The following is a 121,896-nucleotide window of genomic DNA, read 5'->3' as shown; positions in this document are numbered from 1 at the left end:
GGTGGCGGCGAGGAAGGGCGAGCGGGAGGGGACCGCGCGCTGCGCCCGACAGCCGGGCCGGGCCGGGCCGGGCGGACAGCCGGCGGAGAAGGAGGGCGCCGGGAGCAGGTGGGCGAGCGGCGGGGCGGCCACGCCGGCTGCGGGCCCGCCTGGCCGCGGTCGCGGGCCCCCATGGCCGCGGCGCGCCCGCCGCACACACCCACCGCCGCCCCCCGGTGAGCGCCGCCGCCGCCCCTTGGGCACCTCGGCGGGGCCGCTGCCCGCGGCCGGGGCTGAGCGCGGCGGGAGGCGGCCGGGCCGGGCCGGCCGGGCGGAGGCACCATGCAGGCGCGGCGCTTGGCCAAGCGCTCCAGCATGGGCAGCCGGCGGCTGAGCGCGGCGGCGCCGCAGGTGGACGCGGTCCGGCCCCCCAAGCCCGAGAGCGCCTGGAGGCCGCCCCGGCGGGAGGGCTCCGCTGTGGCGCTGGAGGAAGAGGACGAAGACGAGGACGTGGTGGTTGAGGTGGAGGAGGAAGAGGAGGAAGAGGAGGGCGGCCTGGGGAGCGCCCCCCCGGCGCTGGCCGGCCACGGCAAGGGCCCCCTCCGGGGTAGCCTTAAGGTGCGTCCCGGGAGGGAGCGGGGCGGGGGCGGTCGAGGGGCCCGGGCCGGGGAGCGGGGCCGGTGAGGCGGGCCGGGCCGGCGAGCGCTGGGGGCGGCCTGAGGCCGGCGGCGGGGTTGGGAGCGGGCTGGCACCGGGAGGCTGCAGGGGACTCCGACGCCGGGCGGGCCAGACGGCCCGCCGCAAGTCCCGGGCGGCGGGGGCGGCTGGCTAAAAGCGGGCGGGGGGCGTAGGGAGCCACCGGGGTCTGAAGGAGTTTGAGCATCGGGAGTGGAGACTTGGCTGGGTGAAGCGCGCGGCTGGCGGGGGTTGGAGGATGTTCAAGCCGGCCGTGTGCGCAGAGGTGTTCGGAGAACTGTGCCTGCGGGGCGTGCGGGCTGCCGGGGCCGCACGGGGCTCCTGCGAGCGCGGGTGGCCGTGGTCAGGAGGTCTGGGTGGACGACCTGTGGAAAGTTTAAGAATGCAGCCCTTCTGTGCAGAGGCCTGATTCAAATCGCATCGAAGCGTGCGCGGGCAGTGCGCTGAAATCGGTGCGGTTTGGAACAACCTGATGAACACACCCACTGGCTGAGATCCCGCAAATTTAGGCTTAATGATTTTATTATTATGCGTTTTCTGTATTTTTTTTTTTTTCTTGGGATAACCAGGGTAGTAGGATTAAGTCTATGTATAGTACTATAGAGGATTCGTGTGATAGATGTGCACTGATTATGGAAAATAAATGTGTTTAAAGTTTAAAGGGTACCCATTTGAATTATTTTTATTTTTTCCAATCTAGGCGATAATTCTTACTTGATAGGAGTTCAGGGATGGATAGTTAGGAGTGCTGTATTACCACTGGGGTCCTTTCTATATCTAGAGGTGGGGGGAAAAAGAAGGGAACAAATCCAAAACAAACAGTACAGAAAGGAAAATAGCAGCAGAAAAGCACGTTATCCCCATATTACTTCAGAGCAGTTTTGTTACAGCACTGAGAGAATCAGTCAGACTGTAGCTCTTCACTGAGTCTGTCAAATGCCATGAGTTGTGGTTGTGGTGTCTGGGTCAGACCATCCATGGTACTGAGGCCTGACAGGCTGAAACAACTTTTTTGCTACAGAACCAGCACTTGACACTTGAGTGGTAGCCTTAGGATGAAGAGCACCATCATGAGCTTCTGGTCCCATCATTCTCCCCTTAGTAATGAAGGTCTTAAGTGGTAGAGGAGGCTTAGAGGAACTTCCTGGGTGTACCTAATAAGAAAAAAGAGTGGAATTCTCAAGTGGAGCACAATGAACTGAAAGATAACTGGATTACATAGGTATAATCTGCATATAACATGTGAGTGTACTGTCCTTTGTCAGCCCTCAACATGCTTTCAAGTAGCAGGACTGCTAGAGGTTGCTGGTATTTCTGCCTTACACCTAGGAGTATGTGTACACGCAAAAATATTGTGTTTGCATGTATTTACTTCCTTGAATAGTAAACCTACTTCATAGGTGAGATTAGTGTAGTAATGCCTGTTAGGCTACACTTAGTGTACATAATAAACTGTCAAGTCATTGTTGATAACCAGGTGCACATATTTACCCTCTGGAGAAATGTTTCTAACTGTCGTTACCTGCTCAGTTTCTGCTTTCTCTGTTTGTACTTTTGAGTATTATAAACTGGGAGGGCTTAAAATTTAACATAGTAAATAAATTACCTTTCTGTGTGTATTTCTTTAGAGATTGTGAGTGTGGGAGTTCTCAAAGCTTAATGGGAGGGTTCTTCCAAGTAATTTTAAAGGAACAGATAAAACTTCTCTGCCTTTGGCATTGTGTTTCTGGGTGCTTTTAAGCCTGAAGTGACTGAACTGCAAAGGTGCTTCTCAAAAGTAGCTCTGGCTGTGTGGCCCTGAGTCTGTCAGAAGGTGGGTTTTCCAAGCAGGTTGCATTTCTTTTAATGAGAGAAGCAGGCATAAAATGGATATTGAGGTCCAGCTGGAAAGCACTGGAAGAGTAATAGGACTGGCACAATCTGGTTGAGGTTTGTCAGCTGGAATTCCTTCCAAATGGAGAAGTGGCATGGAGTCAGCAGCATCTGACTCCCAGACACAGACTGCTGAATTAGGGACTGGAAGCAAAGCATATTGAATGGGTGTCCACTCCTGAGAGATGGCATAAATTGTTGCATTGACCTATACCTTCATAATAAGAGAAATCCTGAAGAGCTTCAGAATTTATTTGGACTTGAAAGCAAAATGATCTGGGCTTTGCAGTGTGTACTATCTGGATAATGCAGTTAAGAAGCATCACACGGTGTTCTGGTGTATATTCACATGTATTCACATATTCACTTGATGTCTGTGCCCTTGGGTGGAACGGCATTTCAAAGCTAGTGGCTTCGGGGGCTTGTGACAAAGTCACTTCTATGGACTGTCTGTGATACATGGATGAAAGCATCATAGGGTCAGCAATGGAATTAATATTATTAAAAGGTGCCTGAGAATTTAGTCCACTAGTCAAAATCAGCAAAGAACTGGCACTATCAGGTCTTACAGCCATATTCTCTGCTCCAGAAAGAAGTCCACTGTGTGGCCGTGCCTTTGGTAGTCTGGTTTTGACCCTCACTCTTAAGATGGGGATAGAGAGGATGAAGTACCTTATAAAGATAAATATTATTTCTCCAGTTTCTGAAGTCGTGGAAAGAGAGAACATGTATGACAAAAAAGAGAGACTGGTGGTCATGGGGAAGATACAGAAATTGTGTCTGTATGTTGCTGTAGCTGTGTACCTGTCCAGGAGAACACTGGAGCACATTTTTGTTGCTTGTTCTCCCTTGCTGTGCTACCATGCTGGAAGAGGCACGACTATGCTCTGTGTTGCTGGTGGGTCATGGCAGAATAGCCAGAGAGTCTTGGAAATCTTATAATGCTTTGTTGAGAAGTGCTGTGTCTTCTTACTTTGTCAGAACTAGTTCATTAATCTCTATATGGAAACTAATTACACCAAGGTGCTGATTATGCAGACTCATTTTGCATGTGAAACCCTTTTTGTGCAGCCCGTATTTGCTTTGGCTGCATCTGGATTTTCAGCCATTTAAAATGAGATGAAAAAGTATAAATAGTGTAATTGCTAGTACTTTGTCTTGAGGCATGGTTAATTTGCAATCCTGTTTAATTCATCTTTTGTATGTAGCCTAGTTCAGATAGCACAGCCACGTTAGTACCATGCTGGGGTTGATGTAGTTTGTGGAAACTGCTAAGTTTGATGATGGGGAAAGGAGTTTTGAAGTGGGGTCCATCAGCAGTCTCCGATGCTGACTTTATCAGATACTTAGAGGAAAACCCCACTGCAAGCAGCAGAATTATGCTAATTTGTCTCTAAGCCATCAGAGTGCTATGATTGAGAATGTGGGCTAGTAGCAAACATGGGCTTGTGATAACATGCCAGCATGCAGCAATATTTTCTATGCTGTTATGAATAGTACAGGGTTGGTGCTTTCTTCTGTTCAGCCAGGTTGAGTTGCCAGTTTCCAGCCCAGTTTCTGTCCCCAGGCTGAGAGTATGGACACAGGACATTCCTAATCCAGCTGACTATGGATGCTGCACCTATTCCTCCCCCATGGAACTACCTGTTCCAGATTCTGGCTTGTTGGTGAGCACCTCTTCGTAGTTCAGAAGGATGAATTTCCCACAAGTGGATTTGATCTTGCAAATATATAGGTCCCCAAATGATGGAAAATGATCATATGAAGAATCTGAAAACTAAAGGCCTAGAGAGCTGTGCAGTGATGGTAGAGGAATAAAAAAGCCCAAGCAATGTAAACAAGACTTTAACTTCATGCTTACACTTTACCATTGGGTAAAGTTTCACCCACTTTGTGAAGTGAAATTTGTGACAGGTGGAAAGTAAGGAGTATGTACAAGTCTGATCCAGCAGTTTCAGAATGGAGATGGCACACATTGGTAGGAGTTAATGAAAAATTATACTTTTGGACACCGTTTTTGTGGTTTGTTGTGTTTTGTGTTTTGGGTTGATTTTTTTCACTTTTTTTTTTTTTTTTTTTTTTTTTAAGATAAAGACATCTGTGTGATATATGGGATGCAGAAGAATCTTTAGAGCTTATGTGGAAGAAATCAGTTGCCTTTTAATTATGTGTTGTTCAGCTGCATTGAATTCACTCTCTTCTCTTTTGCTACTTCTTTCTGAAGCCAGGTGTGAATTCATTGCTGTCCTTTAAATCAGACTTTCAGTTTTGCAGTTTGAATGGGCTATATACTCATTGTGGACAAAAAAAAGTGTGTTTTCCTACTTGATTAGCAAGTGTTATTTAATTTAGCTTTCATGTGTGTGTGTAAATGTATTTTCAGAGGCAATTTGCAAAATACAGGCTTCAAATACCAGCTTTGCTTAGTATTAGACAGACACATTAGGAACTTAAGAGGAAAATAAACCGTTTCCTTTCAGACTAATAATGATGTTATTTTTATAAATACTGCTAGTTAGTAGAACACCAGAACTCATGTCCTGAACTTGGAGCCTGTTAGGCTAGGCTATGTACAGATTCAGAACAAGCATGATTCTGGTCTGTTCAATTCTACAAAGAGTAACACAAGATATGAATGGACACTGATGGACTGTGAGGAACAACTAAAGGGTGAGATGAGAGAGGCAGATAAACACCAGCAGCTTAGCCATATTTTTTTAAGTAGATAAAGTTAAATAATTTTTAAATTTCAAACTTTGTTTGGCTGCTTCTTGTTCTCGAGTGAAAACCTGTCCAGTGAAGTTGGTGTGGAATATTCATGGCTAGACTTGGGATTTTTTTCTTTTCTTTCTTTTGAAAAGTTTTAAAAGTTTGTATATAATATGGATTACTGGAGGCAGAGATGGGGGAGGTGAGAAAATAAGGTAGTATTTTTTCTCCACTCTCCCCTAATAAAGAATGAATGGGACTAATTTGCTGGGTATTTTTTAATGTAATTTTGTTGTTGTTGTTTGGACACAGACCAAACAAAACCACTTTGCCTCTAAAAGGAATTGTATTAGAAAACTGTAACTACGTAAAAGTGAAGCCACTATCAGTTCTGATCTTTTTTTGTTATATTCTTTTTGGTCTAGAATGAGGTCAGTTGAGAGTGATCAGTTGAAAGCCTTCAGGTATTCAGTATGTGTCAGTGGACAGAGAAGTGCTTCTCAGTCTCTGTCATAGAATGTTTGAATTGGGAGGGGACCCTTGGAAATCACCTGGCCCAACCCCCCGGCTCCAGTAGGGTCATGTAGAGCTGATTCCCAGGACCATGTCCAGGTGGGTTTTGAATATCTTCAAGGAGGGAGACTCCACAGCCTGTTTCAGCAACCTGTGCCACTGCTGGGTCACCCTCACAATGAAGAAGTGTTTCCTGATGTTCAGAGGGAACCTCCTGTGGTCCTGGCACTGGGCACTGCTGAGAAGAGCCTGGCTCTCTGTTCTCTCCATTCCCTGTTTCTAGACATTTTTAAGATTCCCCTGAGCCCTCTCTTCTCCTGGCTGAAGAGTTCTACCTCTCCTCGTAGGAGATAGTCCAGTCTCTTAGTCACAAAATCATAGACCAGTTTGGAATGGAAAGCACCTTAAAGATCATTTAGTTCCAAGCCTCTTGCCATGGGCAGGGATGCCACTCACTGACTAGACCAGGTTGCTCAGAGCTCCATCCAACCTGGCCTTGAACACTTCAGGGCTGGGGTATCCACCACTTCTCTGGGCACCTGTTCCAGTGTTTCACCACCCTCTGAGTAAAGAATTTCTTCCTAGCAACTATTCTAAACTTGCCCTCTTTTCATTTTAAAACCATTGCTTTTTTGTCCTGTCACTATCTGCCCATATAAAAAAATCCCTCTCCTTCCTTTGTACCTTGGAAGTACTAGAAGACTGCAATAAGGTTTCTCCAAAGCCTTTTCTTCTCCATGTTGAAATCATTCTGGTGGCCTTTTGCTGCACATTCTTTGGTGTATCCGTGTCTTTCCTGTATTTGGGATCCCAGAACTGAACCTGTCATTCCAGGTGTGGCCTCTCCAGTGCCTTAGTAGAGGCACCAGGATCACCTCCCTCCACCTGCTGTCAGTACTTTGCCTAATGCAGCACAGGACATGGTTCAGCTTTTCTACAAAGCTGTTTTCCAACTGGGTGGTCTCCAGCACAAACTAGTGCCTGAGATTGTTCCTCCCTGGGATTGTCCTTCCTCAGGTCCAGGACTTCACAGTTCCCCTGGTTGGGTTTCTTGAGGTTCCTCTTGGCTCATTTCTCTAACCTGTCAAGGTTTCTCTGAGTGGCAGCATGATGTCAGATGTATCAGCCAGCCCTCCTTGTCTTGTGATCCCTTCCCAGGGATCAAGATGAAGAGAACCAGCCAGCCTGTAGTTCCCTGGTTCTTCCTTGGAGACAGAAGTGACATTTTTTTTATCTTAAAACTTAAGTATTGAGAAAGTGCTTTTCATGGGCTGGTAACTAACATTTGTAATGTGTCCTGTGACAAGTGCAGATGCACAGACCATCTGTGCCTTTGTTGATCCTATGCTCTTCCAAGCTTTCTTCAGACCCAAGGTTACAGAAAAGTCTAAGAACCCTGTAAATCAGCTTTGAACCCTCAAGTCCTACTCTGTTTTTCCAGCTGCTAGATTAGAAATTCCAGTGTTACAAGAGCAACGGAGAGCTCTTACAAGACTGTGGGATAAATTGGTGCCTCAAAGATGAGAATTTGGCTGCTTGGCCAGCCAGGAGCATGCTGGTCCTTGCTGGTGTCTGCTTTGTAAATACTGTGTGGATTGAGCAATTATGCTTTTTTTTTTTTTTATTCCCTCAGAATGAGTCCACATTGGCTTTATAATGCTTTCAAGTGATTTATTGAATTGCTTATTTCTAAAAATAGTTTAGCAGCTTGACTAATACTGCAGCTTAAGGCCAGCCCAAAGACTACAAAAGGACAATAGGTCAAAAGAGAAACTCTTAAGTGTTTTTATTTATTTACAAAAATTGAACAGAAAATAGAAGGTGAATGAAAAGAATGTTCATTAGCTCCTCTGGGAATCAGCTTTAATTTCATGAACTTGTGTTCATGTTTTTCACTGTAGCGTGTTGCTGAGCAGAGCACACAGGAATTTAATGTTACCACTGCTGCTGCTGAACAATCTGTGATAGGATCACTTTCACTACTCTGGCACCTGGCCAAACTTTCCAATCTCAAATGATTATTGCAGTGACATTTGTCGTATTGTATTAAAAAGTACATGTGTGGGTGGTATTTGTTGTTTGACAACAAAACTAATGAAGACAGGAAACTGAACAACTTCTGTTGCTTGGACTTTGAATAAAAATACAGATTTTTTTATTTGTGTTTTTCAAAACACACAGAATTTAATTTCCATAAAATCCTGACCCAGCTGAAGTTGATGGAAAAGTCCTGCTAGTTTAAGCAGATTTAGGATTTCAGCCCAATTAATTGAACACAAGTATAAATCTACTAGTAGACTAGAACTATTTCATAGTGGTCCCAATAATAGTAAAAGACTGTTATGATCACTCAACACAGAATCAGAGGGAAGGTAAAATGCCTCAGTGATAGGATACTGATGCGTGAAATTATATAGCTTGGTGTTTTACCATCTTTCATGCATTTTTTTACATGGTGGATAAAAGATTATTTGAACTTTAGATGGGCAGTGCTGTTAAAACAAGCAGTCAGGATTGCATGGTTACTTAAATTTTATTTTGTGCTTCAGCAGATAAAGTGACTGATGCCTACATCATACTGACATAGAGAGCAAATTGTACAATCACCTTCTATAAGCTGGACATTGTAAAGCTGGCAAGATAAACATTTGAGCCAGCCTGGTCTTTTATGTATGTATGCATGTCCCTTTAAAATGGTATAAAAAAACCTCTCATTGGATCCAAAATGCTTTTTACCTCATATTTCTCAACAGTTTTCTTTCTATAATGCAGTGATGAGAAATGTGAGTACCTCCAGAGGAAAAAAAATCTGATATTTCTACTTTAAAATACTTTAAAGAGAACACTGTGATGCAGGCCTTGCTGCCTTTAGATCTAGGTCAGTGGTGATCTATAAGGCCATGGACAGCCATTCAGATCTGATTTACAGAGCTATACAGAAGAAGCAGTGAAATTAATAAAGGTGAATTGGTGGTTGCTAAGGATTTACAGTGATATTTTGCTTCAGTATGTGTGACCAACACTGTTTCAGACAATTGTCCCTACCTTTTCAGAGCAGGAGAGAAGTGCTTGGTCTTGCAGGTGTTTCTTTCTCCATGCTGGTAGGTCCATCTGCTGGAGCAGGAACATGGATAGCATAGAGTGCTTTGTGCCTGGGCACTGGATGTGCCACAAACTGGAGTTTGTGGAGTTTATGTTTCATCAGTTCCAAAAAGGGTAAAGTATTCCTTTCCTCCAGCTCCCAGTTACTCAGGCAGCCTTGTGGTTGTGCCAGAATTCATTGTGTGCTTTTGTGGGTTACTGAAACAGTGGAAAACATGTGCAGCAGCGTCTGTAGACTCTGTGCTGTCCTTCAGTTATGGTGGCTCAAGGAAGAGCTTGCCAAACATCCTGATAGTGCAGAGGAAAAGATAGGATATCTCAGCTAGGACAGGCATATGGAGGAAAGAGCAGGTTAGAAATGGAGCAAGCCTTCATCCTTTAGAAGCCATGTGGCAGTTGGACTGTACTTTACTTTGGGCCTGATGGTCCTTCAGGTTCTTTGTGAAGGCTTTTCTACTGTGAGATATTATTGCATCCCTGTAGTGGTTTGATGGAGGGCTGTTTTCTGGAGCAGCTGGAGAAGGTGGCCTTTCGCCTCTGCATGTTTTTACTGATGTTATTCTGTTGCTTCCAGGGGTAATGAGTTGTAACTCTGTGATACTGTTTATTGTGTAGTCAGACACAAAAATAAACTCTTTTTTGGCACCTCTCCTAATCTGAGCAGAAAACCTGCTACATGATTTTGTCTCGAGTTGAACTCATACTTGGGAGAATCTTCTGTTGGAGCAGTGCTTCTTGCTTTTTCTACTCTGCTGAGGGATCATGCTTTCTACTTCCAGGGTCAAGATCTGTTAGAGAAGATAAGGACTTGTGCTTATTTTTTGTCTTGTAATATCTCTTCCAGGCTTTCAGCATCAGGGATCAGCATTGACCCTTTCATTCACAGCACTTACTTCATTCAGATGTTAAAACAGTTGCATACATCTGTGAACTCCCTTGGTTTTATTTCACTGAAATGCCACAATTTAAACAAACAAAAAAGAGCAAAGTTCCAGGATGTAAAGGCAAATGGATTGCATTTCCATACTGTTCTAAGTGATCTGAGATCTACAGTATCTCATCTCAGCTGGCTGCTTTCAAAGTCAGAAAATAACTTTTGACCTCAGAAATCTCACACCTCTGTATCTTAATTGCAAGAGATCTTGAAAATAAAGCTAACCTGTTTTTTTTTTCACTAAAAATATCCTACTTTATATCTCTGTCCAGTCAAGAGGAGGAGGGTTTTCAAATGCAGATGTACCAATGAAGGGTTTTTTTGCTGAGGAGCAATGAGGCAGCATTTCCAAAACCTTCTGCTAAGTGTGGAGAGTTCCCCACTCCCTCTTAGTTTGATTTTTGTGAGCTCTTACTTACTTGATCCTGAATGAGATTATAGAAGTGCTAGTACTTCTTTGAGCTGCTGCCGTCTTTGCTGATCCCAGATCACCAGCAGATGAAGAGAGAAACAGGTGGAGTGTCTTGTACATCTTCAGCAATGGTCTTGAAATAGTTAAAATATATTTTATTTGCACATGAAATTCAGCTAGTAAAGGCCATATTTAGTAAGACAGTCTATACACAAAGCTGTATTAAGCTACATAAGCTGGTGTATACAACTTTTTGATCCAGACAATCAAAATTAGGGGCAGCAAAGACAGTAGGTACTTTACCCCACTGTGTTCTAGGATCTTTTTTGCATCTCTTACAAGTAAAATCACCATTTCATAGAAAATAGATATTCATAGGCATACCATAAAAAATACCCTGACATGAGGTTTCAGAACTTCAGTCAGTGCAGTGGGAACACCTGGTTTGATGTTGCTCACTGCTTGCTGCTTGTAAGTACATCTAGTAATGCAACAGAGATAAGAACAGAAAAGGTTTATTTGAACTTCCCTGCTGGCCCACATTAGCATGCTTGGGTTTTTTTTCTCCTATTCCAGGGTTTTTTAAGCTTCCCCAGAGGTGACCAGCAAGACCCCAGTGTATCCTCCTCTTTTCTCCTGTTCTTCTTGACCAGCCCAGGGCAGACATTTCCAGATCCTCATCTGTGTGGCCACAGGTTGCTCTGGTGGCATTGGGCATTCCTTACACTGCTTTCACTGCAGGAGAGGTGAGGGAAACCTGCTGCCTGGCACGAACCCTTCCTTCCCACTTGCATGGCCAGGCACGTAGGTCCTTGTGAGAAAAAATATGTGATAATTGGTTTAGTTAATTTTAAATTCACTTTCTGTGCAACCAGTAATTGGGAAGGCAATTATGACTGCCCATTCCTGGCCTGCAAGTCCTGCTAAAAGTGTGGTGGAGTACCAAGCACTCAGTGGTAAGCATGCTTGGCAAAGATTAAAGCAACAGAATTCCTAAATAAAAAATTAACCTGCTTTTTGCAACTCTGACCCTCCACTTTCCTCCTGCTTAAGGCTTTCCAAGGTACTATATTTTTAGATGTTTAGAGGCAGGGTGTTTCTCAGGCACTTGTTTTATTTAAGAAAATGAAAACAGAGCTGAAATAGCTCTGCTGAGATCCTGCCACTGATGCCAAGCCTGGGGGCCAGTGTTCAGTTGGAACCCAGCTAGTTGGGTTTGCAGGGTGGTCACTGCAGGTCACACCCCTATGTACACAGCATAGCCAGGACACAGAACACAGAGTTATTTCTCTGAGACTTAAACATTGCAAGCAAATTTCAAAGATGCACACTTTCAGTGATTAGTAGTAAAATTTGGTAGCTGTTACTGATTGGTGTCTGATAATGTTAGAAGTTATGTCGTGTACTTTTCTGTGAGGAACTTACTATGCCTGCATATGGGATGGGAAAGAAAGCAACCGTACTTCCACATCTTCATTATTTATTGATGTGGTGGAGAGAAAAAGGCACAAATACCTCTGAATTATATTTGTTCAGACCTGAAAATGGTGTATGGGAAGGACCATGAATTCCCAGTGTTCCTTGCTGTCTTCCCTTGTAATCTTAGTGAGACCTTTCTGTCCAGTTTTAATAACATTTATGCTTCCTGTGCCAGTTAGTATAGTATTTCAGATGTCAGAAGGTGGTGGAGGTTTTATTTGGGGTACAACAGGTACCTGGCTGGGTACTAGATTTCAAATGTGGGAGTGAAAGTTTCTGTCATTCATCTGGGTAGATTCTCTATAACTCAGAAACACCTTAAACTGGTGCTGGGATATGTGGTTTTTGTAGATGAGTTATGTTCAGCCAGCTAAGTGCTGACATGCACGAAAGGGTGATGGGAGGATAGAAACTTCTTGCTCACTCCAGTTCTTGCTGCATAACACTGTATTGTGAATCCAGGCAAGTTAACATGCTTAGAGTTGGGTTTTAATACATAAAAAATATATTCTATGGATGGTTTTCTATGTTTGGTCAGATGAAGATAGAGATTTTGTCCTAGTCTGGTTGAAGATGAATAGTACATTACTGTACATTAATGTGTACTATATATTGTAAGGAACACTTACAGTGACCTTAAAATGCATTATGTTCTATATTGTTAGAGACCAACAATTTATAAATGCTTAGAGTGATTAGATCAACATGATTTATATGTAATGAGCAACTACTGGTGAAGCGAGTAATTAAATGCAAAGTATATTCGAAAATGTAATAATACATTGAAATTCAGGGCAGATTATTTCCAAGCATCATTACGAAAATCTGTCTTATCTCTTTGTGTTTCACTATGAATAGAGATTTCTGGCAAAATGGAAATTTGATGCATTCTTTCCTTCCAGTGAGGACACTGTTTTTGAATGTCAAAAATTAGAGCCTTTTAATGTAAAAAAACCCCTCTGTTATAGGAACCTGAACTGGAAATATTGTACAAAGCAATATGAGTGAACCAAAATCTTTGTCCTTCCAGAGATTTAATTTAATTTTTTTTCCTTGCATTTAATTTTCGTAGCAAGTTTGGTGTTTCTCATTTTTGCTTGTTGTGTTTTGTTGTGAACTTTATTCCTGATTTCTTTCTTGTTGAGAAAAGTGGCTTATCCCTGTCCCTAGAGCATTGTCTGACTGTTCAGGCTGGCCTGAAAAGGGCCTTTTTGAGTTCTTGTTTTGGCTGAACATTTTAAATGTGTGTTATGTTATGTATACACATCTCATTCTTGTTTCCCATTAACATGCTAGACTGAAATATATTGATTCCTTCTTTCACTTCCCCATTGAGCTGCCCGTTTGTTTTGTAATGGATCAAAAATGTTGCTAAAGCCTTGTTTAATTAAAAAAATCCTGGAACTTTTGTTTTCTTGCTAGTTGGGAGTTTTATTGGCAGTCCCAAACACTTAGGGTGATTACATCTATTTCAGAAAAAGGAAAGAGGTGGTCACAAAGCCAGAATCAAAAAACTGTTTATGAAAAGCAGCAGAGTTATACAGCCGGTTGGCTGGTGCTAAACCATCTCATAGCTAATCTGTCTAATCTGGTGTTTTTTTAATTGGTGTTTAATCTAAAGAGTTTTTTGATGGAATTAGATCAGCTGATTACATCATAAATCCGATGGAAACCAAAAATCCACATCCAAAACTGTGTCTTCTTGATCAGCTGTGTAGTGTTAATATTGTGCATAGGCCTAGGACTCACTGTTAAAATTATTTATCTGTTGACAATGCAAATAGCCAGAATTGGAGCAGTGAGTTGAGAGATTGCTGGTGGGGTGGGGTTTTTTGATATGTGTTTTTTAATTAGCATGTTACACCCACACACACATACCACCACCCCTCCCCCACTCCAGAAAACAGCCTAGTGTGGCTTGTGAGGGATCTTGTTGATTTTGGAATGAAGTGACACTGGAGTTGAGTCCAGTTAGAGTGGTGTGTAGGTGAGCTAAAGGAAATACAGCTTTATGGGTTGAGGGAGAAAAAGAAGTTTGTACAAAAATGGATACATGACAATGGCTTCAGGATTATTAAGAAATGGTGGGATTACCTAAACTAGATTCCCAAAATGTATTTCCACTAGTGTGTTTGTTTATAGGGAGCTTTGGATGCAGTCAACTTTTCTACAGATACTTGCCTTGTAAAATAGTTTTATTGTATTTTAGAGGTACTTCTTTGCTTTTATTGTAAAGTTAGCTTTGTTATCTGTATGGACAAAACATAATGGCACAAAATAGGCCACAGTTGGAAGATTATTTATTTTACAGTCCTCTAGGATTCAAAGTGTGTGTGGAAGGGACATGCTCAGCTTTCTCATATGTCTTAGCCCTTCCAGATCCCAGGAGACATTATGAGGAGAAACATAAGTTATCCAGTGTCCCCCCCAGAAGGTTAAGGAGGCCTGCTGGGCTCTCGCTGCTCTGCTGCCTGACAGTGAGCTGCAAGCCCCTCTCTGCCGAGGCTGTGGCTGCAGGCCTGTTTCTTGGCAGGCAGATGCAGTCATGCTTGTGATAGCATCTTCTTCATCTGGTGTAAATCGGTGTAGCCTCATGGAAGGTGCTTCATCGAGTCACAGGGGTGGGAGGCAGTGCTCTGTTGAGCTGGGCAGCTGCCATGTGGAAATCAGCCCTTGAGATGTTGATAAAACTGTCAGCAAAGTAGGCATGGTATGTGGTGTGGCAATTCTTTCAATGCTTTGTTGTGTTTCCATCTGTCGGTGTAGTCTGTTAGAGAGCCTGTTAAAAATTATTTTTCTATTCCTGCTGTGCCCACCTGAATCCACAGGTGTTGCACCAAAAAATAGGAAATTTGAAAGAATACGGGTAGGAGTAATTTTTCACATTTGAAGATAGATTTCCATACAGATGGGTCACAATGCTAATATTCTTGGGAATTCAGTGCTTTCCATTGTGTAGGAAACACAGATATCTTAATGCCTGTTAAATACTAGTGAGCTATTTGTAAATCAATAACTTCAGTTTTTAAGCAGCAGTGTACCATAAGTAAGGGAAGATGATAAAGTCCAGTCAGGTTATACTCAAGGGGTGACATAATAATCTGTCAAATCTGAGTCACTGTGTTTCCATATAAATGTGATAGGTCTACTTATTCTCGTGTTCACTGATCCTTTGAATAGGCAATTCAGTGCCTGAGTTGTCTTTTTGATCAATAATTTTTTGCTGTTCAGGGTAAAATGCAAGCTGAAATTTAACTGAAATTGGAGGAGACCGAGGTTTGACTGCATTGTCAGCATCTTATCAGGATGTGCAAGAGCAAGGGTAGGGCAAAAATTGATTGCACATAAGTTAAGGCCTAAACTCCTGAAAAATTGCAGCCTGTACATCATCTGTAAGGAATAGTGAAACACTTCTCTAAATGCCCCAGTTTGTGTCAGTGTTAAGCATGCTCATTTTGGACAGGACTTACATTGCAACACATGGCCTTGATGTGGAGTTCAGCACCAGCAATTTGGTTATGACAAAATACCACCATATAAAACTTTCTATAGGCAGGTTAAGATAGGTTTGCAATGAAAACCTATTAATATACTGCTGAAAATAGTAACTGTGCAAATAATTTAGCTGTCACATGGATTATTAAACTTTGTTGTTTAATAATAATGAATCAAGCTTTAAGGTAAAACCCTTAACTTAAAAGTAAAACCCTCAATCTGAATAGATATGATTGTCTTGACAACTTTGAAGCAGAAATTGAAAGGCTTTCTTAATAAAGTTTTGACTTAGAAACCAAAGCAAGAAATGTTTTTCAGTTTTTGCAGGATGATTACTGAATTAGTAACACCACATCAGACCTCAGCTCTGGCACTGTCCCATGCTTGAGCTCCAGTGGGGAACGCTTGGGTAATATGGTTGTTTCCAAGGAGCACAGTATCAGAAGTCTCCCTTGCCCAATAGTGATGGGACGGGTGGAATTGACAAAGGCAGGAGGAGGTAACTGCAGAGAGAAACAATACTATTTTTTTTTAATTTACAGGTGGTTTATAGCTCCTGTTTCTGTGACTGAGCTTCCAAGTGATGTGGTTGCCTGAGGCCAGGTTGTAAAGAACTCTGTTGAAAGTTAGCTGAAGGTTGCTAATGGCTTAAGGGTGAAAATACACAGTGAATTGCATAGAAAAACAGCCTATTATCAAGTGGCTTGTATGAGTGATAATTCATCAAGTGCATGAAAAGGACAAAAAATTTACCAGTAGTTGATACTGGAGGCAATAAGATGGCAATATTGGAGGACAGGAAAAGCTGAACCATTCGGGAATAATGTAATCATGGAATTTGAGAACAGCAAAGGATGGAGAAATGTGAAGTATTGGAAGTAAGCTGAAATAAAATGGTGTCAAAGTCTTACGTTCTGTCTGTGAGACAGGCCTAGACAGGTTTGACTAGATCTTCCACAGGATTTTTGCTGAAACATTCTGGACTTGAAGGATCACTCTAAGACTCAAGTGGATAAAAGAATATTAAGGATCTATGAAAAAAAAAAAGTTACTGATAAAATATGACAGAATAGTTAACTGTCTGGAAAGATATATTGGGAATTATCCTTACTATCTCTGAACTATGTGTGCTGGTGAAGCAGAGCTTGAAATCTGAGGTGTCCTGGTCATTAATCAGTGTTTGCCACAAAGTGAGGAACCTGATCATTCAAATGACCGTGGCCCTCAGCATTACTCACATCAATGGCTGCTTGTGTAGGTGGTTGGATTTCCAGCAAAAGACACCATACACTTCCAGACAGGACAGGTGTCTCAAGGGGAAATGGCTTCCAGAGACATGGACAAATTAAAATAGAAAAACTGCGTGTGGAGTAGGAGAAAGCTACTGAAGAAAGCCCATCAAGGAAAACTCTAGGCTTTCTCTCATGATCACCTGCTTCTGAAGCAGAAAAGATTCTTTACATGCAGTCACTCTCAAGGGAAAGTTTAGAAAGAAGTTAGTATTTCCAAGCATCTGTTGAAAATTGAAGGTGAGAAAGAGAATTAGTCTAAGCATTGGATTTGGTCTTCTGCTTTTTCTGGCCATTGGCTGAAGAACCTGAGCTGCTTCTGCAACCTAAGCATTTGCTCTGTGATTTTTGTCTTTCCTCACTTCCATATGTATGCATGGGGCTGACTATTAATTGTGGCATATTGACGTATGAAATGTGTTTGAACTGCATGTGGATAAATTCGATATATAAGAATAGATAATCTGGTATCACAGTAAAAATATTCTGCTATTTTTGGTTTTGGCTTTATGATACAGCTGTAGTCTGAGCCTGCAACCTTCTGGTGTCACTACTTAGGGCTGTAAAGAAAACTCAGCAATGTATGGCACAATATATTTGCTGAAACTGAGTAAAATCTAAAATTTCATAAATAGAAGACAAAAATACGTTTTTTTCTTTGGTACAATCATGCATTTAGTGCATTAAAAGAATAGATAAAACCATGCTGATGAAAGCTGAGTTCAGTCAGGCACGGGAGAGTTAGGAAATGAGGGAGGCTGTCCCTCTCGCATGCTTTAGGCAGAGTTTTCCACACTAAGGGTTGTAGAGGGTAAGGAGGCAGCTGCTGGTGCTGCCCAGTACTTGTGACACCGCCATCCCTGCCATGCACAGCGGGGGAGCTGCTCCTGCCCCACACAGAAGCCTCCTCTGCAGCTGATGAGGTGGAAATCCTGGGCAGGGAGGAAGGGAGGTGTGGTCATGCAAGGGCAGACCATGCAGCAGTGGAGGGGATGGAAATCAAGTCTTATGTAAAGCTTTGTTTGGTGTTACATAATTTCTAGGGGCTGGATATTGGAACTTGGGTATTTTCAGGCTTTTTTGTTACTTCACTGCATTACTTATAAGTCAGTTTTAATGAAAATTGAAGGCAACTCAGCATTTCAGTGATTCTCAGGCACCCAGAAAAAGGCTAATTGTAAATCTACAAAGTTTTTTAAAAAGATCATTAAATCAGAATTCAATTTGTGTTGTTTATATGTCTTCTCCTAATTCTGTGTGATCACATGCTGACTGTTTTGTCTTCCAGGCAGATTTTCTTGGTAATGTGTCATCTGTTTGTGTGTGAAGAAGTGTAAAGTGTCTAATTCTTTCTACTGTTTACGTTCATAGAATAATAACTCTTGTTTTGTTCTTGAAGCAACTGTTAAAAGCCCCTCAGTGGAAGCACTAGAAACAATTAAATCATCAGTCCTAAATAGTTATGCATTAATGATGTGATACAGTTTACAGAGTACAGCAAAATTACTGTGGCAAGTATCTTTCCTGTGAACTTCAAGTTGCTTGCACCATTTTTGTAACTGCCAAGGTTTGAAATCTACAGAGATCTGTGGGGAGAGGAATATATTTTACTACATAAATATATACACAAATACATTGATTAATTTTTTGGATGATGAAAAGGAGGAATAAGTTGGAAGAATTGACATTGGAATTTCAGTTTATTGGTGCTGTTACTATCTGAGGACAATACAGCTTGGATATCTTCAATGTAAAGATCAGCAATAATTTTAAAATGTTTTAAAATCCAGTTTGCCAGCTCTAGAAGGCACCTAGATTTCTTTGAGCAAGTGCATGTGGTGTGAAAGTACCTCTGCTCAAGGCAGGAGAAGCTGCCACTTTGTTGGGCCGTATTTTGCTTGGTTGTTTGGGTTGGTTGGAGGGGTCACCTCACAGATAGGTCTGCCCCTGTGAAACTGTGGAAGTGTAGCTGTCCAGGGAATGGATTTCACAGGAAATCTAGGTCCTTGTGCTTTGTTTTGGTTGCTGGGAAGATGGAGTTGCTTGGTTCTGATGAGTTTTCGGGGTCTTCCCTGCAGCCCTGCAATAGTTTGCTTTATAAACACCAGCACATTGTATTCCAGCATGGTAGTGTATTTGTTAAGACACCTGTTTGCTTGGGAAGTCTTTGCTTGTGGGGAGTGGCAGACCAGGAGATCTGGGAAGTGCTAGCCAAGAGACAGCCTGGTGTTGCTCCTGGGTGTGTGTCCCTGCTCTGTGATGGCTCTCACAGATATCCTGCCGCCATTACTTGCTCCCCTTTGCCTTCTGGGAGAAGGGATCCCCTTTGGATCATAGCAAATTATTTTTCTGCTCCAAGAAAACCCCTGATTTGCAAATACAGCTTTTAAAGAATCCAGTATGTGGCTGCAGGAAGCGCTTTAATTTTTTGTTATGTTTAATCTGGAAAAATTCTGAGTTTTTTCCTGCAGTTTCAGGAGGAAGGCAGGTAGGATTTCTTTTGCATAGCTATGCAGCACAGATGTGTGTGCATTAAAGATATGTTGTTTATAATCTGGTTTCTGACATTCTAATGCAAATACCTTTTTGATTTAACATAAAGAGGTTGATCGCTTTATCAAATGGACAAAAATTGCTTATTTTCCTGGCTAGTCTTCAACGTTTTTGAGAAATTATTGGCAGTTTCAGAATTTATGAAGGACAAAGAAATGGTATTCACTAATTCAAATAATTAATTAGAAGCAAATGCCTGTGGGTAGTGGGTTGTTTCTCATTTTAGGCAAATTAAAGGAAAATTTAATAATTGCTTTCAATTTTTCAGGCAGCCAACATCAAGCGTGAAATGACCTTCCATGCATTTCAACAGGAGGATGTAAAAAGTGACATCAGTCGAAAACTGCCAGACCAACAGTTTCTCCTGTTCACCACAAAGGAGGAAGATTTAAAAACAGCAGAGACCAAAAAACTTAACAGAGCTCATGAGCATGAAAAGGAAAACACTCGTTCTGTTTGTCTTCTGGAGCAGAAGCGCAAGGTTGTTTCTTCAAATATTGATGTGCCTCCAGCAAGGTGAGTTTGATTTTTTGTTGTGCTTTGTTTTAAGCTTTATTCCTTTTTCTTCCATGCCATTTTTTTAATGGAACATTAGATACAAGTTTGGTAAACAGCACTATGAACTGCTCAGGCCAGTGTTTGTGCCCAGGCAGTCCAAAGTCAGTCACAACCTTCCTATTTGAGAGATCTACTAGGAAATTAAAAACACCAGTAGCAGAAAATGAGAGCATCTGCAGAGTAGGACTTGCTATTGCTTTTGCATTGTTTTTGCTTTTAGAATGTCCTGCAGCTGATGTACTTGGAAAAAAGTATGTGTCTTAAGAGGAAGAGATTGTTGACTCAGCTTCACCCTAAGAAGTAATCTTCTAAATTAGATACAAAATCATCTTACTTGCTAGCAATTTATTTTTCAAATTTTTTACTGTTCATACTTGCAGACACTTTATACTCATTGGGTATCCTGTGTTGCAAGATGGCAAGTACTTTTTCTTGTTCATGTTAGCATCAGTCTGTCTGTAAAGATTTCTGCTTAATCTACCTGGTAAATTTATTTGCACGTAATTCAGTAAAAGGCCTTTCAAGTTTATGATGCTACTTAAAAAAATTGTAGTCAAAACAGATGTTTAGTTTTTCAGTTTGTTGGCTTTCTGTAAACCAACATAACCAGCAGGTCTACCACATCATCCAGAGCAGGATCACTTGATGTTTTTCTCTGGCTGTCATAGATGTCACTTGCACTTGAGTCCATGAGCATTTTTACAGGATTTCCCCCCCACCGTATATATGTAGTAAAAAGCTATGTATTACAACCTTGAAAATGTTAGGGTACTTATTCGAGATTTTCACTTGTAATCAACCTTGTAATGTCTGAGTGCCCTTCTCATTCATCCTGTGTGTCTCAAAGCAAATAGGATCACAAGAACATATAGGTCAGGAGGGACCTCAGGAAGTCACCTAGGCTAACCTTCTGCTCAAACCATATGTTAGCATTTCCATTTAACAACTCAGGCTGCTGAGGTACAGAGTCTAAGTGCATTTTTTGTGACTTCATGCAGATAATCTACTTGAAGTAGTAGTCAAGCCCCCATTTTCTGTAGCTACAAGATCATCCTTCCTTGGAGGGAAGGATATTTTTTCCCCAATGAGCTGGAAAAGAGGATGAATAAACATCTTTAATGCCTTCTTTAAGCTAATTGTGACACCAGTTGTGAGCACAGGATACTTAAGATGATAGGAAATAAGTTCACTTACAAAGATGTCTTCTAAAGTTGTTCTTTCCATCTGCATGTATTTTGTTGGGGGCATAAAAATTACTGTGTTATGTTGTTGTGTATTTTCAGACATGCAGGTTGAGCTCCAGCATTAGCAGAATTAAAGAATGAAGTAGGAAAGAAACCTGGAATTTATGTTCAATAGCATAATAAACATTTTCGTCATTCTTGCTACATATTTCCAGTCAAGTTCAAGTTTTGCTTTATAGCTGAGGTGAATTATTGGGCCATTTGTCCACAACTGATGGGAAGAACACTTCAACTTTTGCTTGGAGATCTTCCTAAATATTTGCTGTTGTAATGAAGGGCAGCACCCAGTCTCTCTTCCTCGGCAGCACAGTTTGATCTCTAAGATGTGTTTTCCAAGAAGACTCCATGCATTTCTTGTCTCTTTCTAGGCCCCTTCCAGTCTTCTGTCTAGGACTGTGCTGAGAGAGTTGCATGATCCCCAGAGGTGAATTCCTTGTTCCTTTGCCTCCTGCAGGACTCACTGGGTCAGCTGTCCTCTTCTGATGAGAAAATCCACCCGCCTTTGCAGATTTGTTATACCTAGTTGTGGAAGGTCATCTTGAATTAATCAGATAGCGTTTCCAATTATGTGGGACAAATAAGGGGTTTACTATGGTCTTATTTTCTTGTTGCTATGTATACCCTCTTTACAAAAAAACCCCAAATTTTTTATTTTGAAGAGGGCATATGTAGTAATAAGTCAAAGTGAAGCTTGTTATTTATTTTGTTTTAAAACTTAAGTGGAACTGAGGGGAACCCATTTCACTTCAGATGCTGAAGTGAAAGATAACATTTTGCAGATCCAACTAAATCCATTACAATATTTAAGTGATTTTGAGATAGAAATTTATCAAAGCTTTGGTTTCATTATTAGCAGGGGCATATAAGTATGTCCAAAAGAGCTCTGAAAAAGGTTTGCAAAAGAGCTGTTAAGAGGTGGATAAATTTACTTCACTTTTTCCACAAAATGAAACAAAGGCCATCCTTTCTTTTAAGGATCTCAATGAATAAGAATGGAAATCTTTGTGAGGCACTTTATCTAGAATAACTAACAGTTCAGTAAAACACCAGCATAATGTTTCTTGGAGCCATTCAGCTTCAGGGCCTTCATTATTGCTTATGGACTCTGACATTTTAGAAATGTTAAAATATCTTAACTGAGTCCTACTGTTTTGTGGGCCTGGTAGTCAGGTGCCTGGAAATAATAGTGAAATAAATGTTTCATTGGATGCAGAATTTTTAAGTTTGTTGTTTACATTTTTATTTCACCTTGTGAAAATACTACAGATGTTTCTCTCTATGTTATGTCCTGTACTGGAAGTGTCTTTTGGACTAAGACAGGAGGAGATCATGACTTTTTCATTATAATTTTTATTTTTGGGATGCAAGAAATGAAATTACAGTTAACAGCATTAATTCTTCCCTTTTCAGATTTCTTTAGTTGGTCATTTTGAAGAAAATTTATCTGAGCTAAATCGCGTTCCTTCTTCTGAAATGCAAATAAGCATAAATGAAACTGTTCAGCTTGAGCAAATGAATTATTTGATATAATGAGGAAACTTGAATTCTTTATTTTTCCTTTAAACATTGAATTTATTGTCCATTTTTATGCATAAAGAACTGCAGGCTTTGTACTGCAGTTATCTCTGAGAATTGAGGTATTATCTGTAGAAGAGAGAAAAATACACTTTTAGTTGATCTCCAGTTCAAGTAGCAGCAATCAAACACAGCCAGATCCATGGATGTGAGTAGTGAAAGGCCATTTTGTAAAAAGAGAGTGGTATCACTGTGGGACTAATCACTTTGTCTGGTGGGCAGAAGCAGGCCCAGGTTTGCCAGTAGTTCAGCCAGCTGTGTCTGTAGAGGTCAAGTGTAATCAGAGAGGATGTTCCCAGTAGGCAGAAGCGTGGAAGTTAACAGAACCTTCTTGCTCATTTGTATTTTCTTCAGTTACTTGCCCTCATGGACACATAGTTCCAAAGCATGTCAGAGAGAAAGACATGAAAGAGCCCGGACTGCTGATACAGTGGGTGTGAGGATGTGAGGAGGGACCCAGTGGAGGCCAAGTACACAGGGAATGGCTTCTACTTCTTGGAAGAAGGAGGATAGAAGGGTGGGTGGTGGAGAGCAGGGGATGATATTTCCTTTTTTTGAGTAAGATGTGAGAATAAATGTTGGAAAATTATGGTGGTGTTAAAGGCCTTTTAAGACTGAAGTGTTTTGACCAATGGTAGCTGGAAATCCTTCAGAACTTAAATGCAGTAATGTCAGGGGAGGTCCTTTCAGGTGGTCCAGAAAGCACTAGGCACACATCACTACTACCCCTCTGATGGGTATGTGTGTTTGAATAAAACAACAGATTTTCTTTTACTTCTTTTATTATAATTTTCTGCTGCATGACCTCAAAATATTGTGAAATTTGTATTTACCTCTTGATACATCATCCTCGTTTCCCCAGTCCTCCTGTACTCTGTTGTCTCTGAAGAAAAGAACAAAAGATAAATTTTCTAACTGCCCAACTTTTTCTAAATAGTCTGTGCTGCTAAAGGACAAGCCACAGCTAACCATCAGTTGCTTAAAGACTTCCTTAGAGTGTTAAAGTAGTTATTGTGCAATAAACCCTAGCTGCTGTGCTCTTTGGTTTCACTGCTGTTAAGCACTGACATTTGCCATGACAATAATATATTGGATTTTGCTATCTTTTGATGCTTTTATATTAAAAAAGCTGCTCTATTACTGTGAAATTAATTTTTATTGCTGTACCTATATTTTATCTGCTAATTAGTTTATAATTTAATGGAAAATTATATGAAATAATTGAAATAAAGTAAATTTAATACCTCTAGGAATTCTCTCCAACATTGTCTCTTTAGTTCTTTGTAGAACAGCTACAGAAAGCTGGGGCAAAATGAATTTCAGCCATGTTTCCTGACCATCATTATAAAGAAATAGTACAGATGGTGATGTATTTTCATCCCTAAATTATTTTCTTGCCTGGTCTCTCCAGGAACATAGCTCTGGGCAGGCTTCTGATTAGAGTGTGTTGTTGATCTGTAAGGCCTGCTGGGCATGATTGATTATGCACCATGCATTCCAATGGAAACATTTGCATATTTTCATAGCCAAAACTCTCCAGGAGCCTGACTTCAAGATCAAAAGCAGTATCTGCTTAACTATGATAACCTCACTGGAAGGACTTCCCAATCTGCTTGTAGAGGGAAGAACCTGCTGATCAAGTTGTGCTTTTCTGTTTATCCAGAGGTGGTGTTTATTCAGAGATTGTCTTCTGTTATTTTTCTCCATCTGTTTTAGACTAGTCCTCAGTTTTCTTGGAGGAGCTTCTTTCCTGTATCTCTCACAATTTTTGCTGAGGGGATTGCTGGGGCAGCTTCACAGGGCATCAACTATTTGTTGGCTGCTGAGAATTTTCAGTTTGAGTGAAAACAAAAGGCCAAAAAAACAGACTGTGCTTCAGAGTTACTGACTGTAGCTCTGTGAGCTTCTGAGCCCTCTGAATTTGCCTGCTAGCCCAATAGCTTTTCATTGAGGTGTGATATTTTCTTCCATTTTTTCACAATCCTGTAGGTTGAGTGCCCCTGTTTCTTAAGTTTAATTTTCTGTACTCATGCTACTTAGAAACTTTGATAACAGTTGTTTTTATACAACAAAAACTATTCCCAGTGTCATTCCCATATTTCAGAGCTTCTGTAAAAAAATCTGATAGTTGGCAATACCATGCATTTAAAAGTAGCTTCTCCAAAGATATACACCAGTGAATTATTGAAGTAGTAAATTATTGCTTTGTTTACTACACTTGTTTAGTTAAATATGTGTGCAGCTTGATTGAATTTTACCCAATCAGTCATTAAAGCTTGATTATATTGACGGTAGTAAACTGCTTGTCATGATCTGCTACAAAATGGTGTGGTGCCTTCTAGGATCAAACTGTTGGAAGGCCATCTTCAGGTTAGTTGCCTAGGTGTGCATAGTGTTTGTTGCCATGATAGTTGAACCATCTTTTTATGATGTTGAGACAGATGACAGCATTCCTGACAGCCTGCAAACTGCTGGAAACTCACCTTTCGAGTGGTGAGATGCATCGAGTCTCTAATATGCTGGGGAGCAGAGTTGGGCTGTCCCATTTTAGGTGGGGCTGACCACTGGGAGGGTTAATCTTCCTATAAATAAGCTTTTATTTCCTCACTGGTGGTATGGACTCAGGCATTACTGTTCAGAAGTCCCCTCTGCCAGAGCACCACAGCAATGTGCTGGATAGGATTTTATTGAAAGAGCTGTAGCATTCCCAGCTGAAGAAAAATTTGCTCTGAAATTGTGCATAATGTATCTTTACTTTTCAGTGGACCTTTTGTCAGTTCCCCCATTTCTCTCCTTTGTGCTGTGCTGTGTGCAGATTTGACACTTGCAAGATATTTCATACTTGACTGTGTTACTGATGTCCCCACGACCATCATGTTCAATCAGTTGCAGCTTCTAGAGGAACCAGTTATCTGACCAGTACAATTTATTTTCATCACTTGTCTTGGATATGCTGGATGGCCTACCCAGGAGGATTTTGCCAGCATAATTTTCTTTTTAAAGTACAAATTTTGGATTAGTTAACGTTTCTCTTGAGGTATTTTTTCCCCAGTAATGTTTAAAGCAGAAGGAATATTAATGTCCTGAATAAAGAAACATGCTCTTGCTGTTCTTTACTTGTAATGTTTCATATTTGATAATGATTCTCACACAATGGGGCATAATGGCAACTATGTGTGATTGTGGGTTTTGAGCATGGTTTACCATAATTGATTCTGTGAGAGCAGGATGTGATTTAACAGGGGTAGACCTAACAAGGATACAACTGAAGCTTACTTCTCATGAAAAAGTGAATCTCTCTTTGGTGGGACCTTTTGTAGCACCTGGTCATCATTTCTGAGTTCATTATTCCCAGATTTCCATAGTATTAATGTTAGAAGAGGGAACTTTAACACCAGCTGGTGACTTTGGCCATCTGGATTTTTGGCCAGTGTTAGTTTCCATTTTTTTTTAACTGTGGACTTGATATTCAGTGAAAAATACTATGTGTGAAAATTTGATGGTTCAATTAAGTGTGGTAAAGCTAAATTGTTCTACAGACTGACGTTGGAGTCTGTATGATTTTAGGTAATTATTATCTTCACATGGAGGCTTTGCTTATATACTTATATAAATAAGTTTCCCATTTCTCTAGGAAATCCTGTATTCAAAGAACTGCTTTGAAGATCTTTTGAAATACACCTACTTCTCCTAAAAATCTTCTTCCACTGCTAGCCACTACAAAAGGCTACATAATTTTGTCTGTGTGATGGAAGTTGCCAACAGACAGTGATCTCATTACGAAGCAAATTTCAATGAATTCCTCAAAAGTGGCACAGAGGAAAAATGTGTCCCTAATCTGCAGCGATCGTTCGGCGCTGGCTGGTGAAGAGCTGCATTCAGTCAGCCCTGCTGCTCTCTGTGTTAGCCATTGATGTGAATGCACGGCTTGTTCTCAGCTCTTCAGTTCCCTTAAAAAATGGAGTGTCATTTCAAAACACTCCTCAACAGCAGGCAATATTCAATAAGAGTAATTTCTTTGTGGTTTGTGTTAGCTATGGCATAAAAAAATTCCTCTTGAAATGCCATCTGTGCTGAGAAAAAGAAAAAAGTCAATGAGTACATGGTTTGAAACTTGTGTATCTGTGAAAACCGTGCAAGAATGGGCTACCTTATATATGGTTACACAGATTACACACATCATAGCTATGTTCATAGCTATAATTTTATTTAAATGCTATAAAATTAAAATATTCTAGTTTCTTCAGTGTTTGATGTTGTATCACTGAGGTCATCAAAAACACAAAGCCTCTCTTTCTGAGAGAAATCGTATCACTGACAGTTATTTGTAAAATATATTTAGAAGTTTTTGTCTTAACTCAATTAGTATCATATGCATGAAGACGTTCATTTTACACATTTTGGAAAAAGGAGATAGAAAGTGTTGCTTTTCTCCATTTATAGCAATATGCTTGCATTGTGTGTATGAGGAGTTATAAATGTTTTTATATCCCTAAGACAACTACACTACAATGAAACTCCTGTGACTGATTCATGTGGTGTGTTAGTTGTATAAGTGGTTAGTCTATTTTAAGATGTCTTTTATTAATAACTATAAGAAATATTTATGTTATTGTTTATATGCATCAGATACCTGTTCTGCCTATTACTACTTCAGGTTTTGTGACAATAAGGGTGTTGTCAAAGAAGAGAGCACTTAATCACTAAAAAATATCTAGATAATCTAAATAATATCCATCTATTAGTATATGTGTGTAAATTAGTTTTTTCTAAAGGGCTGTTTTTATTTGAAGCAGAACCCCAACTTCTTGTGGTTTTACTAATCTGCATAGTTTAATATCGTTTATAACACTTTCCTCTCAAATTCTTGATCATTTTGAGAACATGGTGAAACTGAAGTAATGCTAGATACACAAGGTCTGCATAAAGCCTCTACAAATTTTTATCAGCTATTAGTCTTTCAAAAAAGATGCCATCTGATCTTGTTACTGAAGCAGCACTGGGTAACATGGTGTGGTATTGCACCACACCTGTGCTACGTGTGGAAAGCCTAGCTCCATACCTGGATACACAGCTGCTCTTTGGAAGCTTGCAAAAGTTAACCCTGATCACAATTTTCTCAAGCCAACAATAAAGAATAGTTTCTGTTCTTCAAGTATGATAGTCAAGCTCAATACATAAACAGCTTTGCAATTTTGCATGGGTCTCTATTTTAAATTCTGCCATAAGAATTCCTACAGGTGATCTGATACTGTGACCTCAGCCCATCTGTGCTTGGTACCCAGTGACCAGAACAAAGGTAGTAGCATCTTCAGAGGACTGGGGGAAACTGTGCTTAGAATATTAATTTCTGCTACTAGTTGTCTCAGCAGAGAAGGTTCATCCCAAAGTACTTTGCTTCTTTGCTCTTCCATCAAATGAGTAAAATGAAAATAGATTAGAAATTTTGCTAAAAATTTTTAACATTCCCAAGCAAATGTATTTTTACACTCTACGTAAAACCAATGTTTAAAAACATTTGTTTGTTCTCATTTTGGGATAAAACATTCTCTCTTAGTGGCTGCATATGTGATAGCCTCCTTGGGGAACTGAGGAGAAAAGTAAAGAATAAAATTGCCAAAATACAGTAGCAGAGTTCCCTTAATTATGCATTCTACTAAACTCTAGATATCTGAGTGTTGTCCTTCCTTCTCTCCAGGGGCCTACCAGAAGCCCACAACTGAGCTGTTATCCTATGGAAGTAGTTGTCCTCTGCAGCATCAACACCAGCATACTGCACTGAGGCTGCTGCTCTGTTGACATATGTATTTTTTTATAGTAATGGCAATATTCCAGATGGTAAATGGAGTCAACAGCCAATTGATGCTTTTAGTAAATTATTCTTATATTGTAAGTTGTTGTAACTGCTGCTCCTAATTTGATTTGGTTTGTTACCCAAAACTTAATGTCATGGCTGTTTGTTTGAGGAAGAACAGAGGGTGATATTTCCACGAGTAGCAGATGTATTGTCATTATCATCAGCTTTATAATGCAGTGTAGAGCATGTGTTTAGGTAATGTTTTCCCCAGGAAAACCTCTGTTAAATACTTGGTAGTCTTAATCTTGTATGTGAAGGACATTTTTCATCTCATCCGGTGTTCCCAAGCTTATGCTCCCTGCTGTGTATGTTAATTTGGATCATGTTTTTTGTTTTCATTGTGTATGTCCAATTGGTTCCTCCCTTGAAGGCAGGCAGTGACATAAGGTGTTAAAAAAGGCACTTAGTACTTTCCTATAAACACACACAGTGCCACATACTGTGCTGTCACCTGATGGCTTGGTGTGAGGAGATTTCTCACTTGGCTGGATGAGGAGGGAGAAGATGATGAAGAGGGTGTGCTGTGCTTATTTTGAAGTTTCTTTGTAGTGAAAAGTGTCTGTGAAAGAAAGGTTTGATGTCACTTCCTTATAAGCCTGTGCTGATGCTTTAGAAATAATGTTTTGGCTGCTTTTTCCTAGCTTAACTCTTCACGACTTCATGCTGAAGTCATGGACTGTTCTCAGTGCCCTCTTGGACTATATGATTTGTTCTTTTCTCTCTAATAGAAAGGCTATTAGTATGTGGAATGTTTACGTCATCTCTGGCTTCTCAGTGTAGCCTAATTTATTTTATATAATGGTGGTTGCTTTTATGGGGTTCACTGGGCCCTTGGCTCCAAGATTACAGATGAGTAGTTCTCACAGTAAGTGAAGAGTAGCTATTAAATAATGTTTGTGGATGTGTATACACATGCATAATGTTTATGGATGTGTACACACACACACACACACACACACATATATATATATACATATTCTTTATTTTTTTAAATTGGGGATAAGCATTTGTTTAGTGACATACTTGTGTGCTCATCTCTAGTATCTAGAGAAATGTCTTCCTGATAGTTAATCTTTCAAAGTTAATGTTTTTATTTCAAGTACCTATCTAGAGTTCTTTTAGATCACAAGAATAATAACAGCAGTAGTAAAGATCTAATCAGTGTTGAAAGTCCTTTAAAATATGTCATATAAAAAGGCTTGTGGTTACACTTATTGTATTTTGTGGTATATATTTGATGATGATGTTGACAGAAATCCAGGGTATTATAAAGGAAGATACATTACTCTCTTGCTAATCTCTGAATAAATTATTTGCAAGGGAACGCACAATTTTGGCATTTTATTATGTTCTGATCTCAGTAAGAAGCTTGAAGAGAAAATCTGCATTGAATGTGTTGGATGGGTCTTACCAAACTAGATACGTATTGCATGTGTAATAAATCCTTAACATTAAAGCAGTTCAAAACCAAGCTTTCACATCTTGATTTAAGATATAATAAACATGTCTTTTATTGGTCCTACAGATAGAAGCTTTGAATTACTTTATGCAACAAATGTTCTTAGTTATCTTTGGTTGAGCTTTTCCCCCTTGGGATTTTTTTGGCAACCTGTTGTGCAGACATCCAAACTGCTTACAGTGTTAATTGAGTTTGCCTGTCATTATTATGGCAGAAGAATATGAGAGACAGCATTTCTGCAGTGAAGAGTTGGATTTAAGAGCTAGGGAAAAATAAAGTTGCTGTGAAAGACACCATGACGACTCAGTAGATGTCCCACCTACCAGTGCTATCCATCCGTCTGTGGCTTCCTTCTGTGCAACCAGGATGGAGGTCTCAGCAGCTGCTGCCCCACAGTCATGGTTGCATCTAAGCCTCTGGAGCAGTTGGAGATGTTGGCTTCATTTCACCAGGGAAATGAGTTGACCTCATTTCACCACCTCCCCAAGATGGAGAGGCTGCCTGGGTACAGCTGGGGAGACTCTGGCTCCTAGGTAGTTTTTATTGCATATGCCTGGTGAAATATAATCCTTATAACAGGGCTGCAGTTCATGGCAGTACTACAGTGTCATTAGTACCTTTTAAACTACTGTTGTTGTTACTTGCCTCTCAGTGGTCCTAGAAGGATGGCTTGCTTACTTGCTACAAATGTCTCAGAAACAGGAAATATGGAAGATAAAATCTTTAGTTGGACTTCAAAACTGAAAACAAGCTGTCCTTCAGTTCATTCCTATATTGAGGGCAAATACTTAGCCATTCTCTGTGTTTCTGTCTTTCTTACCTACATTTAAAACTAAAGCTTGTCTGAGCTAAATGTATCCCTTGATGTCATGGGCGTTCAGAAAGCATCTGGCCTAGAGTGCCCTCGTGCTTTGTAAGATCTGTTTACTGCACTCTGCAGCCTGCCACCTTTTGCTGTGTATTCTCCTCCTCCCACTTGCTCTGCCCAGGTTCCATCAGTGGGTATGCTTCTTCTCTAGTAATCCCTTAAGACCGCCACTGACTCTCCAAACCTCACCTTCTTTGGAATACCATTTTTCACAGTCATTCTTCGAAAGCATTCCCTTCAGTTCCAGTGAGGAAAAATATTTTCTTCCACTACAAATACACCTCAAATCATCTTAGGCTTCTGTGATGTATTCTATAAACTATGTATGGAATATGTTGTATTATTAAGGAATTACATAGTTCCCATTTCTTGCACTAACTGTATTTGTGTGCTTGGAAAAATATCCAAGCAACCTTTCCCTGCCCCGCCCCCCCCCCCCCAGTGTGAAGGAAGGCTTCTGAGAGCTGTGCAAGCTCATGGAGGGAAGGAAATAGTTGAGAAAAAGCAAATCTGGCTAACTACATACATGAAGCTAGTTGTAATTTTTTTGCTACTATTTTCATGAAATAACTAACATTTGGTATATGATTATACTCAATATTTATTTGGGAGAGAGCAGTGAACAACAGACAAAAGTTCAAAATCTGCTTTGGTTGGTGGGAAGTATCTTCATGTCTGTGAGCTAGCCAAAACTAACAGATTTTAATAAGCAAGGGCAGATGTGTATACATGCTAGGATATGTTTTTACACAACATTAAATCACCAACAGGGTAATTAAAATTTGCTGAGTAACGCGTGTGGTGAGGCCACAAACACCATGTACATTATTTTCTTTATGTAAGCAGTGAAGGACAAATTGTTTCCCATTTCTGTAAACAGAACAACCTAAAGAAAACACTTGACTTTGAAGAAGCTTATCTTTCTAACTACAAACACAACAAATATAAAAAACCAACAAACTAAAAAATGCCAAACACAAAATCCCAAACCAAGCCAAGTGAAGGATAGACAGCCAGAAGCCTGGAGAACAACCATTATGAGCACATGGCTAATTTCCTCTGTTCCTAAATCAGTTTTGTCAGTATATATTGCTAAGTCTAATGAGTTTGGTTTGTTCACACTATACTTGAGACAAAACACACACACATTATCTTTAGACAATGACAGGAGCCTGCCAGTCAGCCAGTTCTGCACAAATGTGAGTGGGTATCTGTTATGGAAATTATCTTTTGTGAGCTTAAAGGTAGCTTGCTTCCTCCCAGCACACAAAACTATGCCCTTTTTGGGCTATTGGGAAGTGTTGCTCATTGTAACTCAGCAGCACAGCTACCTGTGGAAGACAGGCAGGAGATGGGAGTGAGCAGTGCCACAGTGTGCATGAAGTGGGCTGCTCTTGCTCTACTGAAGCAAAGGGACTCTGCTGCTGTGCAGCCTCCCTAGTTGATTTCAGTGAAAGCAAGGTGTGACCATCATCTGCAGTACCTATCTTGCAGAGAAAGGTTATGGAATTGATAAAAGACTTTACGGAAATCTAGGTGGTAATCGATAAAGATTTCCCTTGGAACATACCCATGTGTATGTGTATAGAGTAAATTCTTTATGCTAGAATTTCTCTTGATGGCAAAATGGATATTCTGTCATTGCTGCAGAGCCTTGCCTTGTTGATAGAGAGAATTGATGTTGTTTTAATGGAAAATATTTGAACAGATTTGAACAGCCTTAAACTCATACCAAGTTCTGTTTAAAAAATATGCCCAAACTCTATTGCTTAGGATATGCATGACTGCATATTTATTTCTGGTATATTGCCATATTTCCTGTATCATCAGCTATGCCAAATAATTGCTCACTTACTAACTGGTAGCTTAAATACTGTTGCCTCAGAGATGTGTTTAGAAGATATGATAGATACTGGCATAATATGATTTATAGCATTGGAATAGAATAACCATAGGTTAAAAATCCTCCATGGGGCATTTAGATCATGCAAGCTAAGTAGTATTTACCCTTTTTGATAACTGTTTGTCTAATCTGTTATTCCAAGTCTGTACCTGTTGGCATGTCATCATTTGGAAGGGCAGTCAGTTCTAGGATTTAAATATTTTTTTCTGCTGTAATTTTTTTTTTCCAATTACAGCTAAAACCTTCATTGTTTTTGCATGCATTGCCTCTTCTCCATGCCCCAATGGGCATGGAAACAATATAACCTTCTCTATTTATTTATTTTCTCTGCCATTGTTTCACATATTGGAAGTGACATCCTATATCCAATTGCTTTTAATGTAGGTTGCATGAATAAAGTTGAAAATTAGCATCCCATGGGTGATCATCCCATTTCCTTGTGTCATAGATGTTCAGGCTCTGGCCTTCTGCCAAAGGCAAGGGAGTGAAGCACCCTCTGGGAAGTTGGGGTAGGTTGGGATGGAGATGGATTGGAATGGGGATGAGACTGACACCAATCAGCACAGACACACAGTGGCAGAAACACTTGAGCACGAGCAGGAACCAAAGATGCCTGTGGTTTCTGTGTTGCTCATGAGGAATTTTTTTGGTCATGCATTTTAAGCATCTGTATTTTCTGTGGTTTTATTATTCTTTTCCCGCCTCTGCCTCTTTTCTCCAGTTTTAACACAGAAGGTAAAAGAGTGGTGGAGAGGATTAAAGGAGCTCCAGCACTGGTTCAGTACCTGTGTGAGGTCAGTGAGTAGAATAACCAGGTGAGATTGATGGCATTTCAGTGTGCTGATACAAGTAACCTGTTCTGAAAGCTGAATCCAGCCCTTGTTTTTCCACACTGATGCATTGTATGGGCACAGCTTGGACCTCACCCAGTCTGCTGTAGTTCATGTACAGTTGGAAGCCAAGAAAAACACTTCTATCCACCAAAGAATGGCACAAGAACTAGTTTCGAGAAGGCATATTTGTTGTTCACTTGCAAAGCAGTAGTCTTATCAGCACTGCTAGTTCTTCAATTTAAACTGAGTTGTCTTTTTTTTATAATGCCTAGTATACTTCAGCTGTGTTTTCTGCTCCCACCTCTTGCTTCTGTGCCCCCCAAAATGTATGTAGGCTCCCAACAGCAGAGTGCTGCTGGAGTGAGAGAGGCTTGCTTTGAGGATTCAGTGCTTTGAACAGTTTGTTTACAGCAGGTATAAAGCAGAAGCATTATTTTACACTCTGGAGGAGCAGGGAAGTTGGCAACCATCCATCTGTGCAGCTTTGAAACTTGATTACTATTTGTTTGAATAGTGGTGCACTAGATAGGTTTTGACAAACTCCAGATTGCAAACAGTGTTGATGAAGCACACGTTTATGTAAGTGTGTATATGTGTGTATAGAATAGATCAATAGATAAGCATGCCTGTAAAGCCTTGTGAACACGAATTCAAAAAGTTTCAGGTTTGTCTCAAGGGTCACTTCTATTTCCCCTTCCCCCATCCAAAAATACTTCAATTGTCTTCTGTGGGAATTGCATTGAAGTTAGTCCTGGGAATGGCTGAGCAGATGACCCAGTGTTAAAAGTGAAGGACCATTACCCAGGTATTTTCAAGTGCATCATGCAGTTCAAACTCATGTCTTCCCGGAATTAATTGCTCTGAGAATGGCTGCTTTACTAACTCCATTTGCTGCGAATCATTTCTCATTTATTTTCCCTTGTCCATGTCTGCACACAGTTATGTACTGCAGCACAGCTAATTAATGTGTGTGTAATTTAGAAGAGATGATTTTTTGCTTTTTAACCAAACTTCAGACACGCACAGAGCAATAACTATTTTAGGGAAAAAGGTCTGCTTTGGTGTGTATAGGATAGCAACTGTGCTGACAGTAAAAGTAATAGTTCTTTCTACAGCATTTTAATGATTCAGTGCTGTACAGACACTAATGTGCTCTAAACTGGGAACACTAAGCAAAACCACTTTAAAGATGTCCAAGAAGCAATACACCAGGAGGAAGTGGCTGCCCAGCAAAGCAGGAGCTGTACTAGGATTAGAAGAGGAGACTTTCTGACGGCCAGCCCTGCTCCTCTCCTTCTTTTAATTCCCAACAGGCAGCTTCTCTTTCTGACTTTTATGTCCCATTTACACTTCTCATCTAAAGTCCATTGCTAAAAATTCTGCCTCAAAGTTGACTTGAAAAATAGGGAAAAACCTCTGATCCAAACACAAAGCAAAATACCTTCTACTCCATATGAGGTCTTACACACTTATAAAAAAATCTGTGCCATTCCTGCCTTTATGCCAAATGACCTTGGGAAAGTCCTTTGTTTCTCTTAGGTGTTAAATTACTTTTTATTTTCTTGTATTTGGTTTCAAATGATGGTCAAAAGCATCTATTCTGAAAACTTTGTTTATTTAAAACCTTTTATCTTTGGGTGTTTACACAAATTATGTAAAGTGTTGTTTTGAAGCAACTGAGGATCCAGACTTGCAGTTGTCCCACGTATTTTGTGGTGAGACTTGTATATGACTATCAAACTGAATCTGCACTTTCTGAAAATGATGGGCTAAGTGAATTGTCTAGGTTGACACAAGGGAGTTGCTAGCCTTGGCAGTACATTCTGATTCTCTGTCCTGCTGCACCATTGCAATTTTAGATTATTGCCAGTCTCTCTGATCAGTCCAGACAAGGTGTTAAATAGCAAATTTTAACAGTGGTCTGACAATAAAGAACTGAGACGTTTATGTTTTTATCTGGTTTAAAGCTCATTTTGCAGTCATATTGGTCTTCAAACAGAAGAGTGTGGTGCACAGCAGCTGAGATATAAAAGCAGAATAAAGGCATCATTCATTCTTTCATTGTAGCTGACTTTATGAAGAGCTTAGTGTCTGTGACACCAAGCCTTGCACCTCACCCAAATATAAAAGTAAATAGAGTGTACATTTTTGGGGGAAGAAAATACATGTTCATGTGTTTGATATTCTCCACAGCTCAAGCCACAGGAATGAGCTGGATGATTCCTCTGCCTCTATGAGATGGGGGGGTTCCAAGCCTGTGTACTGTTCTCAGCAGTTACGCGCTTATCAACCTAAGCTACGTGAAGAATTACTAGAAGTGGGAAAGTTAAAATGGGGTGTAGGGCATGTGTGCATATTTTAAAAGTATATATTTATATAGAGTTTCTATATAAATAAACAGTACTACAGAAGAATACATGTCAGTCACAGTCACAGTGGTAGAAGTGGCTCTGTTACAGCATCAGTGCTTCCAACACTGTATGTTACTGGTCTCTTGCAGTGCTTTGCTTTTGTTCAGCAAGACTCTCCAAATTAAGCATCCTATCATAAGGATTGACTAGCATAAAAATGCTTAAAAGACTCTAATCTCATTAGATAAACTCATCATATTTAGTCCACATAATGGAAGCTTCTGAGACAAAGAAAACAAAATTGTGTTTGAAATATGTCTGTGTGCTCTTAAACAAAAACAAAACAAAACAAAACAAAAAAAAAAAACCCAAAAAACAGGGATAAATCAGCTGAAGCAAAACGTGGTAAATTACTGATGTGATGGTCTGAAGTAGTGTATTAGTGTCCTGCAGTTGTTTATCTAGCAGCAGATATTATATTAAGTTTGGAGTAATGGTGATCCTCCAAACAGAGTATTGCCTTATTGAAACTGGAAAAGCTGCATTTAACCAATATGAACATTCTCTTACAGGTGTTAGGGACATGCTTAGCTTAGAAGAGCAGAGAAATCTTTCTCCTGATTCTGGTGGTGGTATTTAACTGAAGAGTAAGCATATTTAGAACCAACAGTAACTTGATTGTGTTTTACACTGAGTAGAGCTGTGCTCTGGTGAACTGGTGATTTTCCCTGTTTAATCAGACCAGTACAAGAACTAAGCTGATTTTCTCTTTGCTCTTTTATCAGTAATATTTAATAGTGCTTCACTAGCACATCAAAGAGAAACTGTATTGGCAGAAAAATGAAATGTCTAGTGAGAAGGTGCAATTTTGTCTTTTCTGATGGTTTCTGAAATCCTGCACTAGCCAGGCAGCCCTTCTGCTCTGCCCATTGGCATTTCAGTACCTCTGCTGGAGCTTCCATGTCTCTTAGAGCTTTGTCCTACAGATTGCATGTTTTGTTTCCTGGGAATCTGTTCATTCCCATTTTCACATCCCTAGTCCACTGGAACCTACACAGGGGTGAAAATTCTGTTCTCAGCCATGATTTTACTTCCACTTGGCACATAGCCCTTTGCTCATGATCCTTCTTTGTTGTCCATTTGTGTTTACATTTAATCATCATAGCTCTTGAAATCTTTCTGGTTTTTTCATCCAAAAATCCTTTTCTTGCATATTCTGTATATATTTCCCTTGTACCCAGCTGTGTGTTTTCCATGGCTTGTACAACCAAATCTTTCCATAGATCTTTGGATATTCCTTGAAGTGCCACTTCTGCCTGATGTTACACCACAGCTTTCCCTCTTCTGGTTTTGGGCATGCCTCTTTTTTGCAGCTGGTATTGATGCACCTGCTCATCTTGCATATTGTGGATTAGATCCCTGCCTGCGAGAAACTGGCAGCAGTCCTTGGTTCTGAGCTTGTGTTATGCAGATCAAAGAAATATAAATTAACACATCCCATTATTAAAAAAGGCACATAAGCAAGTTTTGCATGCAATTATGGTATTTCTGGAAGGTTTTTTAAACCATCCTTTAAACCACTGTAAGTTGCATTTGCCTGTACACAGTCCCCAGAAAAGATGTTTTATATTCCACAGATTTTCATAATAACTTTTACAGAATTAGATTATTTTTAAAAGGTTTATAACAAGTAATGAAAATGCACCTATCATTTTGACTGTCCAAGTCGATGTCATTCTGTATATCATTTGAAAGCCACAGAAATAAAAAGTCTTCTATGTCAACAGAATTTTTCCATATTGTAATTCCTCATGTATATATTTTCTGCTTGAAGAGACTTATCAAGCACTAAGGGCTAAAACTTTTTGCCATTAGTCACTAGATTGCATTAAATAGTTGCTTTGTGCAGATGGAAACAAAATGCTGAAGAGCTTTGGTTAATTTTTTTTTTTCTGAATTAGAAATATAAAATTTCTTTTTTTAAGCAGAAGCATTACTGGAACATTTTATTACCATCTTCTGGGGCAGAGTGATAGCACAGAGAGATCAAACAATCTGTTGTTTCATCTAGACTTTCTAAAGTTTCTCGTTAGACTTTGTCCAGGTTCCAAGCATCCACATGGGAGCTGGGGGCAGGAGGGAAGCTTGGAGAAGGGAGAGGTACAAGCTGTTTAACATTATGAGTAAATATGGAAGGATAAGTATGTTTCCTCAAACTGAGGTAGAATGAAGCTACAGAATTTGGATCTGGGGGCTAATTGCCAAAGACATTGATGCTAACATGGGAGATTTCCAATTCTTCATAATACAGAGTCTGTTTAAAAGATTCAAAATCTGCACTTGGATCAGAAGGAATGTTTTGGCTTTTTTTCCTTTGCTGAAATCTCATTTTCTGAAATCTTGAGCATATCGATGTGTAGCTGTTTACATAGGAATGCTAGGCAGGATTCTTTGGAATAGAGATGGAAGGAAGATCCTAAGCATTTGTGCAGGCAATGGTTTATGGCATCCTGTGTTTGTACATGTCCCAAAGTCTATAGCTAAAGTATGGGTTCGGTAATGCATTTATTATTTTCTGGGTGTATGTATTTTGGGTTTCTTAATCTCATATCTGAAAATATAATTGGGACTTGTATTAGTTTGGAATTACAAGGTGTCCTGCTTGTTAATGGAGGAATTAGTTCACAATCTATTGAACCTCTTCAGTTTTGTTTTTCTGTTGGTATCTGAAAAAGGTCCTAGTCCAGAATGACACTGCTGTATTCAACACTAAAAATGCTATGCAAAGTTGTAGTACGGAAGTTCTCTAAGTTAAAAAAGTCCTCTAACCTTATGGACCATTTTACTCCTCTGCTCTCACACCAGGCAGGTTGTGTCAAGGTGTAATGGTCCTTTGACCCTCTGCAACTCCTCTCCAATGTTCCTCTTACCAATTGCTTCTGTTTTTTTCAAGTGCTTCTCAAGCTTTTCTGTCCCTTTGGAAATATCCCAGTTGTATTCCCCAGGGAGCAGCCGTGATTGCTGCATGGCCAGGAGACCTCTCGTTTTGTGGCATATCTTTTATCTTGGCTTAGGCCACATGGTAATGACTTCTGGGTGCATCCTGCTGCCTTGCATCCTTCATCACTGTCAAGTGTGCTGCTTCTGCAGTTTGTCTGTGGTTGATTTCTTCTCATTTTCTATTTTTCCTGTGCATTTAAGAAGCTCTACTCTTTTCCTTCTGAGACCTGTTTCAATTCACCTCTGTATTGCTGTCTGCAAAGCTCTTCAGACATCACTGAGAATCACTGTGTGCCTGCTTTCTTTCCTCAAACTATGGATATTAGAGACCATAGTTCAACAGGCAGCATGAGGCACAGAAAATCCAGGAGTTCAGAAATAGAACTAGCAAACCTGTAAACCTCCTGCAGCTACATTCTGTCACTCTCACAGGAAGCAGAAACTTGGTTTCGGTCTGGACTAAAAGGTGATACTGCTTGTTAAAACTAAATTACATAGCTTTGGGTATGTTGACTTCAGTTGTTACAAGGATTTTTATAAAGGGAAAAAAAAAGTGAGATTTCAAAATTGCAGAAAGCATACTTTTTATGTGTTTTCTGAGGAATATGTGATTATAGGGTTTAAAAATTTCCCTAGATTATATTTCTTCCCCATTATATTCTCATATGGGAGTTTATATAGTATCCCCTTAGTGAGAAGAAAGAAACCTGATCTTGGCGTGGGCTGTTTACCAGACCAGTGGATGCTATGAGACTGAGAGGTGTTCCCAATTTAGTTTCATTGAGTGGTATGCTGGCTGCATCAGACAGCTGAGCTGGGCTTTCTACTGCAATCAGTAATTTTATAAACTTCTCCAGTAAATAATAACTTTAATTATTGAAGAGTATGAAATAGACCTAAATGAGCTTGTTAATATTAATGCTTACTGTACTTTCTGAAATTACTATGGTTATGGACCTCGGCTAACATATTCATAAAAGTAAACAAATGCAGCTGGCCCTTCTGTTCATGGACAAATAGGAAAACACCTTGGATTTCTGCAGGTTTGTATCAAAATTGTTCCTGGACCATTTCTTTCCCATGCATTATTTTTGTGGGTTTTTTATTAACTGTTCAGTTTATCTGTTACCCGCTATTAATCAGTTCTGATTATTCATCTGTGTTGCATATTTTTATATCCGCGCCTTAAGTGTCTGACGACTAATTGAAACAGGCTTAGAGAAATGAGAGATTCCAACAGCATGGCAGTATGAACATTTTCTTTTACAAATACATGTAAAAGAACACATTTGAGACCTAGTTTTGAGTAATCCAAAGGTCATCTAATTGCATGCTCTATAAGAAAGCAAATAGAAGTGGTACTCTGTGAAGTGCTTGTAGATCTTATTCAAAGGCATGTCTCTAATGTTTTTAAAGTGGTTTTTTTCAGCTGGACTGATAAAGATGCAGTTTCATTCTTCTCTAAATAGAAAGATGTATCTTTCCTGTCTGTGCTGGACCTGTGACAGATATAAGAGAACAAACCCCAGGATTTTCATGCAGGTCCTCCAGCTTCTGTTCCTTCTCCCTACTTATATCACTACAACGATCTTTTTGGGGGAAAAAAGCTGCGTGAAAAAGTAGGAGAAATCCTGTGCGGGGAGGAGGAGACAGGGAGCAGTGTGAGTGCACCCGCGGCTTGCAAGCATGATGTCATTCTAATTTGCACTGCTAGGCGATGAGCTCATCGGGGAGGGGCCTTGCAGATTTACAGCTGTGCCAATTCATCTCTGGTTTGATTAACATTCTCCAGGCTCCCTCCTTGAACTGAACAACAGACACTGCATTATGAATTATTTAAAGACCTAGGAGAGCTTCTACTAAATAAAAACAAGCATCAGTGCAAAACAAAAGAGTGAACTCTCTATTTTGCTTCCACAATGTTGTTAGAGAATGGCATGTCTGCCATTCCCAAAAGGATAAGCAGGTTGTTTTTTTCTCCCCCCATTCCTACTACTTAACATTTTTGCACTACTAGTTTCCAGCAGCAATCTGAGTTACCTTTTTGTGGAAGGTGGGTATGTAGACCTAATGTGTGTATGTATATATGTTTCTTGTTTAGATGCAGTGTAACTCTGGCAAAGCTGTGTTATTCCCCTCAATAACTGAGTTTTAATTTCTAATAGGAGTTTAAATCTAAAACTTGGGCTCTTAGAAAAGAACAAGCATGTTCTATTTCTAGTGTCCATGTTAAGACTAATTATTTATTTAACTTTTTTTTTTAAATAACCCACAAGAAAGTACCTAAGAGTTAAATAGATTTGCCTTTCACTACTTTAAGGAATTTGGTGGTGTTTAATATAAGATAGGGTAAGCCTTTCTGTACAGAGATTTAAAAAAATAAAAATTCTAAATCCCAAAATGTCTCACAGCCCAGTCTGGGTGTTCGTCAGAAACCATGTCATTTTGCAAATGGGTCAGAGCAGCTATTTGAAAATCAGTTAAAGTACCTGGGAACTTCATCAGCTGTACTTGGCTCCAGGCTAGAGGTGTTACTGTATTTGTATACTTAAGAGTCAGTGAAATTCTCCTCAGAAGTGCATTTTAACAGATATTTCTAAAGATGTTAGATTTAGATGTCATTTTCAAAGGGTGACTTGTGCCTATCATTTGAAAATACTTCAGGACACCTCTAAGAAGTAAGATAAATCTTCAGCATTATTTTGATTTCTTCTAGGTACTTTGTACCTTCTCCCTTAATGCAACACCTGCCTTCTGAGTTGAGAATGGGGTGAACTGCTATACTTCTAAACTCTAATTATTGGTGCTGTCTGTAACAGCTTTATAGAATTATTAATTCCTTATGTAAGGTGATTTAGCCACTTCTTGTAGATGCATCTGTCTTGGTAGCTGTAGAACAATAAGCAATAAAAATACAGGGAAATCTGAAATAAAATAGAGGTAAGCAGTGGGATTTGCTCTAAAAGCCCTGTCCCCCTTTCAGATTTGCATTCAGGTTCTGGGGAGAGACTGAATATCCTGGAAGTGAAGAAAAAGATTAATTATTTGCTTGGCCCACTAAGAAATTCATTGTTTTCTAAAAATTACTGCAGCCTGTAAGAACATGGCAATTCTGCACTGGCTGTCCTCTTCTCTAAAGGGAAAAGAATATTTTTTGGAAAAAAACCCAGGTATTTCTACCCTTCAGGTCGATTTTTAAAACAATTCTGCTACTGAGGTTGTGGAAGGACTTCGTGTAGTTCTTGTAGACTCTATAACTTGAACAGATGAAGATGCAGGATACATTTCAACTTCATGAAAATGTTCTAGAAGCATGGGCAGCAGGTAACAGCTCTTCAGCACCTATAACATGTTTCAGCTGGGAGCCTGCTAATCCTCCCTTTTCTTCTCCCACTCCAGGAGCATTAGGAAAGTCTGGAGGAAAGCAAACAGACTTGCAGTTTAAGTGCTGGCTTCCTTGTAGTCATCTTTATCTGTGACAGACAAATTGTATATATGCCAGCTTGTATATTTTCAAAATAGTAATCTTTTAATTTCACACCATGAATGGGAGCAGTGCCAAAATACACTTATTCAGAAGTGAACTCAAAATGACTTCAGGACTAAGAACCCAGCATGTCCCTCTGTAAAAAAAACATAATCTTCAATAAACACTTTCTGGTTTCCAGTATTTTACAGCATGTTTTGTACAGCTGTGCTCAAGGATGAACTTAATCTTTGCATTCAGAGACAAAAGCAAAAATAAGCCTGCTTCTAAGATGTAGAAGTTTTGAGACAAGCCCACACCTTGATTTCGTGGAAGTAAAGTTTAATTGATGGTTTTGCTATGAAATGCTGTTGGGGATGCTGTTGGTTCCAGGAGTAACAAAGGAGGGGGATCTGCTCTGGGTTTCACAACTGAATTGGTAGCACCAGCTGATTGTGGTGGTGTAGCTGATGCTGAGCAAACTTCTTTGTTCTTTTGCCATTCCATAAGTAAAGTTAGGACTATTTTGCTATACTAAAAAAACTAATTAAGAAGGGAATCTTCCTTTCAGAGGGTCAGATATAAATCTTGTGTAAGCTGTTGTGGTCAGGATATCTCCTCACTACAGAGGCCAGTTGACTTTGAGTTCAGTTCATCTTACCTGAAGGAAACAGGAAGTGGGAGTTGGAGTTGGCCAGCACAAACATCCAGTGCAATGTTAGGGGCCATCAGGTGTTTGAGATGCCTGTGCTGAGCTTTGTGTGTGACTCACACAGCAGCTAATGACTGTGTCGGACAGGGGAGAATATGCTAGAGCATCTCAAAGATGCTGGGTACTTAGATTTAGGCAAGCTCAAGCTTAACTCTTCTGGTAGTGTCTACCCTTGTGTTTTGCTAATTATTGTGACCAGGTTTCTGTTGACAGTAACAGGAGTGCAAGCATACAGCACCTGAATCTCACCCTGTGTCAGAGAGCTTTGCACCTATTTCTAATGCATCTTTTAAGCTCCATGTTGTATATCCCATGTATTATGGTTTTAAAAATCCTCAAAAGGACTATTTTAAGCACATTCTTTGCTTATGGCAGGAGATTCTAAAACATACTGATGTATTAAGGACATTTTTTTTCCAAATGTGAAAAGGTTTCTGTGAGAGAAGAATTTCTTGAGAGCAACCAAGACTTTCAGTGCAGGTCCTACAGCTGGAGCAGCCTTGGGTGCTGCACAAACAAGTGCACAGTTCTAAGCACTGAGAATAAAATGTGGAGCTTTCAGCAGATGTATGCAGAGGGAGAGGCAGTGCTGCTTTCCTGCTAGTCTTGATAAAGATACAAATTGGTTTCAGAACTGTGACTAAAAAGCATCCTTCAATTACAGTAGTTAAGCATATGGAAACTACAAATCAAGGGTCATTGCATGTGGCTTGCAGGAGAGTAATACTCAGTGCTCTCAACCATACCCTTTTAGTACCCAGGAAGCTAAATAATCAAGCTGGAGGCAATATTTTACTACATTTAAAAGCTTAAACACAGGCATGGATGTCCTAGATTTGTTACCAAAGCCATCTGAACATTTTTTCTGGGTTTTGCTGTATTTTTTAAGATACTGCTGCGTATAGGTGTAATGGGAGAAGATGGGTTTGAGAGTGGAAGGAGGGAAACCACCACTTGGTTTCATCTATTAACAAACTCAAAAGGGTGCAGTTTTAAAATTTGGGGCTGGGTTTGGATTTCCTGAGATGCAGCTGCAATTTCCAGAATCCTGCAGTTGTAAGATCTTTGTCTGGAAAATAGGGGGTGCAAGGTTGAACTCTATCTGCTGGCATTGTGCCCAGTGGTCCCTGCCTGGGCCTAATCCTGAGTTGTCATGTTAAGGAAAGCAGCAGTGTTGTGCTGCCTTCTCCCCAGCACCAGACATCTTACTTAGGGGGTCTTCAGCTTGTTAACTTGGAGATGACTTGTGTGTCTGTGTGTGTATAAATAAATAAATAAGTGCTGTTGTGCAGCTGTATTTTAATTTTAATTTGTGTTCCTGTTTAGTTATTCTTTCAGGAGCTCACATTTTGAAAATTAGCATTTCAGAGTGACCTGATGTGCACATTTGCATGTGGCCATTTCTAGTACTCAGTTTCCAAAATGGTGTTTTAAATTAATTGGAGCATTTTCTCCTGGTTTAGAAATGCATGGCAAATTTATCCACTCAGCTGTTGCTTAATTCCACATTTCATTTACCTAAATAGATAAATAAATAAATAAATTTGAAGTAGTTCATCAAACTCCCTTTTATAGGGCTTAAGTCATAATACCAATACATTTTAATCCTGTAATAAATGCCAAACAGGCATTTTCTGGGTTGATGGAGGTTCTGTTTTAGAGGGGAAAAAAGAAGATTTATTTTGGTAGAATTCCTGGTGTGAACTAAATTTTACAGGATTAAATCCTTGATATTTATGACAACTTGAAGAAAATATATTTTTTTCATTAGCTGACTATTTGATTTCATAAATTGGGAACTTCTTGAAGCATTTCATGCATTGCACTGCTGGTACCCTGTGTTTTGGTTGTTTCCACTAGGCTTGGAATAGCCAGTCATGTGCAAAAACATTGATTTTAGCACATTTAGCTTAAAAACAGCACAGGAAAAAGGATTGCTTGGGTAAAGGAGCCAAATATTTGTAGAAACTTCTTGTTGAATCTTTTGTGTTCCCTGCTGGCAATTTTTCCACTGGAAAATTAATGGAAATTAAATCAAGTAGCAGGTCACCAAGCCTGTCAGCTGATTTCTGAGTAGAGCAGGTATTTATTTGCACTTTCCACCAATAACTATATTCTTGTTCCTACTATAAATGGATTCTAAAAAGCATTATGCAATCAATTACCATTCCACATTAGCAAGCTGGGGTTTACCTTGTTAAACTTCCCTTGTCAAATTATATTCTAAGAGAAGAAGAAGGCATCATATAACTTAATGAAGTTTCTTGAGGGCAAGTATAGGGGCTAAAAAGAGTGCCCTTTTCATCATGTGTGGTTTTTTTACAGTATAGAGGACTGTAAGCTACTGAAACAAAATTTCAGCTACTGATTTCTCCCAGCAGTCTAATGTGGAAGAATGCAATCAGTAAATGTGCTGAAATCCTCTGGACTCTCTCTGTACCTATTCAGTGTCATCTTCTAAGATGCATGATTTTCATCTGACAAAAGCTTCCATGGGAAAAAAAGTTGGGAAAATGGATATTCCAGAGCTGGATTTTAAAGTACAGTAAAAATTCTGGCTGCAAAAAAGCTTCTCTAAATGTTTATTTTTTACTGATTTCTGTTCATACAAAAAGTTGAAGCTGAAGTGAGGCTCAAGTTAACAAAAATAAATATTGACCCCACAGATTTTGTCCCTGTGATTTAGCTTTGGGAACAGACGTTATGCAGATCCTTGCCAGAAATAATTAGATAAAAGTCTCTCTATTTAATAGCAGTTTCTCTTCTACCACTTTTTGGAGCAAATGCTGTTTTTTCTTGAGTGATATTGTAATAACCCCCAACCCACTCATAAGGACTCAGAAATACTGAATATTACTTTTGCAAACATTTTACAGTGTTAGAGAATGTGTTGTACACTTAAAGAGGTATGGTTCCATGTTATTTATAGAAGTATGTTCCATGTTAGTGAGAATACAGCCTTCACTTGCTCTATTTTACTCTAAACTTAAGTTACTTGTGAATGTTTATGTGAATGCAACTTCTAAAGTCACATATTCTTTGATTCTAGTGAATATTCTTTGATTCTTTCATTGATGGTATTTTTTTAAAAAAATCAACTGAGTAAGACTTAACTGCTTATTCTTGAGGAATAAAAAATTAGGAGATAAGTCAAAAAACGAAGGCTGGGATTACTTTTTTGATTACTGCATTCAGTTGATCTGAAATCTTGGCTGTTCACTGTGACAATAATGCCACAGCAGAATTGTGCAAGACTTTTGGGCTTCCCTGAGTAACTCAGGCTGAAATGTGAAGCCAGCTTTACTTCTGCACTTCTCTGATTTAAGAGTGATGCATGAAGCTGTGTTGATCACATTGATTACAACAACTGATTGCAATGAAATTTGGTTTTTGCTTTTAACTTTTTTTGGGAAAGTTTTCACCTAAAGACTTCTTAAAAAACTGGTCCTTACATTGTTGTGCTGGGTTGTGTGTCCCAAATTACTGGTTATTCTAGATGAAGCATCAGTGGGGACACATGCAACAGCACAGTTCTATTTTGCTTTAGATTTTCATTAGGTATTTGAAAAGATAACATTTTTGATAGAACATCCACCATCAAATGATTAGGGTGGTTCAGACATGGTCTTCTTGAGTGGATACCAAAATAACATTTGTCTGCTGGAGTTGTCTGACAGCACATGAATATATTTAAACAGCCCAACACATGTAGCTTTATGGTGCACTTGTCTCTTCTCACATTTTAGATGTTTAAATTTGTCTGAGGTATGTTGTTTGGGAATGAGGTGTGCTGAAGGAAGGTGTGATTTACAGTCGCTGGCCAAAGCTTTTTTCTTTCTTTTTTTGTATTTGACTGTGTGTTTGCACCCAACACTATCCAGTTGAAAGTCTTCAGTTTTTAATTATTCACCTTTGGCTAAAGTGTAGGTGTTACTTAGGATTGTGTTTATCTAAACACCACTAAACCGGGGACAAATCTTTGCAGTTACCAGCAGTTCTGTTATCTGGGCAGAAATACAGAAAAGAGGCCAGTTCAAATGAGTGAGAGTCTTACACATTCCCATGCTGGCATGCCTGGACCACTGACAGACCAGTGGGAGCAGGAGGGAGCAGCTTTCTCTCTCTTCTCCTGGTCTGGATCTGTGCTCAGCCAGAAACAGGCTTGGTCATCAGATGTCAGCCTGGATGAAGGGTCAGGTAGAATAAAATGCTCAGGGATGAAGCTGTTGCATTTCACCTCCTGTTCTGGTGGGTGTTGTGGTTTTTTGCTGGCTTTCTCTTTTGGAAAGGCAGGATTTTCCCTGTTCCCAGTACTGCAGTCCCAGGGGCAATGCAATTGGTGTTGCACTGCCAGGACTCCATGCACTGCTCTTCACGAGCCAGGTATGGCAGCAAGGAGTCACACAAACGTCATCCTTGGAGTTATTTAAAGAACAAGGAGAGTCTTTACAAAGCCAGGCTGCTGACACTCTTGGCTTTCCTGAGGCGAGCAGTCAATGCCAGCAGAGGAACCACAGATGGACGCGTTGCATAACAGCCTTGCTGGTCGGCTGGTTGACATATCCCTTGTGACAGAGCATCCCTTCAGCGCAGCAGTGGGCAGGGAGGGCAGGCGGGAGAGCAGGCGGACGGAAACTGTCACAAGCTCAATCTGCCCTTGAGTTTATCTCCACATCTTCAAAACAAGTCCCTGGTTACAAACTGAGACCAAGAGAAATCAGTCTGAAAGCATGTATTATTGTTTTAATAGTACTTTTGCTTGTGAAGTGTTCTTTGGAGGCTGTGTTATTACAGATGTTTGCTTCTAAGTGATTTATCTTGCTCTGCATAATGCTGTTTATAGCTGAATATCTTTTGTTAGGAAATCCATTTCTGGATCGTGTACAGATACAAACATGTGACTATGATTTTTCTTCCAGCTTTGTAAATTAGTGCTTATCTTTTTAAGATATTCCTTTAAAGTGAAGGACAAATATACATTGGGTGCATGATTCTTTATCTTATTGTATATGTAATCAGTGAACAAAAAAAATTTCAACTATAAGGTTTTAGACAAAAGGATGGAATATGAAATGTAAAACAACAACAAAAAATTGAGTCATAAAATTGTACTTTTTATAGTTTTATGTGCACATGCACATGTGCTCTTTTTTTTTTTTTTTTGTTCCCATTTTGCTCCAATTTGATCTTGTACATTATCTTGTACATTATCACAACATTAGTAAAAATGTCCAGCTGTTGTGGTCAATGGCTCTACCATGTATTTCTTCATGGTTAGCAGTCATCCCTGAAGCACAGAAATGACTTTTTTTTTCCCAATTTTGTTTGTCACAAATATGGTTTTTATCTGATTTAGTTGGCCACGTTGTGAGACCTTTGGTTCTCAAAGTTCCAAGTCAAGCAGTTTTAATAGTTTTGTCTGGATGGAGTAGTGCCTGCAGCATACAGTCATTCTGGGAAGGGATCTGTGTGTGCTGTCTGAGATTAATACCTTTGTGATAATGCATTATTGTGATAACCTAGCTAATGCATAAGGGATGAGTTGAACCTACTGCTGAAGCTGCAGCCACAATGATCAGGGCTGTAAGAGTATCATCATCTTTATTTGCAAACAGGATACATCCTTCTAAGATGGACTTGGTATCACTTGGGCTTCCTTACTCCCAGCATGCTCTAAAGAAAGATGCTGGCCTAAATTTCCTCATCTGCTTAGATCTGCAGTGCAAACAACAAAATCCTGTCACATAAAGGATAGAGAGCAATTCCCACTGCCCAGGGGAGGAGCTCTTGGCTGTGCAAGTTGTCAGACACTTCTCCATAGTGACTCGTGTCAGGTAGATCATACTGGGGATCCAGGAGTACTTTCCTACCTACATCTTTTCCTTAATGGCAGGTTAGATGAGGACTTCGTGCTGGAGATGAAATAAGGCAAAAATTACCTTAAGTTAGCCAGGAGAATAGTGACCTGCCAAGTTGTGCTTTGTAGGGGAAGAGTCAAGGTTGTGTGTGAACAAGAAAAGATTGTTGAAGGGAAGTAAGAAATAATATGATTTATCTATTTTTAAAAGCCAAAGGGTGATGGTAGAGATGAGACTGCTATCAGCTCTACTGGAGAGTTGCAGCTGCATTGCAGTTTTACATCTGTATTGAGATGTGTAATGGAGAAAGCATAAATTCAGTCACCTTCATTTTTCTGTGGGGAAAAACAATGAAAAATTATGGATGTTCTCAAGATAGCTTATTCTTTAAATAAAACTGGTAGATTTTCAAAATGCCGTAGTGTTCAGCAAAGATAGTGTATAGCTGCAGTGCTCCAGCTTGAACAAAATACAGTGTATCTACAGGACAGTAGTGTAATCCCCCTGTGGAAGTGCTCATGTTTGTATTGTATTAAAACCTGCTGTCAGGTGAATGCTGCTTTTAGTGACTGGTGAAGAAGAAGAAACTTATTCTCCATGAAGGGTGTGTCTCTTTAGTCCACAGTAGCAAACACACTAATTGTGGGCTCCCCAGAGAGCAGCAAAGAGGAGGCTGTGGCTGTCCAGGACTGCAGAGAGGACTTAATAAAAGCAGATGTTAAGCAGGCACCTGCCAGCTGCTCACAAGCTAAAGCTTCTCCTTTTCATCTGTTTTATGAAAAGATTTATTTATTTTCTTGTTATTGTCTTTATTTGCCTTAACCTTAGAATTTTCATTAAATCGTAGGGGTTTTTTTCTCCCTGAAATTCTTTGATGGTTGTTGGAAAAGACAGGGATACTAAGGGAAGTCTGGTGTCAGGAAGATAATAGTGTAGAAAGACTGGAGCAGAGCATCACAGAGGGATTAAGATGAGGGGCAAGGATGTTTGAATTTAAGAAAACTGTGGACAGTCTGCCTGAGAGTGTGCAGAGTGGGATGTGATTGCATTTACTGTCCTCCCAGCTTTCCAAGCCTCTGTTTCTAGTGGGTATAATTTTAGAGTAAACGAATAACAGTTCTCCTTTGAGACTCTATTCTGAAGAAAGAGGTGCTGTTGTTGCATATGGAGAGAATTCCTTAAATAATTTTAGCTAAATGTTTAAAGGTAAATGCCTTTCTGACTATACTCTTAATTCATTTGTGTGGAACATTCCACATGCTTAGCCACTTCTGCATTTGTGATCTGAAGACAAAGAAACTAGACCATTAGGCAATTGCAAATTGTATGAAAATAGAAAATAAAAGATGGAAAATGTTGTACTTTATCAACTAATAGTGGAAAAGAGTCCAGTTCTTTTCTGAGAGGAAGAAGAGAATTGAATTCTGTAATGGAGCACTATGCCTTCTTGTCATTGAAGTCTGTATTGTCTTTGACAGATGGAAACAGAAATAAGGTTTGTAGTATCCAGTGTAACATGGACATTTCAGTAAGACTTTGGTAGATTTTACAACATGCATCTGTAGTTTACTACAGAGCACTGCTTGCATAGAACAGTATGGAAAATGAAGATCATGTTTTGTGTGATTTCTTTTGGTGACTTTTATGATGGTTGTACTTCCCTCAGCAGCAGAAGTAACTTTATGGAAGTCTGAGAATGGATAACATGAGCATAATGCCAGACCCACAATAAGTGACCAGCTGTTTTATCTCATGGTAATTATCACTTGTAATATTTGTGAGAGCAGTGTTTTCCTAGACAAAAATAATAATGAAAAATAAAGGTAGTGAGCAGGTTTGCTACCTGATTTGAAAACTGCAAGAACATATTCAGCAACTGAGTCTGTACAGCATTATTGTATTTTGGCTTTCTAAACAGCTTTTAACACAAATACATACATTACCAAGGAAGTGTTTCTGTCTAGGAGACCAAACTGGGGAACAAGATGGACCTAACTAACCAGAGGCTGATTATTCTAACCAGAGGTGGCATATTCTCAATTTCCCTTTGATGCCTGCAGGCCACAGTTTTGGTAGTTCTTGTAATGAAAAAAAGGTTGAATTCGGAGCAAGAAGACTAAAGATGACAGCAGAGTTAAGCCAGATGCATTCTTCAGCTACCACATATTATATCAGTGGCTTCATTCTTTTCAATACAAAGTATTCAAGTAATTAAAAAGCAAACATAAACACAAAAAAAGCCCAGGACTCATAGAGCAAATATATTTCATAGCACAGTGAATGTTTAATGTTAAAAGCCTCTTGGAAAAGCATTCAGATCAAGAGTACTTATAAATATTCCCAAAACCTCCCTTCAGTTTTATTCCATCTAAATTGACCATCTCGTATGCTTACAATGCTTTATTAAAAATAAGTTTCATAGGACTTCTTAATCCATCTTCATATCTCCAGATAGTTTATGAAGCTCTGCCTTTATTTCACTTTAAATGTAAATATATATTTTGGTTATTTCCTGTAACGGTATTACAGATCATAGATAAATTGCTTGTAAACAAATGACAGAGAAGGCAATAATTTGCAGACTAATTTTGCCCAAATCTCCTACTATCCTCGTGGAACCATATGTGGTAATTGCTGCCTCCAGCTTTTTCTGCATCCTCTACCACTTTGGAAGGTGTTTTGTGTATTGCACATTATTGAATATCAGCCTTCCTCTGGTCTCGCATTGTGTGTTGTCCACCCTCTGCTTGACTATGCAAGCTTAATTGTTGATGATTTGGTATTGTTGTGTTGCAGTTGTCTCAGTTACAGGGTCAGATTCTAACTTCAGGTCCAATTTGTTCCACCAGGATTGTGGCATGTGTTTTGAAAACATAACCAACATAGCTCTGAGCAACCTGGTCTAGTTAAAGATGTCCTTGCCCATGATCTTTAGTGTCCCTTCCAACCCAGGCCATTCTGTGATAAACTTTTTGGTTGGTTGGTTGGTTTTGGTTTTGGTTTTGGTGTTTTCATTGTCATCTCCCTCTAAAAGGGCAATGTTTTCACTTCCCTCAAAGAAGGGAATCAAAGGTGAAAAACAAGAGTTCAGAAAGTGACTTCCCCGTGGCTTCAAAGAAAAAACACTGTGTATCCATAATTGTCAGGAATCATCACTCATACTACTGGTTTTTGAGTGCTACAACTGTTTGTAAGTGAATAAGTCTACTTTAAGTGTTGGTGGTGGGATAAAAGGTGAAATGCTTATTTAATTTAGGGTAGATCTGAAGGTCTGATATAGATACTATAATGTCACATGGTTTAAGTGAACTGTGGCATCTTGCTTGATGGCCTTAGTGCAGTGTAATGCAAAGTAGAGGTGCATGGTACTGTTTTTCCTGCCACTACAAACGTTTTCAGTTCATGTTATTACAGCAAGAATGATCATTCTCAGCTGCGATATCACCAGATCTATGTGTGAAATATCCCTTTTCACACTGGGACTTGTACCCATGGTATACTTTAAATCAAAGCTCTAGGTCTAGTGTTGGGGTTTTTAACTCTCATTATTTGGGATGCTGGACACTTAACAACACTACATGAATCAAAAAAAAAATTACTAATCTGCCACCACTTCTCCTTGCAAATATGTATGAGTTAGAAAATTGTACCCTAGGAGAGCATCGTGAGCTGGGAAATGGTCCATACTTCCTCATTTTCTTGTTGATATTACTCTGCTGTACATAAATACATAAATTTTGGTGCAGTTATTCCTGTCTGGGATTTCTTTGACAGTCACATGCACATGCTGTACAGTGTACATGCAGGGGACTGTGGTCTTGGAAAGCCCCAACTTCTCCACACATCGACTCTGCAGATGGCTTGCTCAGCCAGAAAAAAAAAAGGAAAGCTGGCAACCATGGTGATGCTTTAACATGGATGTATAGGTAGTGTCAAGCACCTTTGGCTCATGCCTGATAGGTCCGACTCTGCCCAGAAGCTTCAGTGGCATTTCCTTGCTGTCCATTCATCTACTCAAATCTTGTTGGTTTGTAGTCTCTGTTTTCATATCCATAATTTTTAACATATCTTTAGTTCTTACCTGTTCAGCAAAAGTTTAACTCATGGGATGAGGAGATGGCTGTCAAGAGGTTGTATTTGACTCTTTTGGAAGAAATTAAGTTGTTTTTGACCTTTGAAAAGTTTGAAGAGTTGTTTAAAAAACAAGAAGAAAGATGGATGTTTGGTTTAATGTATTTCTTCTTTATAAGAGATGGTTTAGTGAAGAGATGGCTTTGTGCCCTAATTGTTTAAAAGTCAGTTGCCCTTGTTAAAAACACTGTGTTGTTTAGGTTTGGAGATTATCTGGTGGTGATACTTCGCAGTTCAAAATGTCCAGTTGAAATTTCAAGTGCTAAAGAAACAACAGAAACCTCTCATCTGTAATTGTGAATTTATTTTTTTTTTAAAGGCAACCTATCTGAAAAATCTGAAAGACTTAGTGGTAAACTGTGTGTCACCCAAAGCAAGTTTATTTGGTGTAGAGCATGTACAAGATGGTGATGCTTACTGCACAATGTATTTTTAATGTGGTGGGATTTATTTCAGTCTGTAATCAAGCGCTCTCTTTCCTAAAACAGAAGGACTCAGGTCTCCTTTAGCTGTTCAACACATTGCAGTGTGTTGTCAGAACATCAGTTTGTCTCTTGAGTCATCACGGCATAAAATTGGCAAAGGCAGTTTCTTGACACTGGAATAGCCTCAGGGGCTTCACTTTGTATATCATGTGTAATTCAGAGGAGCTGTGGATTGCTATAAAGTACATCATTGACATCTCTGGCTGACTGAGACATTTTTATTCCAAAACTCCTTCTCGTTTCAACATTAGGGTGTATCCTGAACTGTGGTTTGATAAACATGGAAGGAGCTTGATGTAAAGAAATGCTGAAGTTCCTGGATATACTCACATCAAAAAGGCAATTGATAGGAGGTGATGTCATAACAAATAAAGCAATTATGAGCTTGGAGCTTCTGCTCTCCATGTCTGGTAGCATGAAAACAATAGAACAGTTGCAGAGGTAACTAAATCAAACTAAACCTGGTACAAGGCACTGTTTGTCTCCTGAATAATGTAGCTAGATTTCTCTGCTCCTTGCCCTGGAATGTGACTGAAGCCCAGATGGGAGGACAATGTATGGAGGAGGGAGAAAATGGGGAGGAGTATAGCTGATAAAAGAAGAGCCATAGCTGATAGAAGATGTATTGAAATATCTAGAATATATTCTTTTTGTGCTTTTCTAATCTGGTCACAGAGTGTAAAGAAATTTGTAGATCATGGGGATAGGATGATATGTCACTTGTGGGAATGTCTCTATTGCATCTTCCTTTGACTGCAGAGTACTGCAAGTACTCTGTAGAGTCCCACATATAAGATATGAGAGTTTATGTGTTACTGGTATTTGTACCATGCACCCTACTGCACTACTTGAAAAGTATCTGGAAGTGCTGCTATCTCAATAATGATCTTCCCTGAGAAAATGAAAACTAAGAAAGGAAAAGCATTAAAATCTGGCCTGTAATTAGGCTGGATGTAAAGATAAGAATCAGTTGTGTATGTTACTGTATTTAGAAGGAAACATTTTCATCACCTGTTCAAAACAAAAAGTTCATTAGCACCAAATAATTCCAACTTCATTAGTTGTAAACAAGCAATGGAGAGAGCAGCAGTGGTGTTCTACTCTTCCTTACAGGTGACTGAGCTATCCTTGTGAGTCAAATCATAGATTTCAACAGGAACAGGAAAATAACAGTGTTCTTGTAGATGATTTTGACACGACCATGTTAACAACACTTGGAGCACCTTTGCTCGTGATGGATGTACTCTTATTAACAAGAGATGAACACAGACTTGTAGGATGGTCAGGGAAATGGAAAGAACCCATCTGAGACGTGTACCTGGATGCTCTCCATGAATGTGTGCATAGACAAAATAGCTTTGAATTAGCTATCACAGGTACTGTAGTCCGTGTAGCCCTGCAGAACTGGCCCAAGGACAGGAGATGAAGGGAAGTCAGGACTGGAGAGGGCAAGATGGACTAACTGTGCCTTCCCTGTTCTGAAGCAGGTTTCTAATGGATGGAGAAGGACAGAAATACAGCCAGTTGTGAGGTGGACTGTGGTGTGTGTCTCCTGAATGCCTGCAATAGCAAAGAAACCCTGGAACATAGTTTACAGTGCTGTGACCATTTGGCTTGTGCATGCCATAGAAACAGTGGCTTAATGGTCCCACTCTTTGAGAGGTACAATCTCACTTAGGTAGGAAGCAGAGAATCCTCTCAGAGGTGTTTCTTGCCTGGAGTTTCCAGATCTCTTTCAGCAGTGCTGGTAGCACTGGCCAGCATTGTCCAGAGTCGTGGCTTTTTATTTACAATTCTCTTTGCTTCTTGCTTGAAACAAATAATTATTTCCAAATAATTGGAAAGAGTAGAAAGAATGACATGTAAATATTAGCAATAAACAGAAACTGACCCTTGGGTCATTTTTGAGACTGACTTGATTTCTGCAAAGTGTTCACATTAGTGACAGAACAACATGCCTGTGCTCTTTGATTTGGTGAGATGAGGACTTGCAGGTTTTATCAAGTGCTTCATCAGTGTATATTTTATTACCAAAAAATTATACTTTAATGTATGGCAGAAAAAAAGTTAAATATTATTTTAAACTTGACTTACAGCAACTGTCTGGAGACAAATTGTGCTAGGCAAATTACCCATTTATGTGCATTAGGACTGTATATATGCAGTAATATTATAAAACATATTTTGGGAATATTAATACAGTGTAGGAATCACACTGTTTGCAATAAATAAGGGGGCAAGAAGGAAAAGCAAAACATTTTTGATCTTGCATTTTCTCTTACTTTGGGAAAGACAAAGTTCCTGTAGCATCTGCTGTAAGGATATCTTCAGCTTCAGCTAATCATTCTTCTCAAAAATTAAGACTTATGGACTTTTTGTTTTGTTTCTTTTCCATCTTTTTTCATGTTCAGCTTGGTAATTTGTATTGCATTGAGCAAGTGGTCCAGCCCTTTTCCCTGAGGAAAGCATCAGAAGTGTGAAGTTTTCTTTCTGTAAACAGTACCCTGTCAAAGTGATCTCATTTATGAGTGGGGATGTACCTGTGAACAAACTAGAACAGTAGCATAAGGCACAGGCAGGAAAGGGATGGAACATGAATATTTTGGATAAATTTGGAATAACTAATCTGTTGCTTCATAGCACTGTTGAGGCTTGGTTTGCAGACAGAGTTATTTGTTGCATCAGCAAGTGGCCTTTAAAGTAGAAAAAATTGAACAGAAAATCTTCCCCAAAAATCCTCAAGATTTGTGGGTGACCATAAGGGATAACCGTTCTCTTCAGGGTTCTGTTATTCCTTTCTTAATTTAATTTTTGCTTCGCACTCATAATCTATCAAGAGATTACCCTTTGTTTGGTTGCTCTGTTTTGAAGCAGACAATTTCTGTGTCATACTTCTACTTAATCTTCAGTCACTGCCCCAAGGGCTCTTCACCAGATAAGTTTTCCTGATAGGTTGCAGCTGTTTGAAAAGTAAAAATTACTCATTGGATTGATCTTTTCAATATATAGAATAAGTTGTTCCTGTAAACTGCAGCTTATCTCCTAGTGTGGAATTTGGCTTGCCTCACTGTTGCTGTTTTTGCAGAGCATTTAAAACTGGAGATCTTATCACCAGCCAAAAATGAGAGCAGTGTTTTACTACCCATCCTCTCCCTCCCTACTCCCAGCACACTGTATCCCATATTTTGTAAATCAGATAGTAAGATCTAGAGTTCAGTCTTGTTTCCATATGGATAGGATAGGTTTGAAATTTCCGTTTTCTTTAAGGAAGTCAGACAAGTTGCTCAAAAAGCAGTAATAAAAAGGTTTCCATGAAAAAGGCATTTTCCATCTGTTTTGCAAAACTTAAGCAACCTTTCCTGGGGAGCCTTTGAGGGCAAAGCAGCTATTCCTGCCACTGGGCTGCAGAGGGGGCAGCAGGAGCAGAGCATCTCCATGGGATGTTTTTACATCAGAAATCACAGTAAATTAGACATCCTGTTCATTGCTGATGCAGCTCTACCAGCACTCATGGAGAGGCCTGGTGTGGTGATAGGCTCCATGGCAGCCTGGGTATCACCACTGGGTTGTACCTCCTCAGGGGGGAGGTGGCACTGGGAAAGGGTGTTCCAGGTACTCCTGGGGACACACCTGTCTTGGGAAGCCACCTAGCTTGAGGAGGTGGCTGGGGCAGCAGAGTCAAGGGAGAGCCCTGTGTGTGGGAGAGGATGTCAGCCAACCTTTGGAACAAAACACTGCAATTTCTTGGATATCTACACCTACAAATTGGTAGTAAAAATGAATGGATTCTCTTCTGTAAAGTTTTAGTGGTTTTAGTGAAAATGGAGACAATAGCGAAATAGGTGTTTGTAAAAACAGGCCCATTCCTTGTGGAACAGTGCTAGATGCAACTTCAAATAAACCACTTTGAGAAACCTGCCTGTGTTACCACTTTCTCTTCAGTTCTGTTAAACTGTATTTTCTACTCCAGGATGCTGAGAACCATTCTGTGAATGTCTCCCATCTCTTAGGACTGATGTGCAGAGACTTTTTATCATCTTTAAACCGTTACAGTCCACATGGAAAGTCAGGGTCTCAGTTACTGAGGACTCTGTCAAGTGCTCTCAGGCTCTAACACAGCAGCCAGACTTCCAAGGGCTCTTTGGATAACTGAACCACAAAATGCATTAGCTTGGCCAGGAGGAGGTAGAGAACCTTGAGGTGGTCTTTGATGCATTTTTCTTTTGTTCCTTGAGAAGTTCAGGTATATATGTTTTTTTAGAAGAAAAGTTCTTATATTTGTATTTTTATCTGAATTAATTCTAGTCACTGTCAGTATAAAAAATGCTTGTGTATCACAAGGACATCAGAAACAAAGAAGGGCCTTTGTTCTGCATATGAATTAGTCTGCAAATATGAAGCTAGCATGGAAAATGCTAATTTTATGTTTGACCACTATGAGCAAAGGCAGAAGTCCCTAATTTCTAATTAGTGCATTATTAGTGTATCTCTCTTTAAAATATCAAGCACCAGTTCTCTTTTTAAATATGTAAACAGTAATGCTCTCAGTGTGCTGAGATATATCATTCTAGTACTATGCTGATTTAATATAATATTTGGAAATATTTTCCTTTGCTTTTTGCTTTATTGTGAAAGTTATGGCTTTTACTAAAGAACACTGAAGACCTTGGACTATTTGTATGGATTATTCTCTCTGTAATTTTTGGTTTTGTGTTTGGCAAGAGAGTAATTTTTAATCTCCATAATCAGCAACCAAACACAAGAGCAAAAAGTAAGATAATTTATCTGTACTGTCAGTATTTTGAGTTATTACATGGTAACCAAGTATTATGGTAAATGCAAAGTCTTGTATAGACTAAGAATATTTTGTAGCATGATGTAGATCTTTACTGAAGAGTGGTTGTAGGTACTTTCAATACATGGAGTCACAGTCATGTCCATGGATTTTCTTGCTGGTTCTTTTTTGGGATGTTGGTTTTTGCCTTTAATGATAAATTGAAGAAAATGAAAATATTTTTTATTTTCCCTGTAAAATGTAATTTAGGATTTTCACTTTGGAAGTGCTTCTGTTATTAGTGGTATACTGATGATGATGATTCATTATATGATGAATCATATTTTTGGTGTTCAAAGCTTCTAACAACATGTTTATCAGTATTGATGCAGTGCTCAGTATGGCATTATCAGTGTGATGTGGCTATAGTCAAGTGACCAGACTCAGGTTTCAGAGGTTTCTTTATGAGAATTTAGCATATGTAAGTATGGGAGGGAGAGAGCAATTTAAATATTGTATTATTTTGTCCCAGTTATAGCTTGTTAAAGCACACATATTTATATGGTACTTCTTACAAAAGGTCCAGGTGTTTTGTGAACCACTGCCATAAGCTGTGGTAGACAGTTAAGTAGACAGTTAACATGGAATAATAGTGCTTGACTGCTTCTCTTCTTATCAATCCTAGTTAGTTTTTTTTTTTTTTCTTTTCTTCAAGTAAACTTGGTTGTGCTCTTCAATAGGGCCAATTTTATCAAAAGCACCTGCTACCACTACCGCTTTCTCTGTTCTGAGAATATTCTCCAGTACCCTTAAAATGTGCTTAGGTAAAGTACTGACTTAAAATGCAGTCTTTCCAAGAGGAAGAACTGCAGGCTTTTTGATCTAAGCCAGGCAAGTAATAAAGAGTAGTCTAAAGACTGAAAAACTAGAATAAAATTTATATTTTTAAAGGTTTATTTAAGAGCAAGCCTTAAAAATAGAAAAAAAAAAAATAGAACTGTCACATAGATGTGTCCAGATGGGAATAATACATAGGAGGGAGTTTGAAGGTAACAGTGGCCAGGAGCTGGCAGAAGAAATGGGACAGTAGGAGATTGGACACTGCAGTGATTTGGAACACTTGCATAGCCTCGGACTTGTCTGGGACCCTCTTTTTCTCATCTCTTGGAGCTTAAACCCAGCCTTTCCTTGTAGAGAGTTTTGACTGGGGAAACTGTGTTTGGTGGTTGACTTTGATAAATTATTATCAAAAATGCAATCAATTCATCAGCAAAATCAAAGAAAGGATTTGTCAAAAGTAACCAAGTCTGATTGGCCTTGACTGTTAAAGGACACTTAATTGGCAGGCTGGCTAGATCAGTGTATTGCAGGGATCCAGTGAAACCACTCCCCCTGCTGAGGAGGCAGGGAGACATGAAACAAAGAGTCCTGTAGTGGTTGTAAAATGTCTACCTCCAAGGACCTGTAACTTCTACTGCTAATATCTCAGCTGATTCATTATAATTCAGCTATTTCATGTGTTTGGCTTTACAAACACTTGGAAGGAAAGGATCCAAAACTGCTTGGTTCTCAAATGCAGTCTGGGCTGACACAAATACATCCATACAGAAGACTGGGATGTGAGGTTAGAGAAAAGAAGAAATCTTCATAGTTGATCTAGTAGATGATCTTACAACTGATTTAAATTTCATTGCACCTAATAGCAGTAACATCAGGGCTTATGATTTCAGTCCACAGAAAATCACCTTAGCAATGGTGAGATAAATGTTTCGGGAACAATCAATGCGTAACAAGCTATTCTCCTCTCTGAGTCCAAATAGTGTTGAACAGCTGTGTGCAGGTTCAGCTTTCCTGTAGAGAAAGCTGGAAAATATTGGGGAAATCTTAAGGCATGAACTCACATGTGATTCTGACTAAATGCAGATGGCTTTAGTGGTTGCTGTCTTCAGTTTTGTTCTTTTCCTGTATCTCAAAGGCTGCTCCTGCTGCTGCAGTACTGGCTGTCTGATATATGAAATATGTGTGTTTACATTTATGAGCCAAACTGTAAAAATGGAACAAGTCACGTAACTTGTAGCTGCTAAAATTCTTGTGGCTGGGAAGTATGAGTGGAGTGTTCTTGCTTGCTGGATGCAGTTGAGGAGCAGTAAATAGTAAAAATGACTGTCATTCAGAATGGGCAGAGAGAAAGTCCAAAGTTCGTTTTATTTGGGCTCTTATCCTGGTAAATTGCATCAGGAAGAAAAAAGTATTCCAGTAATTGCAGGAGTGTGGTTTAGCATGGCTGGAAATGGCAAGGATTCTCATGACTATTACTATTCTTTACCTGTTTGTGAAAACTTCCACCCTAAGCACAGATGCCAGTGCTGACAATCTTGGGACATTGTAAAATTATTTGGAGCAAGGGCTAGATTTTCAGAACAGCAGTGCTTATCATTGTAGAGGAGTGGAAAAAATCAAAATAACTAGAAGAAGTTAGTTATAAACTGCTTGGGCAAACTTTGTGATTAGCTCCGGGTCTAGGCTCTGACATCTTGACACCAACTTGGCAAACACTTGCAACAACTGCTGTAGTGTGATTTTGCAATTCTGGAGAGGCCTGGATGGGAATATGTTAGTCCTGTTGCCACACAGACAGAAGAGCTTTGTTGGAAGGCTGATTGCAAACACTAGGGATCAGCTTCTCCATCTTATCAGGAACTTCTGCTCATTTTGCTCTCATATGTTGCAGAAAGGCAGTAGTAGTTCATTCACAGCTGGATAGTCACAGGAACAGTTGGTGTAGTCTGACAGGAATGGGCTACAGAACAGGTGAAGCCTTCTCAGAAACTAGATTTTCATACTGGGATATTGGGTAATTGGAAAATCATCTGGCAGTGTTGGTCTTGAGAAAGTGTAGCATCTCCATGTCAACCCTGAGGAAGGGTCTTCTGAGCCCAGAGGAGTTTGGCATTCTGAGTGAAACACTCCTCTGCAGGCATGAGGAGCTAATGGGTGACAGATTAGGAATTCAGCTGATTATAGCAGACATCCAAGACCTTTCCAATACTTGATGATGACCATATGGCTGCTGTGCTCTTTGCAGAAGCCTTGGCTGGAGGAAAGAAGGGTTTCTACAGATATAATCAGAATACAGCAGGAACCATCATCAGTGTTTCAGCTCCAGGCACTGATGTGTTGCAAAAGACAGTTGTGAGAGTTAAGCTGTTGTGCAGCGTGGGAGAGTGTTCATCAGCATCTGTGTGGGTCCTTGCATCAGCCAGAAAGCAGCTGTGAACCTTTTCATGGGCAAGTTCAAGGTTTGCTCACTGAAATATCAAGAGCCTTTCACTGTAGTATAGTTTCCAGTTAATGAACCTTCCACCTGATGTCTGAGATAGGATTCCAGAAAAGGGAGTGCACCCAACACATCCTATTCCTCTTGGTGACTTACTGACCAACAGTTGATGGGAAACAGCAGGTAGCTGACCACTTATTATCTTGGGCTTTAAGTTAGACTCAGCCGGATCTGTTCAGTAGAGCTGAAGCAGACAAGGCACAGAGATATCTCCAGAGACTTAGAAAGCAGAATACAGGGCTGGGGGGAAGTGTCCTTTTGTAAGAACAAAATTAACTCGATCTCTAGGAATTGAGAAGATGATTTTGGATGATCAGTCATATGTCTGAAAGCAAACATTTTCAAAAAATTGTCTGTTTTGATTCCACCTACAAGGCGGAAATCCCACAAGGATTTCCAGCCCACAAGGGTGGAAAGCAAAAGTCTGCTAAAGTAGCGGGTTTGGTAGTTTTATTTTGGTGCATTGACTTCTCGGAAATTTTACATTGTGAGAGAGTTACTCTTGGGTAAAAAAGACAGAATATAATTTTTACAGACAAAAAAGTTTTCCTTCCTTGCCTAAAAAAGCCCCATGACTCCTTGAGCAATGGGTCACTGAATCCTGGTTCCTGGTGGCATTTGGCATTGTCCAAATCTTCTCTTCCTTTCCCTGAAAAGCTGGCTGCTCTCCTTTCCCTTATTACTCCTTCTCCATGTCCTCTCCTCTGATTTACTCAGGTTCCCATGGAGACCAGACTGAGGCAGCAGTGGGCCCCTGTGCCATCATGCTGGTTCAGGCACCCATCACAGCTGCAAAACAACCTCCTCTCCCTCTCTCCCTCTCCCTTTCTCTCCCCTACCCTCCTACCCTTCCTGCGCCATTTTTATGCCAGTTTCCTAATTACTTAAAATATTTGGGTTTTAATCTGACCATGAAAAATTTAGGATCAATCTTTTGGAGAGAGTATGGAAATGTTAATAGTGTTAAGCAGAAGCAACAAACTCTCATCTTTTCATTTCAGTTCACAATTTTTCTTTACCCTACAGAGACTAACATATGTTGATAATGTTGCTAGTAATCTCACCCAATTTTACATCTCTGTCTTTATCCAAGAAAACTACCTTAAGAATACACTTTGTTCTAAGAATATGAATAGCTGAAATTCTGAAAAATAAAAAAGGAACAAAGCCAAAGTTATAGAGAGTCACAGTAATCCTGAAAAATTTTATACAAAGATGTATTCTTTTTTCCCACTTCTTTTTCTGAGTTAGTTTGCTTATAGAAGCCTCTTGATATACTCAGGTTGCCAGAAAACCAATGCTTGGAGAACTCTGTGCAGTGGCTTGTTTTTGTTACTGTGCTGGCTTAGGATTTGGGTTGGTATTAAAACAACAAAAAAAAAAACACTAAAAAAAAAGAAATTTTTGTTGATGTGTTTCCTGCCTCCCACTCTCTGTGTTTCAGGAAATCTTTGGAAGAACTGGACATGGATAAAGTAACAGCAGCCATGGTACTCACCAGTTTATCCACCAGCCCTTTGGTCCGCAGCCCTCCTGTCCGACCCAATGGTAAGCCTTTGGAGCCAGGGGCTATGGGAAAGGGTGCTGGGGCCCTTTATTGGGGGGCTTGTTTCCAGCAGTTGTGGCCATGGTGGAGAGCAAAGGGTGAGTGGTTGTCTTCTGTGTGTTGGGGATCATATTGAGCTTTGCTCTAACCTAGTCAAAGTCTTTGGTGCAGCACTGGCAGAAATTAAAAGAAACATTTTCTTTAACTGTAGAGCAGCTCTGGTTTATGAAATGGGAGATGCCCATTCCATAAAAGGGATATGAGCGCTTCAAAAAGTCTCTTGACATCACCGAAACACTTAATTTTTCAAAGAGTTTGTTTGCATTTGCACACATACAATCCTAGAATTGTAGAATGGTTAGGATTGGGAAAGACCTCTGAGATCACCAAGTCCAGCCATCAGCCTGGCACCACCACCATGTTCACCTCTAAGCCATGTCCTGAGTGCCATATCCAGGAAACATGATAGCAAGTGTTCCTGTCATCCACTCCATGGAAATTAGATCAGATTTTACCCAAAGCCACAATAAGGCAAAGCACTTCCAGATCACAGCCCTTGGCTGAGAGGCCGTGCAGTAGCAATCTGCACAGCAAGCAGTCTGCTTCCCCCTGCACCTCCAGTTCCTGTGCTGTGTGTAATTCTCTGCTGCTCTTTCATCCAATCCATAACCTGTTTAAAGACCACTTCATTCATGGTATGGCAGGAGACACACAAATAAAAACAAATATAAAAAGTTTCAGGTAATGAGGTGATTGATTATGAAATATAATTGATCTACGCAAGATTGACTGGAGTTACAATAAATATTTAGGAGTGTTTTATTTTAAGGAAAATTTAAATTAGGATACCCTTGTTAGGGTACCTCAGCATTGTTTGTATGACTGACTTTTCTTACTCACTTGTAACTGCTAAAAAAAAAAAAAACTAGATGCTCTCCTACTGCCAGTAATTGTGAAGATTTAGGAATACTTGCTTTTCTTCATGGAAGCAGGCATGATCCACTGTATGATGTTCTTAAAGGAATTCATAAGAAATGTCAATGCTCTGGTATTTCCATTTATTTTCAGAAAATGTAAGTTTTATCCATTTAGTTGGAATTCTGGCTGTGAACACCCATGGCCTTTGTTCATGTGCTTTCCAGTGTTGAAAGCCGGAAGTGTTTACTGGAGTGCCACTGCTCTGAGGAGCACTGGGAAACCAGTGACATCCCTGGTGACTGTCACACCTCAGGACAGGATGTTGCCAGCCCCTGGAAGAGGCCAGCAGAAGGGTAAAAGCACACCTGCTCTCCAGCTGCTCAGCTCACAGACAAAACCACAGCTGAAGATGGATCTGTGCTTGATGTGGCAGGCAGGGATTTGGTGTGGCCAAGGAATACACATGTCTCCTGCTGCATCCCTGTCCTGGGGAGCTGCTCTGCTGTGGGTGAAGCAGTATCTGCCACCTTAGTCAGTGTGAGCAGGTGACACTTGCCAGGAGCAGCAGTGCACATTAGCTGCAGCTGTTGATTGGAAAGATCTTCCAAACAAGCCCTTTTGAATTGCTAATAAGCAAATGGTGGCTGTTTAACTGCCTTTGATATTTCTCAGCATAGTCTGAGTGCTCTTTGATATTTCTTCATATAGCTTGACTGCTTGTTTCCCAAAATCTGGGAAGACTAGTCTGAAAATGTAATTCACATGTTTTCAATAGTCACAGACAAGATTTTGAAGCTGGTTTTGGGCACCTTCTCCCTGAATATCTTAATTTTGCCTTAGTCAAGGCTTACTAAAGAATTTAATAGAAGTGTAAAGACTGGATCATTGGAAACTTATTTGGTGTTGCAAGGCTAGGCTCTGATCCTAGTAATACAAGCAACAAATGTATTAGTGATTAGTTTTTTTTACATGCTTTTCCAAAAAAGGGCAATAAGTAGCAGCATAATTAAAGGACCGTTTGTTAAAACAAATGGAATTTTGCCTAGAAGCAAAAAAAAAAAAACCCAAAAAAAAACAAACAAACAAAAAAAACCAATTTACATTAGCTTTAATATTAAAGTCAGATCTGTGCTGGAATTCCTGGGAATGATCACCCATGTAAACTGGATCAGAGTTTGGCCCTTGTTTCTCTGCAGTTGAATAATATTTGGTCTGGTTCTCTTTCACGCAACTCCAGCAGTGTGAAAAGAGCCCCAAAATAAGAGTAAGTTGCATTTATTTATATATTAAACCTCTTTACATTAACAGATTTGTTAGTATGAATGAGAACCAGTGTTTGGTTTTTTCCTGTTGTTAACCTCATTCAGTCTCTTCCATGCTACTTAAAAAATGCTCTTGGTTTACATCTCTTTCTCAGCAAGGTGAGGAGAAGCTGTACACACTGAGAATATAAATAGCACCATAACTGTTTCAGAAAGTAGTAGCTGAAAGAGTGTTCATTGTTTTTCTGAAGATATGAAAATTGTAAGCTATGCTAAGGTCACAAGTTGATACCAGATGTAATTTTTGGCTTTGGCACAAGACAGAAGTACCAAATATATAAAAGAAACAAAACCCACCTTCATTACAGCAGGTTAAGGTTGTAATCATGAGACAAAACATGACATTTTCATATGTTAACTTCGGAGCTGCCAGAATGTGTATATTTGTCCTTTGCCAAAGAGGAGTTGGGTAGGGTGGAGGGAGAGGATCAATTCTATTTATGCTGTGTGGTCCTGATCAGTAAATCAATACTGCTGTAGCAGCTGCCTACTGAAGGGGGCACTGCATTCTGTTTTTTTGAGCAGCTGATGTTAGTCATTAAGGATTTTGTCCAAAACCAACTCCATTAGGAGAAAAAAAAGGCCAAAAATTCACTGGTTTGGGGGTAAGCTTTTGAGAGCTCACTTTCTTGCCAATATCATTAGTTAAATTTATCTGTAAGAAATTGAGAAGGAATGAAGGAGTGACTTCTGCAGATCTTTTAAAGACAGGCACTGGCTTGAAACTACTTGTCTCACCCTTACTGTTTCATGAAGAGATAAGATGTTATTTGCTTGCCAGTTCCAAAGTCAGGTGTTGCACAATACTCAGGCACCTACAATGTCATTGGGAAAAGCTTCCAATGCCTTAGTTAGGGAGAATCTGCACCTAAACAGTCCCTGCACATTTGCCCAAGCCCTGTGAGAACCTGAGGGCTCTGGCAGAGCGGCCTGTGGCTGCACCCTGCATGTGCTCAGGCCATGCCTGCACTGAGCTGATGACCTGCATGCTCCTCTGCTGCCAGCAGCCCTTAGGGACGGTGACAGTGACAAGCTGACAGTGACATGCCGGCGTCTAAAGCCTGAGGACCTCTGCACGTGAAGGAAGCGTGGCTTGAGCCGTGCCTCAGACTGCACAGGCAGTGCTGGTACTCCCAGCCATGGTGCTGCAGAGTGTAGGCTGTCAGTTCCAGTGTCTTCTTAGCATGTAATGGATGGGGAGCTGCAGCACTGAGGAGGCAGTTCCTCCAGCGAGTGGGTGTGGAGATGACCCAGTGTCTGTGTGTTCTACTTCTGAAACCAGATGCCTGCACACCTGTGTATCCCAAGGGATACATACCACCTCACACAGAGGTTCAGGTGTATTGAGAGACTGTAAGAACACAGAGTGTAACTATGGTTTCCTTTGGTGTTTTAGTACTGGGAAGATGGTCGTGTTTTTGTGGATCTGCTTACTGTTTTGGGGCTCAGAGTGTGTGTCCCCTTCCCAGGGCATCTCCTCTTGGCAGTACAGTGACTTGGAGCTTGCTTTGGTGCCACACCAGAGTCACGCGTTCCTGTTGGAAGTTGAGGATGTATAATCATAGAATAGTTTGAGTTTGCAGGGACCTTTAAAGGTCAATTTAAATGTTTTTCTTAAATCATGCATGCAATATTTGACGGTTTATCACTGTTTATGCTTCAGAACAGGTTATCTTTTCAAATGCAACATTTCTTTTTAGAAAAATACTTTGCTGCTTTTGTTCTTTTGTTTTAAATAAAATAAAAATCAAGCATGGAATATATAATTTGTGTGCCCTGAGTTAGGTGTGGTTGTCCTTTCTACATCCAATGCTTTCACATTCCTTTACTGAATGTGCAGTTAATTACCAGGCATCTAAACCTTAGAAAAAAGAGCTTCTTAGCCCTCGCAGGATGATACTGTTGTAATAATAGCTTTTGTTGTTCTTGACAGAATCCCTGAATGGATCTTGGAAAGAAGGAGGATTTGTGCCTTCTAGTACCAGCAGCAGTGGATACTGGAGCTGGAACGCTCCCAGTGACCAGTCCAACCCATCCACCCCATCTCCACCTCTGTCAGCTGACAGCTTCAAAGCATTTCGAACACCTTCCCAGCCAGATGATGGTATTGATGAAGGGGAAACAAGCAACCTTCTCTTTGATGAACCCATTCCTAGGAAGAGAAAGGTTAGCCTTGTGTGAAATTCCACATCCACGGGTAGATAGGATATTGGTAGGCTTATTTTGTTGTAAGAGAGGAACAGGACACCCAAATACCTCTGCTTGTGTATCCTCCCTTGGCATGCATTTAACATAGGGACTTCATGTAGTCACTGTGTCTCATTCAGCGTGGTCACCTCCTGCACAACCATGCTGCCATCAGCACCACATATTTCCTGCCAGATGGTGAGGTGCTACAGAGCCTCCTGCTCAGAAAACACTAGAGGGATTTCCAGAAGGTGTTGCCTCTGGCCATTCAAGGGTTTTCTGTCCTACTTTGACAAATTCTCCGTGTGCAGGATGCAACAGGCAGCCTTTATATGTCATCACAAAAACTGACTATGGCCTTAATAGTCCTTGTTCCCTGAAAGTGCTGTTTGTCTGACAGCGTGTCAGGTACCTTAATACTGTGAAGGTTTCTCTGCACAAACATACGGAGTGAAAATGGAGAGAGAGAGCTCAAACCCATGGCTTTTGATATAGTATTAGCATTAGCCAAATTTATCCTTAGTTGGAGTGCAAAAGCAGGCTAAATAAAACATGACATTAAAAAAAGGTCCAAAACTAACCCCAAAAAAGCACCGTTGCTAGCCAGCAAGCTTCTCTGAAAGAAAAAGAAAACAAAGAGATGGCACTGGTCCAAGTTTCCTTCCCTCCCAACACAACAGGACAGATTTTGTATAGCAAGATGTAAAAGCGCTTTTTGTAAGGAGAAAAAACAGAGAATTTATTCCCTTAGTGAATTTGTTTCTGGCTCAGTCTGAGACAGTTAATTGCTTCATCACCAGCAGGAAGAAGTTTTAATGATTGTTTAAACCTGTTCAGATTTATCCTCTTGCTCCAGAAGCTGCTTATTTGCTGACCCAGGCAATTGTTTCCTTGTTCATGGGAAAGGGGTGAAAATGTTTGTTTGTCTTGCTAAGAAGAAAAAAAGTATTTTGGAGGACACTTTTGTTATAATAAATTAGAAGTTGGAGCTGAGCATTGCACTAAACAGAGAGACAGTTTGGGGGGTGTGGGGCAGGAGGAGCAGGAGTGTAAAAGTGTCCTGGTTTGCCTTTTACTTCTCAGTTAACCTTCATCTTATTAGCACCACTCTTACTGCTCAGCTGTGATGAGACAGATGGGTTTGCAGCTGCCATTTTTATTGTTTCCTAAGTTGCTTTCAAATATTTCTATTTATGTACTCACCATAGGTCTATTACACTATCTGTTCTGGTTCACAAGGATTTGGCTTTGTATGGCAAATTTTCTGTTTAGATAAACAGTAACATTCCATGCCAAACTTGGTTTTATAAATGAACTTGCTTTCCTGCAGTTTTTTTTCTTTATTCTGGTTCCAGCATGGTGTTTGATCTGAGTACAGGTTAGCACCTTTAGAAGCTGAAACAAAACTGTTCAAAATTTCTTCTTCAGGGCTGCAAAAGTCAGGAGTAGTGAACCTGGAAATAGAGTGATTGGTAACCTTACTATTTGCTTTAAAGTTTCCTCTAAGGTAGTTATTCCTCACCAAACCATTTATGTTGCAGTATTTTCTTAAATAAAACATTAAACCTGAATAGTAATTTTTGGAAAGAAAATGGAAGAAATGTATGCATATTTCTGCTGAGTGAGCTTTCACTTGATTATGTTAAAAGTGCGTGGGTTTTTGCAAACTCCTACAAGTGACAATAAATCCAAAACCACAGTGGAGCTAAGGAGACTGATTTTACCATCAAACTGGGGATGGATGTAAAACCATTCTGTGTTCAGAAAGATGCATATGATATTTATGATGTCATATTGGAATTCCTAGGACGTCAGTTATAAACATGGTCTTCATCTTGTTGACATAGTTGGTGGTTGGTTTTGTGATTTTGAGCTGATAATAGTATTTATTATTATATTATGGAAGTAAGAAAAGTATGAATCAGAATTGCTGGATGGATTATATTTAATTTGAGAAAAGAAAGATTTCTATATCTGTTTGATAGTTGCATTATCAAATAAAAAATAGTCAATTTATGTGCAATTTATTCCAAACAGAAATTTTTCATACAACCGGTATGATCAGGTACCTCAAATCTCAAAGCCCTAAGCATTCATACATTAAAACAGGAGATGTTAGACTGCAGGGAGCTACGAGAACATGCTACTACAATCAACTTGTATTTTAAAAAGCTCATCCACTGAGATTCTTTTTTCAGTTACATTCTGATCATCATCTTTCTAACAAATGCTGAAACCATCTACTGGCATGCAGTTCCAAAGGGTCCAAATTGAAGAAAGCACCAAGTTGGCTTTTATTCAAGGCACAGTGAAATGTACTTAACCCTAAGGATGTGCTTGTTCTCTCCCTTTTTTTTTTTAAATTGAGTTTTATATGAAGATATTAATTTAATCTTATATGTAACAGAAATTATAGAATTATAATACAGTATTTTGATGCTCTTCCTCCTGTTAATAATGTGTTCTGTAATAATAGAGAAAATTATTTTTAAGAATTACAAGCTATTCAGAATTATTTTTTTCTTTAACCTGTACAAAATCAGTTTTACTTTAGGGTAAAATTAGCTTTTAAATATCTCTAGAGTTTGTAATATCTATGTTGTTTTAAGACTACTTTTCTCCATAGTCTTCAAAATGTTGAAGATTGGCCTTGTGATAGCCTTGTTGGATGTGCTCTAAATCAGTGATAACTCAGTAGGGATCAATGAAGTTATATTAAAGAATATAAAGAAATATTTAAATTAAATTATACCTGTATTTTTAAAATATTGAACACAGACTCTTGAATGAGATAACTTCTCATTCTCTTGTCTGAGTAAGGTCTAGAGCAGCTTCTGAGTGAAACAAAAGCATATTGTGCCCACTCATGGCAAATATGGACATAACAGAAGCTAGGTTTTTCTGGCACAATATTTTTTTGTGCTGCAAATATCATGAGCAAAAACATTCATAAGAGCTTGCTTTGGAAAGACCTTAATTTAAGAAGGTGCCTTGGATAAAGTAAGAAGTCCTCATTAGGGTTTTTTTGAAAGAAGCATAGGAAGTTTTTATATCATCTGCCTCCCTTAGTGGAGGAACTGAAAAATGTAAGTGTTGCCAACGAACAGAGTGGGTAAGTTTTGTCACAAGATGCTCCTGCAGCTTTTCACTGGATTCTCTTGAATTCAGTAGGGTGATATCTTTGACAAGAGACTATTAGATTGTTATGTATTTGAGTCAAAGGCTCTTGAATCTTCACAGTGTTTTGTAACTGTTTATCTTGTTTGGGTAGTTTGGGGTTTTTTCTACCTTGCCAGAAGAACAGGGTCGCAGAAATTTTCAGCCCTTAACCCAGCACTGCCAAGTCCAGAACTAAACCATGTCCCCAGGCAACACATCTACAAGTCCTTTAAATACCTCCAGGGATGGTGACTCAGCCATTTCTCTGGGCAATGCTCGACAGCCCTTTCAGGGAAGAAATTTTTCCTAATATCCCAACAACTTCCATACAACTAATGTTGCTTTACTCATAATTTTCAGAACTCCATGAAAGTGATGTTCAAATGCCTGTGGAAGAACTGTGGGAAGGTACTGAGCACAGCTGCAGGGATTCAGAAACACATACGGACCATTCACCTTGGGTAAGAGAGCAGTCTTTTTGGGAGTCTAAAGGATTTGGTGTAGAAGAGGAGCAATTGCCCTTGGCTGGAGACATGAACTGGATTGCCCTTGGCTTCTGTTGTCTCATATCCCTGTGTTTCTGAGGAAATTGTGGAATAGTGCATCAAGGTGAATGAGCACTTATTCCAGCAGTGAGGCACTTTCTTTCCTGAAATTCTGTAAGCTTTGCTAGAAGGTCAAATAGAGCTCGAGGTTACACTGCACTTCCCTGTCAGCTGCACAGCTCAGTGCCATTACATCATGTGTGCTGTCTGCACATCATGTCTGGGATGACATTCTGTGGTAGACAGGTTCAGGGTCTTGCATGAATACTTTTCAGCTTTGTTTCACATGAGGTCAGGTGCTTGTGCCAGTTCTGAGTTGAATTAATGCTAAAAAGATTATTAATGCCAAAAACCCTACCGAAACCACAAACCACATAAGAAACCTAAAAATAAAAGGAAACTGAGCTGCATGTTGTCGTGGTTTAAAGTACCACAAAGCTGTTCACTCACCATGCCCTTCTTTCCCTGGAAGAATCAAAGGAATAAAGAGTAAACCTCCTAGGTTGAGACAAGAACATTTTAATGGCTTAAACAAAATAAAACACTGATGATAATAATAACCGTAATACTAGTGACTCTAATACTTCTAAGTTAAGGGGATAGAGAGAGAAACAGAATTGAAGAGAAATGAGTGATGCACATTACAGTTTCTCACCACCTGCTGACCAATGCCCAGCCTGTCCCCAAGTAGTGATCAGCACCTCCCAGCTAGCTCCCTCCAGTGTATTTACTGAACATGACATCCTATGGAACATCCCTCTGTCCTGGCTGTGCTTCCTCCTAGCCTCCAGGGGCAGAGCATGGGAAACAGAAAATTTCTTGATTTAGAGTAAGAAGTGCTCAATATCAACTGAAACATCAGTGTGTTATCAACCTCTTCTCATCCTAAATCCAAAAGACATCTCTGGGCCAGTTACTTGGAAGAAAATTAATTCCAGGCCAGACAAAACCAGGACACAGAGGTGTGTTACTTGGACTAGAAGCAAAAGCAAATTGATCTTTTAGGAGACAAGTTTATTTCAGAGCTGTAGTTTGCTGAACTGAACTCTCCCGTGTAATTCACTGAGTGATGTACCTGTCTCATTTATAATTGCAGTTGGGACTCACGGTCTTCACCTGTTAGGTGAAAATACATCTCTGTTCTGTAGGTCTGTGTTACCCACAGCTTAAAAATTAAAGCCACCACAAGAAAGATCTGGAGCTCAGGATGGTCTTGAAGAGGTCAACAATTACCGTTGGGCTTAAGAGTAGGCTGTGGGAAACAGAAAGTCTCTCTCAAAATGCAGCTAGGAATGTTGTTTTGTGCTTTATATTATTGGGACATCCCCTTTGTGGTGTGGGAGAGGCAGAAACAAGTAGCAAAACCTTTCTGGAATTTGCTGGAGCTAGAAACTTTTCTGGAAAGAATAGTTTTGGTGAGTGACTGGCTGCATTCTGATGAATGGTACCTCTGGTGGAGCCTTTCAAACCTGCTGGACATGTGTTCTCTCAGCACCTGCTGGTTTGGACTTCAAGATAATGTGTAGTCTACTGGGAGCTACTGCTTTGACTGGGCTGCTTCACTGTTAGCACTTGTGCTCAAATGCACATCAGATGAAACTTTGAGGCAATTAAACCTCCTACATGCCCTCCTTCAATAAGTCTGCCTCTGGAGAGCAGGACCAGAAAGTCCTGGCTGTGGCAAGCCAGCCCGTATGAGTGCTTTCTCTGTGTCAGAGTGAGACTGTTTTCTAGCAAATTCTTCTGTTATGTTACAGAAAGTTACAGTGAATGGCAGCCATAAGTATATTTGGTATCACTAAGTAACTTCTGATGAGATTGCATATTGTTTGCTGTGACATGAGTGAAGTATATCTTTGCCTGTGTCTGTTATCTTTGCTGTGATTTTTGAAGACAGAGTGCATTGAGATTCTTGTTAACTTTACAATAGTTTCAGATGAGAAGCTCATACTTGATCTCAGGGAGTCAAGCATCTACTCCAAGGTGAAAGAATTGGTCAAGAATAACACAGAGAGGGGAAAAAAATTAATTCCTACTTCCTTTCCCTTCACATTAGATGATTTTCCTCTTCCACTTACCTGCAGTCAGAATGCAGATAAAGTAGGAAGTGTTGAAACTGCAAATATTAATTTATTGACAATATTAATATATTCATTCTTGCATCTAGAACTTAAAATTTACCTCTGGGTTCTGGCTTTCAATCAATTCCTACTTCTTTCTCTTGATACAGACGTGTAGGAGAGTCTGACTACAGTGATGGAGAGGAGGATTTTTACTATACAGAAATCAGGCTCAACACGGACTCAGTAGCTGATGGCTTAAGCAGTCTTTCCCCAGTGTCTCCATCTTTAGCATCTCCTCCTTCCTTTCCCACCCAAGACGCCATCCGTCCTGAAACTTCCTGTGCCAAAACCGAGACTAAAGTGATGACACCTCTGAGCCGCTCAGCTCCTACCAACCTCTACCTCGTACACACGGACCACGCTTACCAGGTAACACCAGTGGTATGAGCTCCAGGGATTACACTAGTGTCACTAATGTGTAAAGAAATGTCACATCACAGTGTTCAGGTTTAATGGGGTGCAAGGTGTTCAGAGCAGTCAAAGGCGTTTTTTAAATTTAAACTGAGATGTATTCTTCTGAGCTCATTGTTTGTTTGTTTATGTGCCCGCCACAGCTGGTGGATTTTGGGGTGCTGTTTATCCAACCATACATTGGTGCATACTTCAGGTTGAGAAGAATTGATTTGTGTATCCCACTGCCTACATCAGTTCAATTTTCACTGAGCATGAGGAGAACCCTAGGTGGTGTACTCAGATGGGGTTTCCTGCATTGTAAAAATTCCCATCCAGTCAGCTGAATCCCTCACAGAGTCTTCAATTCAGCTTTGTTTTTATTGAATAAGTACAAGCTCTACTTGAAGTGTCAACAAGTGTAAGACTGATCTCAAGGATGCCAGGAACAATTCATTTCCTGTTTTTGTACTGTGTGAGATGTCAGTTTGCAGTTGTAAAGTAGAGCAGGAAGAATGAAAAAACAAACATGGTACCTTCCTATTTTTGGAGGTGATGCTTTTCAAATGGCAAAAACTGCTGTCCTAGAACATTCCAGCTAAGTTTTGACAGAGAGCATTAATTATAAAACTGCACTAAAACTTGACATGTTTTGGTCTGGATACCATAAGATAAAAGAAGAATAGAGTCTTTGAAGTAGTGTGGTCTGTGACCTGTGTATGCACTGGAGAGCTGAACTCTGTTAAATTTATCAGATTCAATAACTATCATATATAGCGTTGTGCAGATAAAACTTAAGTGGTGTGTTTGGAGCCCACCTACTAAAAGGTCAGAGAGAGCTATAGAAAATTCACAGGCTTGTTTTAGACTTTTGTGCTTGTTGAAAAGCATGGGTGGAAGCTTGGCATCACAGGTAGAAGCTGCATCAGGTAGCATGCCAACCTGGAGACTGATTAAACCAGCTGGGAGAAAGACTTCTCAATGTACCTTAAGCCTTGCATAGTGAGTGAGGCAACAAGTCTAGGCTGATGACAAGTTTTGCTTCATTTGGGATTTGCAGTCATGACAGTCTTCCCTGCTGTTTGGAGACCCACTCAACCCTTTTTTACAAGCAGCCTCTGAGTAAAGCACTTGGCTAAGGAAATCCTAATTCAAGTGTTTAAAGTCCTTGAATTGGATTAGAATTGATGTATTCCATGACACAAGACTACAAGTGCCTGAGCCCCGTGGGCTTTTCAGGTTGCTCTAGTTTCAATGCTTAATTTCATCAGTGAGAAGTGACACAGTCCCCACTGTTCACAGCTTGCTAATTGGAAGCAGGAGGCAGGGTCCCTGCTCAAGCATTCAGCCTGTCCTGACAAAGGAAGCAGCTTCCGTAGAGAAGGTCAGTGGCATCCTCTGCCAGGATCCCTTCTGCCCTGAAAGAAGGGCCAGGAGGCAGGGTGGAGATTATCAGATCTCACCAGCCAGAGGAGGAAGTGGAGATTATTTCATTGGGAGCAGCTCAAGGAACTTGCACAAGGGAGGCTGAATATTGTTCATCACAGGATTCCTGTTAAAAAAAAAAGGGGGAAAAATACAGAACCCAAAGTTCAGTTGCAAGAATCCTGAAGAGATCTGTTAATTGCCATTCCCTCTATGACTGGAAAACATCAAATAGACTACTTGTAGTGAGAAAGATATGAGGAAACTGGGGAAAGTCCTGATGCTCTTCTCTGACCCCATCCTGTGGGTGAGAAATTATTTAGAAAAATAATTGAAGAAATTCTGGAAAGTACAGCACTTGAGGCAAATGCACTGGGGGAGGCCCTGAGAAAGATGATGCTAGAACAATACAGTAACCAAAGGAAAAATCCCTCTGGATTCAAGGAGAGCATTTGATCTTAAAACATGTAGGCAGTATTTGTTCAGCAAGAGATTAAATTTAGTATAGGAGAAGGAGCTCGAAAGTCACAGAGAACAGCAGTGAGTTATTTTGAAAGGGCCTTTGAATGTCATTAGTGGAGTTAAATGAAAAGCTGTTCTTGGCCCTGATCTCACTTTCATTAAATCAGTTTGGTAATACACAAATACTATAATAAACTTCACTGATAATAAACCTGGGAGACATCAGCAGTAAGGGAGTTACAGTCAGGCTTATATGACCGGGTGATCTTAAGAATAATAGGTTTTGGATGCAGTTTAATGTCAGAACATGCAAGGTCCTGCATCCAAGGAACTAATGAGATTTTTCTGCTATAAACTAGGGTAGTTAGAAAATTATGTAAGAAGGAAGCCTATATTCATTAATCAAGCACAGAATGACTGTGAGCCAACAAACAACAGAGCTGTGAAGGGGGAAAAATAGTTGTCAGCTGTCTTGGATAAGAAATACCTGGGAGAGAGAGGGGTTTTTAATGCCATTATACCCTCAAGAACCCCATATAACTTCAGCTGAAATCCTGAATTAGAATTCTGGTCAGCCAAATTTGATGTGATGGGCTTCAACCAGAAGAAGTAGAAAGAGGACATGGGCGGCCTCTCCAGTCCTGGAACTGATACCTCAGGCAAAGCAAGGGACAAGAAGAAGATGGAATTGCTGCCTGGGAAGAAAGCGAAAGGACAGGCATGAGAGGGGAAGAGGATGAGCATGGGCTATTTCAGATATAAGGGTAATGTGGCACAAATAAATGCAAATTATTCATTAATATATCTTGACTGGCAATTAGGTGGAGGTCTCTAAGCAAATTAAAGTTGGGGTATAGAAATTCTTCAGCTGGTTGTAATGTTGTAGTTGCTTACTTTATAGAAGAGTTTGACTAAAACGTTAGCCTGAAAAAGCAGACTGTGCGTGATGAGCAAAGATGCACATCTGGGAAACAAGTGAACAAGGTGATTGATATCTAAGTCTGATCATGTCTGAGGTAGATCTTCAGGCACTGAGAAAAAGGAATTGAGCACTATGGTGTTTTAAGAAACTTCCAAATATGTCAGTTTTAAACTTCATGTTTCTTTACAAAACTATTGCCTGTACCTGTTAATTTTAACTACAGAGAAGCTACAGACAGGCTCTTTCAGCACCTAGGATTTCCCTTCCAGGTCTTACTCAAATACCTGAGGACATTGCTGAGCTGACCCTGGGGTTGAGCTGCCATCCTTGTGGGATGCTGAGCAGAGGCAGTGCTGCCTCACTGCTCATCCAGCTCTCTCCAGTTCTTTCTGTCTGGAGCTCTATGGTCATTCACTCCTTCGTGTTTGAACAACTACTGGTACCATCTGAAGCTGCCAAATTGTTCTTGACACCTTTCAGAGAGGTTTTTGTATTTTGTAGAGCTCAGTGGATATTTGCTCTGCATGTCTGTGTGGATTTTCTTGGAGCTGTCAGCAGCTTGGCAGCCCACAGAGCATCGCTGTCATACACAGAGGCCTCTGGTGGTCTCACCTTTCTTTTCTTGGAAAGGCTGTAGGGGATTGCTTCAGCCCTTGTTTACTTGTAAGATTATCTTTAATGGGGACTATCAGGTTGTAGTTTGTCATCACTTTCTCTGCTTGGTGGCTCAAGGAAGCACTCTCTTCCTGAACCAGTGAGACAATTTCAGCAGCCCCAAACACAAACACTACTTAAATGAGTGTATTGTGTTATTGTCATGTACTATCAACTGAAAGGCAGAAGTGAAAACTTATTTTAGCAAATTCTTTGTAAGTTTGAACCAAGGAGGGTTCTTTTTTGTGGTGATAGCTTGAAATTCAAGGGTCAAAGTGAGCCTTTGTTCATGCTGGCTGCTCACGCTCCTGCTAGGCAGGGTAGCTACACAACTATGAATTCCATGATTCTGAAAATTAAATCGGATTAAAAAAGAGGCAGGGAAGAATTCATGGAAATTCATAACCCAGTGAGAAAACCAAAGGAAAGGCACAAGATGAAAAATGCTCAACAGCCTAAGCTCAGGTTATCGCCCTTGTACCCCAGGGCAGCACTGGGTATTACAGCCTGGATGAGAAGAACATAGGAGTTCAATGAGCCCAAATACTTGCTTCAGTTTAGTATTTCAAGAGCCATTTTTTGAATCCAAAGGATGATTTACAGCTCCTTACAGTTATTAATAGGAAGAACTGTTTTAATTGGGATGACTCTGAACATTTTTCTGATAAATGGGAAATGGCCAACACTTACTGTCAATCCCTTCCATCCAAGAAACCTTGCTGTCCACACTAACTTTGTGTAAAACAACTGCCATGAGTTTAAGTATGGCCTTATTTATCACTGTGGAACAGGTGATCATCTGCGAAGTAGTTTTTGCTTCTTGCTGGCATTATTTTAAAAGTTACTTGTATGTGACATTTGATTTTGTCTTGTTTTTTTAACAGATCTAGCTCTTAAAAATTTTCTATGGAATCTTTTGTGAGCAATCATCTTTCTTTAAACAAGGTTCAGGAACACTGGTGTATATATATAGCTCTGTCCCTTCCTTACTAGCTTATCCATGATTATCCCTCTCACAAGGGTAAAATGCTTGTCACCATGGAGTTTTTTTATGCCTTGGAAAATCTCTCACATATTTACCATTTCAAGGAATGAAAGATCCTTTGGAATAGGAATGGTTCTTCTTGCTGGAATAATACTTTCTTTTCACACAGGCCACTCCTCCGGTGAACATTCCAGGGTCAGCAAAATTCACTCCCAATGGCAGTAGCTTTAGCATCTCTTGGCAGTCGCCTCCAGTTACCTTCACCGGCATTCCAGTAAGTGCACATCAAAAAAGGAAAGAAGGGGAGAAAAAAGGTTTTTTTAGATCTTTTTGCTTTGTTTCACAGTCTGTAATTATGGAATTATGTGACACAACAGATACCCAAAGGAAACTAAATGAACATGTGCCTGAATTTGCCAGCATGGCTGTTTTTAACACCTTTGTAACTCTTTATCAGTGCAGTTAGGTTATTTTTGCATCAGCATCTATAAGCAGACAATTTAATCTATAGTATCTATAGTATATATATATTTTTAAACTATATGCTTACAAAAGAACATTCTGGTAGGTGCAGAGCTTGGCACTATGTGCTTCATTTCTGTGCCACTAAGAGATTTCTTGAAAAACTAGATGGAAAATCAGCCTAGTGATGGTTATGCTAACAGGCCAGTTGGATTCAGCATTGGGGCTGTTACCTAAATGAACTCTGAAGGTGAAGTATTTTTGAAAGGCAGCTGAAAGAAACAATAAAATGAAATGCAAAGTCCCATTTTAGGAGGCTTTGCAGTATGTAGCCTCTATTAATAGCAGGAAAATGTTGTTTTATACAGAAAACATGTTCAGTATATATTGCATTTTGTTATTAACACATATTGCAGTTTGATAGCTTTTTAATGAGTATGTATTAGATGGAAATTCAACACTGACCATTTCTTCAAAAAAGCTGGCATACAAGGACTAATTCTGTGAACAGTGATGCTAAAATGCTAAGGCATCAACAGGACTGCAGAAATGTGATATTTGCTTAAACACAGAATTGCAATGATTCTGAACGTGTAGTACACCACAGTGTAGGTGTGGTACTGGGGGGGAGTGAAAAACCTTCATGAAGAGTTGCAAGGGATTCGGCTTGTAGTGTCTGGTGTGGGGACTGCTGAAAGTAAATGCAAATCCCTGTTTATGAGTAATGGGAAATCTTCCCTATGATTAATAGAAATAAATATTAATGTAAAGTATCTTCATTTATTGCAAAGCACTGTTTGGTGATAAATTGATATTCTCTAATCATAAACCCTTTTGCTATCATAACATCTCATTTAATATTACACTTTATGAATTTATGAATCTTTAAAGTGTGTTATATAAGGCACATTGCTCATCCAAAGAACCATATAGCTTTTTTTCTCCTGACAGTGAATATTAGACAAGGCGATAAGAGATACTATTTCCCTCCCTTCTCTTCACCAAGTGAATCTCCAAAGCTTCTTACTGTCAACCTTTGGCAAATCTTGGAGATTTTCTGCAGAGGCTGTGGCATCCTGCAGAGCTGATAAAAATGAAAGTGACTGAATCAATTACACTGCACTCTGCCAATGAATATTTATTAAATTCCATCAAGGAACAACTAACAGTGAAAGACATCATGCTGGCAGCAATTTCAACAAGAGTGCCTTGACAGAGAATGCTATCCGCAGAGTTCCCTGAGAATTTGATTTCCCAACAATGGGGTTGATACGGAGTAATTATGAAACTGGCTCCTTTTGTGAAGTAGCAGAAACTGGTGCCAGGAGTGTTGGGAATCTAAAAACGCAATTAGTCACATTGTAAATCAGACACTTAAGAGGACAGGATTAGACACGTATGCGTCGAGTTTACTTGTTCAGGCAACAATGCTGATCTGTGGCTGTGGAGTGGAGAGTTCTCAATAGAATTTAAGAAACGCTAAATCACTTTCTGAGAATTCGATGGAGATGGCAATGATTTAAGTACAATTTGAAAGTCATCCCAATACAAAAACCTGGGGAAGCAGTGATGCAGAATTATAAACTGCTCAGGGAACTCTTTGAACTGCCATTATAGCTCTAACAACATTTATAAGGCTGTTTAACAAAGAAAAAATAACAAGAAGAAAAAATCTTCCAGGTTTGCACACATTTGACTACTTTGTCATCAGTGTGATCATTTACGAATTACAAAGGCTTGCTTGCAGTGAGAAATTATGTGCAGTAAGTGAGGGTGCAAATGCAAATTTATGTTAAATACTGTATAATAAATGAAAGTATTATTTCTGTTTCAAAGTAAATTTACAAAATCAGGGGTCTGCCAATTACACCCTTACACTGAGTGTAGGTACTTTACCTACATTCAGACTTTCTCCTTTTCTGATGGGGTTTATTTAAGACCAGACTATGTGACAGGGCCAGCATAACAAACTCAGACCATTGTGACATACACGGTCCCTGAGATGAGACACAAATTTGCAGCACCCAAGAGAACCTCAGAGAGTAAGTGTTACTTTTTGCTTGACCCTTGAATTTTAAGCAGTTTTCTAAAATGGCTTTGGAATACTTTTCTGGCCTGGACAAACCACTGAACAGGAAAAGATTAGGTACAGATTTGAAAAAGTGCATAGGTCTACCTATTTTCAATATAGTCTCCTTTCACATTTATTTTTTGACAAATACTGTTTCCCCCTTTCATTTCTGTGGACATTGAATTTCAATGACATTGAGCACTTCCTGCTTTCTGTCTTGGGAATTGGGGTGTTCAAACACCATGAGTTGCATTAAGTCCTTATTTTCAGAAAGTCTTTAACAGAGCAGCACTGAAAGTTCTTTGTGAATATGGGTGTACTTTTCAGCAAGTAATTAGCACTTCAAAGCAATCCATACGTGCTGCTGCATCAGCTGGGCTCAGTATGTGGCTGCTCTAGGCTCAGGAGTGTTCACAACATCTAAACACAGGCATTTATTTAGACATCTTGTAGTCATAAGGGAGGAGAAGTGGCCAAGGTCACTTGTTCTGTTCATCCTGGAGACCGAGGAGACTGAGGGGAGAGTCATTGCAATCTACAACTTCCTTGTGAGGGGAAGAGGAGGGGCAGGTACTGATCTCTGCTCTGTGGTCACCAGGGGCAGCATCTGAGGAAATGGCCTGAGGTTGTATCAGAGGAGGTTTAGGTTCAGGTATTAGAAAAAGATTCTTCCCCAAGAGGGTGTTTGGGCACTGGAACGGGCTCCCCAGGGAAGGGGTCACAGCAGCAGCTGGCAGAGTTCAAGGAGTGTTTGGACAGTGCTGTCAGGTACTGGTCATGGTGTCGTGGTGTGACTCTTGAAGATGTTCTGTGCAAGGCCAGGAGTTGGACTCGATGATCCTTGTGGGTCCTTTCCAACTCAGGTTATTCTGTGGTTCTGTAATTAGGGGAACCTCCAAAGCCCCAAAGCTCTGAATCATGCACAGGTTAGATTCCAAGGCAGATGGGAAATACACTTTTTCATAACATTTTTCTAAGATAACTTTGCAGGTGAAAGGTTGAATGTTGGAACATTTATGAGCCACTGTAAGGTGTTGTTCTTTGCATGAAGCAGAAAGGACAGACTGATTGTTTTACTAATGGAGGCTGAATTAGGAGACTAAATCAGCCACATCCTAGGGATGTGTGAGGAGAGTGAATTAAATGATGCAAGTGGGATGAGCCATGGTGAAGTCCATATGTCTTGGTACTGGAGGATTCAACATAATGACCATGTACTTCCTACTTTTACATAATGTATGTTAAAAGTCTTCCTGAATGTCAGTGTGATCTCTGCCGTCTGATACTTACTTACATCTGCCTGCTGTTAGACCCAAAAAGGTTGAACAGGCAAGTTCTTTGATAATCTAATGTTTATAGATGACAAATCTTCTCGTAACCACAGTTTCCCCCCCAGGAGTTGTAATTGGAAACTCCAGGTCCTTGCTTCAAACAAACAGCGTTATTTCACTCTGCATTAGACAGCACTTCAGATATGAAAAGCCTCCAAGAGCAAGGATTGCCTTCTCAGGGCTTGCTCTTAATCTGCTCTTAGTGTTCAGGTCTAAACTGAACTATTGTTTAGACCTGCTGCAGGTCTAATACTAGTCTAATACTATTGTTTAGACCTTTGGTAAGCAATACCAGTCTAATACTATTGTTTAGACCTTTGCAGCAGGTCTAAACTGGTATTGTTTAGACTTGCTGCAAGGCCTATCAAAATACACTGCAGCTCAGCTTCATTGCTGTGTAGCTGCCTTGGTGTGCCAGTCTGTGGAATCATCATGCAGAGACCCTCTCAGGAGAATGCAAGGGAGGAGTCTGCATGCTGTAATTACTGCTCCAGCCTGATCTCTGTTTGGAAATAAGCAAGATAATTGCTTATAACATAGGAGGCCATCCAAGTAGTCTTCTGTTCAATGACAAGCAGCTAATATATTGAGTGTCAGTTACTAGTGGTAGACGTAGAATAACTTCTGTTTTTCAAAATGTTTCTGAACCCTAGCACAATGACTAGAGATCTCTGGTTACTGGTAATGACTGGAAGACTGTACAGTGTCTGGTGAATGCCAAATACTACAAAAGTGCTATTGCTTTGCATTTTATCTTCAGTGTTTCAATCGTTCTTAGGTAAAACAAGGAAAGTGGTTGATAAAAATTTGGAAAAAAGTAGCAGAGAGCAAGCTGCCCTTAGTATTCTGGAGGCATAGAACAAAAGGAGCTAATGTGGTCTTTGGATGTACAAAACATGGTAAGCTGGCAGAGAGAGAAGACATTTCTTCCAAGTTTTGCAGGTATATTTTGTATTTCAGTATTGGTCTAAGTTTGTCCAGAGATCCACATATGCAGTTAAATCAAACATTTCTCTTGCTACTAGCCAAGAGTAAAAGTTGAAAGAGTGTCTGCACTCAGTTGCAAGCATTAGTGTTTTGCTACTATGGAGTAGCTTTAAAATAGACTCTGTATCAAAAATCAAAGCACATACAGTAATTCTCTTCAAGTGAGGTCAGTCAGTTCCCTCTCTTCCAGATATTGTAAAACTTGAAAAGGGCAGGAGGGCAGGACTTGAAAAGTCATAGCAGTGCAGAGAACTACGACCACATCTGCAGTTCCTGGCAGCAGGAGGCTGACTGTGCACTAGATGCTACATTCAATATACAACAAAAAAAAATGAGTGTTCAGAATTTTTTTCTGGTATTTTAGATGTAAAGTGGTTGTGGCCTTTACACAGGAGCAAAATAAGACCATAGCAAAATAATTTAGGTATTTTTTAAGGCCAAGCTTTATGCCTTGTGATCATTTGCATGATGTTGCCAAGCCCCATGCTCATGTAGGAGACTTCTTTGGAAAGACTCAGAAGACCAAACTACACTCTTCCCTTGGAAACATTCACAAAGAGGACACCTGCTGAGAAGGTTTACTCTGCAGGGTAAGGAGATAGATCTTGTTAGCAACTTTGATCAGAAGGGCTGCATTGTGCTCCCTGCCTGTTAAACCTCGAGGGGCCCCATTGGAAGTGCTCTTCAACAAACCCTCTTCTCCAAGGGTGTCTCTCCACAAAGAGTGCCAAGTGACAGACAGGAGCAACAAGTGAAATCCCTTTATTTCATAGGAGATTATTGTTATTGATCTCAGCACAGGACAGAGTTTATTTTTCCAGTTATTTTCTTTGTTTAAATTGGAGAAGATTTTCATAAGAGCTATTCAGAGCTTTTAAATAAGAATGAATGGGTTTCTTGTCTTTTTCAAAACCTTCAGTGATGCTGATCTGTATTTTGGATTGGTCTAGGAGGATGACTGGAAATACAGGGAAACAAAGAGAGGCTAATGTAATGTACCTAATGCTAAATAAAATTTTCACTTTATTACATTTGTATAGTCACCTTTCCTGGGTATCCTTGCCACCATGCAGGATAATTTGCATTGTCTTGGAAAAAGTATTTATACTGCATTTGTATGTGTACATTCTTTGTAAGCAGCTTTTTTGTCTGTATTGACAGGTCTCACCAACCCATAATCGTGCTGCAGGGAGTGGAGAGCAGAAACAGTCCCACACAGTTCTTTCATCACCGCCTAGAGTAGCATTTGGCTTGAGGTATGGGACCATTAGCTCCTGCTGACACTACAGCCTCACAACCTGGAGGGTGTTCAGTAAATGAGTTGTCAGTGGCCAGAGGATCAGAAAAAGCCCACCACCATTCCTGATTGCACTTGTCAGGCAGGTTCTTGCTAGAGCTCTTCAAAGTAAGCGTTCAGAACCTATTTTTCTTTTCACTACTATCAAAGGTAAAGTTCAGCTGCACTGTCTGGTTTGCACTTTTTGCTAAAAGGCTGGACTGTCTTATGTGTTTATCACCATTCAGTCAGAATGACATTTGGCTTCGATTGAACTATAAGAAGCTCTGTGTTAAAATAAATTAGATTAAGGCAAAGCTTTTTATGCCTTGTCTTCCTAGACATAAGCTGCATTCATTACCACTAAATTTAACTGATATTTGACCACAATCTACTTTTAAAGTCTTCAGAAAGTTAGGTTAAAAAATCAGACTGTAATGCTAAATTTCTTACAGTAAAGAAACTCTTATTTCTCATAGTCCTAAAGGTTACTGTACCCTAAAATGAGGCAAAAAGATTTCATGCTTTTCTTTTTCTTCATGACTCTCAGATCATTGCAAATGCTACAAATCAAACTTGGGATCTTCCCAATTCATGGACTGTGCCCATTAATTAATGTTCAGTAATCAGAAAATATGTGGGTATGCAAGAAAGGAATCCCATGTGTGCCATGCAACATGTAAAACAGGTATTAAACAGTTCTGTTGGTACAGTTACTTTATCTAAAGATTCTGGGACAGGTGGCGTTGCAGTAGTGAACATTGGATTGCTTGGTGAAGCATTGTTCCTTAGGTTTGCTATCTTGCTGTGTGTTGAATTAAAAAATCCATTTTAATAGTTACTTGGATCATTTTCTAAACTTGTAATCTTTCAAGTGTGGTTGTAAGATGGAAAAGGAACAGTTGTTACAGCTTTAAAAACAGGCGCTGCCCACCTTGCTGGCTTTGGGCACCTCAGAGAAGCTGCACAAGAATGTGCTGCAAGTGAGAGCAGAGTTAAAACTTCCCACTCACTTTGTTGTTTTTCAGTCAATGAGCTCAGAGCAAACTGCAGAAAGGACCAGCAAAGTTAGGAGCTGGTAGCTTTTCTCTGCTTTGGCATAGCTGATACCTGTTGATGGTCAAAGTCTGCTGCTCTGAGCTATTCCAAATATTTTACCGCAGCTCTGCAGCACTTCAGCCTGACATGGTCTAGCCTGTATTGTGGAACAGCTATGGCTGCCCATTATAGCTTGGCACTTCATGTGGCTAAAGTATTATTCACTAAGTCCAGGTTTAGTTGCTGGTTAAAGTCAGGGCAGTATGTTCCTAGGATCATCCCAGGAGCTCAGCAGCTGCTGCAGAAGCTGTGAAAGCCAGGCAAGGAGAAGGCCTGATCCCTGAGAGTGATGGAGTCACAGCCATACATGTGCCTGTCACTTCATCAGCTCCCAGCTGGAATGAAACCAGCCCAAATGCCATGAAAGGCCATGGGTTCTCTGCCTCCTGCACTCCACTGAGTTTGTTGTCCTGGTCTTAGGGTGAAAAACAAAACTACTAAAGCATCTCGTTAACGAGCTTCCCTTTCTCTCTGACAGGAAGCCTAGAGGGGAGGGGAAAAAGTGTCGGAAGGTCTATGGGATGGAGAACAGAGATATGTGGTGCACTGCCTGCCGATGGAAGAAGGCCTGCCAAAGGTTCATCGACTAACCATTGAAATTATGCAGAGGATTTGGGGAGGGGGAGGACAACAGCAGAAGCAGATTGCTGCAGCTGCTCTGTATCATTTCCCATTTTCCCCTCCGGTGATGTGGTGTTGGGGGTTTTGGTTTTTTTGGGGTGGGATTTTTTTTGTTTGTTTGTTTTGGTGTTTTGTTTTTTTTAAGAGCTTTGTATTTCAAAATGAAGCACTTGTAGCCAAGGAGAAGCACTAATTAAAACCTGTGTGGAGCAATAGAGGAAAAAAAAAAAAGCAAAACCAAGACCACACAACAAAATCTGTCTCAGTAAGTGTGGAAACCAGAGCAGCTATTAGTGTTCTTCTGTAAAAGAAAGGAAAATGTTAATTATTTTGCTAACTCTGTGAGCTGCTTGCTCCCTAGGATCATTTTTAACCATTTCAGTCTTTCTGCTGTGAACATCTGTATTTGCTAAACTGAACAATTTTTCTTTTCCTGAAACGAAGATCTCTTTTTGAAAGCTTTCTAATAAACACTTCAGAGTCATATAAGCTACAGTTTTCTCAGCAAAAGCTGTACTAAGACTGGAGACTGCTAAATAATTCTCCTGATACAAATGATCGTGATTATATTTTTGAAAAGGGCATGTGGGGAAGAGTTGGGATTTTCATTTGATTGTTTATAGGAGAAAAGCAAAGCTGATTTTGCAAGAAGGACACGCAGCACTCCTGGAAGTTTTTTAAAAGAGGCACAGACCAGTGGAGTGGAACAAAGTAATTTAAGTACCAAATTGGATTTTGATCCTCTAGAGGAAGAAAAGCAGCAATGGCAAGTCACCAGCAGATACTGTCACGAAAAGTCTGAGGGGAAGAAATACGGTGATGCTTGACTGAAACCCACAAGGATATAAGGGGGCTCCAGTAGCTTTTCTTATTACTCTCCCCTTTCTGAGGGGGGGTGAACAGTTGGACCAGCACAGCTGTTGCTGCAGGAGGCCTGTGAAGAACTGGTAAATGCAGCCACTAGGATTATATGTAATGCCTAATTCAGGGAAATGATCCAGCCCAGCAGTTCTGCTTTTGCTTCCTTTTCTCTTATTTCAGAGATTGTTGTTAAGATAATGGTTCGTTCAGCTTTTTCTTTTAAAGTTACTAAGATTTATTTGATAAAAAAAAATTGGTAGAGAAAAGAAAACACCCATTCCACAACATCATCTCAGAAAAAGAAGTACAACAGCAAAGGAGCAACATTTGTGGTAAAAGATCATTTCTTAACTCATTTTGATAGATGAATTAATGAGTTTCTCTATTTGCAGTACTTGGATTGATTTGGGTATTTCAGTTTCTCTGTCCATTAGGAAGTATACACTGGAGTGTGGCAACCTGGTGTTCTGTGTCCACTTGTATCAAATTACTGTTAATTAATGATTATTTCGATGCAAAAATAAAGGAAGGATTTACTAGGAAGTGAATGTATATGGTGAAATAATACTTATACACCTTAAAAAATCAAATAAACAGAAGCAAAACTTTGCCTATTAATAGAGGCTGAAGGGCCACAAATGCCTGGATTATGTTTTTTCATAACATTTGAACCAATTGAAATTAGACCAAATATTTTTCTTTTTTTTTTTTTTTTATTGTCTAAGCTGGCTCATTCTCTTAAGAGGACTTTTAAGTATCTAAACAACTTTCTAAAATCTGGTCCAAAGTTCACTTGATAGCTTTATTAAGTGTGCAGTGCTGCTTGTGTCTGTGTAAAAGCACAAAATAACAATGCAGTTGTTTGGAATATACACTGTGGATTCCATAGGGTAGCAGTGAAAAGAAGAATCTATAATAGGAGCTACTGAAGGTTATCATCTGATTTTCTGTGAACAAGTTAATTGGGCAATCAGGTGCCTAATTTGAGCATGCTATTTCTGCAGTTATTTACAAATTGTGTAATTTACATGCACAAGTGGCAAGATACGCTTGCATGCATGCAATTACTTGATTTTTTTGCCCAGTTGTGTTCTCTAAGTCACAAAAAAAAAGAAAAACAGTCTCTGAAATCCAGTAAGACCCTGAGATATATACACATGTGAGTGTGTATGAATATTTTTGTATGTGTGTGTGTATATACATGTAAAACTATGTATATTATATAGTTTTATATGTGTATATAAAATCTGAAATTAACAGGGAAGAGAAAGATTGTTTTCTTTACAAATAGAAAAAAAAGGCACTAAGGGTCAGTGGATATACATAGACACTGTAATATCTTATTTCCTCTTAGTAAAACATGGATTTTCTTTACATGTTGTATTTTTTCAATTTCCACGGTTAAATACCTCATAGTAATTCATAGACATTTCATCTTCAAACACTGGGTTTGCTGATGGTGTACTTACTTGGATAAAACTTTAAAAATTTGGTATTTTCCCAAGATATTCCTGCCAATTTGTTCCCTGCCTCCCATTTTAAAGACACTCTAAGAGTATAAAGTGTTGCATAATTCGACTGTTGTTAGACTAACAGTATTTGCCTATATATTTGTTGTTCACCTCCTTTTTGCTTTGGAGGATTTTTTTGAAAATAATGTGTATCAGATTGTATGTTGTTTCTATAATGTCATGGCATTGTGAGCAGCTTTCCCAAGGGCACTTTAGGAATTATTGTAATAAGATTATTCTTTATAAATTTCTGCAGAGAAGAATGGTTTTGTTGCCAGACCAGATTGCCCTCTGGTACAAATTGAATATGGATTACATAAAGGACTAAAGCCACAAACCATCAAAGTTGGAGAGAAAGTTGGTGTTAACGAGTCAGATGTATTGATAAATCCTGCAGGACAAAGCTAAATTACCAGTATTTTTCCTCAACCTTTAATCAGTGATTTATATTAAATCAGTTTTGGATCTTGTGGCTGTGGCATTTTGATTCACAAGCAGGCACCTGGCGAGATGCCGTGTCTGCGGCAAGGCCGGCGTTGCACGGAGCGTTCTGCAGTCACTTTGTGCTGTGAGCTCCCGTTAACTCGGGTTGCACGAGCAGCCCAGCGCCTGCCGAGATCCCCTCTGTGATCCTCACACAGCCAGCAAGAACAGAAATGTCAGCTAAGCCTTCCTTCTGCTGGCAGTACTGATCATAATCTGGAGTAATCGCTTCCATTTTTCAGTCTCTTGCTTCTGTGTTGCTTTGGGCTGTGTCACTGTCCTCCTGACACCTGATTTATCTCACACTTCTGCACTGACCAGTCCAAAACAGTCAGATTTCTTTGTTCTCCTGAGCAGGAGCTAGCCTGAGTGCTGTGGTCATTTATTGTCATCACTACATGTGATGACAGTTCCAGTTTTTGGTTTCTCTGTGGGAGGTAGGTCATTGTCTCTGACCCCCCAGAGAAGTCAGAAGGAATGTCTTGAACACATCATGCAGTGTCTGTGTGCTACAGGGAATTGGATGGGGGTTCATCTATGTCTAGAGTCAGAACTTGATATACAAATTTAAGGATCTGTTTTATTGTTAATATTATTGGCGTTGGTAACAGAAATTGCCAGCATCAGTATCAGAGCGGAGATCAACCATACTCATCCCAAATATTTTTCTTTAGGAGAAGAAAAATATTTTGTTGTTAAAACAAAGCTATTTCCCAATTCCCCATTCACCCCATTCCCCAAAAGATCTGGAAAACAAAATAATTTTAGAAGTGGGAAATTTTAATGGCAATTTTTAATATTGACTGTGCTCCAGCTCCTCCTCTATGAAGCTATTGAACATTAAAACTCAGATCATCTTGGTCATAAAAGGGTTTCCACAAAAAACAATGTGCCTGATTCTCTAGTGCCTTGCACAAACGCAACAGGATATACAAAATGCAAAGTGAGTAAAACTTCTTCTGTTCCAATTTGCAAGTTTACACTTTTAACCAATACCAGTCATCACCTAGCACATACCTGTTGGCAGGTCAGCCCTGCTTGTGTGATTAAGCTGAGCAGAATGCCTGACTGTCAAATGACTTTTCCCAAATCCTTAGCCTGGTATGAATGTTAGCTGTCTAGTTATCTACAAGCTCCTTGCAGTCATTGGCCATCTTTATTCCTTGTCCCTTTTGTTTTTCACAATAATGACTAGATAGGCAGCACAACAGGACGTAAAGCTTTAGCCAAAAGCTCTTGTAGAACCTGCACAATAGATTCCAGCACCATGCAGTGTCCCAGATGTTCTTGGCACTAATTTCATTTTGTCATTCATTCTGATCCAGTACATTGGGGTGGTTCTCTATTACTTGCTATGGCCTGGGACCAGCTAAAATGGCCCTGTTGAGAATCCAGGACAATCTCTGTAAGTGTCGCACTGCAAAGTGATTTCTTTCTTCTGCTGCCTGTCAATGTGTTGAAAGATGATCTTGGAAGCAGGACATGGAATTAGAGGCTTGCTAGCCATTTGCAGAGATGTTGGAGGTTGCCAGTGAGGCTTCCTTCTATTGGTTCAAAGTTAGAGGCATCTCCTGGAGACACTTGTGCTGCACCTTTTCTTAGAAATATTTTGATACGGAAACATTTGTAAAGTCTCATCTTGATTTTATATTTATATTTTATTCAATCTCCCTGTGAGGTGGTGGCACTGGAACTGAGAGCAGTATGGAGTTTGGGAGTTTGGGGAGTTTGGGCTTTAATCTGCATTGTCAGGTTTTTCTAGTACATAACTTACTATGTTATGTACTAGAAAAGTTATAAGGTATCATAGTGTAGATTTTTTTCTAATACGAGTTCAGCAGAGTTTTATGGCACCTTTGGAAAATACCTAGAAGGAAGCCATGGACAAAATCAAGCTGAGCATTTAAATATACTGTCTGTCTGCTAGATGGGAACAGCCTTTCTTTGCATCCATATGGAGCTGGAAAATCTTAACAGCCAATGTAGTCCTACACTTGAGAGTGCCCACTTGAACTGCTCTTTCCATCTTGGACTACAGTGCTTTCACACTGACCGTGCTCTCAGTTCTATCCAGATGTGGGATTTAAGGAGCTGTGTGTCTCCGCTTGCAACTTTTTGAGCTTATTCCTCAATTCAGAAAGCACTCATCATGTTCTTTGTGCTTCACAGAGACCATTTGTAACAGCAATGCAGAAAGACTGGGAATAGGGAAATCAGCCTGTTTCTGATGGCAGCAGCCAGAAGAAAGTACAGGTTGCTCTGGTGTTTCCTCACATTCACAGCAAGAATTTTTTCAGCTGATGAAACAGAAGAGAATAGATAAATTTAGTAACAAGCTGGTATTCTGCTAGTTTTTGACACATCTTGACACCTAGAATTTTCTCCTTATATATTTGAATCTGAATGTGAGATCTCATATACCCTTGAGGGAAATAAATTTAGCAATATAAATGCTCTTTCAGCATTAAATCTGAATTCTTTATGTAATTAAAACTAAAGATGGGCTTGAACATTCAAAAATGTTTGAGTCTTGTTATTTACTACTTGCCAATCCTCTTAAAGATTCAGGTTTGATTCTAGAGTCCTTAACATAGTATGTGATACCCAGCATCAGTTAATATATGGTGTTTAATGGTAATGGCCAGATTAACAAAAGTTACTAAAGTGTTTATAAAAAGCTGTCTCTGGAAGACAGGAAAAAAGAAAACAGTTGAAACAGATTTCCTCAGGAAACGTGAGAGGGCTGTAAAGGCAGGATGCAAGTTTGTTTGAATGAAAGATATCTAAGAGAATGATTTTTTTTTTCTATTTTAGGCAAAATAGAAAAAGCAATATGTCAATACTTAATTTATTAAAATTAGAATGAAGCACTAATTGATGAACATGATCTTAATGCTGTAGCTTAAGAAGTTCTAAATACAAAAAAAATTACATAAAAATACAGAAAATTAGCTTAAAACATAACCTAATTTTAATGTAAATCTATACATTTGTGTAAATCTTTTCAGAATCTAGTGTAAATATAAGGGCTTCTTGTCTACAAAGTTGCTTGGTCAAAACATTCTTTGTCTGTAATTGAATTATTTCTTACCAAATGACTTCAGCAAGCAAAAAAGCAGTATGTCAGCATGATATCCTGGAGAGTTGTGTACTGCACTTTGCAAAGGGCTAGTTTTACATGAAATGAAAACATGTCATCACGTATTTTTTTGTCATATCTGCAAAGGTATCAGCTTCAGTAAACCCAAGGTTTTGAATTGGGCTATCTAGGATTTTGAAATTTCACAAGTTTTGCAAATTCTTAATTTTGCTTTATTTTTACACAGAAAAATCCTGTTTGATCCATAATAATCTTTTCCTATCAATTCTTTTTCCTGTGTCCAGGCACTCTGTTTTGCAACTGCCCAGATGTGTATAATGAAGTGAATAAAAAGTGAGCATCCTCAGTATTAGGAACTACAAATGTAAATAGCATTTACGTGGTATCAGAATTTTCAGTAGCAGTGTTTAACTAGTAATTCATTCTTTAAGTGATGCCAACAAATCTTTCAGGGAAGGGGAGCACATAGTCTGTGAATTACAAAGTACAACTGCTGGTATTACAAGAATAAAATGTAGGCTCAGATTCATCAGAGCACTCGAGTATGTGTTTACCTCCGCCCGTGGAGTTTGTTGATGAGACTCCTCCTGCTCCTAAAGTTTGGCACACATTTTTGAGCTCTTCTGAAATCAGGCCTTAGCAAGAGCAGATAAACCAATAGCTTTGTCTGAAGTAGGCACTTTGTGGGACAATCTACCTTTCCCTGGAGTTTTGCAATTTATCTTGTGTTTAGAAGGCCAGACAAATTTACAGAATTTTTTTATTAGGTTTTTTTGCATTGCACAGGGGAAGGTGAGAAAGAGACAAATTCAGCTGTACATTTCACCATGTGAAAGCATTGGTTAAGTTTGTAAAAGGTGTGTATTTGACATCAAGCTCAAAGAAATCTATTTGAGCTCACTGAAAAAAAATACATGATAAGCAGGTCACATTAAATAAATTTCTCTTGTTCCATCTGTATTTCCTGTACACTCAACACTCCTCCAGGCAACTGGAGGCATAGGAGCTCTGAGTATGTAAGGAAATAAATGAGTTTACCTAAAAACTTTAGGAATACTATGTTTTTAAGCCACACATGATGTTGCCTATGTGTAATTTTTAGTGTTAGAAGAAAATAGACAGTAGCCTTATTAACCAGGTGCAATATTTACAAAGGGCTAAATTAGGGAAACAAGTGATGTGTGTTTGTGCATCACTGCAAGCATGCACTCTCTGAAAATGAACTTTTATAGCACTGGGATCTTAATACCTCTCTGAAATTATAATGTTGGTATAATTTTATAACTGCTTATTATACATTATGAAACAGGATTTGGGAATTCCTAAGAACCAAAAGGAGGAGGGAGAAGTTGTAAATCACATAGACTAGTGATATGTTACTTTCCATGACAAAAGTAAATTCAAACACCTTTACAAAGCCATACAAATTTTGGATCACTGGAAGAAAAAAAAAAATCTACTTCCCTTGGTTACAGAGATAGTTTAGTCTGAAATTCCCCTTGATTTGTCTCTTGCATTTTCTCAACGTTTTGGGGTTTTTTTGTATTCTGATGGTGAAAACATTCCTAAATTTACCAGTATTTGGCTCGAATAGTATCATTTTGAAAAAAAACTTTTAAAATTGAGTTCATTGTGATACTGTACAGTCTGAATGAGATCATGCAACATGATCTGCTCCAGCTTAAGTAGAGAGTTCATACAAGCAGAAGATTACAGGAAAGGATTGCATTGAGCATTCACTGTTCAGTCATGAGAAAGATCTGAACAATCAAACTAAAAGCTCCACTCACGTATTTCTTCTCTCCATCTGCTCTGCAGGGTTGATGGAATACAGGCTGCCATGTGCAGTGTATCTGGCTATCTCACCCCTGTTCAGGGATTTTTTTTTTTGCTGATAAATAATGAAATACAGATCATCTTCCCATCTCTCTTACTGTTTTTGTCTTATGCTCCGAGTCCACAATTAACTGAAAGACAGAAATAATCAGGTCCATTGAACAGAGACTGTTTGGTTCTTTCCCTGTTTGACAGACTTGTAACAAAGGGACAAAGTACAAATGCAGAGACAGAGTCAAAAGGGGTTTGAGCCAGTCAGACAAGACCTGAAAAAAAATGCTCAGAATTGGATCCCAGTAGGAGGAAACTAGTCTTAAGCAGTCAATTACAGACGTTCTGTGATCGATTTTTAGTGGTTTGGGGGTCTTTTTTGTGAATTACGAGTCTGGTAAAAAGTCTTATTATACAATTAAGAGCAGAATGCAGATCACATTGCAACAAGCTGAGCCCTCACAGCAGTACTGGTTTTCTCAGGAGAGTTCAGTTATTCCCATGAATAATTTCATTGACCAGGGCTGTTCACACAGGTAATGGTTGTAGAACAAAGGCATGTGGGTTTTCCTCTGTGTACTTTCCACTGGGATTGGGAGCATGATAGTGTGAATTTCCCTTTCTGAGGGCTTGAGAATTGTGCATTCAGCTTTGTGAGAGGGATGGATACAGTGGATACCTCTGCACATGTGCAGGGCTCTTGGAAGAGTTTCTAGTAATACCAGAGTGGCAGTACTCTGGATGTGTTACCTAGTGACAGATTGAAGAGCTGTTAGGCCTGTAATCTGTCCTACTGACACCAGCCCCAGGGAGAAGGGGGTTTCTCAGTATGGGATACAGGATAGCCAGCCCCTTGTGAAAGGAGTCATCACCACCATAGTCCCTGTGCTGTTGGCTCAAGTGCTGCCTTTGCTGTGTCCAGCTTGAGGGAGGTTATCCACGTGCATTCCTGACCTGTTCATAGTACAGAACACTCTTTTGAAGAGAAAGAGTCTCTCTTACAGCTATTAAAATAAAACTGTGATATAGCTTTTATGTTACAGAAAGTTGCTGAATGAGTCCCAGCATTGTCAGACTTTGAATCAGGCATAGTTGTGTCCCTCCTTCCAGAGCCATGCTGCAGCTCCCATGGGGGCTCTCACAGATCCCTGGAACCTTAAGCAAGTTTTTCCTAAACATTTGCTGGAACCCAGCACTGAGCCCTAAACCAAGTTGGACCCCCAATAAAGGAGGCTCTTTCAGCACTTTCTCAACTCTTTCCCAGCTCTTAGACTACCTAAGTTAGTATTTCATTAGTAGACCTTTGTAAAGGGAACATTGCCCCATCGCTTGCCTTTGGCATTTCTAACACAGCACCATCCACTGCTGCATTTGCAAAGAGCCAGACATCATCTTGGTCAGTCATGGAGTTTGGGGATATTATTTTAGATTTAGACCTCTGCATCCTGCAGCAGGCTGCAGTTCCACAGCAGGTTAAGGTGACATAAGTTTGTGCTGCTGTTGAAAATGCTGTTTCTACCCTCAGCAGAGACATTTCTGAGTTATGCTGGCTTGAGCCAGCCCTGTAAGTATAGGTCTGTATAAAATGCTGTGGCCTGCTGGGTCTGTGTCCCTGCTCTGTCATGGAGCAGGCATGGTAATACTGCCTTTATCCCACTCTGCCATGTCTGGAGTCTCATTAAGGACCTGAACTTGCACATACCCCTACAGCATTAAACTCAGGAGAGCTCCACCTATGGCTGGTGGCATCGATTTTGGTATGAAATTAAATATATGGGGGAAAAGAGAGGAATTAGATCAATAACTGTATGTCCAATGCATCTTAAGACTGCATCTTAACTGCACCATGATTTTGCTAAGCAGATATAGGAGGAGTTAAGGGATGTGAAAAACAACATTACTGGATCCTGTTCCTCCCTGGAACCTGTCTGGAATTATTCACGGTAATCTCAGGCAAGGCTCATTAAGGGGCTGGGAAGTCATGACCTCTGTAAATCTCTGGGCTACAGAGAACCAGGGTACACTTCTTATCCAGATGTGGTAACAACTAGGAATGATCCTCAGCTGCTTTGCTAGTGCAGAGTTTCAGCTTCATTTTTTTACAGTTTCAGTTTAATAGTGATGGGAATGATGGGCAAGAGGTAAAGGGTCATCAGGTAACTGAAGAAAGAGGACCATCAGCATCCATTGCACTGTGGGGTTTTTTTAACCCTCTGAAACAACAAGCATGTTTTCTTGTCACCTGCTGTTCATGTTTTCTCATGTAAAGAAAGTATTTTCATCATAGAAGGGGGTAAATTTAGCACAGAGTAAGCAGCTGTAGGAAACTAAAAACCCAATTTACTAGTTTTTATGAGTAAGGGATTTCTAAAACATTCTGCTTGCAGAAGACTGCAGTATTTATATCCACACATCCTTTTTTCTTGCTTCAGTCACAAAAGGGAAATACCTGCCTGCATACATTGTTCTTCCTTTGTTTCCTATCAAATCTTGTTTCAGAGAGTATAAAGTAAGTTCCAGTTCTTTTTAAAAAACATTTTTTTCTGAATTATTATTTTTAGAAGCTATTTCCTCTTTCACTTCAGTGTAAAATTACGGAGCTTTAATTTGCTCTGCATTGCACTTTATATATTTTTTTTCACTCTTTGGGCCATGTATTTTTGATACACAGAACAGTAAAGGATTTATTAATCTAGTTTTAACTTGAAATTAACCATGAAACTAAGATGTTTTTATAAAAATGCAATTTCCCAAAAATACAGTAAATAATTTGTTTGGGTCAGATACATTTTTAATGGTACATTGAGAAATATTATAGCTTCTGAAATTATTTATCATTTGGTAAATTCAATACATTAATGGATGTCATGGTTTAAAGTGGAATGTGAATGTGAAGGACACAAAGTTCTAGATGGTAGAATTCCTTATATGCAAAACCTGCATTAGTTTAATTGATAAGGGTTTAAAAAAATAGCCTAATCTAGTTTAAAGAAGTGTGAAACTGTTTAAAAGGCAAGTTTAAAATGCCAGGAGCTCACAGAAATTTGGAAATGAGTTTAAGTTAAGCACCCAGGAGCTGTTTCTCCCTGTGCTGTGCAGTGGGCAGCCTGTGAAGCTCCTGGGCTCTGCAGGAGGTGAGCTCCTCCTGGTACAAGGCAGCAGCAGAAGCCATAGGAGAGTTTGGATTTTCCTGCTTTAAACAGCCACTCTCCCAACTTGCAGGGCCACTGCCAGGTTGGCAGTAGTATTTCCATTTGGTTTTTCCTGACTTCATCCCCACTAGTTTTGGGAACTAGTGTCCTAAAGACAATCCTTTTGTTCCTAAGTGAATTAATGAACTCATCTTCCCCTGGTTTTGGTGTTAAGCTTGCAGCACTCGCGCTATTGCACATAGTTTGTCTTAATTTGTAGATGCCAGTTTCAGCATTTTAAACAAAGAACAGCTACTCTGCCCCAGCACAGAATCCTTTTAAATCTTATGGAGCATGCTGAAAAATAAAGACCTTTTTGACATTTACTTTGTCCAAACTCTTTATTCCAAATCAGACAAATAAAAGTGGGGAAAACAAGGTACATGGCAGTGAAGAGGGGAGAGAGAGAAACAGCAATGCTCATTTCCTTCCCAGGGTGAATCATTCTGGGCTCCCCTCTCCCAGGCTGAGTGTGTGTGTGCATGGACCATGCACAGCTCCGGAGTCATGTTAAATCCATCCTTGCAAAAGCTCTTAGTTGGCCACCTCCCAGAGACCCCAGCTCCTTTTCAGAGGCTTCCAGACATTCTGCTCATTTCTACATCCATACGCAAAAGTAAAAGCTAACTGCTGCTCCAATAGTCTGGGTATAGCTTCCCCTTGAACTGCAAATGTATCACCTTGCCATTTTTAATCAAGCTGCAGTTTTTCCTGCAAAATGTGGGCATGATCCAGGTATTTGTGTGTGCTGCAAAGCTGTTGTGTCCTTCCAGGAGCGAGGCGAGCACACTGCCAGTGGTGTGCAAGCCTTGTGCTTAACATCAGTGGTACCTGTGCTGAAGAGAAGTGGGGGCTGGTGTCACCTGTCCATCCCACCACAGAAATGAGGGCTGCACAGCATAGCTCAGCTCTTGGAATTATGGAGTAAAGCAAGCATAAAACCTTTATAGTGAGCAGACGGTGTCTGTGTTTGGCTGAGGAGCAAGAGCAGTGACAGGCCCTGTCCAAGGTGGTGTTCTGTCAGGCAGCACAAATAACAGCTCTGTGGCCCAGTTGGTTGCTGTATTTCCATGTATGTATGAATGAAGGCTTAGAAGAGAAGACTTGCAGATGCTATTCCTTCACAGTTTGGTTTGATTCTGTGCTCTGGGGGCAGCCTATGGGCTGGTACAGCACATTTAGGTAAGGGGCTAACAGTAACTTAGACATAGCAAAAAACTTTCTTGTAAGGAGCAGGTGCTTTTCTCATTCTTACAACATTAAAAACACAAAACAAAATGCCACCATACAGACTTTTGTCAAATTCTTGCAGTCTCCTGTAGCACCAGCAGCTGGGGAGAACTCAAGAATTCAGAGGACCTTGGCCATAACTCATCAAAAAGCCTCTGCACTCTGTTGCCACCGAAAACAATTTAATGCTGGATCAAAGCCACCCAGACTTGGGCCCTGCAAAATTCCACTGAGAATTTTGCTGTTATTTCATATGAAAAGAAATGTTAAAATCTTTGTGTCAGCATATGAGTCAGTTCTGCCTGCTGAACCAAGAATACTTCCAGTGGACTTCAGATATCTTGGGAATCATTCTCAGTACAAGTCAGGACACTCCAAACATTTCAGTTGTTTTTCTGAAATTAGAAACATTTGTAAAATTAGCAATATGCATATTAATGCCTAAAAGTTGATAAAAATAATTAAGGTACTGAGAAGTATTTGCTTGCACCTGAAACTTTAAAGAATGACTACTGAATTTGTGATGTGCTAAGCACGAGCTCCTGAGTTTCATCAACACAGTAAACCAGCTTTGTACACAGTAGTTTTATAACAATTTAGAAGGTTGGTTTTTTTCTCAAGTTACTTAAGTAGTTCAGGTAATGAATAATTTCTTTCTGATCAATGCATTTTAGAATGAGCAAATCTTATCCTCTTGCACTTCTAATATTCATTGTTTGTATGGAAAAAAACCCTTTACTACTTTTCCATTTCCCAGTGAATGATCAGTTCACTAAGCAACAGGCAATGTTTCTTGACTTTAGATGGCAAAATATGCTCAGATAATTTTACTCTCCTCCATGTGAATCTGGTTATATGAGAGTCTTACTTTTTTCTAGCCTTCAAAAATGCTTTTGTGTAATTTCCATAGATATGGTTGAATAAAAATTGCAAGGAAGAATCTAAGTCAAATGCTAAGTAAAAATCAAGTACATGAAACAAACATGAAGATAAAGTCTCATGAGAAAAGTCAATCCATTGCTGAATTAAATATTTATAGAACACACTGATTAGCAGAAAGTACTGATCTTTATTAAAATTACATTTAGAAGCAGACCCCACTGTGTTTTAGTGCCACAAGTGACAAAGGAGTTTTTCTTCAGAAAAAGTGCAAACGGAGAAAAATATTAAAATAGATCATTTATACCAAGATTTTCTCCATTTAAGCCTATCCTGCCTGTTACATTACTGTTGTATGTTCAGGAATGCTCAGGACAACAGACATTCCTCACAGGAAGCAGCTAGGTTCCAAAGTATCAACTAAATAAAAAGAAAGTGAGCAAACTCATAGGATTTTCTTAGTACTAGCTCAGCTATTGCAAAAAAAGGACCAAAAACAAAACAGCAAAAAAGCACTACTCACTACTGAACTAGAATTTCAGCAGTTTAAAAGAACCATGTTTTGATCTAGTTCACACACCATAGCTAAACCCAGGTTTCTGTTCGTTTGCTTGTTTGTCTTTTGGGGTTTTTACTTCTTAACAGCCTACAAAGCAGGGTCTGTCATTGCTGAGATAACCACAGTTGAATAGGAATCTCTTGAAATCCTAAAACACGTGATTAGAGAAACAACAGACTTCAAATTAGAAACTACTTAAAAATTATCTCAAAAAAGCAAAAAGAAAAGTTAATTCACTACTTGGGAAATGCCATTCAGCTACCATCAACTCCCAGGTTGGGTGTTTAACTGACATCCTGTAGCTTTGTCAGCTCACATTTTTGTTAAAAGCAGATGGTGATTAAACTACATAGCAAAGGACCTTCCTTTGGTCTTTGTAAATGAATGTATACATACAAACTATGCATTTTCACACAGCTGCTTACTGTATCTTGAATCACTTCAACCTTTCCCCCAGCTTAGAAACCCCCAAACTTAAGGAGCAGAAGGTGTTCCCACCTCCTTTGGCAGATATTTGTCTCCTCTTGTTTCTGCTCTCCAAAAACCTTAGGTGCAGGACAGAGCAATGCTGAGCTGCACAGCCCAAGGAGCAGAGGGGCTGGGGGCCTGTGGCCAAGTCAAGAACTTGGCATGCCCTGGGGGACCAGTTTGGGCTACCAGGCCCAGTGTGGCCAAGCAGAGGTGTGGTATCTGTGCTCCGCCTGCCAGAGCTGCTCCAGCCCCAGCACCTCTCACACCTCTCAGCATCCCCGGCGCTGGGGCGGCTGAACCGGGCCAGCAGCTGCTCTCAGCCGGCCTCAGGGGGAGTTTGCAGCCACACTCAGCCCAGCTGTGCCAAGGAGAGGCCACTGCCCCTGGGCTGGCAGATGCCATCCTGCCCCTCGGGACAGCCTTTGCAGCCATCCCTGCAGCCCGGGTTCCTTCTGACCATCCCTTCCCCACCGTGCAAGGCAGGGATGGCTCTTCAGGGGTTGTGGTCTCACTGCTGGGACCTGCCCCAGGAGATGCCATGCCCAAAGTGCTCAGCCCTTCATCCTAATCACTGGGGAACTTCAGGGCTGGGGTGTGCAAGGGACAAAGGATCAGAGCTTGGGTTTAGGGTACCTTCTGTTGGAAGGGAGCAGAAAAGATGGAAAATGGATGTCTTGTTCTTGTAGCTGATGTAATTAAATGTGGGAAAAAGATACTGCATGCAACATTTCTTACTTAAATATTGGGTTGTCGCTGTAATATACATCAGCCCAGTCTACTCAATGAAGTGTGTTTCTTATGCTTTATCCTACAGGAAGAAAGACCAAAAAAGTAGAACTAATAAGAATATCCTTGCTTTAGACTAAAGCAAGCATGGACTCAACAACAAAGAAAGATTTTGTTTATATGCAAACTGTTTAAATATTTGATACCAGTATGAGTATGAAGATAGTCATATTCTTATGTATCCAGAGATTTGCACTCATCTAGGTTATGTTAATTAAAAATATTTTTGCGGTATGTGTTTGTATTTGAGGGGCCAAGTTTTTAATTTTATATTCTTTACAAGAATTAGTGTGGCAATTGCGTTTTTCCATTTCTTGAGCTACCTGCCAACCCATGCTAGTTGTTCATTTGCTTAAAGAATATTTCCACTACTTCAGGGGGTTTTGGGTGGTTGTTTTCAAAGGGAACCTGCCCCAGAGAGTTCCAGGATTGTCCAGTGTGAGTGGAGGCTCTCTGGAGCAGCAGGTCACCCTTACCAGGACATGGCCTGTCACTGCAACAGACACACACGGATTCATTTCCCTGCAATCTGCAACTGCCCTGTGGGCCTGGGGTAGCTCCAGCTGCAGTCCCTCAAATCAAAGCTCTGACTGACCCTGTCAGTCCTTTGCTGTCACTTACTATCACAAAGTTAACTTTTTACAACGAGGAAGAGCTTCCAACTCTGGCACTGATGGAAATACTGAATACTTTTAATATATATATATATATATTTGGAAAGTATTTGAACAGTGTTTTGTCTTTTTTTATACAACTTTTAGCCAAATAGAAAAATTCTGATTATTACTTCTGTGGATACCTGTCCACCTGTAAATAAACTCATATATTCAGGTACATGAACCTGAAGAAAAAAATAATAAAGACTGTTCAGGGGCTACGCGTTTTGCTAGCTCCCAGTTCCTTTGTACATAAGAGGTAACTGTTTAAATGTTGGGTGGGATTTTTTTTTTAATTTACCTGTTGTTCCTCTAAAGAAAGAAGAAGAAAAAAACTTTTGACTTAGTTTTCTCTTTTCTGAGTTAATACAAAGATTTTCTAACTTTTTACTGCAGAAATGGATAAATACCTGGTGCTAAGTGAATGTGAGTCAAACTGGCCATAGCAGACACACCAGTTAGAATGCACTTTTCCTGTGGCACACAATGTATTTTCTCAGAAGGGACCTTCAAAGGACTGTCAGATGTTTACATTTCTTCTTGTTGCCCCAAATAGTTTTGAATATTCAAATAACTTCCAAAAATAAAGTCATGGTCCATTACTGATGCGACAAATCCTTACATTTAAGTATCTACAACAGCTTTGTACAAATACCATTTTAGAGATAGTTGAAATATTGGGCTTTCATACTTTGTAATGCTTTGATGTGACAATAAATATGCTGTTGCTATCTAGTCTAACCTCATTGTAGACCTGTAACTCCCTGTTTCTGGTTATGTCATGAATTGCACTGGCTTGAATTCAGCCAAATACTGACTGTTCAGCTGAAATATTCCGACTGTTATGATGTCCACAAAACATTAATTAAATGCACTTGTATCTGACTACCATGGAGTATGTCACATTATTCATGTAATAAATCTCTTGTGTATAACTTTTTTAGTTGTTTATGTGAACCTCAGTTCTTTCACAGCCATGAATGCCTGTGCCTCAACCAAGGACCAGCTGGAGTCAGTCAGTGATAACCTGTGCATTGACTTTGTTACGAGCAGGGCTGATGTTTGCACACTGTGAGCAAAGACACACAGGACAGGGATGTTGAATTCTGAGTTTTGACCCTGTCAATTTGAAGTTCAGCCTTTAGCTGGTGACTGGTTTCCCACTTCCAGGCTCACCCTGCTCCTCCTGATGCATTCTGCAAGCAACACTTCCCCTGTCCTGCTCCTGCCTGGCAGCCTCCCTGTGCACAGCAAGAAGCAATCCTGGCAGCTAAAGATTGTTTGGCCAGGAGATGTCTTTTCCACAGGAAAGCTGATGAAGCTACTGCTTGAAGCTTGCAAGCTGGAGAGTCATTCCTAAAAAAAGGAGTAGTTTCTTGGGGGAAAAAAAAAAGTATAAACTAATACCATTTCTGTCCAAATTCTTGACTTCCCTTCCAGCTTTGTTAGGTCATATTTAGATTTTCCTTTGGCTAATGCGTTCCTACCTACTGCTGCAATGCCAAGTCCAATGTAAATAGCAAGGCTATTAAACTGAAGGAGTGGTTTAATCACTCTTGTGCTCGCATTTCCCTCCCTCCAAGCAGCACCTCCCCGCCACACACGCGCGCACTCGGTCACCTCTCCAGCGGAGGAAATCCGTGACCAAGCCTGTTCTCTGAGCCAGAGGCGGAGCAGCTCCGGCCGAAAGGCTCCGCCCTGCTGCCCAACAAGAGGTACCGGTGCCGGTGCCGGTAGCGGGCGTGTCCCGCCGTCCCTCCGCACCCAGGGATGCTGCAGACCCAGGCACGGCTGGAGCGCTCCTCGTAGCCGCTGCTGGAGGAGCCAGCTGTCTCACAGCCCCGTTCCTGGCACGCAGGTACTCAGAGCTGTCTGACTTGTATCATTAGAGTGGGAATCCTGTGGCTGACTCCTGCAGATATAAAAACGAAGGGATTTGAAGTCATATAATTACCAAAGAAGCATTTAAGTGATATTTCAGACTAAATTCCACTAATTAAATGCCACTTTAAGAGATAATAATCTCTGCTGTAATTGATGTTTCTGAAGACAGATGGGCTGTCTTCAGAATTAGAGTTCTTATCATGTTTTCTACATTAAAGGGATTCCATTTTAGACCAAAATTCAATACTTGTGCTTCCCTCCCTCCACTTCTGCACAGGCTTTTGTCTCTTTTTTGTCTCATGTACTTCCCATAGAAAATTTTGAGACTGAATGATTCAGTCTCTGCCTGCATCAGTAACTTCCTCTAACCTCATTCCTTGTAGTAAAATAATTCACTAGATTCAACTTTGAACTTCAAATAATCTTAGCTGCAAGAAAACAATATCTGTTTCTATGACCTGTGTGTTTTGGACTGTGCATGCTGCCATCATCCTGCTTTATTCTACTACATTTGAGACCTGTTCTCCAAATGTGGCCTTATAATATTACTTCTGATGTGAGGTCCTCATGGAAATCTGCTGCACCAGAAGCAACTTTTTAGCAATGCAAATATCACTTGGAGAACAATAATATTATTTTGGTGCCCTTAACCCAACATATTATTTTCCACTTTATTTGCTTAAACTGCCAACTTTTTTTTCCCTCTCCCACACACTCATCTCTATGATACCAAGAAAAATATTTATGTTATAAAAAATGTTTGAAGACTAAGCTACACTTCTCTTTCTGGCTTACAAAAAAAAAAAAAAAAAAATAGCAAACATTATGCTAAGATTTATGTTCTAAAATTAACTTTGGAGAGGAAAAAGAATTTGCACCTTCCTGAATTATATTTTGCTTGTTTATCCCCAGAAGATACCACTGTGGAGAGACACAGCTCTTTTTTCTTTCTTTTATAGTTTCTGGGGAAGGAAAAGAATTTTCAAACACATTTATTTCAATGCAAGGCAAATGTCAAGCAAATTTCTCATTACTCTATCTTTGCTTTGCCTTGTGATACCTATTGTAAAGTCTTGCTCTGAGACAAGACTTCATTGATTTTTTTTTTCCAAGTTGTAAAAAGCCAAAAGTTATGAGTGGTGAGAAAGGGAGGAACCACTACCAAGGGCTGGATTAAACCACCAAGGCTGTTTTTAACCAAACAAGGGCCATAGCTCCAAGTGTCTTGTCTGACTCTGACAATCACTAGTCCACCAAACATTCATTTCATGAATGTCAACATTCCCCTTTGGCCATTGGCTGAAAGCAAATTTACCCATCCTTCTCAGGCTTTCAAACTGTTAGCTTTGCAGGCTTTTTAGCTTTCCTTCTAAATACTATAAGCAGTGTATCATAAAAGATAATGTGTGTGTGTGTGTGTGTGTGTGTGTGTGTGTGTGTGTGTGTGTGTGTGTGTGTGTGTGTGTGTGTTTATTTCAGAGATGCTTTTCACAAAATTAGTTTTCATAGAGACAACATCCAGAAAAAGGGGGAAAAAACCCTATAAACTGGCCCTTATTAGAAAAGATGAGAATAAAAATATGCGCAGCCTAAAACTATATTAGATACAACTGATACCAAAAGCAACACCGCGTTTGTTGAAGCAGGTGGGAACTGCACAGTCTCGAGATCGAGACACATTTTTTCCACGCACTCAGTGGAAGTAAAAACTTATCCCGTGCTGACCTCCTGTGGTACCTAAGGAATCTGCAATCGCCAAAAATAGTAGCCAGAAGTCAAGAGCACGGCGAGGTCGGAGAAATACCGATAGGCTGGTCCTCCAGTCCCAGGCTGGGAACGCAGGGAACACAAGGAGCACATCCCAGAGGATACACATCCCCCATCCCTTTAAACTTTGGTGTTTAACTCTCATGCACGCAAAATCCTACATCTTACCCAATACTTAAACATGGTGAATTAATCAGGTAAAAACAGTTCCTAAATTTGAGAAGGGTTGTTCTAAATTCCTTGCAAAGAAATACAAGCAGCTTTAGCTTGGAATCTTGTCCTTCATCCTTGCAGGCCAGAGGTGTTATCACCAACACTGAGTTATCTCACTGTATACAAGGCATGGAGCATCCCTCTCTCACTACTTGTGGTTGAGACCATTTGACTAATTAATCTGTGAAAGACCAAGTCTTTTGTCTAACTTCTGATACCTTTGCTGTTGTCCATTCCCCACCAGCAGCATGGTGCACAGCACAGCTGTCCAAGGGAGGTGACACACAGGCTCTGCAGCTCAGTATTCACTCCTCTATGGGCTTGTTCACATCATTCAAATCACTCATTCCATTTAGGCTCCAGAGGAGCAGAAAATGAGTCAGTAAGTGGGAACCCGAATATATTTAACACCATCCCTCAGTGGTGAGCCCATTTAAGGTCACAGGAAACAGACACTACTAGCTCTGCCAGGAGTGAACTGTCTGAGCTCGAGGCCTGGGACAAGACCAGGATTATCATATCCTTACCCCACCCTGAAATCCTACCTAGTTGCACTAGGTACCCTGTTTGGTACCTAGTGCATTTTGGTACACCTGTACCTGTCCCACTAGGCCTGCTTCCCTGTCCCTGGCATACACCTTACCTACTCTCCAGATGATGCAGGGCATTCCCTACCCTCACACACACAAGGCTCTGACCAACAGTGCCCATAAAAGTGTTCAGTAAAAAGAAAGCTCTGAGTCCTACCTCAGAAGAGGGAACAAATTTATTCCTGCAGCCTTGCTCTTTTGTCACTGGCAGAAGCAGCACTGTGTATAAAGCAGGCCTTTCCAGTGCACCCTCTGAAACCAGAGCACACCGAGGATGCCTTCATCTTACCACACAGCTGGAACTGCTACTCAAACACAAACACAGAATCCTCCTAGCTGCAGATCCTGTGCTTTCAAGTCCCACCCCCGCACAGTGAGCAAGCCACCCCCAGAAATCACTGCCAGATATGCTTTTAAGTCCTTTTCAGGCCATCAACACACCTTGTAGCCATCGTAGAGGAGAAACTGGCACTTTATTTTTGCTTCTCGTTATTTGTCCCCTCTTCTCTGCTCTGGTGTCTCTCAGCATCACCGCCGTTGCTCCGTCGTGCCTGCGGTATGAAGTCAGTGCAGCGGTGACTCACGGAACCAAGTTTAGCCTGAGCTTTTAGCCAGGGCTGACCAGGATTTCTGCAGTGCTGCAGGGCAGAGATTTCTGTTTGGAGACTTAAATGACATCCTCTTTAGCAAAGGGCTGGTTCCTTCCTTCTGGTCACAGACCTCTTGACCTATGAAACTAAACAGGATACAGAAAAAGGGAAGGAAGGAGGAAGGAAAATGATTTTTACTTCCGCAGCTTTGGTTAAAAAAAAGAAATTTTCAAAAATATTTGTGAAATCCCACTCCCAGGCTGCTTCTTTCTTGGGTTGTCTTTTCTTCAAATATTTGCGTTTTCCTCCAGAACGGTGGTGAGGGGGTTTGGCATTTCAGGCTGAACTTAGACCATTTGGCTCACTACATGTGCTCATTTTCTGCATTCCTCCCCCTGCCAGCTTCGTTTCTTCCCAAAGTCAGCAGCAAAATGAGAAGCACAATCCCTCACTGAAGATGTTTTGTATTTAGAACCAGCACTTTATGACAAAGACACATCCTGCACTGCACTGTTATCAGACATGCGGAGAGAGGCAGAGTGGGTATGGTGTCAGGGCAGGGGAACTAGAAAGCTATCAGAGGAAAGCAAGATGAAAGTGGAAGGGAAATGAAGTAAGTGGGTGATAAAATAATTCTGTTATATAGGAGCAAGCCAGAAGGATCAAAGGATCTCTTATATTTGCATTTTATCCTCATTTCTGTTCCTTGCCATTTCCTTCCTCTGCTGTATATTATTATCACCTCTATTATAAAACTTTCTGGTTGCTTGCAATTATCCCCCCTTTAATCTCATGCTAGGCTCTTCCTCTTTGATCCATGCCTTCTTTCCATATGAGTGATTGTGTGACTACTGCATATATATGTAAAAACCTACATTTATTTCAACTTCATTTCCCTATTGTGTCTCCAGTTAAGCTGTGTGTCCTTCCACAATGCTTTCTGCTTACCTCAGTTAGGAGGCTTGATTCAGCTCCTGGTGCCTAAAGAGGCTGCCTAGAACAGAGGCTAGACAGAGTTAAAGGAATAAAGTAGATATTTATTAAAGGAATAAAGTAGGAATTTATTAAAAAGGCTTTTAAAGGATACACCTTGGGCAGTACAAGAGCCCGGCCGTGGCTCCACCCAGAAGTGACTCCTAGACATGAGTTTTCACACTTATTATAAGTTTTGGTCCATTTATATATTGGGGTTAATTGTCTAATTGCAGCTTCAGGTTATGAAGGCCTGTCTTCCTAGATTGCTTTCATCAATTCAGTGTTGTTTATACTCTTTGGGCCTGAGCTGCAATGGTGTCCTTGGTTCTCAGGCTTAAAAAGATTGCTTTGTCTGACTAAACTGCGAAGAGAGCTTGCTAACACTTCATATGAAGTTCAGAGTTACATACTAATGCAGTACAGAATCTGAAAAACACGAAAGCTAAAACTTAAGGCATCACTCCCAGTAAAAATGTTGCAAATGGAAAGCTCCTTCTAATGTCTTCATTTTATTTTTGCACAAGTTACAGTTACAATTTTATACAATAAAGAACTAAATCTACAGAGAGGAACACCTCAGTCCGCTCTTCATGGCAAGGCTAAGCATAGAAAATAAAGAAACAAACCTGTGGCTGGCAGCTTCTTGATTCTTTCTTTTCTTTTTTTTTTTAACTTCTGAAAAAAAACCATCTTTTTTTTTCTGTTCATCCCCTTGCCTCCCTTCTGCCAGCCTGTCCTGGGACCCCCTGCAGACCAGGCTTGCTGGCAAGGCTGAAGCATTCCCTGAGCTGACAGGGAGTTGAGCAGAATAGTTGGAAATGTCAGAATGGAGCAGAGTCAGCTGGAAAGTCAATAGGGAAGATGCTCCTTCTCCCAAGGACAAGCTGGGGCTGCCTCCTCTGGTGGGAAGCAGGAGGCAAAGCAGGGCTGCCCAGCCCAGGCTGGCCCCATCCCTCTGCAAGGGTAGGGCAGCTCCCACACATCAGAGCAGCCTCTCTCTCACAGGGCTGACACCAGGCAAGAACACCTGAAACCCTGTGCATGTTTTCTCTCCTTCTCACTGGTTTTAAGCAACATTATTTTAGCTGTGGTAACTCCTTTTGAGTGTATGAAGTACACTGGCCCTGGATGGCAAGAAAGTCTCGTCATCATTCTTCTTCTCTAAAGGAAACACTAAAGGAATGGCCTGGACAGTCTGAAGTAGTCAACTGCATGTACTCTATACTTATGAATGTGATAAGGAGTGTCAAAAAATACCAAATTCCACAAAATATTTAATAAGCTTGTACCATGAATATTGTTAGTTAAACCTCTTGATTTTAAAAGAAATATAGAACATGATGGAAAAATTATTCTTTCCCTTGATCCCTGAATTCCTGACAAGCACCTAAAAATAAGCACCCCAAGAGCTCAGGGAAAAAAAGAGCCACTGAAAGGAGCCATAGAAAGGAACACAGAGAGCACCTAAACTGTAATTTTCATCCTGACATACATTAATCTTCTATGAAGCAACACATCTTCTAAAAAATCCAGCTTGTATTCTTTGTGGCTACGTGTCCTCCAGAGTACCAGCCCCATGCTGTCCTCACCATCCCCTTCTTTGGGAAGAGAGTATTTGAGATTCTAGCAGAGCAACAAGTGATTTCATTTTGTTTTCCTTCATGTGAGTTTTGTGCTAATAAGCACTCAACAAAGCATCTGCAGAGATGAGAGTGACAAAATGCATTTAAGTTTTTTAGCTTTAAGCTCTTGCACATGCAGCACTGTCTCTCTGGAATTAAATGGGACCGTTGTTGTTTCTTATACTGCTCTGTATTCAAATAAATCCACTAGTAAGATAGATTTATTTGAATACAGAGCAGAACAAGATGCAGCACCTCATTGTTTTGTATTCTTAGATCACAACATGACCTTGAACACGTTTCCACTGCCACCCTTACAGGCTATACTGCAGACACAAAAATGATTTGCATGTTATTGCACTAGAAAAGAGACCTCAGGATGTTGCTACCTCACATCCTTCACCTGCACTAATCTCCTCAACACACCATCACATCTCATGTGATGAAGCTCAGCCTTCTCTCTCTGTTTTAAAATCTTTAACAACAGCGAGTTAATTGATGCCCCCTGTGTTCCCTGATGATCAATTATAATTAATCACAAAAGCCCCACTCTCCAGCCCCAGTGATTAATTATACTTCCCTCTCAGGAATATATTCATATATTGCTGAAGATTCTAAGATTGAGAGCAAGAAACTGGATCTTGCTCTGAAGAACTGAAAAGCCCTGAAAAACACCTTTTGCAGCTGTGAGTATCAACACCCACTCACCACGTTGCATTTTCAACCTTCTCTTTAGTAAGGTGCATTAGTCAGACTCCTGAAATAAGCACCTTCAGGGCTTATTTTCTGTTCTTGTGGTTCTTCTTTGAACTCAAGCCAGCCAGTGCCTTCCCAAAACATTAACAACTGTGGTAATAAATACATCTGATAAGAGTTCACAGAGCATTAGCATCAGCAAGCCAACAAATGGCTACCAAGTGTTAGAGAGTGTTATGTGCTGGGGATATATCACAGACCAAGGAGGCTCTTTGAGACCCCCAAAGGGCAGCTGCCCTCCTGGGGGGTGTGGATGGGCACAGCTGACATGAATTGACTCACAGGGCTGCATGTCCCAGCCTCAAAGACTTCAAAAGCTTCTAGTTTGGGAGAGGAATATATTGTTTGTCTTGGTGATTCAAGTTTCTTATGATTCACTAGAGAGAAACAGATAGAAGGCCTGACTTGCTCCGATTTGTTTGGGTTTGTTGTTTTTGAGTTTTTTTCTGGGTAGTGGTGTTCTGATTTCCTAGGCTTTAAGAGAGAAATGGTGTTTTGCATGTATGGCTACTGAAATAACAGTGTAACCGTTCTCTCAGTGGGCTGGTGAGAGATGTGTTGAGCAGTCAGTCTGCTAGCTCACAGCATGAACAAGAAGATGTGGACAGATGGTGGAGCTGGACCCAGAATTAGCAGAGCACTGATGAAATGCGTGTGCAAATGTGCTCTTTGTCTGATGTGGTGATGTGCTTGACACCCACAGATAGGTTAGGGGAACTTTCTGCTTTTGCTCCCATGAGATGTGGGCTCAGGGGTTCTCTGCTTAGCCTGCACTGTGTTACCAGTACAAAGCAGAAGGGCCCTCTCTCTTAAGCCATTCTGGCAGCTTGAATTTCCTGGGGGTGTCAGAACTTCCTGGGCAGCCTTCTGCCACCAGGAGCCCCAAGTTGTGAACCATTAGCTGCAGAGGTCCGACTCGGGTTTTGATGTTTTTCTCCTCTGATCTTAAGGTGTGATCCAGAGTGTGTGGAGCACATTTCATCAGGGATCAGATTTCAGGAGCAGATGTAAGGGCTTTTCTTTTTTCATCGACTGAAGACTCAAGGCTGTGCTCAGTCTGTTCAGATGCTGTTTATTTTTCATCAGATACACAAAGGCTATCCACTATCTTCTTGCTGAACTGTATCTCAATCACCCAAGAAACTACCTGGCAAGCTCTAGTGGGAAGTCAATTGTGCACTGTGTCTAGTTAAATCTGCAGAGGAGATACAGACAAACCTAGTGTTATTATCCAAAGAGGAAGCTGGACAGAGCTCGAGTCCATGACTCCTCCTTGTTACTCCAGGTTTCATCAGGGGCAAGGGGAGAGTGTGCAGGCAACAGCAATCCCTCAGTCCAGAAAGGAGGCTCTGCAGTGTGTACTGTTCACTTGCTGACTTCAAATATCATGTCAGAGCACAGGTACAAAGGCTGTGGGGGAGAAGGATGCACGTGGACTTCAGAGGAAACACTTGACTACCACAGCTCTTCAGACAGACAGATGGGAAGAATTTTTGAATTCTCATTGTAGGGACCTTAACTGCAGGTGTCATTGGGAAATTTAGTGCAGTGTCTCAAGACAAAGACAAACCAAACTAGAAAAGCAATACCACCAACTGAGGTACAGTCAGCAGTGAGGTTCTCTGAACAGGAACTGACATTTCTAATGACTTGTGACAGAAAATGAAAATGAAGGTTTTATGTAGTGAAAGCCGCAGTATTGAGGACGTCTGCTTCAATTTCACCCAACATTTCCCTGCCATTTGATCTATTTTTGACTAATTTGGCTTCTTGCATCTTCTGAATGTGTCCTTCAACCTCAGCCCTTCTTCTGGGACTATATTTTTATTCTGAGCTGACAATTTCTGACCAAGCTGATTTTGTTCTTTCACAACAGAGCTCTTTTGCTTGTACTGCAGGCAGTACTCACTGACTGGAGGGGATCATCAACACTGGGGGAGAATCAGGTTGGAAGTGACATTTCCGTCTAGGAAAAATATGGTAGAGATTAATCCAATTTATAGTAGTACTGTTCAGTAAACATCTGAATACATTCTTTCCTAACAAAAACTTTGAAGAGTTGAATCTGGATTTCTTTAGTCTAAATTAAACTCCATAAATAGGACATAAAGAGGACAATTGTCAAAATATATCACATTTTACAGCTGCTTTAAAACTCGCACCAAAACAATTTTTTATAGGAAAATGCAGCTGTGAAGAAGTTGACTTTTTTCCCCTAGAAGAATGAACAATCTCATCAATGACTATCATCTCAATTCAAACATGTCTTGTTGGAACATACAAGAAACAAGTTTGGAATGGTGGTTCTTATCAAGGTGGGGTTTACCCCCTCACTGCATTCTCTTTTTTGGTTGGAGTGGAACATGAGGAGAACTGTGACAGTGTTAAGTGTATATAGACCCCAAGGACTGAAAAGCAGAAAAATCACCTGTAATGATACTTCTCCATGTGAAACAAAGCCAAAATGAACTAGTTTGAATTGAAAGATTTCAAAATGAAACTTTCCACATGAGAGCATTTCTACGTATTTCACTGGGGGATGGGGGCAGGGTTTTTTCAGTTTTCATCCTGAACATGAGACAAAAACATTGTGTTGAAATAATAGAACTGAAAGTGTTCCAGTTACTTGTTCAGCACAGCAAAGGCCAGTGTGCATGTGAACCATTTCTGAGGATATCAGAATCCTAGCCTGGCAGGTTACAGCAAGCAGAGAATTTTGTGTTTTAAACTGAGCAAACTACTATCTCTGAGGACAAGCCACCAGACATTTTAAGTTTCTGTTTTCAAATAAAAAACTAGGTCTTTCTAAAATCTGTCAAAGATGTCTGGTGGCAACTCCTTTGATCTGTCCCTGATCAAACACAATTCAAGGTGTTGAATTAAGTCTAGATGGGAGGCAATGTATGGTGTTAGGGAGAAAGTGGTGGTGCAGATAGAGGACTAGGGTTACATGTCCAAGGTGCCTATCTTGTTTGTTCAGGTAATCACAATTATTACTCTGAGAACACTTCTCTTCATTACTAGTGCCATTCATATGAATGTAATTCACATCTTAGTACAGTTTACAATTCTCAGTTTGCTTAGGAGGAGAAGGAGGCACCGTTTTGCTGGCCCTGCTTTTTGAAAGGCTGGTGCTTGTTAGCCTGCTGCAAAGATGGACTTCTGAGTCCTTCTAATGCACCTTAATAGCTGGATCCTGGTTTTGGCACAAGATGAGGAAGAAAATTTAAAAATGGGCTTGTAGTGACAGCAGCCACAGGGAAGGAACAGAAAGATGATAGGACAGTTTGTGCTCATCGAGAGCTATGCTTAGATGCAGTGGAGATGTTTTAAACTGGCAACAATTTCTCCTTTGATCTATCAATGTACAGTTGAGGGAAATGTAAGAAGAGAGGCTTCAAAACTGGAGGCATTCTAATGTAGGAATTTCTAAAATATTTTAAAAATATCTGAGAGATATGGTCAGACTCAGAAGGGTAAAGGGCTAAAAGGTAGTGGACAGCTAACAAGTACCATGTGTGGAGTAAAGGGAAGAGAGAGGAGGAACTTTCCAAGGGGGTGCAGTTGAAGGAGGGAAAGACAGTGAAATCTTTGGCTTAGCTGGCAATGTCAGAGAGTAGGGTGGAAGCACAGATTTTTTAAGGGTCTGGCTAATAAACTCTGTAAAGTACTGCCACAAAACCCAGCATTGTAAAGTAGGCACAAGTGCTTTGCTGAAAGGGTCTTAAACCAGTTTTCTGTTGGTTTGGTTTTTTTCTTTCTTCAGCCTTTCTGTACCATCTTTTGCCATCTTCTATACATGTTGGCTACGTAGCACACTGTGGTTTTTCCCTTTACCCTGCTCAGGCTTTCTGTCCTTGCCACTCCCTTTCACATGTCATGAAACTCCACAAAAAGAGTTTAACAAGTTCAGCCCACTGGCCTTTTAAAAGAGGGATGGGAGAGGTTGCTACTGTCTAAAATGTGGGCTGTTCCAAGAGGCTGGTGGCTCAGCCCCGTGATGTAAAGGAGTGTTATTTCTGTAAAGGGCAGATGGAATTGCCTCAGGTCTGAAAGAAGTCAGCAAATAAACAAGATAAACAAAGCACAAGTATAATTTAGTTTCTTTCAATTCAGTGCCTAATACACTTAATCTCACCACACAAAATACAAGCTGTTGCAATTACCCCAGGAATTAAGAAAAAGGAGAAACAGGAGTGTTTTCTTTTAGAAGTGGTTTTCATGTGAAGTTACAAAGACGAAGTGCATTTCTAGCTACTGATTAGCTTTAAAACTATGCTATTCAAAAATCCACTCGAATTTTCTGTAAGATATTCTTTAACTTCATAGACAGATTTTTCTACAGTTTTCATATTTGATTACTAGAACTGCTTGGGGAAATTGAACCATATTTCTGTACTCTGAGATTCTGAGAAAAGACTGAAATGAAAAGGGGAACAGAGAGTTATGTGGTTGTAGACTTTGGGCTGGAGGTTTTTGACACTTACAAGGCCAGGCACAGAAAGCATTCCACTTAAGAGCAATGCAAAAGCAGTGACAACACATTTCTGAACACTGAAAGTTTCTTTGGGTCAAGCCAAGGATGGCCCTGCTTGTAAGACAGAGTAGTATCAACAAATATTTCAGGGTACTTTTCTTCCTCCATGCTGATGAGGAAAGCCTAGTACCTTTAAATCCAATTTACAACACTGGTTGGAGCTGTTCAAGAATCATAGAATGGTTTGAATTGGAAGGAACCTTAAAGACTATTTAATTCCAACCCCACTGCTGTGCAGACACCTTCCACTAGACCAGGTTACTCGACACCCCACCCAAACTGGCCTTGAACACTCCCAGGGATATGGCATTACGCCATTCTTGCTGAAATGCTGCACAGCTATGGGAGCTGGGACCACACACTGGCATTGCTTTGAGTCATAGAATTATTACTCAGAATCTCTAAGCTCTTCTCTTTGTGCCTTAACAGTACTTAAGCACCCTGGTACCACTGCAAATCGAATACCTAAATACAAGAGGCACCTTTGGCCATTTGAAACTCCCAAGAAAAAGGTGTATGTGAATTCAGCACATTATCTGTGCAAATCTGGACTGCTACATCCTGATTCCACACCCATCCAACTTTGTGCTGGAAATAGCTCTCCTTCACTATTGTATGCATAGAGTCATGGAGTTGGAAGAGACTCACAGGGATCATCAAGCCCAATTCCTGGCCCTGCACAGAACCATCCTCAAGAGTCATACCATGTGCCTGAGAGCACTGTCCAAACACTTACTGAATTCTGTCAAGCTTGGTGCTGTGACCACTTCCCTGGGGAGCCTTTTCCAGCGCCCAAACACCCTCTGGGTGAAGAATCTTTTTCTAATATCCAATCTAAACCTCCCCTGACACAGATTCAGGCCATTCCCTCGGGCCCTCCTCTTCTCCTCACAACAAAACTCTAAACTGCAACGAGGTCTCTCCTCAGTCTCCTCTTCTCCAGGCTGAACAGACCAAGTATCCTCAGCTGCTCATGGCCCCCAAGGCCCTTCACCATCATCACTCTGCTCTCTTCTGGATGCTCTGGAACAGCTTATTTATATTGTGATGCCCAAACTGCACACAATACTTCCTGCACATTATCTTTTCTTTAACATTTGTATTTTCCCTGCCTTAAAAATACCTATCTTAAGTATGTAGCAGGTGAGCTTGCTACTTGATTTTGAAGGCTTGTCAACTGCACAACACACCTGGTCTTGTACAGACAGCTGCTGCAGGCTATAAGGATACTGCTCTGATGAAGCTTCAGGTCATCAACACACTTATCCAGGGAAACTCTGTGATTTAAAGTTCTCAGGTATTCATACAGCCTAACAGGAGGAGTAAGGAGCAAAACCTCAGGGATTTTAAGGCACAATTATTTTATAAGTGAGAGCTTGCATTCACCATCTTGTTTTTAAGGAAGGCAGTTTTAAAGGTGCACACAGATCCTCATGTTCTGTTTCCTAGTTCACCTGGACTTTACTGTTTTCAGATGTGACAACCCATGGATCAGACTAACTAAATGTCTTGAAGTTAACTGCATAGGCAGACTTTATGCCTGAACAAACATATTCAACCCTAAATGTGGTCATAGCCCTGTGAAAATGTCAGTAATTGCTTTCAGTCTTAAGTGATGTGATAGCTCAGGATGAAGTACTGCCTGGCTTTTCCCTGACACTCTGCTCAGGCTACTTAGTAAAAGGGCAGCTCTAGGTGAGGCCTCTACTCTCCTCTGCTCTTTTTTTCCATTCCCTATTTCTATTCTTATTATCACAAAGCACTGAAGGAACACAGTCATTCCTACGAAATTACTGTGGTAAGTGGAAACTTTGCAAATAACCTAAATGGGTGACCACAGACATTATTTAGGGAGAACCCAGGGGGCTTGGGGAGGGAGAGGAAGGGAAGCTGGAATTTATTTTGTTGTTTTACAGCTAAATCCCTAAGTTTAGTGGCTGAACAGCGGAAGTGACATGCTGAAGGAGACAGGTTCCTGACATCTCCTTTCTCGGTCTCCTTCCAATTCCTCTCTCACAGAGAAATGCTGGAAGGCTTAGCAGTAACGTCTGAGGCATGAAAGTGCCCAGCTGACATGACACTCACTGCCAGAGGTTACAAACTTGTAGTAGAAGAAAACACAAAAAAACATCAATTTCTCCCTTTACCTTGTAGTTTATATTTCACAGCCTAGAAGAAACACTCATTTTTTGATAAAGAGTCCACAGATATATCTGGTGCTGCTGAAATCTATATTTTTTAACTTAAATCACTATATACTCTATAAAGAATCCAAGCAAGCAGCTCCATGCACCTTACATGTTCTACCAGCTTGAGACCCTCCTAGCAGATTCTGCAGAGGACCAGGATCATTACACAGGACAGCTAAGTTCTTAATGAAGCTGAAATTTGTGTTGGCTTTTCTTCTAGTTACCTGATCACAGTTACATCTGTATTACACTGAACAGGTTTAGTGCCTGTCCTCTGACTCTAAAGGCCAGTGGCACTGCCCAGCCTGTGTCCATGTGGCAGTATTTTCCCTGTCTCCTAAAACAAGTCTCCACAATGTCTCCTGGGAACAGTTTCTGGCTTGTGTCTGGGCACTGACTGAGAAGTATGGGCTGCATGGACCCAAGCCATCCCAAGAAGCATGCTGTCAGCATGAACTCATCAGTCACCACTAGTGCCCTGTTTAGCTCATTATTTTTATATTGTAGTTATTAAAAAAAGGGAAGTGCTCTTCAGAAGAGAACAAAGTAGTTTTGAAAACAATTCATTTGAATACAGACTTACAGGCAACTGTGCAACAGGGAAGCAGAGTATGGGGTGCTATGAGGACACAATGACCCAGTTCTTCCAAAACCATGCAGCAGTTCTATCTGCATTTTGGGAGTTTTTAGACCATGATTTTAGGAGCAACTGAAAAAGAAAAGAAAAGAAAAGAAAACGAAAAAAAAAGAAAAGAAAAGAAAGACAAAGAAGAAAGAAACGAAACTGAAAGACAGAAGAAAAGAAAGAAAATAAAACCCGACACACCCGAACGACTCAAAGCCAACAGACCCCTACCCGCAAGCCCGAAACGACAGACATCAAAGAAAAGACCATACCCATCAAATAAAAACGAAAAGAAAAGCCATAAAGAAACGAAAATAAAAGAAAATACCTACAAAGACAAAGAAAAGAAAGAGAAGAGAAAATATCCCCAAAACAAAGTAACCATGCCTGGCAGCCCAACTCTTACTTACTGTGAACTGTAAAATAAACTCTGGAGGCAATGTTATGTTCTTAAGGAGTCACTGTCAAATTAAAAAGAATAGAAAACACACTTGCATTTCAAATCTATTTCTCTCCTGGTATTGTATGTCACACAAACTTCAAAACAGATGCTATTAGTAGTATTTTATTCTTTCGCCTGGTGTGTTGGCAATCTTCAGAGCTATTTTGGTGGCTCTTCCAACCAGCAACAGGAATGAGAAAACATTTTTGAAAGTGTGATTGTAAAACCACAAAATACTGGCTTGGGAACTTGGTCAGTTGTCCCTGAAGCTGCCCTTATTTCAAACCAAAAGGAACCCAACAGACATGCACTAAACTCTAGATTCCCCACCCTTACTAGTCACCATTTCCTCAGCTATACACAAACTTAAAACAGTCTGGTTTAAAACTGTCACTGCTGCATGGGTTGTGCTACTCTGCAAATAAGGAGGTTTTCCCCTTCTCTATATCCAGAATCCTTAAGCCTATTTGCTTGTCTATTTTTTCCACAAGACAAACAGAACAAAGGAAACTTCTAGCTCTGCCAGCGCCTGCTCCCTGGTTTGCTGAAGCATATTGATCTCCGGCTGGGCAAGCCATCCTCTCACAGGACCCAGCTGCCCTGTTCTCTCACTGCCCTCCAGCAAGAGTCTCCTGCAGCAAATCAATAACGTATCCCAGAGCCTGCCTTCTCCCGGGGAATGCAGCCTGCCTCTCTCCACCCGTGCAGCTCAGGGGAGGGAAATAAAGGCAGCAGCCGGGGCTGGCTGAAGCAATAGGCTGAGCTGGGTTGCCCCAGCAACAGGTAGCACTTGGAATGCCAAATCAGCTCACTGTCACTCCTCGGGCTCCAGGATGCTCCTCACAGCCTGCAGCACCCTGCCAGGTGCCTCAGTCCGACAGGTTGAAATGGAAAAACAACCACCCCGACCAGGTCTGAATGGGAAGAGAGGCATTTCTGGAAAAACAGAATATCTCAAAGGATATTACTATTTTAGTCAAATGCTGGTTTAGAACTGTGCCTCTTGCACAACTATGTGAAGATGCAGCCTGTAATTACATGAGATGTTCTAAGGTGTTTTTTTTCCTGTGGGATTCTAGCATCATTGGTAAGCAGAACAGCCAGTGAACACTTGGTGAGTGCCTGCTCAGTAATTTGATTTCTCTTCTGTTCTGCCCGTGTTTGTGCATCTTCCTAAGCCAAATGTTGTCCCAGCTGTGTTCTGCACAGAGGATTATTCATTGGTGTTCCTCAGGGGCTCAGAGGGCACAGTTTCTCACCAACACTAATGTGGATGTTGTTAGACACCTACAGGAGCAGAGGGGCAAGTTTTCACACCAGTGTTACTACCTGAGCAATGATGGACTCACGTTGTTACAGGAAAATTTCCTCCCATAGCAAAAGCAGACAAAGACATCCTCTCTTTCTTGGTTCCTGTCTCCAGCTTCCCACTCCCACTCTGGCAGCACAGTTGGCTGCCTCCATAGTAGCACTGACACTATCATTTACAAGGCTGGCCTGTAAATCATCTGCACTGCAAGCCCACAGACAGTTTCACTAGCCCATTTGTGGAGCTGGTAGCTGCTACACAGAGCAGGGAACAGCATAAGGGCAGAAGTGACATGAAGGAACTGAACTTTGAGAGAAAATCTTAATCTAACTAAACTTTATGGCTCACAGAGAACATGAACAAGGGACATGGTACTTTGGATTCTCAGTCTGAGATACCTCCAACTTTTTTTTTTTGTTTACTTTTTCAAAGTATTTAGCTTTTTCTATTTTTGAGGAGGGACTAGAAGTCTGGTGATCTCAGCTGTAGCTGTGACAATGCAGGTTGGATAACTGAGAATGGGGCACATACCTGCAGCAGCCAGCAAGCTGGAGTTTAAGCTGCTGCCCAGAGTTGTGTAAGCAGCTCTGTCATGCATGCTAAGTGGCATTTAACTATCTTGCTTCTGAGACCATCCCATCTCTATCATGCCTCCCCCACATTACCCACTGTACATGGTCCAGTTTTTGCAAAACAAGAACAGGAGCCACTCAGATAACATCCCTCTAAGTGCTCAGCTACCATTCATCCCCACAGCACCATCCACCTCGAGCACTGAAGAACAGAGGCACCCTGTGGAAAACAACAATCTACCATTACAACCTGCAACACGCTGAATATATGCAGGAGGAGGATAAATTAAGAACAAGCCCTGTAGCATAATCTTTCAGATCATATTTAAAGCAAAGAGAGGACACCCATCATCAGAATTCATGTATGTCACCACAAGATCATTAGCAGGCTTGATGAATGCTGTAACTCCACAACATGGCCTTCTGCCATTTGAGCTGAAGGATTAACCTATGCCAGTGGCAAATTGCCATCTTCTACACAGATGAGCAGTGCAAGAGCTTGATGGTTTCTCACTGTTATTTACTGACAGCAGAGGAACAGCAAATTGCGGGCGCAGCTCTACGTTTCCAGCTGTTCCATGGGCAGAGGACATCCCACTGCCCTCAGCTCTGCAGCAGCGATGAAACCCTCCATCACTCTGCTTCCTTGCCCTGGCTGTGAGCAGGACGAGCAGAGGGCAGTGCGGGGGATGAAGAGGGATGGACGCACAGGTGTGCGCTGCAGTGTCCCTGGGGCCACACCGGCTGTGGTCCGTCGGCCTCCGAGCGGTAATGGGCCCTCCTCCAAGCTCGGGAGGAATTGATGAAGAGTACTCCTGAGGCCTTTGTACTTCCCAGGCACACTTTAGATCCCTACCCTCCAACCCATTGGGTATCCCAGCCTTGCTCAGAAACCCTGGTTTTACATTCGGGCGTCCGTGCCTGCCACTCTCCGCACACCCGGTCCCTCCAGGCAGCTGCAGCCGCCCCACTCCGCTCTCGCCAGACACCGGAGGAGGAGACTTGCGGCACCACCCGCCTCCCGGGGCTCCCGCCCGCCCTTCCAGCCGCCCCTGTCCCGCCTCATGCTCTCTCCAGCCCCGTCACCTCCCGCCCGCCCTTCCAGCCGCCCTGTCGCGCCTCATGCTCTCTCCAGCCCCGTCACCTCCCGCCCGCCCTTCCAGCCGCCCTGTCCCGCCTCATGCTCTCTCCAGCCCCGTCACCTTCCGCCCGCCCTTCCAGCCGCCCCTGTCCCGCCTCATGCTCTCTCCAGCCCCGTCACCTCCCGCCCGCCCTTCCAGCCGCCCTGTCCCGCCTCACGCTCTCCAGCCCCGTCACCTCCCGCCCGCCTGCCCCAGCGCTGTCTTCCCCCCCTCAATTCCTCCTCCTCTTTCACCCAGGGGAAAAACCCGCCAGCTCGGCCCGCTGCCGCTTTGCTATGTTAATTAAATTCAATAAATATAACAAATGGTGACTAAATGCTGACTACATTTGGACGATTCTTCCCCACCTCGAAAAAAACCCACCCTCCCCCCCAAACAAAAATACTCCAGACAAAACAAGAGAAAAACCCCACCAAGCAAAAATCCCCGCAGAGGCGCCAGCACTGCGTGGCGCTGCTTTCTTTCAGGTTGGCTCTCTCAGCTGAGCTCTCCCGGTTCTCCCAGCCCCGGGCGGGCGCGCTGTGCCCCGGCCCCCGGGCAGCCGCCGGGCGCGATCGCGTCTCCATGGCGGCCGCGGCCGCTGAGCCCGCCCGGCGCCTCCCTCCCGCTGCTGGCCGGGGGAGGCGGGAGCGGCCCGACCCGGCCCTGACATCCCCCCCGGAGGCCTCTCCGGCGAGCCGGGAGGGAAAACAAGAGAAACGGAGAGATTATAGGGGTAAATCTTTGTTTTTCACCCCAGAGGATTACGCAAATTCAGGGAATGGCCTGTGAGGGGGGCTAAGCCCCTCAGGCAGCCCTTTCCGAGCCCACAGTTTTCCCCGTCCCTGGTGGACTAGTAACAACAGCTTGTTTTTTCCAGGGGGAGGCTGGTGTTCCCCAGGATAATTCTCTGTCCCTGTGGAAAGCACACGGTGGCCAGAAGTGGAAAGAGTCGTGGCCAGCACACAAGCGCGCCATGTCAGGGAAAGGGGCTGTGGCCTGCTCCTGAGCCTCTGGGAATGTGGGTTTCCAGGACAGCTCTTTTCCAAGTGCAGTTCAATACTCCACTCCAAACCGTTCAAGATTTTACTAAAGTAACATATTCAATGGAAAACTCAGCCATTAGTATCTCCTCGAAGGTCCCATTGCTGATCGGTGGGGGGGATAACATTTTAGTCAAATTGGTCTGAAACAAAAATCGTTGTTCGTTCAAGGGTATCTC

At 40.6% G+C, this 121,896-nt stretch overlaps 1 protein-coding gene across 1 annotated transcript; it reads left to right on the top strand.

Moving 5' to 3' along the window:
* Nucleotides 1–338: 338 nt before the first annotated feature.
* On the top strand, nucleotides 339–102,367 carry ZNF704 (zinc finger protein 704). Its single transcript, XM_030240306.2, has 9 exons — nucleotides 339–597; nucleotides 19,302–19,549; nucleotides 62,889–62,992; nucleotides 67,164–67,396; nucleotides 70,937–71,037; nucleotides 73,352–73,613; nucleotides 78,252–78,356; nucleotides 84,095–84,189; nucleotides 85,786–102,367. The coding sequence occupies exons 1-9, from the start codon at nucleotides 355–357 to the stop codon at nucleotides 85,895–85,897; spliced, it is 1,503 nt and encodes a 500-aa protein (XP_030096166.2). The 5' UTR covers nucleotides 339–354; the 3' UTR covers nucleotides 85,898–102,367.
* Nucleotides 102,368–121,896: the final 19,529 nt, after the last annotated feature.

The sequence above is a fragment of the Serinus canaria genome, chromosome 2 (assembly GCF_022539315.1).
Source record: "Serinus canaria isolate serCan28SL12 chromosome 2, serCan2020, whole genome shotgun sequence".
In the NCBI taxonomy this organism is placed as follows: domain Eukaryota; kingdom Metazoa; phylum Chordata; class Aves; order Passeriformes; family Fringillidae; genus Serinus; species Serinus canaria.
This window is presented reverse-complemented; position numbering and strand designations above follow the sequence as displayed.

Bases quoted from the DNA above. Each gene is read 5' to 3' on its own strand.
- ZNF704 (XM_030240306.2), top strand. From the start codon at position 355: ATGGGCAGCCGGCGGCTGAGCGCGGCGGCGCCGCAGGTGGACGCGGTC. The intron at 598-19,301 runs GTGCGTCCCGGG...TCAATTTTTCAG, and splicing joins CCCTCCGGGGTAGCCTTAAG to GCAGCCAACATCAAGCGTGA. The intron at 67,397-70,936 runs GTTAGCCTTGTG...CATAATTTTCAG, and splicing joins CCATTCCTAGGAAGAGAAAG to AACTCCATGAAAGTGATGTT.